Genomic DNA, 144,179 nt, shown 5'->3' on the forward strand with positions numbered 1-144,179 from the left:
CAATGCGTGACAGTTTAGTGCTATTCTGTAGTCATCTCTAAAACCCTTTTTCTTGTTTATTGAATAATTTAAAGACTTTCTCTTTTATACTATTGAATGGAAGTTGTCTCCTCCTTTCTTCTCTAGCATACAAGGTCATCGAGTAGTTTATGGAAACTGTTTTACACATTTCCAAACAGCTGTGTTTGGAAGTGGTGAAACTGAATTTCAAGTCACACGTTGTTGGAGAGCTACAGAACTTGCTGCGATGGATCACATGCGCTGCTCATGTTGATCTGGCATTGTACCATGTGCTTCTAAATAGTCACAGGATTGACTGAGCAGCAGCTATTAAATGTAACTTAATCTATTGCATCTAGTTCTTGGAAGGAGTTTTTGTGACCAGGAAAAATATATGCCTATGACTTCATAATGGCCCTAGTGTGGCAGGAGTGCAGAACCACCCAGAGAATTTCCATGTTCAGTGCAATGTGTTTTATTGAAGCTTCATACTTACATGGAAATTTTATCCAGTTATCCCTTTTTCTCTTTTCATCATCTCCTTTCATTTATGGCTAAAAAAAAAAAAAAAAAAAGTGAAGGGAGTCACTGTAAAGTTACAATTAGTTTTCAGATAGCTATTTTGTTTCCTTAACTGTGGTCACAATCAGCCCTTCTTCTCTATCAGCCTGTATTTTTTGTAGAAATTTGCCCCATTGCAAGCATGGAAAAGAGCAAAGTCAAGGTGTCAGGGTGAAAGAACCTCTTGGATGAACTGTAAGTAAAAACAACAATGCCGGGATTCTAGGGAAAACAAGCAAACTAATAAACAAATCAAGCAGAAAAAAGGGGTGGGAATTCTTCCTTCCATGCTACATAATGAATTCTGACTTCATTCCTGTTTCAATAGAACCCATTTCTCTGCATCACAGATATAGCATCACTGAAATAGCATTCTGTCACTTATTTGAATATATTTAGTAAACCATGACAGCCATTAAGTATGAACAAGAAGATAAGAACCTTATTAGAAAAATAAATTAAGGTGAAGAAAAAAAAGACTCTTTTTGAAATATTGAAATTCTCAGTGTCATATTACACCTTGCTACTTACTCTGTTTCCCAGGAGGCACATAACCTCATGTTCCCTTTCTCACAAAGAAATCAGAGATGCGACTGATATGGAAGAGGGAAGCAAAAGGACAGTTCACCATCCCCAATTAATGGTTATTGTCTTTTCTCTAGAATGTCCTTAAGAGGGCAAATATTCCACAGTGGATCTGAGACACCTGATATAAAATCACTTCACAGTTTACATCAAAAAGCTTACTTTGATAGAGGAAATACTTCTCTGCCTTCCCTCTCAATTTTAAAATTAGTGTCTTCTTCTGTACATGTTTTGCACAGATAATAACTATATGGGACAAAATGTACTAAGAATTAGGTCTCTTTTCTTATTTCTTTAATAACTCAGGAAAAATCCTTAGCATTGGGTTACTAATGTTTTTTCAGATGTTTGAAATTACATCAAGGGAAGCATTTGGACTTGCTGACATTTCTGGATTTTGTAAGGGTATCTAGGTCTTTTTTCCCCCATGTTCTCTCTGAAATAACTGGCAGTCCCATTTCATAATTCTTGACATGCAGAACAGTTTGGCAGGTTCAGAGAAAAATTAAAAATAAGTATTGATTCTGAACACATTGCCCTTAGCAACGGGAAGGAGGGAATATAGGTGTGGGTGTATTCTTGGAAATATTGGAAACCCAAATGTAAGAATATTAAATTGTTTTGCTGCATTTTATTGCACTTTAGATCATTGCAATTATATAAAACCTCAAAATACTGAATTACATACCCTCTAGGTGGGAAAGACAACTTCAAAAACAGTTTTCCATGGAGGTACTACAGATTTCTGAATTCACCTTCTTCAAAGGCTTTTCTTCTCACTACATCCAGATGTCTTTCTGTAAATGACACTGTGACGACCTAAATGTGTCAGTGCTTTAATCAGCAACTTCAGATTTTTCTTTTCTCTCTCTAAAAAAGTATTATCATGCAGTCAACACACTTTGAGGAATTACACCTAAGATGTTGTTCTAACATCTATCACAAAAATTTTCCATTCAATAACAGAAACTCCCCCTCTTTAGGTGCCAGCTGTAAGCTGAGAACATTCTAATAGCTCTCTAACACTGACAGAATCCTCCATAAAAAATTGGTTTGTGCCTGTGAGCATATATGTATGAAAAGGGAAGGATGGAAAATCTGGTTTTTATTTTCTGAAAGCAAGAAATGGCATGAGATGAATATTTGCTCAAAATTTCATGCTTTCTTCCTTAAAAACTCTTATTACAGCATGTGAATAATATGTATCTTGGCTATGATAGGGAAACTTTGTTATAATTGAGTGGTGAGGACAGCTCTACCAACAAAGTCTTAAAACTTTTGAAGAGTTTTGAAGCTGGGGAAGGAATTTTAAAAGGAAGGTTCACAAGAAGTGAGAAAAATATTTTGCTTAAATAAGTGATGTAGGAGGCTTACTAGTATTTCTGGACAAAAGAAAATCTATGGATTAGTATGGCTCAGCATGAATTAGCAGAGGCATGCAGCTATGAAAAGGAAAACATATAAACAGAACTGTATAACTAAAACATGCAAAGTAATCCCTCTCCCTGCACCTCTCTAGCAAAGCTTTCATTAGAATAATTTGTTCTGTTCTTTTTTTCCTCTCCAAAACACACTGAGGGTTGGCTGAAATGCACGTAGAAGAGAGAAGAAACAATGATTTCAACTCTGGAAACCATGATCTACGAGGAAAGAATAAGTGATTTTGATTTTTTTTTTCTTCAGGAGCAAAAGAGAAAAAAAAAGGAATATGGTGTGGAGAAGGAACGTAATAAATAAGCCATTAGCAAAGAGGAAGGGAGTAATGCTTTCCCTGTTTGTTGTAGATAAAATGGGAAATAATAACCTAAGTTGAAAAAGAAGGAGTTATATAAGATATTTAGAAAAAAACTTCTAAGAGTAAGAATAATCAGCTGCTGAGAAGCTGGGAAGTTCTTTTAAAATAGGTTTAACAAGTGTCTGTCCACATATACATATCTGATTCTACGCTAACTCAGAAATCTCTTTTACTTCCACGATTTTATGTTCACTTACAATGCACATTTTAAGTACACCAAATATAGAAACTTGCATCACATAATTGGTACTAGACCTTTTTCCTTAACCAAAACATTTTGTTATGGAATATTTCAAGTGCATCCCTCAGCCTGGGGGATGGATTCATGTTGGAGAAGTTGACGGAGAACTGTCTCCCATGGGAGGGACCCCACACGGGAGAAGATGAGGAGTTTGAGGAATCTTCCTCCTGAGGAGGAAGGAGTGGCAGAGACAATGTGAGATGAGCTGATTGCAACCCCCCATTCCCCTCTTGTTTCACTGAGAGGGAGGAGGCAGAGAAAATCAGAGTGAAGTTGAGCTAGGGAAGAAGGGAGAAGTAGTGGGGAGGTGTTTTCAAGACCTGGGTTTGTTTCTCACTATCCTACTTTGGTTTGATTGGTAATAAGTTCCGTTTATTTCTCCAAGTTAACGCTGAGATTTGCCTGTTATGGTAACAGTTGGGTGATCTCTCTGTCCTTATACTGAACCATGAACCTTTCCTTATATTTTCTCTCCCCGGTCCAGCTGAGGAGAAGAGTGCCAGAGTAGCATTGGTGGGTATCTGACATTCACAATGGGTCATCCCACTACAAAATATCTCAAAATAATAATGTTATAATTTTGAATTTTATTCAATGTATTTTATTTATCACCTAGTTATGTTTCCAATAAAATTGTTGATTTCACATAGAAATAAATTTTACTTTGATTAAAAACAAACAAACATTGGGCTGAATTTTTTTTCAAATTTTTATTTGTGCATTTATTGGAAAATTAATTATTTAGACAGATCTATTTCATAAGTAATTTTTACTCTCCACAATATCCAGGGATGATTCCTCTGCAGGTAAAATAATAGTAAAATCTGTTTCATTGCCTGTGCATCACCCTGTTTCTGATGACCAAAGGGAAGTTCTTATCAGCACAGAAACTCCAAGGAGGCAGCTTATATGTTGGGACTTCAAGCAGTGTCAGAAATATCTCTGTTCAATGGTATCTCTGTTTGGAGGGTACATGCAGAGTCTGAAGTCCACTTCCTTCCTAAGGAATTTGCTCTGTTTTAATAAGATTACTGTCTGGGGAAAGACAAGAGTTGTTATAGTTTAATGGATTTAAAATGTTGATATAGAAAATTTCATTCTGGGTTTTCAAGTGGGAAAGGAACAAAAGCATGACCCATTTGGGGTAGCTATGAATATTCTCTAAAATTTAAAATAAAAAGAAAAAAGCAATCTTTTTCTAAATCTGAAGTCAAATATGTTGTTTAGAGATAGGTGATTTAAGTGTTTCTTTCCTTGTTCTGACCTCTGCTGACTATTTACTGTCTAGACATAAACAGCACAAACAAAAATATTTACTTTGTTTCCATAGGTTTTTATTCCTAGAATTAAAAAAAAAAATAAGCAACAAACGAAACAAACAACAACCAAAAAAAATAGATTGGTGGATAAAAGAAGTGTCAAAAAGTGCTATGATGAAAATAATTTTTTTTGGTAGTGTTTCTGGATGTTGCATGATTATTATGTTACCATCTCTGACAATATTTTCCATGTTTATTTTACTCGTTAAAATATTATAGCATAATTGAAACCAGCCACACTTGAGGTCTGTAGAAATATTTTCGCTTAAGGCAGAGCTAGATTTGATGGCAGTAGAATTAAGAGAGGTATGATGGCAAGCATATTTTACAGATGTTCAAGTTTGGTTCAGGTGCTCAAGTTTCAGTTTAGATTCTGTGGCACTTTATTTTTATGGAGAGAATAAATAGCTCATTAACTTGCAGCACACAACAATTAAGCACTGGAAAGGACTCACAATTTGCCTAACTCCTTGAGTTCAGAACATCTGTTAGGGTCAGAAGCAAGCTGAGGTTTTCTTAAAACTCTTTTTTTTAAACTCTTTTTTCAGAAAGAGTATGTCAAAGATGGTGATTCAATTTCCTTTGAAAAAAACAATTATTAAAATTCCATCTACAATGAGATATATAACCACTGCCTTTTGTAAGCAGGTAGACAATCCTGATCCAATTTCTCAGACATTTTTTCATTTACTTCAGACCCACTAAACAGAGCTATTGGTAACTTCCCAAACAGCCTTGACAGCAAATTCTAGTTCAAAATAGATTCACAGAAATTCCAGCCACTAAAATTCTGTCGAGGATATTAAGCTCAGAAAATTGCAACCACAGAATTAACTGACTCACCCACTGATTTAAAGTATTAACTATGCAATTTGAATTACCTTTTCAATGGAGATTTGTATCTGGCAATATGGATGAGCATGCATAATTTGTAACATTCCCATAGAGGTGATATTGTTTCTTCCCAGGTAGCTCAAGTGGTCTGGTAGCCTGGTTAGTTACTATGTAAAAAATTTGTTTTGGGTGGTTTTGCACATGCCCCAAGAGGCATGCAGGTTATGTTGCTTTGGTGGTTACAAGTAAAATATTATGCTTTAATTTAAAAAAGGTTAAGTAACCTTACAAAAGTCACAGATCAGCTAATGCTGGCTGTACCCTGAAATTACCCTGTAGATATCTCCTAAGTATTAGAGAGTGGGATATTGTTGGATGAGAGCTAGTACAGCCTCAGGAGAGATTATGAGGGTAGACAGGAAAAGACAGTGTATAGGATTTTCTGTGTATTTACAGTAATTATCCTGCAGCCCCTTTGGGCCTCCCAAAAGATTTGTAAAGATTTGTGCCCCCCCAGGGAAGGAAAAAAAAAATATAAGTTAAGACACAATTTAGACCTAGGTTTGATACTTTGAAAATGAGTAGTGAAAAAGATACTTATAGAAGACTTAAGACAACTTGGACTTGCTAATACTGAAAAGCTTTTCCTGGATTAGGTAGTAAATGAAGAAAAGAGGTGAGGACGGGATCTAAGTACCTAAATTTTCTAGTAACACTTATGCCAAGAGAGTGCTTGGGGTTTTCATGTTAATCTGAGCCCATACTTTCCCTTGGAGGGGATGCCAGAGTAGGAACATAAGCATGAGTACTGTCAAGTAAGAATAAAGTATTAGCGGTTTAATAATCTGAAAGACAATGTAACTGTTCTACAAGTGGAGTAGCTGTGTCAAGTGTTGGTGCCAGTCACAGGGCAGAAGTAATTAGAAGGTGAGCAGGGATAACAAACTAGTTTAATACACTTGCCCTGTGTCACAGGGTGGTGTTGGAATGTACTGCCTTTTAAATGACAGCAGCGTTCTGGAGGTGTCATTAAGAAATGAAGGAATTAAGTCAGGGGTGAAATCAGAATGTAAGAACCTCTCAGAAAGGGGCCTTTATATATCAAGACTTTGCCTGAGCACAGAATTGTTGCCACAACCTCCCTGTTCCCTCATCTAGCAGCTGCCTGATACTGCTTCAGAACTCTTCAGAAATTTACTCGGTCTCATATATTTGCAATAACAAAATACAAGGGTTTTTTGGTACTTATAAACCTTAATTAAATCTGAGGCTATTGGAAAGGGGACAGATTATTTTTGAAAGTGCTTTTACATTTATTTTCTCAAAACAGTGTGTAGTATAAAATTGTTTCTGTATTATGTCTGACCACAGTCATATACAATTCAAAAGTTTCCTATTGAGGTGTGATTCCGTTCTTGACTTATTTTTACTGACCTTCTTTTATTATCAATGAAGTTAAATACAAAGTGTGAAGTATTTAATTGAATGATCATTAGGAAGAGCCTGCAAAGCCTATGGGGAAAAGAAACATCTCCAATACTCATTGATTTTAAGTAATAAATCTTAAACATACAATTCATCAATTATTGACTAGTACTAAATTAAAAATTAGTAATCTTCATAATGGTCCTATTTAATTAGCATCTAAATCATGAAAGAAAGTGTATGTTGTACTCCCTTGAGAAGGAAAAACAACAAAAATATGTTAGTGGTAAAATGTAGTATCTATTCTAGTCTGCACCTATTCTGTAGTATCTATCTATGAGAACATTCTCAGTATCATTTCAGATCAAAGTTCAGGGTTCTTACTGCTGTTTCCATATTTGTTCAGTGAATGTGTGAAGGGGTGAAGTTTGCTAGGAAAGCAAGAGGGTGGTGATACAACAAGCTATTACAAGACAAACTGAGTTACAGATTTGCATCATTAATGTTGCTGAAGTGTATGGGCTCACCTCATCTTAGTTATGAGATAATATGAAATTATCTATTCCTCAATGAAACATGTATGTCACATAAACCTAGAATAGCTTAGATTGGAAGGGACTTTAATGATGATCTTGTTCCAACCCCTCTGCCATGGGCAGGGACAATTTCCAGTAGACCAGATTGCCCAGAGCTCCATCCAACTGCTCTTGAACACTTCCATGGGTGGGGCGTCCACAGCTTCTTTGTGAAACCTGTTCCAGTGCCTCATCACCCTCACAGGGAAGAATTTCTTCCTAATATCTCCTCTAGACCTAATGTCTTTTAGTTTCTAGTTTTTATCCACTTCCCCTTGACCTATGTAAAAAGTCTTCATGCCCTTGCAAAAAGTCTCTATCTTTCTGGAATGTTCCCTCAGGCTCCTGGAAAGCCTCAATTAAGTCACCCTGAAACTTTCTTATACTTCCTTCTTTGTGTTTATGATAGTGTGACAACACATGTGTTGGAATAAGTGGAGTGGCTGTTTTGCATATCTAATAAGTGATGCATTTGTACTTGTAGCTGCACCTGTACTCTGAAGGCATCCTTACCATGAGGAATCTGCTCCAAAGACCTTCAACGTTTAATTTTGTTTCTGAGACATCATCACCCCAAAATGTTTCCATCACTTTCAAAATGAATTATGATTTGTAGCATGAATAGCAATTATAGTTTATAAATTTCTTTCTTAATAATGACTGTCAGTGGGTGAAATATCTTCAGGAAGAATGCATTTTGCTAAGTATTTTTCCTTGAACAAAACGTGTGTTCCCAAAACGTGTGGCAATCCGTATGAGGGCGCGCCATCTTGTGGTGTAATTTATACTGTCCCGAGAAACCACGGTGCCTTTGCTACAGTAAAACAAGAAATCGATGGGGAGGGACACCTGGCTCGTGTATAACTAAGGAAGTGTTTTTGAGGTTGGTAAAAATGTCCAGTAACCTCCTATTTTAAATATGTTAAGCCTAGCTCGAGAAACTTGTGGACTTATTCTGATCCCTACATGAGGTTTACTCCTCATACAGAATCACAGAATGGGTCAGGTTGGAAGGGACTACAGTGGCTCATCTGGTCTAATCCCTCTGCTTAAACAGGGTCATTCTAAAGCAAATAGCACAGGATTGTGTCCAGACAGCTCTTGAATATCTCTGGGAGGGAGATTCCAAAATGTCTCTGGAAAATCTGTTACCCTGCACACTCACCCACACAGTAAAGTTCTTCCTCACATTCAGGTGGAAAATCAGCTCTATCATGCACTTTTAAAAACAACTGTTTAATGTCTTCTGAACCTGCCTAATGAGAATAACCAAATACATCTAAAGTAACACTGAGAAATTTTCAAGGCAGGTCAGTGTGTTATTTGGCTTGCTTCGAGAGGAAATAAAACATAAGTGGGTTTGAGGCTGAACTCAATAACTCAGTAGAGATTTTAAATGCAGATTATTTAAATGGGAACTAATACAACAAGTATTTTCAGCCTTGTGAGGGAAAGTGCAAAGCCCTGCCCCAGGACAGTGACAACCCCCAGGCCCCAGTGTATGCTGAGGGATGAGCAGCTGGACAGGGGGTGCTCAGAGCAGGACCATGAGCCAGAAACGTGCCCTTGTGACAAGGACCCCTAATGCCAGGCTTGGATTAGGGCTTAATGCCCTAACAGTGTTGCCAGCAGCTTGAGGAAGGTGATTGCTCCCTTCTGCTCAGCACTGGTAGGGGCACACCTGCACCACAGTGTCCAGTCTTGGGGGATTTCATCAACTCATGTAAAAATTTGTGTGCAGTATGTAAAGATGATGGAGTCAGGCTCTTTTAAACAGTGCTCGGTGGCAAGATCGGAGGCAATGAGCACAAACCAAAACACAGCATGCTCCCTTTGAATATCAGGAAACTTTTTACTCTGAGGGGGACTGAGCACTGGCACAGGCTGCCTGCAGAGGCTGTGGAGTCCTCATTGTTGGAGATATTCAAAAGCTCTCCAAACACGGCCCTGGGCAACTGGCTGTAAGTGGCCCTTCTTGAGCAGGGGTTTGTGCAAGAGGACTTCCAGAGGCCCCTCACAACCTCAGCCAGTCTGTGACTTTGTAACTCTGTGAAATAAATGTTTAAATATTTCATTTTTGGAAGTATTAATAAATTTTTGAGAAGGTGTGATTCATTTCCAAAAGGAAAATCACTCTGTACTTCTTCGTCTGTGACTTTTGAGGATTGTTGTCCTGGGTTTTAAATTCACGAGCTTGTGTCTTATTCAGAAAAAAAAAAGTATGTTCTCAGATCTGATCATGTATAGAAAATACAGAATAAAATCCACTGTATGGATCATGTGAAATTAAATATTTTAAAAATATTTTAAAATATCTAGGTATTTCTAAAATTAATAGGTCACTATATATGCAATAGTAAAAAGAGGATATTTGATATGTTTTTCCAGATCATTGTCTTGAAAAGGCCATATAGTTTATGCCATAAATCACATATTGATCTCTTTAAGATCTGTTACTTCTTTTTCCTATGATTCTCAGGTCATATTGCCTGGCTGTTACTTTCCTTTTTAATTGCTTGTTGCACACCTGGTATGGCGCGTTTGCAGTTTTCATGCTCTGGGAACTGCGTACCTCATCATGGAAACATTTGCTACTGCAGTAGTTTCATGACATTGTTGCTTGTGAATATATCTGAACAAGGGCAGAGGTACCAGCTGTGCTTTGCTTTAGGGAAGACAAGATGGTACAGATCTGCTGGAGCAACAGCTGTCACAAATAGCAAAGATCTGAGAGTTCTGCAGGTTCTGTGAAGGCTCACTCAAGATTTCTGCTAAGGCTTCTCTGGTGCTCTTGTTTCATTTGACTGTTCCTTTGAGAAATTTCCATTCTATAAAGCTCCAAGCTACAGGCTTGCTGTACTGAATTACTTGCAACTGATAATGGAAACACTTCATTTGTGAGTATGTCAAAGTTGTTGTTTGGCGTCCCGTGGACACGATAAGCAAATTGAGAGGCATGAACTGACGTCGCCTTTTGTGGGCAGGGAGCGACAAACATCTGAGTTGTCTCCTAAAGACAGGGCTGTTACTGACTGTGCTCTTTATAAGAGCATTAACACTGCTGTAATCAGATTAGAAGAACTCAGAGTGTTCTCAAATGACTTCTTATCTGCTAACTTCAAGTTTTCTATCAAGGAGTACATAGGAGGTGCTCAGAGACCTATAAAATTTCCATGAGGCTATTTTGCAGCAAGTGAAACTCTTTGCCTTTTTGATAATAAGTTCAGCAGAACTATTTTGGAGTGGTTGTACTTATTTCAATAGGCATTTATCAAGATAACATTCCCCGAGTTTCAGAACAAGGGGTTTTTTTCAGAGCTAGAGCCCATATAACAATCAAAGGCACTCTACTCAAAGGCACTCTACTCCTTTTCTCTCTTGCTTTCACTCCTGAAATACTTAATGGTAGTGCATGGTAACTACTGCTTCAGGTTTAATCCTTTTTTCCAATGGTGTTGTCTGTTCCTCTTTTGACTTTAAATAATTTAAATTCAAAAATATAATAAAAATTACTTCACAGTCTCTGAAAAAAGATAAGTTTATTTTCTTTTTTGAACAAAATATCTACAATGACATGGGTGACACCATAAATTTCACATTTTAAAGACTTCTGACTGCAGAGAATGTCAGTTTAAGTGCAATATGATACTGTAATACAATAAAAAGGAATCTAATAAAATCCATGCACAACACATTTATAGATTTTTACAAAAAAGGAAGTACTTTGAGATGAAATTGCTGTCAGAGAGAACTCACAGGAGAATATTTTGAAAAGTCACAGACAAGTTATTAATACACTATCATATAAATTTTTATTTTTTTCTCGCTGTAGCCTTTAAAAAGCCAGGATCACTAACACACAAAATACCATATATTATGTTAAACCTTTATGTCAAAAGCTTATGGCACAATTTCTTTTTATACAGCTCACAATTCCACATTCATGGAATATCAGTAGCTACTTGAGTCCATTTCATCTGTTAATATCACTCTGATGTACATTAAAATACAAACATAAGAAATGTTTCTTGCATATTTCACAGAGATGAAAGTGAAGAAGTGCAGTAATATTCAAGAATGTAAAGAAGACAGGATGAGCCAACACTTTTTCTGGCATTAATCTACTGCTTCTAGCCATCTAACCTGCTTCCACAAGCCTTCCAAACTGATAGTACTTCAGTAATTACTGTAGATTATTGTTGCCTGAAGACACCTTTTCTGTAACCACTCCAAAACAGAACACCCATTTTATTACTAACAAGTAGGCTGGTTTGAGACTTATATTTTTCTTCTTAGTTGTTTCAAAAGGAAAAAAGCTGTGAAATCGGATATTGTACTCATCTAAATAACCACATGATTGTGCAGTAAGATGTGGATAAATTTATTTTACTACCTCACAGGGTTACTGTATGTATTACTAGCTCACTCAGCAGTTTCACATTTTAAGGCCAAATTCTATTCTGTTGGATTAGATTAATTTCTATGATAGTTCAAATGAGAGTAGAAGCTGGACGAAAAGTGTATCTTTTGCAACCAATCATGTCAGCTTAGGCTGGGAATGGTATAAATAAATTCATTTCCTTCTACTATAAAATTATTGCTGAAAATAATACTTTTTCTTTTTCTAAGGTCTTAACCTTAGACTTTTTATCTTTCCCTACTGTTAAAAAATATAAGGTTTTGTACAGTTTATTATATTCTCTTTTTATCTACATTATCAGTCTACAGTTCTGTAAGGGGTTATACACAAAGTGGAAGCAATATCTCACTCCTTAAAGTGCACATTTAATCACCTAAATATTTCTGTCTAGTGAGTAAACAGAATCATCTCTCACACATCACAAATGATTCTTTATAAAGCAGATTTTGGAATGAACAATAAGAAAAGGAATCCAAAGAAACCTAATGTATGAAAAATAATTAAATCTTAAGTAAATGCTCTATTCCTCCTGAATTGCACTAACCTGTTTAAACAATACTGCTTGCTGTCAAAAGTCCTTGAAAGTAAAATGTACTTTATTTTGGTGTTAAAATAGCTGAGTTCTAAGTACTACAATATTAATATTCCTAATTCCCTTACATCTTCACATAATTTATCAGCATTATAGAGAAAAAAACATCCCTCTAACCATGCAAGCCTATTGTGTTGATATTTGAATCTAGTTTTAAAAATAAAATGCATTTTGCTATTTGCAATTTAAGTAGGAGTTTGGCACAGTGATAGTGGAATATTTCTACTGCACCTCTAAGGGGCTTTTCTTCTCCTCTCTCAAGGTGCTGAAGTTTTTTGCCTTCTGAGGGGTGACACGGATTGGGCACATCTCTCTTTAGTGCACAATGAAAAGACAGTCATGTGAGAGGGATTCCAGGCTCTGCTTTGGGCTTTCTTACTCCCTGTGGCTCCTGTTCTGCTATGCACAGCCCAGACTTTTCATCCTGTACCTTCCTGTTTTGCTTCTCTTTCTATCAAGAAAGAGGATTGTGTGGAAGTCAATCTGCGCAGGTAGAAATCACTGTCACAAAACAACATAAACTTTGCAGCAGATGAAATAAATTGTTTCCCCCTGCAGTTACTACTTCTACCTGAGCAAATGTTCCTATGGAGACATGGCAGGTCTGGGAAAAATACTAAGGGTGCTTGACCCCTTTTTTCCCCTCATGGTAAGTGTGTCAGCTCCTCAGTAGCTCTGTTACTGGGCTATTCCTCCAGATCCTACAGTGTCTCTGTTCTCATTGTCTTACAATGTCCTTCTAGTGCCAGTATTTGATTTTCAAAGCATAGGGCTGGTCCAAAAAAAGGTGACCTGAGAAGTACAGGGTCTACTCCTATGTTGAATGATGACTTGGGACGAAGCTGCATTATCCTGTCACACAGGGATTGTGCTTATGAGAAGCTGTCTGTGGCTTGCCAAGGACTCGTTCTCAGCAGAGCCCAGGTCCAGTGATAGTTAAGTGCGGTAGCTATCACTTCTGCCTAATGAATGGGGTCTTTTTTATATGTAGGAGGAAGCCTGATAAGTACCATTTACCTCAAGCATTATCTCTGTGATGAGTGTTTTTCTGCATTTCCCATCTCTTTGATGGGAGGGCAACAAAAATGCTGCAGTCTGGTAAGTACTGCAGAGTACCTTTCAATTCTTGCATCTTAACATCATTTCCTGATGCTTCATGATACAGTTGCAAAAATGTCATCTCACAGTAATCTTAGCTGATGTTAGTAGCTGTTGATTCCAGCTTTGCAGAGGGGGCTGGCATGCCTGCTGGCAGTTTTGGACTATTCCTGTAGTAAGTGGTGAATAGCAGGCATTTGTGCCTTGAGGTTTCTTATCATCTCAGATGACATTTCTCTCTTTCTCTACCACGTGACTTTATACTAAGTAATTTAGGAATAATCTAAATGAAGCTTAAATTTAAAGTTATTATTTCTTTTGAAAAACACGTTAGTGGACTACAGAGGCTTATGTTACCTTGGTAAATGTTATGATTCCATTAAAAAAGTCTACAAAACCATCAGCTCTAGAGAGAACAGATTTTGGTTCCATTGTATTAAAATAGAATCACATGCCAAATATTATGTGCATTTGAAAACAACCCTTAAACAAAATACAGTTGATTTTGCTGATAACAGAAACATGTTAACAACCCTTTCCATAAAATATAACTAACCCTAACTTTGAGAGAGCTGAATATCAGTCATAAATTTGTGATACCCCCTCACACCTTCATAAGCGAATAAGATTTTTGGAACATGCACAGAAAGAAACCAATAAAAAAGCAGACACAGTATCAGAAAAAAAGAAAGCAAAAAGTGAATTGAAATAATTTTAGATTATTAAATAAAGCAAAATATAAAACCATAATAGTTTTAAAATAAAGGTGGAGTATATATATATATATGTAAATATGTTCTTTCTGACACAATTTAACAAAATATGAGAGCTACTATTATAGAATCTCTCTAAGTAATCCTGGGAGAAAAACAATAATAAACCAAACCAAACCTAAGGTTGCTATGTTACAAGCCCCAGAACAGAGTTACATTGCTTCTGTTACTTCATATGCACCATGCCTTTGGCAGTGCACCAGATGTTCGCCTCCAGCCCATTCTGCCTTTGTATACACATTCTGATCATCAAAGAAGCACAATTTTTAAACATGTCCAAAATAAAAATATTTTGCAATGAGAAGCAGCCTCACTGACTGGACTTAGAGTATCTAATAACTAAATGTTATATTTCCACATCATAGCACGGTTTTGTTTTGCCAATAGATTGACAAAAGTAAATATTCTTGCCTGGACACTATGCCATAAATGTGTTCTATGGTGTTACAATTCAAAGAAGCAACTAACATGGCTTATTTAAACCCAAACAGGGAAGATCTAAGAGTTTTAATAGTTGTTCTCCTATTTATTAATGTGAAATCCAGTAAAATAAAAGACCATCCAGGTCTTCCTCTTTTTTGTTTTAGAAGAGCTGTGTGTTTTTCCAAAGCTTTGAAGTGCTTCTTAACCAGTATCTAAGTCACATTAGCAAACTTCAAGGAATGAGTCAGAAAATTTGACACATTCATAAATTAAACTTCCTGGAATTATGTAATATATAGGAGATGAATGTGCATAAACATAACTGTATTCATCCTCCAAATGCTTCAGTGAAACAGTTGACTCTGCTTTCAGTTTTGGTCCAAGATCTCTTTGCATTGAATCAAAATGAAGCACGTAAAATTTTGATGTAATTTGTCTATTTCACAAGCTGTATCAGTTTTATGAATTGAGGAAAAAAAACTCCTTAAAATATAAAAAAAAGATTAAAGAATATGCTTCAATTATCAAAGAATAGGAAATTAAAAGAAAAAACATCCTTTGCAGGAATCAATACTTTAGAAATTTTAGTATATTTCTCATATGAAATGTAGACTGTTAGGCTGTATACCTTGAGCTGAGATTATTTCAACGTACACCTTCCAGGGGAACAGTAATATGAAGTACATTGAATAAATTAAATGACTTAAAACGGTTAAATATGTTCACTGTAAAACCACCAGTACTGTCCTTAAGACTACATGAAGTCCTTTAAGCTGTTTTCTCCAATCTGTAATTTGTCATTATTTTGTAAAATTAAAAGAAAACTTACAAACAAACACTAGTTTATTCTGTAATACTGTGGGATTTACCTAGAGTATTCTGGAAACATTTTTAAAATTAAAAATACACCAGAATTTAAAAAATTTAAGGACCATCAAAGAGTACTGTACAATTATACCACTATGTAACAATATGTATAAATACTTGGCAGTAAAGCTTCAGTAGAGAGTGATTTTCAATGAAAAAGTTGTTAATATTTAGTTTGACAAGGAAAGTTTGCAATAGCAGATGTATCTTCTCTGGGTTTCATTCTTCCATCCCACTGTAGCTGGTCATTGCAAGCCATGCAGGATCCTTTTTCTTCCCCTCATTGTTTTTAACTCTTCCAATCACTCGTCTGATGTGCATTTCTAACAAAAAGCCTCCTGCTGAGTGTGACAGCCAGATCTTTATGTACTGCAAGCCTCAATCTTGTTACTGGTGAATGTCCTCATGCCTGATGATTTTGTAGATTACCCAATAAAAAATGTTGAAAATCAGAAAGGCTAATGGGAAACAAGCTCTGGATATTGTGTCTATCTTCTTGGCCCGGTCAATGAACACCTTTCTCATCTCATCAGGGCTTTTTGGTACAGGTTGAACAGGATTATTTGGCCCCTTTTGTGTTATTCCGTCTTTTGCTGGCACACACGGGCCCACTCCGTATGCTGTAATGCTAAACTGACTGTCACGTGTATCATCATCCTGTTGGAAAAAAGAAGAAGAGAAGAGAGAAAAAGAGCAAGAAGTGTTTGTTTTTTTTTTTTGATTATTGTTTACAGAAATCTCACCTGCTGCTAAATACCAGTTGCACCATTACCTCATTGACTTTTTGAATCCACACCTTATCTTAACTTGTTGAAATTTCATCCAAAATATTTCAGCCAAAAATATTGCTGGATTGTTAACAAGCACAGAATTTTTCTGTTTGTTTAGATTCTGTAATCTAGTTAGAGAAATGAGAAAGCCTAGTAAACTAGTAGCAATTGGGGACACAACTTCTGATTTGGTTTAAGTTTCCCCATTGTCAAACCATGACACCCATTTACAGTAAATATGTCCAGTCTTCAGAAGGACAAATTTCACACTGCTGTTTTAGAAAACATCTATTAAGTCTGTACATTGCCTCACGACCCAGGATCCTGGCCTCTAGGGATGCTCATCATAAAATCACTAATGATATGCGCATTCATTATATTAGTGAGAATTCTGCCTATTTGGCCACTGTATATTTAATTAATCTTATCTGTATGCTTAATTTCTGCTGTTCCCTGTGAATGCATCAAATAAAAAGAATAGTAGGCAAAGTGTCTTAGTTTAAAATAAAGGAAATGAAAGCTACAGGCCAGATTTTTCTTCTGACTCATTCTTTTGTCAATTGAGGGAAAAACTTGCAAAGACATTCCGGATTAGGGAACTGTAAAAGAAGGCGATTCTTAATCACATGGCACAGAAACAGAAGATGTTTTGAAGATACACATATTTTCATAGCATACAATTAAAAAATGTATCTTGCGCCTGGAGACATCTTTTTTACTTCTCTTTACCTAGGTGTCCTCAAGTAATAAAAAAGGCACATATACAGACAAATAAATGATACATAATCTGTGAAGTCAGGGCTGGATTTGGTTCTGAAATATATTCCAGTGTACTCCTTCTTTATGTAAACTATTTAAGAATAATTATGTGATTTTGATGGCATTCACCATTTTTCAATAGTAATTTTAAATTCAGGAATCTCTATTTTTCATGTCTAATTTTAGCCTCTTTGCTTTAGGATTTTACACTTTTATGAAATATAGAAATTATTACATTAATTCTTAAATAAGTATTTTGAAAAATGGTTTTTACAACTATTATAAAAACAGTTGAGCAGCTGTCAATTTTTCTTTTGTAGGAGAATTTTTGTTTTTTTAAAGCTTTTCCTAGCTGAAATTAAAATAAATCCAAAAAATATTTACTTGCCCAAGCAAGTAAAATAATTACTATCTCAATTCAATAGTTAGAAGCATTTTTTTGTTTTTCTTTAATCTCTTACTTTATAAAAATACAATTTCTCAATGAGCACAAATTAAATCCAAAGTTGCAAATTTTTCATTTTGAAAATGTCTGACATTTTGAAAATCCGAAAAAACTTTTTAATGAAGAGTTAATTTTAAAAATTTAAAAGTTTCATGAAATAATTGCTAATTACTTTGTTTAAAAAAAACGACTTTTATTATCAATATTAATTGAATATTTTAGCTACAAAAGAATGCAGATAAATTACCACATTTGAAGTGAACTACTTGGCCATCAGCATGACCATCCAGCAGAGCTGTAGATATCAGCCTACTGAAATACTTCATATATGTAAATTGAATAAATCGTGAGAGTGATAAAGTTCACTGAAACTGTTATATCTAAAATCTATATTAGAATTTGCCTTTAAAAAATAAAAAAAAAGAAAAATTAACATGAAAGAAAAGGAGGAGGAAAAATCACTGACTGACTTTACTATGAAAATGAAAAACAGAAATACAAAATGATAGGATCATTATTTGATGACGTGATAAACCGAGATTTAATTACGGCAATAGTGTTCCTCTCCTGTCAGCTAAGAATGGAAAATAACATCTTTAATATAGTTGTATTCTATAATAGTTGTAGTCTTGTGTTGCAGTTAAGAGAAATATTAAGTTAGAAATGCATGTACTGTGAGAATTTACTATAAACTTGCTATTTAAATACCTTCATGTGTACTGCACAGGCTGAGTAAGATAATATAATGATGCTTTTGACTACCAGATTTCAGCTGTGCATGTTTTCATGGCACATATATTAAGACTTTATTGTCTTTGTTTCAGGTTTACCTGAATGGAATGATCCCCTAGAATGTTTTAGAGGCCAGGTCTCTCCTTACTTTTGTGCTTGCAGACCTCCTGTAATTCATCTGCAAGCAGTCTGGCTGGAAATGCTCTTTGTAGTTGAACTGATGTGAAGCTCCTTGTAGGAGTCCAGCATTTCTGCCCAGTGTCTGTTGGATGGTGTCTCCACAAAGACATGCAGGATGGCTGGAGCCATCCAAATCATGCCCAAGTGCTAGGGCTGGTGGATGTGCAGGAAAGGACCTTCTGGAGCATACTGAGAGCCACCAGAATTCCTTTGAGGGGCAGCAGCGTGTACATTCAGAATGGGGTTCTGCAAGTTTTTGAGCAGATCCATAATGCAGAAAGATCACTAGGTTAGCTTCAGATTCATATCGGAGGGTGCTTGTGCACAGGAGGAAAGATGCAGTTGCTGTTGTTATCAATACTAGCTTTGAGTGCCTTTTTAAAGGCATTTATGTCCGTGACACCCCTTTTCTTTTTTTGACTATTGATTGACTTGGCAAAAATCCCTCTTTTTGACTAGAAATATGTCTCAGAATGCATGTGTCTGAGTCTACAGATGTAGAAATCATCTGAAGGACAATACCCTGTATGACCCAGTTGAGAGCCTTTACAGTGAATCTTCCTGAAAAAGTCCTGCCTATTGGCTGAATGAATAGAATTATTTTTTTAAGTAATAAGGAAGCTTTTGTTTCTTTTGTGACTTTTTAGTGCATTATCACTACAGAAAGCTATATATTATAGATTTTTGATAGAACTTAAAAAACCTTATTATGAATGAACTTTGATTTGAATACATTTTCCACCAGTTCAGCTACAGAATTAACAACTTGAAAGTTGTTCTGCATGTAGTTACATTTAAATGCTTTATAATTTCTATTAAATTAATGTAATTAAGGAATGGAAAAAATTTAGATAAGTTTTATTTGGAAAGTTGGAATTCTTTGGTGGTCTGACAAAAATAATTTCGATCCATTTACTTCTGTATCAGTGTTGTTGTACAAAATACTTAGCTATAAATTAAAAGAAAACTGTGAGTCTTGTGGTCTTTTGACTGTGGTGTTTTCAGTTAGTGTGCTTAGTAATACATTTATCTTGAGAAATAACATGTATATAAGGGCTGAAAATAACTCCATAGCTGTTTGATTGGAAAGTGTCGTAACAACTCAAAAACTTAGCTTGAAGCCTTGACTTTGGTAATTTGAACACTCTCTTTTTTATTGCTCAGTTTTGAGAAGACAAGTGGTATTAAGTTGTTTTGCACTACAAACAGTGCAGAATTTTAGCCCTATGTTTTGATCCAGATTTAAACAGATCAAAATGGATTATAAAATTAACAAGACAGTACCTTTATTAACATTTCACGTCATCACATACAGGTAGCAATGAAGGTATATGAAGTTCACATGGGAAGATGTTATTGAAGACAAAAGGACAGGGCCTCTGTTAATGGTTGGATAGCACATTATGACAAATGGGACATCTTCTCAATAGTTTACCCTTAAATTTGTACTGTAGATTTGAGGCAAAGTCCCGTCTATACGTCCTGCACTTCTCAAGCCATTGCTATGCTGTAATGATTCACTGATTTCATTTCCATCAAGAACTCCCTCAAAATACTTTCATCAAAATGGATGGTTGACCAAAAAGAAAACAAAAGAAAAAAGGTGTGATTACCATTAAAGACAATCTAGTTTGCATGTCTATTTTCCTCTCTAAAGATATGGTGATCTTTAGATTTTGAAAATAGAACTAATAGACTGAATATTCCCAAAACCTAAATAAATTAACAGCTAACCTAAAATCAAATTATTATTCAGTATATGAACACAGTTAATATTTTGCCCATACAATGTAAATGCAACTAAGAAAAAACAATGATCATAGGTGTGTTTCAGTATCCCAGTATGACTTCTTTTTCTGCCTTTTTTTTCTTTTGTCTTTTAGGAAGGAAATGAATATTTAACATTCATTCTGAAGGAGTGGTAACATAATATTTCTGAATAGTTCATTTCACTGGCCAGGTTTTTTTTGTCAAAGAACTGTGTCTCATATACTAAGAGTCAGATGAAGTCTCAAACTGGGAACCAAAAGTCCCTTGTTCTCAGGATTTGTTACGCCATTTGTGTAATCATAAAGACATTATAGACTTTAAAAAAAATCTCCTATACCTACTGTGATGCTTGTTGGAAAAAAGCATTGAGTAGGTTGCACATTATGTTGCAACAACAGTTTTAATTTGTAAATGAATTTATAACATAACCCCAGACACCTCAAAATTTTTGCTAGTTCTGTGCAAACTGGGTTGGGCCTCTGAAAAGAAATTTGTCTTCAAATAATTTGGAATCACTGAATGAAGTCCATACTTACAATCATAAAAACAGTAGCCAGAGGGTGCAATGGTACCTAAGAATTGCATTTGATGATGCTGCTATTGTTGTCTGGGAAGGGAGTCCCAAATGAACCAGATGGTATGTAAAAAAGGCAGTGACTATAAGTGGAAAAAGCATAAGGAAAATGGGAAAGATAGATGAACTCTAGATGCCAAAATGTCTTATTGCAGTTCTGTACAGAACTGCAATTTTCATAATAATAGAATTTACTGCAGGGGTCTTATCCGAATTCAAGCATATGCTTCTTAAAAGAGAGATTCCAGCTCTCCTGTGTCTTCAGAAGGACATAACCCACAGTTTAAATTAATTTTAAAAATATTCCAAACTATGAAAACATGAAAATAATTTGTTTGAATGTATGTTTAGAAATAAAATTGAATGCAATGAGTCGAACAAAGCATTTGAAAAATACAGGAGAATCAGTAAGTATGACATTTAGCCAGAGAGAACCAGCTTTGTATTAGTTGGAAAGCCAATGTCCCTGCAGGGTGTTTCTCTGGAAAAAGACCCAGAAGATATAGAAGATCAAAATCATGATATGGGTCAATAACATGATGTTGTTTAAAAGGCAAATTGTAAACCAGATTGGGTAAAAAACTGTATAACTTGCTCACTTGGTCCTTTGGCTGCTTTCAACTGTTATGCAATAGGTTTCATGTTGATCATGTTGCAAACATAGTTTTGAGGAATTATATGGACTAATTAGGAGAATTTCCAGGGAAGGTGAATGAGAAAAAAACAAAACAAAACAAAATCCCCAAACCCAATGCAAACTAAAACAAAAAATTTTGTCTACTGGGAATATTTATAGAAAAGACTGAATGGAAATGTGCAAATGGTGACATGAAGGAATGAAGCAATCTGGTTTCTGTGTCTTTTCTAGACAAGCTATGACAGGCCAAAAAAACACATTAGAAAAAAAATCTTTTTAAACAATTGGAATAGATTTCAAGGGACCTTGTGGAATTTTTTTTTTGGCTAGGATGAATTAGGTATGAATGATCTTAACTTAAGTCAGCAAAATGGATCCACTTACCTCCCAAAGACATTGAAATTCAATCATAGAGCTTTTACCTTTTTTACTTGGTAAAAATATTTCTTGCAACAAGCATATCTTACTAATTACAAAGAAAATAAACTTTGGAAATTCTTCAGCTGCCCTACACATACCTGAAATGAAACATTTTTTTGCACTTTTGCAACATGTCAAATCACTAGAAGTTTTGCTGTACCCTTGTAGATAAAATGCCAGTGGCAAAAAAAATAAAATCTGTATTCAACACTTAGACATCACCTGGTAAAAAAAAACTGAGCTTAGGAAAATGTTCCAAGATGGTAAGCATACAGAATGAAAAAGTCTTATAAGTTATCCTATCTGCTTTATTTCTCTAAAAGTTTTGGACATAAATACTGAATACAATATTGTTTTTCTCTTTGCCAAGGAAGACGGAAGCCACTGAAGTTTACATGCAGCCTTTTTACATAAACTCTTTTCACCTCTTGACTTTATGGTCAAATGAACATTTCTTAATACATGGCAGTTTTCAAAGTCAATAAAATCTAATCCCTGAGAGCCAGTGGCTGTTTGACCTAGTCCAAAGGAATAACAAACATACAAAACTTTGTAAGTTTGAGCTCTAGTAACTGACTTTAAAAAAGACAAAAACCAAGTTACTTTGAGTTATGATCCTAGGGCCTGCATTTTATGTTATAAATTGTGGTGAATAAATAATAGCATTTGTGGTAAGGAAGGCAAGTTTTTAACTACAGTTTTCAATCTGTAAGACTCATGTATAATTTGTATAACAGAGGGTTTAGGATGTGATCCAAATTTCTTTTTAAGAGATAAAATCTCCATGCTGTAATGTTTCAAGTCCTATATACATGTTGTGCAAGGAAAGGTTTCATAAAACATTGAGAAAGAGAGAAACAATTAGCTGAGCTGTCTCTAGAGTTTGAGAAGCTGCATTCTCAATGGTTAACTCTGTCCAGGAGCTCTAACTCTACATGGAATTAGAATGAGTCAAAAAACATTTAGTTAAATTAATATTTTCTGAAAAATTACTATTTTCCTAAAATCATAACCTTGTACAAGAACAAAGAATATTGAAGTAAATTTAGACTGAGAAGCTTGTCTCATACATATAGGTGAAACAAGTGAAACATATAGGTACAGGGAGAAGGGAAATCCCTATACCCCCAAATATATTTAATACCCTCACCTGAAGTACATTGTGGAGAAAAACATTGAAATTAACATCTCCATCCTTCAGAATCAAAGCAAAGTACTTGATACTTTATTGTGCACTCCAAAGTCTCTAATTCTAACTCTGCAATTTTATGAGAATTTAGCAGGCAATCTACCTGAAGCTAAAGACTGTCTAGCAAAGTGTAAAATTAAAATAAGGATTTTTAAGTGTGAATTCAAGAATATTATGATCCAGAAAAACACTTAAGCCAATGTGGTTATTCAAGCACAAACCTATTTTCTTTAAAAGTCCTTTTACTCTTAGAAGTCCTTTTTATATTGTGGTTCCTCTTTCACATACCTCTAGGCTGAAATTTAATTGACTGTGATTGCTGAATGAGTGTCTTTGGTGAATTTGGAGTATTACTAAGAGGGAGCTGAAAAGAAATTTGGTTTGATTCTAAAGAAGGAAGATACTTCCTGCCCGTTCGTAATCCTGTGGTCATAATAATTGACCTGCATTTACGAGAGATATCACTGAAGTTGAAACTGGTAAATTTGCTTGAGATCCAGAAGAAACAATAATACATGGTGAGAAAGATGAATGGACTAAAAGTATAGTGACATAATATATCACTTACCACAGCTATGTGATACATAATTCACTTGTGATTTACCTACCCCCATCCAGTAATTCCTGTCTGCCCCACCCCATTCTTCCCATTCCAAACTTTAGGACAGCTTTCAGAGAGCTGCCATATTCCAAGAAAAAACACCTTGTAACAAAAGTGCTGTTTTTTCTGCTACTGTCAGCAGGAAGAAAGAAGCACATTTTTCACGGGATCAAACGCTGAACACAGGTACTTGCAGTCTGAATCATCCTCTAGTCTACAGTACATGAGTTTCTCTGCTCAGCTGAAAAAGTCTGGGACTCACCACACAGGGACAGGCAAATGTATGAAAATGTCATTTTCACCTGACTGTCTGGCCTGCCTTTTATCACTGAGTCTTACTAACAGAGACTGATTAGGTAGGCTTTACAGCAGTGCAGAATTTCTAAGCAAGAGGGAAACTTGTAACATATCTTCTCCTGCTGATGTAAGCAGTAGACTAAGCCTTCAGCAATGAAAAATGGCTGAACTGAATCATTTAGCTATGGTCAGACTTTCATCCACTAGTAATATTCTAGATAGTGACTGATAGTGACAGGCATTACATTGGTGGTGGTGGTGGGGGGGTGTGCTCATTTAATAAGTAGACTGGAAAACTACTTACACTTTGTAAAATCTGAAGAAGGAGTTACACATTGTAAGAAATGTTCCTTATTGCTTAACTACAGATTTCAGAATTCAAACTTGTAACCTCAGCTGTCTGGCTTTCCATGCTGGTAGTGAGTTATTTTACTGGTAGTCTGTTTAGCTCCAGCTCTAATATAAATATTAATAACTATTACTATAATTAAGTTTCTTACCAATAATATGAACAACTAAAACAAAATGACTGGACAGGAGAAAAAAACCCCAAACTTACCAGCATTTTAAAGTAAAATGTTTGTTCTTCTACCAATAATGTTATTTGAATTAGTACTTTGTGTATTAAAAAATATTTGCATGAAACACAGCTGTTAAGGCTTTGAATTGAGTATTAGAATGAAATGGGGAAACAACATTTGTTGAATCTCACAGTAGTAAAAACTGCCTCAAATACCAGTAACTTTCATTCACGGAGGTATAATCTAACTCTTCCAACAGAGTGAAATTCATGCTTGTGCAGATGGCTCCCACATGGCCCGTGCCTCATTTAAATCCCTCTTAATCCCTCTTCCGAGAATTCAAGTTGGATTTATGCAATTCATAGTCCTTGTAGTGACCTTCTGCCTAAAGTGAATTTTATGCTGTGCTGCCATTTTATTTCTATTGCCACTTCAAGCTGCAGTGTGTTGACCAAATTAACCCTGCATCCCGGCACAACTCAGTCAGACCCTTAAAAAGCTGAGAACACTGTTACTTTTACCTTGCTCTTCTTCCTCTTGCGTCGGAAGCGCAGGAGTTCTTTATGCTGCCTCGACACAAAGTTTACAGCTGCATACTCCAGAAGGGCAGAAAACACAAAGAGCAGACACACCGCCATCCAGATGTCAATGGCTTTGACGTATGACACCTATGAGAGGAGACAGGAGAAGCCTGAGCATGGTAAAATGTTCCACAGATGTAAAGTTTAGTACTTCATATGTCAGGAGGAAGTGCATTAATATCTCCATATCCCAGCAATACTTTTATTGAAAAAAACTTTTCATGAATGTTAGACAGTAATAAGAAAAACAATTCAATCTATAAATATAGAGTTTTTGTTTAAAAAATGTATTCTTTTACAAAATGTGTTTAAATCATTAACAGATCCTTATAGTGTATGACATCATGAATGAAATAATCCTCAAACATGTGCTCTTCCTTCATTTGTCCCACTAAGATCTGTGAATGACACTAAGGAACTGAAAAATAGCTTGTAGTGGGACCAGCTGGAATTCCTGTATTAAAATGGATGTGGCTGAAAGCTCCTGGAATAAAAATTAGGTAGAAGAAAGGAGATAGGTAAAGGAGGTAGGTCTGATGAGTTCATTCTTTGCTAATATAGGCACAGGAAATCAAATGTATAGTTTCAAATTAGTCCTGTAGTTTTGTCACAGTGAAAGTACTAAAAATCAGGTACAGGTCAGAGCTCATTGCAATTCCGTATTGTCAAGACCAGATGCAGGACATGATCCGAACCTACTCTGTCTTTGCAGAGTTACAAGAGCTTTTTTATATTAGCAAACAGCTAACTTCAGGCCTCAAAATATGAAAAAATAATCTACAGCTCTCTGTTAGCCTCTTACATTGCTGGTTTTTTGTTTTTAGAGCATTCTGTTTTATCTGTTGATGCTAACTTCAGATACATCTAGCTTCACATATTTGGGACACAAAGCATGCTCAAATCTGTTGGGGTATCTGTTTTACTTAAAAAAAAAGTTAATTTGACAAAAATATCATGTTAAAACTAATACAGAATTGAAATTTGTTTATTTTTATTGTATAAATTTTATTTCTATTAGCTGCAATGGCACATGAAGATGGTCAAGGAGTAAGCCTTAAAATGAAATTGAAAATAAATAAAGCAATTACAACTAAGAAAACAGAAATAAATAATCACAGAAATAAAATATAAGTAATTTTCATTGTGTTGAGAATAACTTTGTGTAATTGTTTGGAGCTGTTAAGGTTCACATTTTTCTACATGTTAATGTAAATGTGTTTGTAACTAGTGAGCTAATTCATAATTTAGGAAGTTTTGAGAGAATTGAGAATCTATGGTGAGAATCTATGGTAAGAATCTATGGCCTTTAGAATTTCAATCATATCTTCTAGCATGTCACCAGATACTGGGATGTGAAAAAGTACCAGCCTGTCAATTGTTAAGCAGGGTTTATATAAAACTGAGTAATGTTTTCATTACTTGTTAAGGTTTATGGAATTAACTAGATACGTGGCTGGCTGTATGGTAGAGACAGGGGAGAAATAGGATATATTTGACTGGAGAATCAAAACACCCCTACGTATTTCAAAATTATTTATCTGGTTTGGGAATGTTGGATGTTAAAATTAAAACACATAAGGTTTAATGAAAGTGTTTGCCAAATAACATTATGATTAATATAATACAAACAAAGGAAATTTAGCCTACCTTTGGAAGAGATGCTCGTGAACCTGAGCTTTGTGTTGTCATGGTCAGTACAGTAGTTATGCCTAAAGCCACTCTGGCTGGAGCTGCATCCATATTGATCCAAAATGACACCCAGGAGAGAATCACGATCAAGAGGCTGGGTATGTACATCTGGATGAGATAGTAACCCATCTGCCTCTCCAGGTGGAACCGGACTTCAATACATGTGAACTTCCCTTTTTACAACAAAGAGGAAATATTAAAGAGAAATATAATGCTTTTACAGTCAACTTCTAGTGAACACTCTTAAAGAATTTATGTTATGTCAAATATATTTGTTCACTAGAAAAAGATTTATGTTTTCAATTACCCACAGTGACTTGTAATAAAGAAAGTCCCCAATATAACAGGAGTACACATTGGAAAGAAAAGGGGCAAAATATCTGAAAAATTAAGACTTCGATAAGGTCTGAAATTCTTATTTTCTTATAAAAACCCCCATTATTCATTTTAACAATAGGAAATTTCCTCTGTAAGATCACACTTTTTTTGTGACTTATGATTTGGAAATATTTCTGTGCGCAAGGAAAATGCTTGCTTCTCCATTGTATAATATCTCTTTTATGCATGGTTCAATTTTAAACTTAATTTTATTTTTATTAAAAATTGGGAAAATATAGTGATATCAGCATGGGCATTAGGGTATCAATAGGAGGATCTGCTAAATCTCTCCCTGTGTCCCCATTCAAACGGTTTCAGCTCATAAGAGAAATTATCAAGATTCAAACACTGACTGAAGACTAGAAAGGCCAGAGATTAGGAAGCTTTAGGAAGGAGATTAAATGACCTGTTTTATCTAGGTACTAAACATTAAGCAACTTTTACTGACTTATTCAAACCAGAAAAAATAATCTATTCGTAGCTCATAAAAATTTCATAAATCCATATTTTTAGATTAGCCAGATTGTTGTGGGGTTCAGTTTTTTTTCCACCCTGCAAGCTGTAGATTATTTCACAGATCTTGATCCAGCCTCATTAGATTTTTTGATTCTGCCCAATGGCCATATCAGTCACATAAGGATGGTGCTGAAGGCAATGCTGTTACTGCAAGTGGTGTATACATAAAACAGTTTCTCACAGCAACAAATACCCATAACTCAAATTTCTTCCTTATTTTGAGTGAAAACTTTTCCTAATTCTAAATTTAATAAGGAAGGCTATATTGTTATATATTTCTTAAGTGTTATGAAGCTCTTTGGTTATGTTTTCCACACATTTTTAATAGATATTCTCCTAATCAATTTCTAGTTGCCAAAATGCCATTCTATACAAATTTTTTCCATATTAATAGAGATTTGATATTTATCAGATTAAAAAAAAATATGTCATGGATTTATAAGCTTATACTATACTAATATATTATGTTTTTTGCTGTGACAATAGTGTTAGGCATACAGAAATGAACTTCAGATAAAGTCAAACAAATATTCTTTATTCTAGGGATATTAAATGCTTTTAAACTTCATTATTTTCATAACAGTTCTTTTAACAGGACACTATTTTTTCCATGATGCCACAATTTTATTCTTCTGAGGCACTAAAAAAAGTTAGAAAGACATTAGCTATGATGTTTAATTTCAAGGTTACATTCTGTATCTCAAGAGTTTTATATCTGCAAGCTCAATTGTTAGTTCCATTCCTAATTGCCAGCATTTTCTGAATCCTATCTACACTCCCAAAATCTGTGTCCTAGATCCTGGCTCAACCATCTGCTACGACAGCTTCATGACTGATTTCTGCCCCAGTCATGGGATGAAATCCTGTCTTAAAAAAGTGAATGGGATTTTGGTGTTTAGTTGAGGAAAGGCCAAGATATTCCCCTACATTTCTCTTCCACGGTCTTCAAAAGGATACCAACGCAATCTAGCGTTTCACTCAGCAGTTCAGTATACCCCACATAACCAGAAGTTCTGCACTGACTGGCCTTTGTTGGAATCATATTCTTCAAACTGGTTCTTACCCTGAGGATTTCTTTTTTTGTGTCATTCATTCTGTTAATTCAGCAGCCTTGGACAGCAGCAGTCTCTGTCTCATACATCACAGAAAGGTGAGGAGGGACAGAAATGCATCAGCCCAATTTAGGTCTAAGCAAAGCCATTTTATTTGGCATCATATCAGTAAGAATTGTTCAGCATGCAATATTTTCTCCTTATAGGGTCCTATAATCTCCTTTCAAATCAAGCTAGGAGCACCAGACTGCATAATATATGCATATGCATATATGAAGTGTCAATAAACAATAGCTACTGTTTGTATGCTGTTTTTTTCCCATCCACAGAAATGTGGGATGAGAGATCTGAGTTTCTTTCCTGAGGACTCCATTTGATTTGAACTATTATAGACCACTCAGCACAAAAATTCTGTGGTCCTAAACAGTGAACAGCAAATAGTATAGTAGTTCTAATATGGATTATTTTCTGTGATTGCAAATTTGACAGATCCAATTGAACTTAGGAAGAAGAGAAGAATAATTGTAAGCAACATACTCCTAAGAAAAATAAAGAGATTTGTAATGAAAGAAGTGCAAATGGCATATATTGTACCACAGGGAAGGAGAGAAAAAGTGGGGTTAATGAAGAGGCCAGAACTAGAACTAAATGATGTGTCAGAGGAATTATACAAAAGCATTTTTTGCTTGGTTTAGTATTTTTGTAAATATACTGGCCAAGGAAAAAAGCCCTCAAAATCTGTAATACCAAGACCAAACAAAAAATTGAAAAAAGAAAAAAAAGAAAGTGAAATCTGTCTCAAAGTAGAAAAATACCATTGTTTAGCTCCACAACATGTGTGATCTAGAGTCCTGCCTTTGTCTTAGACCGAGAGAGTTGATGGGCTTGCCAGGCATACTTCCAATGTTTCCTAGTCAAGCCTACTGTGTTCCTCTCTTCCAGTACAGCACTGAAAAATTAATATATAGCATCTCCTCAGGAAGACTGGTGGCTACCCAGCTACCCTTCTCTGCTCCACCACCGAGTGTTGGAGAAAGGCTGCACATGGCAGTCTCAGCACTTCACTTGCAGCAGTTGCTGGTCTAAGTGTGAAAGAGTTGATGTTAGCCTTTGCCCTTCCTGACTGAAATCAGAACCACCTGCATAAACCTGGCTAATGAAGCTGAGTGAAAAAAGAAAACACTTGCACTAGCAGATGTGAGCTCCAGCCAGCAGAGGCTGTGCTGTTTTTTCCCACCTGAGGCAGCATCCAGCTGTGGGCCTCCTTTCTCTTCCTGTATTCCATTTCAAACTCAAAGCATGTTTTCTGTGGTTTGATCTATTTGACTGGATGCTTGAATGGATCAGAAGAGAGATACCCATAAACTCATCTCAGCTGGAGAGTGAGATAGACAAGCAACTAAGAGCATTGGTCTAGAAATTCATTTGCAGTACATGAAAGGTAAGATCCAGTTTATTTTGATATGCACTGTGAATGTTCCAGAGAGTGCCTAGCAGGAGAACAGGAATCCCTTCTGGTATTGTGGCTTTGCTGAGGCTGAGCAACAAATTAAAATGTGATGGTAGTTTCAGATTAAAGCTAATTATAAGTGTGCACACAATCCATAAAAGGGGTTTTTGTAAAGTAAAGGAAAGAAAAACTATGCAGGGCTTCCCAAAATAAATATTTTTTCTTTAATTGAGGTTACATTGTTTGTAAGTCTAGCCTAACCAGGGATTTAAGTGCATGAAAGGCCCCAAAAGTGCTGACTCGAAGAGCATTGCACCTAGGCATGTGAAGCACATATAGTGGAGTATATGCATGTGATGGTGCATTTTTATCTTTTACCCATATTCTTTGGTAACAACGTTAGAGCTGCTGAACTGGCAAGAATTCCATGCAATGTCCATGCTGAAAACATTAGTGTAGTGGAAAAATAAAATTGTAGTCAGTCTATATGATTTTTCTTTTCCCCAGAAAGCATAAATTGCTTTTCTTTGGAGTCAGTATCTAGATCAAACACTATTTTTGTTGTTTCTTCCATGGCCAACCCAAGAAGAGCATTTTTTTACTGCAGGTCATCTTCACACTACATAGCCTCCTCTGATTGTGGTATGTGCTGTTTAAAAAATGGGCTATGCAGGCAGCAGTATGCTTGTGTCATTAAAAGGTACTGTCAGTAGTGGGGAATGTGCAAGAAAAATCAAACATAAGTTGTAAATTCAAGCCATAAAGAGTCTTCTTTTATTGTTTCATCTGTCACAAACTGTCCCAGAGGTAAAAGTTGGTAGGAGTTAAAAGTATTTGTTTCCTTTTAGCAGCCCTTAAGGTGTCTTTGGGGAAAGATTTTCTTTCTGTACCCCTACAATGTCATAAACATGTTATGATTCCCACGAAGGCTGAGTAGCTGTTTCTGAAGCTATACAGAAAGTTTTAATAACGGAGAACTACTTCAGAATTCTGAGTCAAGGAAATAGTGTGCCTGAGAAATAATTAAGAAAGGAGTAACAATTATTAAATTACTATAAAATTAAAAATTAATAGTATAATAAAATATGAAATGAATAAGCATAAACGAATGAGAAAATAACTAAGCATGTGGAATTCAACTGTTAATCCATGCAGAAGGAAGAGTTATCTGCTGAAGATCCTTGATGCTTTACATAGTAGTAAATGGTAGTCTGACTTTGTAAGTCATTGATAATGCTAATAAATTATTTACTGTGGACTGTCTTATGGATATAGAGAGGACTGTGGCTGAAAGACTATACAGCTTAATGAAATTACATGAATCTATTTACTTAAAATAAGAAACTTATGTTTGGTGAATATAGATGTTTTAAAGCTAAGCAAAATTGAACAGAGTTAAGCAAATCGGAATAAATCTTCATTCTGCAGAATATGTGTCTTGGATCTGGGAAGAAAATTTTTCATATTCTGATTCCAACACATCTGTCAGTATGGATGTAGACTATACAATCCTGATTTTACCAGTGACTGATAGCCAACAAGCAGCCAGTCTAGCAATCAAAATATTGCCAGCTATGGAGATTTGCTAACAGAATCCTGGGGCAATTGAACTATGATGATGTTCTGTCCTGGTTCTGTTCCTTTGCAACAACACTTCATTTTTCCTCTTGAAAAAACAGCTAGAGACAAGGCTTAGCATGAAATTAGAGAAAAAACTGAGAGACAGCAGGCAAGGAGAAGGGGAGAGTAAGACTACTTCAGTGGCTAAGATATGCTCAACCTAAATGGCTAACTTAGATTTACATCTCTTAATACAATAGAGAGCTTATCCTACTTGTCTGTCTTCTGAAAAGCCATTTCTTAAGCACCTCAATTCCTCTATTCCCTATATCCTGACAGAGATCCTAAATTCAAAATGAGTTTGAAAATTGTGTTAGACAGAGGATTTCCTTCTTGGTGTTATTCTAAACCTCTACTGTGTTTAACATGTAAAAACCAGACATGTTTTTAGACATGTAAAAACCAGATTTTGTCACCTTATGTGGAAAAAATAACATATTGTAAAAGCCAGCTGACAGTCTTTTCTCTATAGAGATAAAAGTAATGATAGTTCTTTCTTCTCAAGACAAAAGTTAAAGACTCTTCCTCCAAAATGAAACAATAGGTGTATTCAAGAAATTGATTTTGTATAGATTGATGCAACATGGCTACTGTATCTCACGCCTGTGACTGCTTTCTAAAGTTTAATACCTTGGATTCACAGATTCTTGCTAAATGGTTGTCACTGCCATGCTTTGAGTATTCCTGTCTACTCTCTGTACAAGGACAAATATTTACTCAAAACAAATATCTGTTGCAGGACAAGACACACCGAGGATAGCTCATGACATATAATAGATATTGCAAATATGATCTTACTGCAGGCCATCACAGACCTTCCCTTTGCTGAATTTTTCCAGCCCTTCCTTAATACTGATTCTGGCTTTTGTCTCCTCCTGAGCTGTGTGCTAGCTAGTGGAAAGCCAGTCCTTTAAAGACCTCTGTGTTAAAGGCCCAGACAGATAAAGCTTGATCAGTATTGTCCTGAGACAAAATCATTCATCATGTAATTAATCAACACTTTTATTAAAGGCCCTGCATATACAAACTCTAATGTTTTATCTAGTACACAGGATGGAATTACCCTGGCAAAGGTCACTGCCTTTAGTGAGAGTGTGGCTATTGGCTCCAGCTGTATTCAGACAAAATGGATTGGTGAAAAAAAAGATTTGTTTGAAGTTGTCAGTGTTGAAATTCTGAGGACAATTTTATCTTCTAACTGAAAAAACCTCTTAGTTGAAAATAGACAGTCTTGGGAGAAAATAAACTGTATTGCCATAAGAGGGACCACATAGACCACCAACACTTTCCTTTTGCCTTTTGTTGAGTGTTTTCTTTTTTCTTTGCATCTGCTAAAATTAAGATTGCAATTAACATCCCTTGGCAACAGCATGTTATGTTGCCAAGACTGCAGTCAGAATAGCAGATGATTTTCATAGAGAAGATAAAGGAGAATGATATATATATATAAACTGACTTTTCCGTGAGGCAATACTGTCCCCTTTACTTTCTCTCCTGTTTGAGTCATTATCAGGATCACCACAAGAAAAGCAGTCCACTTGATTTGACCTTTTTCAGTAAAGACATTTCCTTTTTTATTCTTCCAAGAATGTGATACTTTTGTTTGAGACCAACTCTACATTACTTATTATGAAATACAGCTAAATGCTTTCTGTTCCTCTGACTTCCATTGATGAAATTTTTTAAACAAAAAATAAAATTCATAAATTATGTGTATGCAAAGCTCATTTTTTCAAAAGATTTTTACCTATAAAACTGATCGCATATAAGTAAACTTAGCTGAAATAATTTTCATACGTTTCTAAGAAGAAGTCAGGATAATAAAAAAACACTTGGTAAGTGTAGTCTCTAGAAACTTTCCAATTTGCTCTTTAATATAAATTGCAATTTGAATATATTTTGTTGATAAAAGCTGCTTATAAAAGTACTCATGTTTTCATCATCATAAAATAGATAAACCACCATATCTATCTTCATACAGCCTGAAAAGAAATTATGATTTTCCAGTGTCTAACACATAGAACTAGACAAATTTTCATTTACATGGCACTAGTCTATGTATCTAAAGCCAAGATTCACTAAATGACTCTAGAAATGTACTATCATTCAGTCTTTGTTTCAAGTCCCAGTCTGTGGATATCAGCAGTATATTGGGGGAAATCAGTACTGAGGCTGTCACCTGTCTTTGACTACATAGATTCCTGGACAGGAGGGAAGTATCTTTACATAGCTTTTTTTGGAAAAAAATACTGAGGCAGGTGGTAAACTTGACATTGGTGTAAGGCTGATAATGACTGCAGTAAAAGACAGTTGAAAATAAATATGGAAAAGAAAAACTATTTCTTTTTCATCTTGATAAATTTGCATTTGTGGTTCTCATGTCCCTCAGAAAGGAGAACCGAGCTGCATTGAGCAGGACCTTCATAGGCTGGAGAAGCCAGCAGACAAACGCACAGATGGGTGATGAGGATAGAGTAAACCCCTGCCCTGATGCAAGCTGGGGGTGGACTGGCAGCAGGTCTCCCAGGCTTGGGAGCCTGAGAGATATTAAGTTGAACAGAAGTCTCGTGATGTGAAAGACTTGTCATGTGTTGCACTGTGTTAGCTGGGGCAAAGAGGGGAGAAGTATAAACTAAAGAGACATCTAGATGTAATGTTTCCACTTCAGGACAGATGATGAATTTTTATTCAATGAATCTTTCAAGTAGAATGCTCAAATTTTGAGCAGTGCAGGGTTGACAATTGTGGCCTCTTTGCCCTTGAGAAAAATGCCTTGTTGGAGTCAGACAGTGCCATTTTGTGTGCCTAGGCATGGTCACATCCTCAGCCTGCCATAGGCTCTGTTTTACAAAGTGTTTATAATTTCTGCTTTTTCAGTGAAGGAATGAGCAGCTTCAGAGATTTCACACCCATAGACTATCTCCTGGGTAAAAAGTACAAACCTCCTTTTTGGAGAAATGCTCTAGGAAAAAAAAAACCCGAGGGAGTTAAAAAGTCATGTCTTAAAAAGCACTCCTATAGTCTCAGAAAGAGTGGTTTAGGTGTTTGTCAACACAAGCAAGGTTTTAAGTTGTTCTCAGAGTGAGATATTGAAGTTATGTCTTCTTTAATCACTGTCATCCAGCTGGCAGCAAGATGGTTGAAGGTGAGACTTAGAAGGATCACAATCTACAGGTGTTAAGCACCTTTTTTGATGATGGGGGAACAAATGGGATCATGAGAAAGAATTGTGTTTGGGATGTGCATATTAGGAAGTCAGATGGGAAGCATGGAGCTAGGGAAACATGCTGCTCATCAAGATTGCAATTATCAGAAATGGTTATACACAGAATCTATCAGATCTGGTGCTGAGTGCAGCTATGATAGCTCTGCTGTTTCCAGGACCACTACACCCATTCTTTGATGCAAAAGGCATTATTAGACCTATGCCAGTTCTGAGCAGCATCACTCCAATGTGGGTGCAAAGCATTATCCATGATGCAGGAGTAAAGCCAAGACTCATTTATGCCTGTTAGCCAATGCCATTATGTATCTATTCATGCTAATGTATATTGGGCTTTCTGCAGCTGTGTTTGAAATAACATTTAGGTGTTGCATAACAGCCCAGGGAAGAAATTAATGTCACATAGGAATGTGGCAAAGCAAGACTATCCTTGTAATGTAAATGGTTCATGTGTGATTTTTCTGGTTGTTATGATTCTACTTCACTTTCCAAATTGGTCACTATGGATATGTCTGTGGATGCAAAACATGAAAATTGTCAGAAATATTGCTGTGTCACTTCAGAACACAAGATTTGATGAACCATTTTGCTGTACTGTTGCTGAAACTGGTATGTCTCTGTATCTAGACATATATTTAGTTTATTTTTTGAACTCTGGTTACAGTGAACCATTTTCAATTGAGCATGAAACACTGATGAGACATACACTGATGAATTTCCACATACTGTCCTGAAGCTTCATGCTAATTTGCTTCACAGGGAGAATTTTGGGATTTTTTCAGTTTTAAATGATGTCTCAGAAGAGCTTTCCATTCTGTGTTGTTACTAAATTTAATTTGAAAACTCTTCTTTGGTCACTTACTGCATACCAGCTGCAGTTGCTTAGCTTTATTGTAAGAATTCATTTTATCTAATCTGTCATAGGCCAGAGAAACAGACTTCACATCATGTTTTAAAAATTGCTTTTTGTAAATTTTGGTTCTTGTGGAGTACCCTAAGGTCATATCTGCCTGCAGTATCTCATTGCAAAAGCCTTAAGAAAGCACAGTATGGGTCATGTATCCAAGTAACATAGTGAAAATAGTTGTTGTATTTTAATATAATGTTTACGGGGTTTTAGCCTACAAATGTTAATAATAATGGTTTTAACAAAGAAATGAAAGGAATTCTTATTCTCCTAGAAACCAAACTTTGCTAATCTGATTAAATTTGCTTCATACTGAAGATTTGAATAAAAAAATCATACTTTGGACAAAATACTGTTATCTCAAAGAGGAGACTCTCACAATAAATGTAGTCCTTTTTGGGTAAAACCACCTTTTCTTTCTGATTTGCCCTGACAAAGTTCTGTACCTGTAATTTTGGTGCTGTAACTGAGAGCAGGCCACTCAGCTGCTTCCTCTGGTGAGGACATACCTTTCCACCTGCTGCTCAGCATCAGCATCGTATTTTTTCCCCCTGCCCATCACAGGCAGGTCCCACAGCTGTGCAATTGCTTTATCTTTTGCTGATGTCTTTTAACATTCCCATCCTCTAACTGCATCCAGGCTTCCAAGGTTTCTGTGTTATCAAATGCCTTGATTTTTTTGTGGACAAGTTAAATGTTCAAATTACTTTCTCAGTACAGGCATGATCTTCATCTTTCCAGGCCTGTGGGTTGCACTCACATCTTAGAACATGTTTGGCCACAGAAATGCAGTTTGGCCAAAGCAATACAGAATACAACAGGCTGCTGATTGGCCACCCTGTCCTCTGGACTTATTGCAGTAAACCCCTCCTCTCCTAAATATGACAGAATTGCAGACACAAGCACACTTGTAGCTACATCTTCAGAACCATGAGGCCTCATATGCAGTTAAAAACATCTGTTGCTCCTGCTTCTCCACTCAGCTTAGGGCCACAGTGAAAAAACAGTACATATAAGTTGAACCCATATAACCTAACATAAAGTACCTAGGCATGGCATATTTTCCTACTTTTCCTTAGATAAAAATTGATACCAAGTTAAATAGGCTTGAAACAGAGGTTGTGAAGAAAAACGTAGTGCCTTCAAAATATTGAAAAAATGAAATTTTAGTCAAGATCACAAGGTTTAAACTCAGATGATTATAATGTAAGTTCTCAGACAAATGAGTAAGAGTACAACTCAGCTTTGGATGGAGAGTTTGGAAATCGCTAGAAATTCTGAGATTTGAAACCAAGTTTCCATTCAGTATGGGGTTAAGCATCATAGTAATGTCTTAATTTCTCAGAGATTTTTGATGCAGCATGTTATGCAAAAGAACTTGAGAAAAAAGAGAAGAATACTGTATACCATGATTTCTCATTAGTTAATACCATATACAGGGTATAGAATGCAATTACAGACACTCATTAAAATGGCACAAAAGCAGGAGAATCCTAAAGAGAAAGGCTAAGTTGCCTGTATATCTCAAAGGAGACTAGAAATAATGAAAATGAAACCTTCTTATTTGTCATAAGGATTATGGTAGAAAGGAAAAAAGGAATTTCTATCTTATCATTAACAAAGAAATGTCTGGGTGAAAAAATTACTCTGCTATAGGATATGTATCACAAATTTTAGAAGGTTTTCAAGGATCATCCAGATATTAGTATTTGTATAAAAAAAGTGCATATTAAGTATTTCCAATTTATTCTAGAGAACACTTCAAAATATCTCTATCAGTATCTTCCTCCTCTAAATGGAAATTGAGAGAACCTTCCTTTCTCTTAGGGCAGCACTGCAGTTGTGATAAAACTCAGTGCTGGAAAGCACTCCTCCTTAATTTTGATCATAGCAGGACATTCCTTACAGACACCACTTATTCAATTTTTCTCTCCCTGACATTTCAGCAGAATCCATATGAATCATTCTAATCTTAAATTTTAAGACATGTTTAATCATACTGGGGAGTAAAAATTAAAAGATATATGGATTAGAATGGAAGAGTTTTAGCTTGTTTTTTTTTAAGAGAATACACCAACTGTGCATTCTTAGGCTTTGCTCTTCAGGATTATTGTGCTTGTGATTGTTCAGTAATTAAAATAGTTTTTCACAATTAAAACTAAAACCATAATAACTGTATTATTTATGTTAATCCCCTCCTTTTTTCAAATAATCCCAGAGATGAGCTAAATATCTCAGTTCAACAAAGGCCTCAATTCAGTTTTATAGAATAGCTTGAGTTGATAGACCCTAAAGATCACCTAGCTCCAACTCCCCTGCCATGGGCAGGGACACCTTTCACTAGATCAGGTTGCTCAGAGCCCCATCCAACCTGGCCTTGAACACTTTCAGGGATGGGGCAGCCACAACTTCGCTGGGCACCCTGTGCCAGTGCCTCACCACCCCCATAATAAAGAATTCCTTCCTGATATCAACACCTACTCTCTTTCAGTTTGAATCCATTCACCCTTGTCCTGTCACTGCATGCTCATGAATAGTTTGTACATCTGGCCATTGCACACCAAGAATCCTTTCAGCTCATTCCCTTGCTGTATGAACTAGGGCAGGGATAACTTGGCTTGGCAGCCCTGTGTCCCTTTTTCCTGACTGAGCCAGGCTATGATTAGTGCACTGCATGTGGACCTCTGGATTTCAGTAGTTCTTCAGATCCCACATTGTAAATATGGTCACGGCACCTACTGAAAAAGTAAAGCCCCTGACTAAACAGTTTCTGAATTATTTCAACTCTGTATTTTCTTAAGGTACCTAAAATTAAAGTTTGTTCAGTCTTCAGTCTTCTTTTAGTTTGTTTGCCAGTTATTAAAGCTGCATTACCTTGCACAAAGCACCAGTATATTTTAACCCTCTTCTGAATTCTGTGAGAATATTTAAAATCTACCCCAACTGTGACATTTATTATAACAAAAAATGTTAAATATCTTTTCAGTTGTAATCACTTTATTACCTGTGTTGTAATGCTTGGTGCAGTAACATAAATCCTTTTCTTCTTTCAGCAGAAACTGTGGCAGAGTGAGACCTTCTGCTACTTGAACCGCTCCCTTTTCTTGCCACTCAAAAATGAGATCATTCATTGTGTATCCAACTAAAACAAAGAAAAAACCCAAATTAAGTCTGCTGCAAGCTTTGAAAAGCAGTAACATATCAAATTAAAATATTTTAATAAATGTTATACAAAGGAAGTAATACAGAGGGTCTGCTTGTACCTGTTGATCACAAATTTTTATCTGCCATTTTATACCACATTGAATTGGAAGAGACAAAACAGATGTCTTATGAAACTCTTTTAAATACTTATAATTATATGGTCTATTAATGGATTCAACAAAAGCATTTAAATTCGCTAAACATCCAAATAACTTTGGTGCTTGGGAACATCTTTTTCTCCTCAACCCATGAAGGATAAAATAGACACTCAGATCTCTTCCTCCTTGAGGTGAAATGTGGATTGTCAAAGTTATGCTTATGGATTTATGTCAATTTGAATGGTTAAGTGCAAATTGTTCAAAGACAACGATGAATTCAAAATTCTGCAGTAGTATTAGTTGAATTGAAAAACTGCTGTTCTCCCAAACTGGAACAAGGCATGGAAAAGCAATTGATTATAATCTCATATTAACTGACTGTGACATATAATGATATTAAGCACTCAGTTTTAATATTCAGACTCCTGCACTTATCCATGCCTCATGCATGTGTATAAGATTAGCTATAACAGCAAAAGACTAATACTAATCAAGGCCCAGACTTTGCAACAGACCAGTACTTTTTCTTTCTATTTCCCTATCTCAGATAAATGTTTGCATAGGATATCATTGGGGAAAATATTCCTATTTCTTCTGAATATGTGATCTGTTAACTTTCCCAGGCATTTAATTCTAATTTTCTTTCTAAATAAATTTTATCTGGTTATTACAACTGAAAAAAAAAAGCTTCATATTTTCATTCAAGTTTAAGCCACATATATTAGAAGGAACCAGAAGGTAAAAGGAGAATTTTTTCCTCTGATTTATATAGCTTTCAGCTTCATTGCAATATTTCCTTTATGCTTTCATCCAATACTAATAAGCTGTTGAGAACCAGAAATTATTTTAACCTTCAGTAACAAATTATTGTTTAAAGTATATTGTTCAGAACCTTCTCAGAGTAACTGTCTGGACAAAATTACTGACATTTTGAGTTTCAGCAAAAAATGAACCTTTTTACTGTGTGGGCACAAATCTTACTCGATTATATTCAATGACTTGTTACTCTTTGAATACACCTATAAATGGCATTCAGTGACCTCATCTGCTGACCTGAAAACTGAGATAATTTCATCATTTCTGATCTATGTTGAATGAAACTAGGAGCTAAGAATTAGTGTTGATAAATGAAAAAAATTATTTCAACACTTGTTCTTCCTTCTAAGTTCTTGATGTTTCTTTTGGGGAGAACCTTTATAGAGTGTATTCACAGGAACTCAGGCTGAATGTTGATTTACTTGGCACTTTTTTTGAGGCTGGATAAATATGATAAAAATGAGACCACCATATCTTTTTAAACAAGTAATTAAGATCAGACATTGCTCAAGCCACTACAAGCATATATCAATAAAATACTTGCTTTTTTTATCAATTGCATAATATTCCATAAACACAGTTAAAATTCACTATTAAATGCCATAAACTGTGAAAAATCAGAAGTATATATCTTATCAAACTTTTCATGATTTCAGACAAAAAGCAGTTGTGTGTAAAGCAGATTACCACTTGAAGCATGTAGATTATGGCCAGAAGTGATATTCCCTGAGTAAAACCCATTGAACTGGCAAGAAACAACTGCAGTGTCAAAATTTGTTTCTCTAAATCAGGTTCATTCATCTCTAATGCATGCTTTTAATTTTGATTTTCTACTCTGCCCACTAATTCTTCTATAATGCAATATAGTACAAATAATAACAGCATATTCAAAATGCTGCTGTAGTAATTAGTTTTTGTCATGTTTACATTTTAAATGCCCAAATACAGTGTTGGCATTCAAAAATGTAACTTCAGTTTTGTAACTCAAGGTCAGAGGCATAAATTAAAAGTATCTTAAAATATAGAGAACTTAATGGAGATGTGCGCTTCTGTTATACCAATTAAATTTAAAATAGTATAATGTTTCCACTAGTATGTTAAATTAAATCAGCTTGAATGAAATCAAAAGAAAATGTATTTTTTCAATTAATTTTATGAAGAGGACCTGCTACATAGTACACTGCTTAACACTCAGAATGCTCACTGTGTGCATTGTGCATAAGGGGAAAAAGACATTTTTATAGAAATCACTCCTTAAAACAACCAGTGGTTACCACAGTGTAGTATTTATACTATTAGAGTTTAGGTATGTGGTGTTATGTATGCAATGAGCCTAAAATACAGTCCCCTGGGAAGCTAATTTTGGGACCTCTGCTGATTAATTGTAATAACTGTCCCTGTCCTGTTCTAGAAATACTAAACCTGAAGTCCACCTGAGCTTTTGATTCTTGCATACTTGCTACCTGATTAACAAATGTGCATTATCTTTAAAACAATTAAAAAAAATGCCATTCAGTAACATAAATTTAACTAAAAGTCTAAATGCCTGTTGCTGATACTGGTCTGCTTTTGAAGATTAGAAATACACTGTTTGTATTTTCCAAATGGTCTATGAGATAAAAAATATGAGAAGTTGATAACCATTTCATGATTATCACTGTGCAAATGGAGCAGTAAAGTGTGTCTTGAAATATGAAGGCTTTATTCTGAATGGATGCGTGGCTACCTGTAGGAACTTGTAGGAACTGCACTGAAATATGTAGCAGTCATAAAGAGCAAGAGATTTCTCTTTAGGGCCTATAAGGGATTAACTGCAACCCAGCATGATATTTAGCCTCTCATTAAACCAGAATCTTTTTTTTTTGACTATGAGGTTGTATTGGTGACTTCTATGAATTGCTACCAGATATTTTTATTACCAGTGGCTGGGAAGTACAGTGTTACATAGGGAATTCTGAGTGGATAAATTTTATTGTTGAGAAAAGGACAGTCAGTCACTAGCCTAGGTAGGATATGAGGGTGCAGCTCACTAGTGCAAAAAGTGAAATTGTTATTCTACATGAAGTGCTGAAAACAATGGAGGCTATAATCTAGCATGGTCTTCAGGACCAGCCCAACCTAAACTAAATCAAGTGGACTAATAAAGGTTTCTGTCACTGAAACACAGTGCACTAGGGTTTGGGTTTGCAGGGCATGAAAGTATGAAGACTGGGAAGGGAAGAAAAGTTGTTAAATTGTGTTTTAAAGGACAAACACCAGCTTTTGTGGCTGAAGAGGAGAGCAGTTAGCAATGTATTTCATTTTGTCTGGCTACTGTGCAGTACTCACTCTTACTTGATTCTATAAAGGCATTACTAATTATACAAAATCTAAATGGTATCCTCATGGAACTACAAAGAAAGGATAGAAAAAATAACCTTGTTATGTTTGAACAGCAGTGCTCAGGAGTTATAGGGCTGGTTAGGTTACATTAATACTCTATTAACCCAAAGTCTGAGGTCTTGCACATTTAAAATGCAAAAGCAGGCAGTAAATTGTTGGTAATTATTTGAAAAAGACATCATCCCAGGAGGAGAACGCTTCCAGGGGGAGTATTTCTCAGGAAAACTCAAGAACTGTATGAATGCCTGGCACTGTAGCCTTTGTGCACAGTTCTCTTAAAGAGACAAGTAATTTTCAGGAGCCTGAAGTCATTCCAGGTAATTAGCTAATGAAGCATATAATAGCAGACTAAGAGCTCTGCCTCAGAAGAATATGACAAACTAGGGAACATTTATAATTTACTAGAAGGGAAGAAGGCCTGAAACAATTGGGAAACTTGGATTTGGTCTGCAGAAATATTATTTTAGAAAATTATGTTTTCTGAAACCGAGCTGGTGATAAGTGTGACAAAATGCAAGTAAAATTCTGTCACACTAACAAAGGGAGAAGGTGGAAGAGACAGGGTATTGATGAAAATTAGTTCTCAGGACTTGTGTCTGGAACAGTTGTTGAAAGATTTTGAATAACTGGACATCAAATAAAATTGAATTTAAGTGGTATTTTATTTAGTTGATGTAATCTATGAAAAAACTGGCAGATGGTTGACAAGACAGACATAGTAACTTTGGGCTTTAGACAGCACAGAAAATTGTTTAGCTAGAGTGAAAATTTTCAGCATTTTCAATTACAGGTTCCAGAAAAATTTCAGGAAAAAATGATGTGATCCTACTGAAATATTTCTAAGTATCAAGGGCAACTACAGTGTCTTGAAAGAAAACCCAAAATTTCTCTTGGTCTGACTCATCTTTCCCAGAAAAAATTATCTTTTCAGAAACAGTGTTGACAAGTTGTTTTCAACACTTGTATGAGATTCCTGAAAGAAAGAATTAGACTATCTTTGTATTTTTTTGCACTACCATTAATAACAAATATCAACTTTTCACTCATTCAGTTTTGAAAGTATAGGAATAAGGCCTGCCTTAAATACATAGAGTCCCATTTAACCCACATCAGTCCACATTACTCTATAGAATTTATTGGAACCAAGATGTTTATATCAGTTGCATGCTAAAAGTAGGAAGATTTTATTTTAGCTAATTCAGTATCAGTGGTAGGCATTAAAAACCCATTATCTCATAGACAAAAGAGTGAACAACCAACAAGTTTGTTTTGAAGAATTGTTGAAGTGTTAAATTGTTAAATCTCTTCTCCTGCTTCCAAGGACTCCAAGGACTACACCATTACAGAAACATGTTATTCAAGGCAAGCAGCTCCCCTGTACCTTTAGAGACTCTTCACCTTTGAACTGTCATTGTCATGGCAATTCCAACATAATTCCTTTATCATATCTGCTGACACAGTTTTATTTGCTTTGTCTATCCTGCTTTAGCACACCTTTCCAAGCCATGAGCTAACTTCTGATCCACCTGAATATTAATATATCCGGTAAATTTTTCTACTCATTCTTTTTCATTACAGGAAGGCTGTGCTTCCCTTGTGTCATTTTAAAATACCTACAGGTGTATTAAAACCCAGCTCTTTTCCTCATGTTCAATAAACAGACACATGTTCAGCATGTGAAAGAACTGAGCGGAGTATCTGGCTTTTTTGCAAAAGAGATTAGTTCAACTACATTTTTTTTTTAAATCCCAGTGATTTATCTAAATTCCATTCTCATTTCTTTAATTTTTAGTAAGGTACAGGTCCAAACCCATCAGTTCTTTAGGTCTCCAATTGAAGCAAGAACTACAGTCATGTTGACTAGGGTTATTCACTACTCTTCTGTTGGGCATCCCGTCAATTTGCCTCCAGGACAGGCTGCCTGCACATTACTGCTCTTAAGAGCATGACAGACATTTGAATTGTGTCCTAAATTCCCAGCAACATAGCAGGGGGAAGATATGACAGAGCTAGGGATTCTGCCTTTGGCTTGAGGTTAGAACAAATTCTTCTACATTATGCACTAAATATATTAGCTTCAGAAATGAGCTGTGATTCATTTCAAGGCTAAATTTTTGTTGGAGCTCCAAGAAGGCAGGATTTTATTCAATGTACTTCTGAGCTGCTTTGAAAAGTGTCTGCCCCTTGCACTGCCCTCAAAGTCATTCTGAAGGAATCTCTCCCTGGGGAGTTATAGGGTTATTCTTCTTAGCCTGAATTTTGGAAAAAAAATAACATTTCAGCTCAGCACTCTAGCACATCTCTCAAACCTACTATTCTTGCTGAAGCCTATAGGTGTTCAGCTATCACTTTTATTCTAGTTTCTGTATGTCAGCAGCAGTTGTGCAGTTCCTACTGCCCTTTTATCCTGCATTGGTCAGGAGCTGACGACTACAAGTATGCTGATCTTTGTAGCTGTGTGTCATGTCTCTCTTCAGATAGACACAATAGTTTGAGTCCCCCATCTGCAGAATAAAAACCATAGCCTCAGCAGCTGATAATTTTTGTGCTGCTGGAATGGAAAGGAGAGAAGCAGTATGATTCTACACCTTCTGGCACAGACCAGAAGTTGGCCTAGTGTGTCCATAATTTCTGTCGTTCAGGTATAGACCTGAGAATTCCCTGGCACATGAGAAATATGCTCCAGTTATTTTATCTTTCCTATGTTGTCTTTGTGCTGTTGTAGGAAAAGGAAAAATGTACACACTGCACTTTTCTGTAATGCATTAATTTATACTGCTGCAGCCTGCATACCCATCTTTCCACTTGTACAATCTCCAAATTAGAGACTGGGGGGTAAGAAATTGTGCAAATAATCATGTAGTACAGAGGGAATTTTCTTTAACAATCCAGAAGACAGGAGCATGATTGCATAGAAAGACTAAAAAGCCTCCATAAATCAGAAGGGGGAAAAAAAGGGCCACTGTTTAATTTAAAAATAAACATCAAATTAAAATTATGAGGTAAGAAAGTGTTTTATACCTTACCTATGCTGCTTTTCATAGTATTTTTTCTTTGTAACTTAGTCTTTTCAACATTCTTTGAAAATTCAGGGATATTAAATGTCACATAAAGTTGTAATTGTAATTTATGAGTAAAGGAATGCTGTGAGGTAAAAGAGAGACTTTAAAAAGAAAGACAACAAGCTCTAGCATATGAAAGAAAAACATTTCTTTGTGGAGAGACAGGCCACAGAAATAAGTACATATCTGGTTGACATTTCTTTGTATCTTATTCAAGCAGAATAAAACTAAAATTATCCCACATGCCTATAGGCTGCCCTGGTGTAAGGCATAGAATTGTAGAAGGGATTATTTCATATGTGCATTTTCATTTGTTCCCTTTTTAAGATAAAAAAGCAGCTCTTCTAGCTGCTGAGAAATCATTCGGTAAAATAAATCCTTTAAAAAGAGAAGACATTTCTACTGAAATATTTTTCAGACACTTCATGATCTAATGAAGTACTTTTACCAGGGGCAAATCCAGCTGCTCAGACTGACCTTGGAGAAAACGTTACATGAGCCAGATAAAAATAAAGATATCATTTGGGAATAAAAGCTATACAGGATTTTTTCTCTCAGACTTTTCTATGATGGAGAAACAGTATCAATACTGAAGGAAAGTATCTAGTACTAAAAGAAATTACTACTTAAAGGAGAAACAAAACCCATAATCTGTCTGTTATAATTGTCAGTCTTTGCAACCCAGTGGTAACCTGAGTAAAAAAAGATGAGTGATTGATTCCAATTTTCTTAGTGACACATTCTGAAGCAAGTCTTGCAAGATCAGACACAGTTTACAGAAACTGTGAGACAAATGGGCCTTGTAAATTCATAACGTACAATATCCTACACAACTTGGAAAAAACAGCAGTGATCACCACTTCAAAAAGAAACATCTGGAAGCACAGCTACTGCTGCTTTGCTCCTGCAAACACTTTGGTTTCTTATAACATAGCCTGGTGGTCAGATCATTCACTCAGGACATGAGAGGACTGTGTTTTCTGTTTTGAACCCAAATGTCTTCCACTTCCCCAGACAAGGCATTAACCACTAGGGTTACTGCTTTGATCCCCCTGTTTACATTGTCTCACTGTGCACAAAAAAATGCAAGGCAGACAGCCAGAGCAGAGTATGACACTGTGGCCTAGAAATTAGAGATGCTTGGATGGAATCAGGCTCTCAGGGTTATGTCACTTCTTACCTCGGGAGATTTGATGTGAAGCCTGGGAAAATGCCAAATGCACCATCCTCCTTTTTTCTTCTATAATTTTAAATAGAACTAGATGTCTTTTCTTAGCCAGAGAGTCTGGAATTTGAGTGTTTCTGCTCATCCTTTCCTAAGTTTTGGAAATTGATCAGAGTTCACTCTCATAGAAACTACTTTTTTTTTTTTTTTTTTTTTTTAACCTGGTTACTCTTCTTCCTGGAATGTAGATATTTTTTGTAACACTTCTAAGTTGTTTATTTCCTTTCCTGTCCTTCCTGTACTGAGAAACTGGCTATGGGCAGGTGAATTCCTGCTCTCAAAGGTCTAGGATCTTGGAACTTAGGTCACTGTACATAATTGTTTTGAATCTGTCCCAAAATAATCTCAGGGAACTGCAGCCTTGGTCTTGTAAACCTAACTGGTTATTCTCAGACTGGTTATTATCAGACATGTAAGCATATCCAGAGCTCCCACACGCTGCAAAATTTTCTGCCTCAGGCCATCATTTTTTCCCATAGTCTGTTTTTTGATGTCTGAAGTTACAGGTAAAATAGAATTAGACAAGGCAATATGGGAAAAGCTTTATTACTTGCAACTTCCTTATGAAATCAAATTTGATCTTGCTTTGTGAATAAAGAATTTGAAGCACTCATCTGTATTTTCTTCAGCTCTTCTTTTGTGAGAACCTCTCTTTACCATATGAATATGCAGCTGGGAATTTACTCCCACTGAACTCAATGATTAAAAACAAGACTTCAGTGAAAAATGTTCTGCTGGAAAATACAGTAGAACATCCACAGCGCCACTCAACTAACAAATGCTGGTTCCCTGTGGTGTAGTTTGTGGGAACTGTGGGCTCCTGCAAGGTTTCTCTAAAGCAAACCAGATGCCTGCTTGTTCAAGAATGCTCAGTTGTTGTGTGACCTGTCCTCACAATAGCTGAGAGGAAAAATGCAGCTGAGTTTATGAAGCTGTTAAAGCAAAAGCTTCAAAACTTTTCAAAGCATTTTTAATGATACATTTTTCTTGCTCAAACACTATGATACTTCCTCTTTGAAGCATAATCGTATTTAGTGAGTATACCTGCCATCTGCATGTACTCTGATGCAACTGCCTTTTGTTAACCTTTTGTTTAGTCACATTAATTATACAGGTTATCAGTAGGATTGTCTGCTCAGGTTGGCTCTGGAGTTTTGCTCAAATCCTGGATATATAATATTGTCCTAAATTCCTTGACATTTGCAGCAAATAATTATCTCTCCATTTTAGTCAAGAAAATTTCTGCTGTCAGATTCAGCTGTTGCCCTCATATTGAAAGGCTGCTTCATAATGTTACCATCTGTCCATTGTAGTAAACGATAGACCTGGCTTTTGTACTCACCCTGCAATAGTCTATAAATAGCACACCATACAACAAACAGTTCTGACATACTGACTGATAATTACCTCCCCTTTCCCTAGGTGCTGCTTTATTCCAGTAAAAGAAAAAAACTTCAAAAAATGTTAATAAAATTATGTTTGTTGTGTTTCTGATCTATGATATATGTAAAATAATCCACTATGTTCATTCTATAAGCATAATTCTTTTATTTTTGAAATATTTTACTTATTTGCCCTAAAACTGTAAATCTAGATATTTTAGATGAATACTTCTAAATTTTTCTTACTCCTGTCATTTATTTTCACTAAGTTCAGATTGCTGGAAGCTTTTAAAGAATGCTTTACTTTATTTTGTTTTTGTTCTTTGCATCATTAGGAGGGTTTTTCTGCTACAGCTCTTTTTCAAAGTCTTCTCAATTTAAGGGAAACAGCAATTCCCAAATACTTCATATCACAAGAAAAATCAGAATATAATGCATCAGACAGAATAGTTGATTTCTCCTTTTGTGAGTGCATTTGTGCCTTGAAATGGCATAGCTGCTTTACACTTTTCATCCTCTTTTAAGTAACAAGATATCAAGGTAGACAATAAGTAAAATATATGTTAGAATATAATAATTTAATTTCACATAAAGCCCCATCCATCACTTCTTTAAGTTATTCTTATGTTTCCTTTATGCTCTCCTTATTATTTACCTCCTGCATGTGTGAACACAGAAAGACTTATGGTGAAACCCTATGTGCAGAAATTTTTGCACAAACTGTCACTGAGTTTAATGGTAACTTCAGATTTACACAAAACTCTCTATTTTTAGTTCAAATAGGTATGATAGAACCTCTTCCTCAAAGTCATGTGTACTTCACATATTCTATTGATAAAATAGAAGATTCATTTTGAAAATTTGTTCTTGTACCACTACAAGGGGTTTTCCTACCTCCTGTATAGCTGTTGTAATCTCTGCAAAAGTATGTATAGGATAATACATTACGCAAACTTACAGCTTTCCAGCTGCATTATACATGTTTGCACATCCATTGGAAAATTTTTGAGATCCATCGGACAGGAAAGTATTAAAGTCAATCTGAAAGGACACAAAAAAACCATTAAAAATATACCCCCCAAAAAAGCCATAGAACTGTGTGGGAAGAGTGCACGAATACAACGGAAGAAATTAGAAATAGAATACATGTTTCAGTACAAAGCTCTCAAAAAAGGTCTCTATTAGCTGAATCCATCTAACTCAGCCTAGTATGACAGCATGGAAAATAAATTTACAGACTTCCAAAAAACTAAATTTTTCAGTAGGGTTGCCTAACTTAATGAGAAGTCTAAAGGAATGCAGCAGCAGTTTGCCTTTTTGTGCTACAGCAGAATTATTGCACAGTTCCAGTATTTCAAACCCTTGGCATAAAACTTACCCAAATTTGCAAGAATTTCATAACATATGCCAGCAGTCATGGTGGAAAAGTAGTTTTATGTGTTGCTGTCCTAAAATAAAGTGCTTAAAATGTCAACACAAAGGCTTAAAGAAATATTTGATGATATTGATGGTAAACAAAAATATGGCTGCAATTTTGAACTGTAGCTGTGCATCAGTGTTAGTCCTAATAGTTCCTGTGAAATTCTTTGCAAATTATAGGCAAAGAGGTATTTTTAAATTTTAGGTTAAAAATTTGTTTTATTATTTATTATAATAATTTATAAATTTTTTACAATAATTTATCTTTCGAGTAAAAGTTCTCTGAGGAATCAGAAAGAAGAATTTATAAGAGATAAAGGCACAAATTTTCCCTCCCTGGCTATGCCTATGTATCCATTGATGTTTTTGGCACTGGGGCTAAAGGGAAGGGGGCAGTAGCTGGCAAGTATGGCTGTATATTTCTTTTACCTAATTTTTTGTTGGTGACCAAACCTTCTTGATTCATTGTTGCTATAATTTCTGTTTAGCCAAGCAGTGATTGAGCTGCATGGGGAGAGTCTGAAGAGGGAAGTCAGACCCATCCCCTATTCCCATGCTGTTAAAAATAGTTCCAAAGGCAAATTCTGGCTAGTAGGTAACACAGCAAGTCATTTCAGAGGCACCTGGACTTTAATTTGTGCTTCACTAAATATTTTAGCATTTTATATTAAGTATTCATTGAGCTGGGAACTGTTACCTTCCATTATTTTTTTGTCTGTATTGTCCCAATGCAATTAGAGATGAGGAGAAATTAGGGAATGAAAGAAAGAAGCAAATTTAGAAACTTCTTTTTTTTTCCCCTTTTAATATCAGCACAATAGAGATTAGCATAGCTCCCCTTATCAGAAGCTTAACTCACTCAAATGCACATAACTAAACTAGATGCCAAGGATATGATTTTAAATGTTTTAGAAACTGTTATAGGTCTTAATTAAATCAAGGCAACATGAAATTTCTGGCTTCATAAGAAACAGAGGAACTATCTGGTGTCTGCTTTCAGCACAGTTGATGTTTTTCTTTATAATTTAATATGATATTATTCCCACATTCCCAAAAATGGTTTTCCACCCCATTTCTTGTGGCCATGAACTTGCTCTGAATTGTATTGAAGTTGCAATCCAAACTTGTTTCAGCTGAGTGGCGGGGTTTATACTGTGTGCTGTGTGTATTTGGAAAGAACAGGGCAAGATAGGGAGTTATTTGGTTAGAGTGGAACAACAGCCAGTGCCTCTTGGGGTGACTCAGACAGTCTGCAGATAATTGATTTAGATCTATTTCTGCTTGAATCCAGTGAAGGAATCCTTTCAATCTACTTTGAATCTGTTTCTAGTGACAGTATACATGTTGTGATACTGAGGATTGATTATGTTCCCAGAATGGCAGACCAACCTGTTGGGTATGAAATCCTCATAAGAATTTTAACCCAACCTTTTCTCCTTGTGTAAGCTTTGAGAAGTGCTGCCTAATGGCACTGGAAGGAGGGAAGGAGGAAGGAGATCCTTGCCATTGACACAATTCATGCAATTCATAAAGTTTTCTTTTTCTCCAGAATACAAAGTGTTTACAGATTCCTGATGTCTCTTCAAAAAGTCTAATTACACATTAATTCAGTGTCATAAAAGCATGCAAAGCAAAACACTGAGTGAACAATAGTATATTTATTTTGAAAAGAGTAACATTTTGCACAAGTGAGTCACTGCTTCAATACCAAATCTAGTGGGGCATTAGCATACTTACATCTAATGTGTTTCTCATTAGATTGGGATTTTGATGACAACGGTAAAATGCCTACTGATGTCTGTATTAAAATGAAAGTGGAGGGAATAGAAGTGGGATAATTAGATTTTGTCAATACTTATGATTAGTGCTTTCAGCTTCTTAAAACCTTTTCAAAAAATTACTTTCCAGCTTTCTCTCCGTCTTCAGAGATGAGTAAATGACTGTTCTTTAAATGTCATACTTCCTCAAACAGGCCATGTATTTCACGTTGAAGGGCAAATACAATATCCAGAAGGGGGGGAAAGAAGTAAAATTGGATTGTCATTGGAGGCCACAGACTGTGAAACTCATACATAGGCCAACTCAGATTATAATACTACAGGATTGTTTGTTCTGTGCAGTGTCCTAGTTCCTCTAGGCTCAGTACCTGTACTTTAAATTGGGAAAGAAATTTTTCTTGTTACTTTTGCTATGTGCATGAGTGATAATTTTCTATTTTAATATAAACAGTGAATGCTGACAAAATTCTGCATTAAAAACTCACTAATAATAGTTCTGCATGACTAGCAACTGAATATATGTTTTAGAAAATCCTAATTATACTTTTGAGCTTCTATCTGAAAAAAAACCCATTAAATTGGAGACTCACCTGATGGAATAAAGTACATTTCCATTCTTGAAAATCCGCAACAACTTATTATCTGTTGTAACTTCATGAAAGTTGGCACCTTTTTCATTAGCAAAGAACAAATCAGGTTTCCAAATGGAATCCAGCATGGATGGATCTAAATCTAAAGAGTCATCTGGATATTCACTGTATGCGAGGCGTGGATCATTCCAATTCTGACGGAGAAAGATGTTCACTCGGTAATCCTGAAAAAAGAGAAATCAACCAAAGCCTTAACAAGCACAGGGATTTAGCTTTTATTTCATTTCTTAGCCATGTAATCCCCTGTCCATCTGTGGATGACAAAAGAATTACTTAGCTGAATGCCAGAATGATACCTATTTATGTTAGTGGGGACACAATGGATAAGAATAAAGATGCATTTCAGGGCAATCGAAAAAAATCCTAAGATAAGGAAATCCAACCTCCATGTACAGTTCATATAATTCCATATAACTCTACCTTATCTATCTACCTACTCTATCACAAATTTGTCTTGAATTTGAAATAAGAAGCATAAAAAGAGTTTTATGGTGTTACCTTTTTCTGCTCAAAACCTGGCAGGAGTATTCACAATTCCCTCTCTCTCTCTGTCAGTGAGAATCTGTCCCCCTGTAAAGGAAGTTAAACTATTTTTTTTTTTCCTCTCTCTCTAATCCTTGTTTTAGACCCATCACATAGGCTTTCTGTGCCTCAGTTCCCTATGGAACATTGTGTGAGCAGTAGCTTGCCAGCTCACACAACAGTCTGAGGAGGGCACATGTTCCTCCTCTCTTCAAATAGAGTAGAGACCTTATAAATCTTTATAATAAATTAGATTAGCTACTGGTGTAGTCACCTGAATTTCTTCAGAAAGTCCTGTCTTAATCAAGAGGACTTCTATAGAAAAGATGAGTGAGTGCTTCAAACTTCTGGAAGTCATTTTGCGCACACATTCTGTCAGAAATATATTTATGGCTCCACTTTCTTACAACTTTACCACTCTGAAAATACTTGGTTTTAAATAAAGGTGAATAAGATCTTCTCATTACATTTCATTTAGAACTGAGACTGAACATAAGGGCATAGGAAGTATACTTTTATTCGTTATAATAAGATTTTCCTCATTATTTGAACTGCATTAATGAAAAAGATCAAAATAAAATAGAGAAAAAGATAGGTTAGCTGCAGGGAGAAAATGGCAACTGGATGTCAGCCCTTACATGACAATTCTAAATATAACAGAAGTAAAAATAAATCACTCTTTTATGGTTAAAAAAGATGATAAAAATTAATTTTAACAAGAAAGCTTTTTTAGACAGAATGGGAAATAAAGTGTACAGGGTTGAGGAATAAAATTTAGCCAAAAACTATGGATACTAGTTTTTATAGGTTAGACTAACTAGTTAAAACCCCATTGGTGTAGAAATTGTTGGTTAAAAATGCAGCATTTTATTGATATTTCTCTTAGGAAACTTGGACCATGCAGCCATGTAGTGGGAAGAATCATGCCAACAGACATAATAAAGGACAACAGGAACCTCAATATGCAACATTTATTCATGAGAAACTGTTTTTCATATTTTCAGCATCCTGCTGTTCTGGTCAATTTAATTACTCAGCTTGACTGAGTAAGTAAGGGTAGCCAAATATGCTAAAACCATGCTTACCAAGTATTGCCAATACTTGCCAATATTTGCAAATCATATAGAGAAAGCCCCAGTAAAGAATTTTATGTTAACATAACTTTAACAATTTTTAGCACAAAGAAGGTAAGTAGAAAACTACACCTGAAAAATGAAATTATTTCAGATTACTCTTTCCAGCAGAGGAAAAAGGCTCTCTGACAAAATGGAAGCATGCAACATTAAATGCATTGGAATTGTTAATCAACTGCTGTATTTAAAGAAATAAACTGTTAATTAATTTGTTAAAAACACACACACAAACACACCCCAACCCCTTTCAGGAAAGGACTGAAAGACATTTTCATCATGGGTAGGGACAGCCTCAAAAGTCATAAAAAGTTCTAATGAGAACCTGTTGGTATTTTTTATAATTAGTACCATGATGTGGTAAAACCAGAGCCAGGGATTTGTACTTTACAGATGTACAGATGTATTTTCTGTGTGTTTCTAAAGTAAGACAAAATTCTTAGAGAAGCTTGTGCCTCAGTGCTCACAGAACTATATTTTTGGTGTCTTCTAACAAGAGGGAATAAAACCCCCTGAAATATCCTTATTTCTTTGCATGACATCCCAAATATCATGTAGTAACAGAGTCCATTCCAGATTGCTGTATAAAATCCAAAGGACAGGAGGAAGAAGGATGTGGGAGCAATGAGGGCTCCACTGCCTTTCCCAGCACTTTCCAATCCTTGCACTGAAGGAAACAGCTCTAAACCTGGGGCACTGGGGTGGGAATGCTGCAGCTCTCAGGACTTTGTATTTCTGCCCAACCCAAGCTTTATATTTTAAATTATATAACGTGAGGCATGTCAATTACTTTACTTTTCTTAGCAGAATATCAAGACTTTATGGACAGGATCATTTTTAGAGTAAAGGTCTTCTCACTGACAGAACATGTGAAAAAGGCATAGCATGAAGGCCAAATGAAAAAGGAAAATGGAGAATGACAAATGATGTAATCCTTTCAAAATTATGTCAAGTTATTCTGTATGTCAGTATGAGTAAAGTTTATTGGTTTAAATTGTTTCCAGCTTTTAAGATGAAAAAAGTCCTGGTTAAACTTCTCACTGAAGCAATTGGAGATATTTTTCATTGTTATCTCCCTTGAAAACACTGCCATTGGCACTCATGTTTCAATTAAAAAACATATCCTAATCTATCAAAGGAAAGAGGCTGCTATTTGACTGCTATTTTATGAAGGACAAGTATTCATCATCTCAGTTGATAATTACACATTATGAGCACAAGGCCTAACTACTTTAAACAAGTAGGGTTGTTTGATGCAGCCACGGACACCAGAATCAAACTGCCTGAATTGATTTGTTATCCTACAAGAGGCTCAGTGTTCTCATGTGGTATTTGCCTGACTCCTAATTCAAATAACTGTGACAGAACAGTCCCTTGAGGGGAGGGAGAAATCATTATTTCAGTTGTGGTGACTTCCACAGCCTCATCTGTAACCTCAAGGCTGCCATTGTCTGAACAGCTGCTGTACCCTGGTTCTACAGAACGAGAGTGAGATGTGGGTCTGCACTTGTTTCACCATGCTTCAAAACCTTAGCACAACGTGAACCTTCTTAGAGGGTCAGCATACTGTTCACCTGCTTCATAAGGCTCAATAAAATAAAAACTGGAGATCAGGTAATTGCTCTTTGCTGTCCATGCCAAGGCTCAGGCCACTATGGACCTTGGTATTAACATTTTGATTAGTAATTTCCAGCACACAGTAAAATCTGAAACACTTACAGGATATTTTGATTTCTACCATTATACTTGTACAGATAGAGCTGTATCACCACAACATACAGACTGTAGCTGTTTTGAGATTTTTCCACAAATCTTCAAGGTACTAATTTCTTAATTCTCACTATTTCTTTAAAGCATTTTTCATATGCACTTCATGTGAAATCCTTCCAGATCTGAGAGATTCCAAAATATGCCCCTCATTTGAACATTGAATATCACCCGTTCTCATAAGTTTTGTATGCTGTTATTTGAACCAAGTCCTCAGAATTTCATGCATAAATTACAGAACTCTCTCTGTTGCTATTCCAAATATAGTAATTTTGCCTAATATATACTGCTAAGTGAAATCTAGACTTGTCTTTTGTATGATGTAATCAAAGGATTCTTCTTTCACTTGTTATAACTCACTGTAAAATTTTAATATGAGAAAGTTCTTACAGATTTTTGGAAGAACACTGTTAAGAGTAAACATAAGACACTATAACAAATATTGTTCTTGTAGAAAATTTTTTCTTCGTGAGTTAACTATGACACTTGTAATGAAAGCTCATTTTCACTGCTGTAGAAGAAAACATTGATAATTTTAATTTTTACTTCTGAGATTTTCCAAAATAACTGTCTTAGTGTCTGAAAAACATGCAATTTGACATGCTTTTTATTGCTGCCTTGATTGGTATAATTAGACAGGATGGCCTTATTTGTGGTAATAACATCTTTCCATTTTAAATTTATTCACTGTTTTTAAGTACTGTGGCTGCATATTAGGTAATCAATTACTTTGTCCAAATAGATGGAATTTTCTTGTTTTCCTTTACATAGCTGAAAATTTCAGACTGGACCAAACGTTTTTCAGCTAACAATTTCAATATGCCATTGACAAAACATTTCTAGTACAGAAACTCAAATATTTTAAATTGAAGTTAACCACTCAAATTGTCATCATTTTCCATGCAGGTTACCAATGCCATTGCCAAATCAAAGTAGGAGAAGAACTGTGAAATTCACACTCACGTTTGAGAAATGTAAATATAGTTTTTGTATTCTGAAGGATTGCCTTGTATTTCCTCATGCCTAATTGTTCGAGTTCCATCATTACTGGGATTACTTATGGTGCAGCCTTATCTGTTCAAAAGGATATGTAAAAGAAAGTGCAGGGAAGGTTGATACAGGACTGGACAGGGTAGTCAGTTCTGTGAGAGTAGACATGAAAAGTTGGCTTTCTTTAAACTGATAATGCAAAGGACTTGTGTTATGACTTTATTTATTACTTGGTTGCTTTCTGTTACTATATCAAAGGAGAGGGAGAAAACATTTTAAATCTAAAGACAAGAATATCCTTCCTTAACTTTCAATAAATTTAGACTGAACCAAAGTGGTTCATCTATTTTCTTATGCTAACAAACACTGGTAATATTTTCATTGATCTTATTTATTATAGTAAATAAGGGGATTATTTATTTTTATTACATCTTTGCACTATTACTGGAGTACTATTTAAAGTTCCCAGCATAAGAAGGGAACTGCTTGAGCAAGTCCAGAGGAGAGCCACAAAGTTGGTAAGAGGACAGGAAAACCTCTGCTACAAAGACATGGTAAGAAAGTTGGAGCTGTTCAGCCTGCAGAACAACACTGGAACAGGGAGGTTCTGGATGCTGCAATCCTGGCAACAATCAAGGGCAGGCTGGAAAAGGCTTTCAGCAGCCTGGTCTAGTGGGGGGGTGTCCCTTCCCATGGTCTTTAAGGTCCATTCCAATCCCTTAACATTCTATGATGCCAGGGCTGAACTGCAGTAAGGATAGTGCATATATCTAAGCTGTTTGGCATTTCAATTAATGAGTGAAAACCAATTGCAACAATCTTCAAGCTCCACCATTAACTGTAACTCATTAATCTGTCAAAGATTTACCACAGCAGCTAAAGAGAAATTAAATGTGATTTAAATCAATTGCTTAGCACGTAGCTTTAATTGACACATTAAATCTGTGTCCGAGTACCAATATTTGACTCTTGCCAAACATCCCTGAGAACATGCTTTTCTGTACTGAAGAGCTGTAGGACATTCATTACAAGAAGCAATGCAGATACACTGTTAATTATGATGAAGTGTTTGTCTATAGCAAAGAGAATTTTTCTTGGTGATCTGCTGGATGCATCCATAGGTGGGATCTCTCTTTCCAAAACTGATTTTGGCAGTGGGTAAAACTAAGGATGTCCTTCTTGTTCAGATTCTGGAATTAAAGAACCCATAGAGAGGCTGAGAGCAACTGCAGTACTGTACAACTTCTTTAGTACAAAGTAACTGATTTTCTAGAACCACATGACTCCTCCCTCGGACAGCAATGTCTTCATGGATGTGCCTTAGGAAAATTACTTCTTCTTGCAATTTTTGTTTCTAATCTTCCTGTGATTCTTCTGTATAAGGAAGAAGATTCAGTTCCACATGCAAACAGATGGAAAATTTTCCTGTCTGGTCCTGCCTGAAGTTAGTTGGCTAAACACACTGTGGGTGATTAGGATGTCTAGATTTCAGCCCTTGAAGGCTGAGGATGAGCAATAAGGTCTGCTCTGTTCCAGGAAAAAGCTCTAATCCTACTCTATATTGCAAATTGTGGGCGCTCCTGCTCCCTCCATTAAGTAGGATGGCTCAGATGGATGGGAGGTTTAGGTGACAACTAACTTGCCTCTGATCTCAGGAAGATTTAAAAATTATTTGAGCTATTCAGAAAAGACTGTTGATGGACTTAAATGAACAGCTCCTCTGAGCAGTAGATTTTAAGGTGTGTATTAATGTCTTTAATATTTCTAGGGTTTTGGGTTCTTTTTGGTAAATTAATTTTTGGGGTTTTAGTTTGGTTTTGTTTGTTTCTTATACATTTAAGAGCTAGTAGACATCCTAATGGGTGTCCTGTGAATGGTTTGGTTAAAACCTTATTTCAATTTTACCTAATTCCTTTCAGAGTTTGACTCCAATAACTATTAATCAACATTCATATTGAAGTCAATAGAACTAGAAGTCACTTGGCAAAGAGCTGGCTAAAACTAGTACTTCAACATTGCTACCTGCAATATCAGACCTCTCAGACTTCCTTATAAACTTAAAATTTAGAGTTCAGCAAATACACTTACACACAACTTCTGCACCTAGTGCTCTCCTTAGGTGTGCCACCTGCTTTCATACTGTTGGATTCTGAAGTGATATGGCTTCTGTTAGCATTCTGGCTGGCACAGATGAACACTCTTTTCTTTATTTTCTTCTGGGGTAAGTTATACCTCATTTGCCACCACTACAAATGTGGAGGATGAGAACCTACTGCAACTACTACAGTTCTGTCTTTGCCTTAGATAAAGTATTGGGTCATTTACAGGATGCTTGTTAGCCCAGAGCTATCAGACTTTATCATTCAATCCACAGCTAAACAAAGAATACAGTCAGTAGTTTCTGAGAGAGCTCCTTGATTTTTGCCTTACTTACTCCCTTGTCTTTTTCACAAGACATTCAAAAATCAGTTGAATTCAACAGTGTGCTACAATATCTACTCACTTTCCATACCTTTTAAGGATAAAACATTGCAAATGGATGAGTTTGGTTTATTTTAGCATTGAATTACTTTGTTGAGTTTATTATCAGTAGCAATACTGGATTTCAGTTTCTATGCTCACATATAATCGTCAGAAGTCAAAGGTAGTTAATATCTAGGATGTTTATTCTTAAAAAGATTAATTATAGTACTGACATATTGTATAATAATGTTTGTCATAGCTCCTACTGCATGTTCTAGAATATTTATTAATTAAAGATTCAATATACTACTCCCATATTTAATGGAAGCTGTGTGTTCCCAAGTCCTAATGCATTACACTAAAATCACATTTCGAAACTTGTTCAGTGTAATTGCTTTTTTAAGCTTTAGCTCAGGGGCTTTTAAAATGTTTGCACTTTCAAGCAGTAGGATAAGTGATTAGATGATAAAGGACATGACAATTACATGAACAAACAACGTACACTAAGCCTCTGTCTTCATTTGGTCCTTGCCATGTTCTCAGTTGAAAAAAGATTCTGTTTTTTTTCTGCAAGCAAATGATGTGTCCCTGAAGAAGTTTTTGCTCTACAGCAGAAAGTATTTGCTAAGTTAAAAATAATTTTTTTCTATGATTTTTCATTTATTCAAATGAATTTTTGGTGCTATATATTCCGTTTTGTTATTAATGAATTTTATGTTAGCCTTTTGAATATGACTGGTTTAAATGAGTGACCGAATGGGCTAATTTTATAATTCTTTACTGAAAACATGCATTTGAAATCACCCTCTGTTTCATCTCCTCAGAGAAATATAACCAAATTAGATCAAATATAATTTTGGGAATTCCATTTTAAATTTCTCTGATGCCTTCCTTGTGTTGGTAGACAAATATGACATTGCCTAGAATAGGGTAAATAAGGTAAAATAAAAGGTAAAGCTAAACTAGGTCAAGCCCAGAAGCAGGGCCTGCTAACTCCTGTAGTCTAAACACCTGCTCAAGTGGGCTATGAGAAGGAATATATTTCTAACTTAAACAAACTTGATCAGATATGAGTTGACCTTAAATTCGTTGATATGCATGAAATGCACCAAGAGGTCTGGCAACACATAAAATTTTATGTGTATTTGTACTGTACCAGTACCGAGGAGAAAGGGAACAATTTATTTGTCTACCCAAAGACATCATCTGGTGGCGTTTGAAAAGCCTTAAGATGTTTTGCCTTTTGGCTGCTGGTTAAAAAAGATGCATGTATTTTGCAATCCTGTGATATGTCTACCTTCCCAGATAACTCAGGGGTTCTTAGGGATTATTAAGGCCACACTAAATACACTTGGGCAACTAAATAAAACTTCAACAGACAAAAGCTTCATTCACTATCGATTTACTAACCTGTTCCTTTCATGAAGAAATTAACTTTGTGAATGAGTACATGTGGGTCTAGATGAGTAGAAAGGGAGAAAGAAGAAATATACATTTTATGGCCTTCCACTAGGTCCATGATGAGCTTCTACCAAGGGGTAGAAGTAAAGGTAACTTATTGAAAAGTGAATCCTTATTTTAAAAGATCTCAGAGACTGTAATTTGTAATACCACAGTGATACCAGAACAGTAGTCACAGGTAAAAATCTAAAATATTTTCCCTACATTTTGCTAAGCTGGGAAATTAATTAACCAGTGTAAAATATCAATATATGCAATGAAAACTCTCATTATATTTGTATTTAGTATATATTTTATATGCATATATGATATACATTAACATGCAAATTATGTATTTAATAAAGTCATTTTTCTGAAACTGTAGAGCAGCCACATTCACAAAAAAAAAGGAAAAATATATTGCAAACAAGGGACCTAATAATGGTTGACTAGAAACATCAAATTTTCAGTATTCTATCCCTTCAATCCTACCAGAAGTTAAGTAGCTAAACCCTCACTCAATTTAAATCTTCTAAAAGAAGATAGAGGAACTAAAAAGAAGATTGTGAGAGATCTGGCATATTGTAGCTTACAGTCTTTGTAGATGGAAATCAGACCAGAAATCTTCTTTAACTAATCCTGTTATGCCAATAAATTAGCTTGCATATGTTCCTATACATTTACGTTTTGAAATCCATTAACTGAAAAAGAAACTTAGTGACTGAAAGATCAAGCACTGTAAAGACTGGTTATTTTTTAAAGCAAGGAAATAAATTCAGATTCTCCAAGAGTGCTTTCGAAGATTATTGTTTTATCATCAAAAAGAGGTAAACAAGAAATAATGAATACCTACTTTTTTCAGTTATGTGTGTTCAATATGTTTATCATTCACCTTCAATATCTTAATTGTTGTAATAAAGTTTTAGGTTAGTATTTATTCACACTGCCTCGGTTTCCAATGAGAAATGCCTTGAGGAGGTGTCTGCCTGTTTCTTTTTTTTTATGGGAAAGAATGATATAGGACTAAATTAGCTCCTAGGCAAAATTAAATTTTAGGCCTAGAGGCTTGCAAGTTGGGATCTTTCTGAACTCTGGAGAAGTCTGCAGCTTGTTTGAGCTGAGGTAAAGTTAATTTACTTCACAGTGGCTGTTACCGCACTATGTTTTGATATGTGCTGAGCACAAGGTTGATAATATAGAGGTCTTCTGTTATTGCTGAGAAATGCTTTAACAGAGCCAAAGCTTTTTTTTTTGTTGTTGTTTTTTTTTTTGTTTTGTTTTTGTTTTGTTTTGTTTTGTTTTGTTTTGTTTTGTTTTTCCAACTGCTGTGCTGGTGAAGAGACTGGGAATGCGTGGGAAATAGGGAAGAGACAGAGCTGGCATGGCTAACACCCACTGACCAAGGCACTATACCCAACAGGACCATATGGCATTGTGCTCAGTATATATCAGGGGTGAGAAATGGGTAGAGGGGCAAGAAGGAGGAGGGGCATATTTGGAGTGATTGTGTTTGTCTTGCCAAGTAACTGTTATGTGTGATGGAGCCCTGCTTTCCTGGGAATGGCTGAACACCTGCTTGCCCATGGGAAGCAGTAAATTCATTCCTTGTTTTGCTTTGCTTGTGCGTGCAGCTTTTGCTTTCCCTATTAAACTCTATCTCAGCCCATGATTCCTCTGACTTTTACCCTCGCAATTAATTCTCTCCCTGATCCCACTGGTGGAGGAATAAGAGAGAGGCTGTGTGGTTCTTGTTTGCTGGCTGGGGTTAAATCATGACAAGGGATTTTTGTTGGCTTTGCAGTGCTTTTCAGCCCTGGAAGAAATTGTTGAGAATTTCAAAGCCTCAGCAAGCTGGAGCATTAGAGGCATAGGAGCAGAGAAGCCTGTGAGTTGGGATTACCTGCAATTTGGAGAGAGGGAGGAAAGAGTCCATCTGTAGATCTCTGTCTAGAGACACCTGTCTGATGAATCTAAACAGCAGAGTAGCACTTCCTGGGTAAGATGGTTAACTAGATAAAGGGTCAAATTGGAGTGATTAGGAGTGAGAGAAGACAGAACCCAATTTCTGTGCTGAAGGAGGTGGCTGCTGCTGCTGAGACCCACATAGTATGTCTGAGATTCTGAAGTCATAAGGGTTACTTTGTGCAAAAAGAAATCAAACTACTTGAGAGATTATGAGATTTTTTTTAATTTTTAGATTGGTATTAGGCTCTAAAAGGATTTGGAGGGGGGAGGAAGAGGTCTAACACTACTGATGTAATGCAGTAATGACATAGGGAGTGCCATGTCAGTAGACAATGCATATCATACCAACCTTGCTGTGATCATATTGACTTTTAAAGAAAATTAAAGTCTGATTCACAGATTCATAATACTTCTTGTTCTGCTAGCTTTTAACAGCCATAATTGATAGCATGCTGTGTATTGTCTATGGAAAAAAAAGATTCTGGTATGTAAATACAGATTCTTACAAGCACTTTTGATGAATTGTATAATTTTACTGTTTAATTTTAAAGTATTATAAAATGGTTTCAACTTTCTTTTTAAATATATGGTTTACAATACATCTTTGCAGTATTGGTATGATGCATAGGAGTCTGAGCATACAGATCTTTTATGTTGAGTGATTACTTTGGCTGCTGTAATTAAAAAATCACACCCAGCATACGCACACCCAGAGTGCAGGAAGTACCAAGTGTTCAGAATAGAATAAAAACATGGTGGGAGAATGGAGTTTTTAACTGATGCTAAAATGATGCTTTGAAATTTATTCAAATCAAGAATTTCAAGGTCATGTAGAATGCTAGTACTGAGAACTTTTTCAGGGCATATTTATTAGACTCAAGAACAGAATTAGGAACAAAGGTGACAATCTGAAAATCCTTTATTTTCTTAATTCAGGTTCATTCAACAATTATTCTAAAGTCCACTGCAGCTCTTGTTACTATAAGCAGAGCTAGTAAATTTCAAGTTCATGCAAAACTGAGGGAGACAGGCTACAGTCATACAGTGATGGATGGGGATTTATGGACTTAACTCCTATTAGCATTAATGGGAGTTAAGGATAAAATCCACATATATCATGATAAGTTTAATTTCCATTGCTTAAATACATATAATGAAGCAGTTACACTAAAGATATTTTTAAAACTATCACTTTTGACCTATTCCTTTGATTTAACTATTTTTAATAATGTTTTTACACTGATATCTGTGTTCTGATTTTAGAAATCATCACGAATGTTGCATTATCATAAGCCCAAGGGAGTTAATCTTTCACGATTATAAAAAAATAAGAAACTTCATTAAGAGCATACCTCATATGATGTGAACAGAGCTATGTAGTGATGCCACAATCTTATTTTCACAGATACTAAGATTTCCTACAATAGTGACTGAGTGGAACTCAGCTTGCAAATTAGATATTTTCACATCTTTTTCTGGATAATGCTGCAATTGCTATATCAGGATGTAGATTTTTAGGAACAGCCTATCTGATTACTGCCTTCAAACAGATTGAAAACTAATATAATAATGTGAAAGACTAATATAATAATGTGGAAGTAAGTAAGAAGATACTGGGAGGGAAGGGAGTAATGCCACATGATTTCATAGTGCAGTGCTGTACAAGTAATGGTTTTCCCTTTAAGTGAAAAAGAGCAGTCTGAGGAAGAGGAATCAGTGCAAACAAACATAGATAAAGGGAAATAAGAGGTGTGAACTGTTTCCCAGCTTTGCTAGAAGATTAAATCACTTTAGGTAAAAAAGGATATAAAAATTAACTAAAGGCTGTCTCCCTTGGAATGAGAAGATAACGATTCTGGAAGAACCTTTGATAAGTTTGTAAAGAAACCATTTTGGTTTTAGGAAGCATTAGAACAGGTGATCAGTAGTATTTAAAGCAGCACTGTATGCAGTAGCAAGGGCTTGAGCTGATGATGTAGGAAGTCACTTCAGGTCTTCTGTAGTTAATGATTGCAGTAAGTGCTATGGGGAAGTGGAAAGCTTTGTGCCTATAAACTGAGCTGTTCAGCTTTCTCTATTATACAGTGTTTTGCAAATTCTTTAAGAATGCTTATTAAAATGCACCAGAAAGAAGGATACATTTGTATGTCTGGATGAGCTGATTATAACACCTGTGCTGGTAAATATTTACCTATTTTAGATAAACCAGAACAATTGCTTCTAGCTTAGAGTAGTAAGTCAACTGTAGGTCTGGATTCAGTTTTTTCTTCAAATGAGGTAAAAAATATTTGGTTTCCATTAATGTAAACAAGAATTAAAAAACATGTGATCCAATGCACAAGGAGCAAGGCTACTACTGCTACCATTTCCCTTGATCTAGGAAACAATCTCTGACTAATGGGTTTTGTTTTCAGAACTTGCTTATACCTGAAGTTGGTATAGATAATTGTATACCTGATTTGACATTTCTTCCAGGACCAGGAAGTCGAAGCACGAGATACTGTATGCATTTGCTAGTAGTCTAGAGAGATTTTCTGGATATATCAGCAAATCAGATTCTTGACTCTCATGTTTCTATGCACAGCTTCAAATGGAACTCATTCTTAACCAGCATCTCTGAAAACAAGTCCTCAACACCTGTTAGTGATGTGCAATACAGCACATCACCCTTGATCCACTGTTGCAATGCAATGCCATGTCACACCTTGCAACTTGGTGAGACATTTGGAACATGGCTCTGATACCTTTGCCTCATATTTTCTTGTCCCTCTTCACTTTGTTATGCTGTTGTAAAGCCAGCCAGTGTTTTACATGATATCTTCCACCACAATTTCTAGGTAATTCAAAAATTCCCATCTAAAAAGTTATCCTAAACTAAAAGTTCCAGAGCAGAATTGTACATAAAAATGCTTTCAATTTCTGCTTGGAAAATCAATGGGTATAGGAATTATTTTTTAAATTTGAAAAAAAAAATATGCCATTTGCTAATTTGTATCTTGCATAAAACACTGATGTGTTTTTCCAAGCAAACTTTGGCTGCATCCTATAGAGTTTCCTTATAATATGGAATAGATGCTGTATCTCAGAAGGGTGATATGAACTCTCTGCTTAGAATGCAGGTTCAGCAACAGTTTTGCCTGGATTACTCTGGACATGTAACAAACTAGACAGCTGTAGACCCACTAGAATTTGTAAAATCTCTGTCTACTTGTGACTCTGTAACCCAGGATCATGGTGGCAATGGCCAGTGTATGATAAAACTAAAGGATGTTATATAATCTGATGCCCAAACTTGCACAAGAACAATCCATTTTTCTGTGCCATGATAGAAGGGAGTTGATTGTTAAACAGGGACCTCTTTTTTTTTTTTAAATTCTGAAACTGTAAAGTGGCCATTATTGAGAGGCCTTGCTTTCACTCATCTGAGATACAAAGCATAGGTGTTTCTTCCTCACACTTCAGTATTAACACATTGCTATATATACTGGACAGACTTTTCAGTGTGTTTCAGTAAAGAAAGGCATCTATTTCTTTGTATTTGAGATATCAGCCTAAATGATTCATTTGAGGAAAAATGCTTGATGAAGCTCTTTATCATTGAGGTTTTTAAGGTGTACAAGAGAACATTTCCAAGCAATCTACTGAAAGACAACCTAGAATAGGTATGATAGAACCAAATCAGGAATGCTTATTGAAGAAAGATGAAGCTAAAGAAATTAAAGACCTGTGAGTCATTAAAGGACAGTAATTATGTTGGCTTAAAAATGTGTTGGTGTGGTTTAAAAGCATATTTTATTTGCAAATGCAAGATGATTTCATTAGTGGGGGGAGTACAGAAAGATCTATCTTTCTATCTATTTAACATTTATCAACGTTAAATTCTTTTCAGACTGAATCAAAAAATACCCCTGAGCAAAAACATGGTAAGGACAAATAAGAAACATGACTTTCAATTGTTAATTGAGATTAATTAAGAGTGTTAGACTATAATTAAATTAATTAATTCAGCGTTAATTGTCTGCACTGTTGTTATTTGCCATCACATCTCTCTGTGAGCCTCCCCTTCAATGCATTTTGAGCACATGCATTATGCTAAGCGTATTAACACACCCTGAGTCAAAATTGCTGTAAATCTGAATTAAGGTCAGTTTTGTACCTGACCTTTAAAACTCAGAAAACCTTGAGCAAGTTTATCAGTCACATTTCCTAGAATAAAAACAGATATTTTGGTACGGCCTACTACTTACCCAATAGACTAATTGTTTTGTGTATTCAGTATTCTGACTCTGAACATTTGCAGCTGAAAATGTTGGCACTGATATTATTTTGACCTTGTGTGACTGAATAATCTCTCCTCTTATTTTTGGGTAATTACCAACAATATACATGCCACTGCTCTTAATGATCACAAAATCTTTTAGCTTTAGGAGATACAGTGTGAAAGCAAGCTGAGTGCAGCTTGAGCTACAAAAATTCTCTAAGGAATTTTTCAGGGTATTGTGATAAGAGCTGAAATTTAAGTTCCACTGCATCAGTAAAAAAAGTATTTGCTTTCCTGTAGGATATAGTTCCTATACCACCAATATACATTTAATTTATGTGATCAAGCAATCCAACAAATTTGTCAGATTTTTAATGTTATATCTGCTTCAGTGTTACTATTTATCTCAAATTAAAAACTTTACATGTTAATTTGTATTAAATATGTTATGTTAATTTCATTATAATGAAATAGTAATTTTATTCTGGGCTTTTGCAATTTTTTAATATTTTATTCTTCCAGATTTCTAATTTCTTATGTGTAAAAGCCCAGAATAACAGCAAAATGTAAAATATGAAACACTGGTCCTAGGTTTTCCTTTATATGTGTGAAGGAATAAGAGTTTTTCTTGTCTAGAGGATGAGTGTGAAATTCTTACTTTGTGCATATCATGCACAGATCTAGTGCTACCATTCAGCTTGATGATACAGGAAAACTGGTGAGGCTAGAACCTAAGTGGTGCCAGTGCTAAAATTTTGTTTAAGGGCACTTTCAATTATGTAGTTTACTTTTTTGCCTGCCTCCTCAGAGCATACATGACATAAATTAAAGTGCTTATATGATCACTTAAAATCACCTAGGTCCAACTCAGCTTCCTAGAAAGAGGTGGCATTCTTTTCCCGGCTGTGAACCCTCTGATTTGTACTTTGAGAAAAAGAAATGGAATATTAAATAACTAGAACCCATGGAGGGAAGGAAGGAAGGAAGGAAGGAAGGAAGGAAGGAAGGAAGGAAGGAAGGAAGGAAGGAAGGAAGGAAAAGAAAGGAGAACCAGTTTACAGAGTTGACAATCTGTAAGCCAAATGATGGTACTTTTTTGGTTTGTCTGCCTCTCCTGAGCTGTTGGAGCAGGTGTAGGTGAGTTAAAGAGACTGTGCTTGCCCGAGAGCCGCACACTGCCTTTCCCATTGCCCACTGCCACACTCCTCGCCGTTACTGAGAGCTATTCGGCCCAGCAGTGCGAAATTGGCACCGGGCTGCTTTGCAGGCGACGTGGGCTTTTTTAACCCCTTGCTTCTCTGCCTGTTTCCTCTGTTATGCACAGCCGAGGCAGCAGAGGGAGCTCAAAGATTTTGGACATCAGCAAGAGACCCTGGGAGGCCTGGACAGAGAAGGACACTTCCAGGGGCAATTGCAGCGACAGCGAAGGACAGGGCTGGACGTGTTTGGACTCCTTTAAAGCTGGTATACAGATTTATGTACCCCATTATCAGCTGGTAGTTTTAAATACAAGGTGTCAGTGGCCAGTTTTTATTTTGCACCTGTTGCTTACTTAACCAGTTCTGTTTACAGTTTGGAAAAAGAGGTATTTATCAAGAATTTAAAGTCTTTTTGAGTCTAAGAATTTGTTCTAATGAGTTAAGACACAGGTACCTGAATTTTAAAGGATACAATACATTCTGTTGATAAAATAGTGAAAATTGAAGACATACTGAACTGCAGTGAATTAACTATAGTTAAAATTTCAGTTTGTGAAATGCAAGATTGTTTTCATTGTCATTTAAAGGTAGAAAGATTTTAATGTTTTTCAGAAGCTCACCATCAGTATTAGGGAGAAGAAAAGCTAATAAACCACACAATTGAAAGTCCTATCTAGACAAAAGCATTTGATCTGCAAGGAAATGTTTGAGTCTCTGAGAGGTCATTAGCTGCTGACAATAAGTAGAAGTCTGTTTTGAGCTATGTCAGTGAATACATTTTCAGCAGAACACAAGCATCATGAAGGTCAAGGTTGTACTTAAATGTCCAGTTTCTGAATGCATGAAAATCAGAGAATGAAAAAACTTGTGGTTCTGACCAGGCTTGTTATTTTCTGTAACATATTACATTACCTGTAACTGTTTGTTACAGACCAGGTTATTGTCTACCTTGACTGTTTCAATTTGCTTTGGAGGTAACACAGAGCAGAATGTAGGTTGATTATAAATTAGAAATTTTGTACTAACTTTACTAAGTTGCACTGAAAGGAAATGTTTAAAATTCTCTGGTTTTGGAGAGAAAATTCAATTGAGATGTGAACCTGGTCATCTTCTTCCCAAACTCAGGACAATTTTTGTGTGTTAACAACTCCAGCTTTGTATATATACTTTATATAGCAATTGAGTGGCTAGGTCTTTGAACTTTACTGACCTTGTGGTCTGTCTCCTCTTTTGGACCAGATCCACTTGTCCAGACATTAGGAAGTAGCTGTGGAACGCTATTCTAATCATGTGGGTACTGCTTAATCCTCTGATTGAACCTGAATAAATCTCTCTAGATGCCCTGTCAATCTGTTTGGGATTTGCAATCTGGAAAGGCCCCCAGATACAAATTAAAGTAATTTTCTATCTGAAAACAAAATCATCTACCTCTCTCAATAACATCTACTACTGCATTCCAAGGTAGGTAAAGAACAAGCAGTTGTTAATACCACTTGAAGATAGGGGGTATAAATATTTGACCATATGAATTTTTCTTTTTGTTTTCCTGACTACAGGCCCTTGGTTCTTGGTTACACTAGGGTTTTTTGGTAGGTTTTTGTTTGTTTGGGTTGGATTTCTTTTTTTTTTTCTTTTCTTGCTATAACAATTCAGTTCTGTCATTCCAAATACATATCCTGACTCCTGAAATTGTTGGGATTTCAGAGTATTTTATATATTTGGATCTTACAAACTTCCACAGTTGTTCTGTCATCTCTCTGTATTTTAACCCGCTCTGCCCCAAAATTACTATGTAACTGTTTTCAAAGAGGTGTTTTTAACTTTCTTCAAACAAATGTGAAATGCTTGGGGAGAGAAGGAATGCCAATATCTCCCCACAGTGAATTTTAGTGATTATATACTCCAAGTTACTAGCATATGTCTCACCTTTTAGTGTGATTATCCTGAGGGTTCTTATCAATTCACAGTTCAATATCTAGTTTTGCTACCTTTACACGCTGACCTCTTCTCCTCATTTTGTTAAAATCTCATCTTTTTGTACTCTATAATCTTTCTTTAGTAGACAAATTTTAAGTGTATGTACAAAAGTATGCAACCATCTTCTTTTTATTCCAAATTTTATATACCAGTTCAAAGTTTTAGTAATTTCTATTATTTCACTGCAATACCCCTATGGAAGAAGGATTTTAAAAATAAAGTATTAATCTCAGTATACACTGTACATGCTGAAATTAAAAAAAATATTATTAATAAAGTTGCTTAATGAATTAGCCCTTTTTGAGGTTAGGAAGGTGGAACATTATTGAAATTAATATATATCTAATAATTATTTCATTGAAACTGTCCAATAAAACTTAGGTTGAAATAATTAAAAAAAAGCCTTCTAGCCTTGGCTTTACTTTGACTTGTGTGTGGTGGTATAATGATTAAATTTTTGTTAGGAAAAAAAAATCAATTGCCAAATTAGGAATTCTCACTTTCCATTCTCAGAAGTGGATTTCCTTCTTCACTGAGTTCCAGCTGAAGAGAAGCCCTAGCTAGCTGTAGAGCTCATGGAACATATTTCACTTGAACTTCAAACATTGACTTAGTTAAAATATCTTACCATGGTTGTTTCTGCAATGGATCCAAAGCTGTTTATAAATATGTTGCATGTGACATTAACTGGAGGACCTGCAAAAGAGAAAAAAAAACCCCACCAGTCCCTGTTCCAGAATTATTGCTTATTGATTGATTGTTCAATATAAACCATTGTAAACAATATTTACTGACTTTGGAAGAGACAATGCTACATTCATAACTAATTTAAAACACATTAAATTGAATGTTTTCTTATAATTTTCTTTTGATTTTTGTCACAGGTACACTACCTATCTGACCACATTTAGCAATTTAAAAAAAACCTACAGAAACAAAGTTCAGTATAAACCTGCACACATGCTTCTATACAAAAAATGAAAAAAAACCCAACATCCCATTTGAAATATATAGTAAAAATATTTTATGTGTATTTCAGTGAGAATGCATGTCACTTCTCACAACAATTAGAGGGGAAAGTGACTTTCTTCACTCAAGGCAGCTTCTACCTTCAATGTTATCTGTCATCACTGGGAAAATAAATGCATTATTGCTGCTCTTATCTCTACTGCTTACAGGAAAGTCATTTAGATTCTATTCCCATTTCTCTTAAATTCACAAAATGTTTGAGTCCATTTATAACTGAATTCTTTGTTACCATGGGCCCTCAGTCAACTGTTGTTTTGTCTTATCTTGCATTTTGAAGAATCAATAGTGGCAGAGCAGTCATTATGATAACTGAACAAGGAATTGCCTCTTCATGGAAAAGGGTTTAAATTATTTTCCAGAAGTCACTTTAAAAATGTCATTGTGGAAAAGCATACTAATTTTTCCATTATTCCTTATCAATTTCAGTCTGTGTCCAAACCAAGCAAGGTTTTTCCATCTCCAGTTGTTTTTTTTTTTTGTTACCTTCCTACAATTCAGTATTCTTATATCAATAAACCACTTCAGCATTGCAGAACCTGGATTCTTTTTGTAGTTGTAAGCAGTCTAACAATGAGAGATCTGTATCTGGAATATGAAGACTGGTCTTATAAACCTTTATGTAATATCTCTTTTTTAGTATCACTGAAGAAAAAAATTCCTCTGCCACTACTGGTGGATTACTACTAGCAAAATCTAACATGACCAATAAATTTCACATTAAATACTTGAAGAATCAGAATGTCCATTAAAAATTCTCCCAATAGGAGAGAACTTGGAATATCCAGCTTTCTTTTCTGAGAGCAGAAATTGTTTTGAAGTCCTGTACAACAATTCTAACAAAACACTTAGACACATACTTGAGTCTTTGCAATACACAAGACTACACCTATGGAGCAGAGTTCTCAGGTAAGGAGGTAGCACTTGCAGTCACTTTGATACACAGTTAATGATTTAGAGTTGTGGAGCATATCCAGTACTTCTGAGAATTCAGTAAAAGCTTTACATGCTCAACTCCTGAAAAGGATCAACGGGAAAAGGAAAAGTAAGGACTATGAATGAAGGCAGTCACTAAAAACTGTCAGGGAAAAAATTGTATTTCTTGCCCATATTAGTAATTTGTTTGCAAGGTAGGTTTCATTCAAACACTTCCATGTTGTAGTACCTGCCATCCTTTCAAATTTGATGTGATGCTATCTTGTTTAAAATAGCACTATACTTTAAAATATGTTTGCTTTATCAACATCGTTGCTTTTATTAAGAATAAGCTCTAAATCACTACAGTGCTGATGCCTACTTTCAAATTACAATAAAACAGTTACTAGCTAGTTAAAAGGGACACAAAAGTAGAAGCTAAAAGTAGCCTCCAAATGCTTTAGAGCTAACTCAAAGACACTGTGCTGAGAGTAAAAATGAACTTCCCAGAATATGGTCACAAAGAATCACGAATGAGAAGCTGTAAAAGCTGGAAGTCATGTTCCAACACAGGAATTCAGGCAAGTTGAACATAGATTAAAGAGAGGCAGAAAAGAAATAGAGCTAAAACTCACTAGAGACAGAAAAGCTAACAATGATCGCTATCTACAAGGCATTAAAAATAGAATCCTGCCAAGATCTGAAAGCTGAAAGAAAATGATTAAGGTATAAAAGTGTCCACGGAAGTGAAGAAGGTCAGAGCAGAAAAGCCAAATGAAGTCTTTGTAGCAGCATTTGTCTCCAATTTATAATTTTGCTGGCTGTCTCAAACACTAGAGCCATTCTGCTGGAATTTTGTATGAAGACTGTAGAAGACATTTCAGACCAAGTGAACAGGAACAAACTGACCAGCTGAGGTGATATAAATCCAGACATTATAAAAATCTTTGCAGAATTGTGGAAATACAATTCACTGTGAGTCAGCTGTCACCTGTGTCAATTTTGTAATCAGTGGAAATGCCTACCTTGTTCTGCAAGTATAACTTGAACCAAAAAAAAAAAAAACCCCGAGATTTCAGGTGTGATGGTGGGGGACGTGAACATGAACTTTATTCTTGTAAATCTTACCTCTCTACCAGCCAAACTGGTAGAAATAATGAGAAGTTTTATAAATAAGAGATACAGATTAATATTATATATAAATACATTACATGAATTAATATATATATATATATATATTTGGGAGAAAGATGTCAAAAAGGATCAAAAATTCTATGAAAAGCTGCCACACAAAACCAGCTTAAGTAGAAAACACTGGAAAAGGTATACAGTGGGCAGTAATTGCAAATACACAACTTTGTGAAGATCAAAAGGAGGTAATACTTCTCTATGTCTTAGTATGTCACATGGCAATAAAATCAGTAAATTAATCAGCAAATTTAAAGCAAACAAAAAAATTCTTTTTAATATTCCAAAAAACAAAGGTTTTATTGCCAGAAAATAAGGAAAAGGCCAAAAATAGAAATAGTTTCCAGAAGGGATCAGGAGAGCATATGTAACTAAATTAAAATTGTTTTTAATTAGGTCCTGGTTTTCAAAGCTTCTAAACTAATGATTGCTGAAAAATTCTTGCCACTATCAGGGCAAGTAATATTTTGCATTTTCCTACATAAATGCCCAAATTTTTACTTTAATATTTAAATTTTTTACATCTAGATTACATAATTGTGCTCAAATTTAAAAGGCAATGAAGTATTTTCCATACTTGCAGGAATGGATATCATCTGCACTGGGACACTGAGTAAGAGAAGCACTTTACTATAGGTTTAATGTAACATTTAAAAAAAAAGAATTGCAACTGGAACAAAGCTTTTACAATGATTCTCAATTTTCTGGTGTATTCCACAGCTGAATAAACACCATGTCTTCTCTATTATATTTTTTGAACAAGAACTCATATGCAATATTCCATATCCAAAAGCAGACCACGAAGACAAAATATATAATTTTGTCTCCTTGACCAAGATTAATTATGAATAAAATCGGTAATTAAAAATCTTGTCTGCATAGGAATTTTACTGGAACAAAAAATGATTTAAAATTAATGTCTGAGTTATCTTTTTAGTACTTACCCTCTTTCTTTTAAGCTGTCACCAATTTAAAACCTTTAAAAAGGCGTTAAGCCCCAGCACTTGTTGCAGGAGTAATAAAACTAACCAAAAAGTGGGAAAGTCACTTAAGGAGATACTTATTCTTAGTGGTAGGTCTGAATCATTCTGAGCAGATCTGTTAAAACTGCATAGCTGTCCAGAAGATTTAGAATGTGTGCTTTTTGAAAAGGAACAACGTCAAATTAGGTTTTGTCTCTTTAAGTCTCAATAGTTACAAAACAAAGCTCTAAATCCTTTGAATTATACTTTCAAGAAGTACTGCATCTAATTTCATAATCTCTAAACCATCTGCCTATTCTTCCCTGTTGCCCCGTCAGAAGATTGTGATTGGATGCCATCCATGACAAACTATAAAATTCAATCCCCAAATCATATAGAGATGTGTTTAAAATTCCAGTGCACGTTTATAATTTCCTGAGAAATATCAGCACCACTAACTTAAAAAAGAGCAAAGCATTTCCAGCTGCAGTAAATCCTGGGTAACAAGTTTACATATACACAAGCAACTGTTTATGGTTTGCTGATGAGGAAGTAATCTGACAAATCTCTTACATGGTCCTTATGAATCAGATTGAGCAAATTCTGGTAAAACCAGCACATGTCAGTGGCTTTAGAGTCAAAACCACTTAAGTTTCTGGAACTTGGAGATGTCAAAAAATTATAACATTTCTTGCTGAATAAAAATTAAGATGGAAAGGCAGTGACAGATGACTTAGAGGAGAAAGCACTGCTTGAAGCTTGAAGGAAAATTTTTGTAGTAAACATGGAGTAAAGCCTTATATGGGGCTTATGTGAAATGCTAGAGCTAAGAGAATCTCTTGAACTCAAGAAGATAGGTATAGAACAAAGCAACTAAGGCAAAGTAAGAATAATATAATTTTTAATCACAATAGGTTTGTTCTTTCAAAACTTTATTTATATTCTGGATAATTTAAAGACTGATACCTTGTTTAAAAAATCAGTAATATAGTTAAATATGGTTCCACTACAAGACTGGATCTCCTTTTTTTCAGAAAGAAGACTAGTCAAATTTACCCAGACTTCCCAGACTAGAATGGATGGCCTTTGTATGTATGATACTTTCCACATTCATATAAAAATATAGTTTGTGTAATCCTTCATTAAATACTCTAATGTGCCTGAGTCTAGATAATATGCTAAGACCCTCAGGAGAGTGCAGTCATTCCATTTGCAAACTGTTTCAGCCTTTGAAACTGCTTTGTTTCAATTGAATCTCCTTTGTGATAAACGCATAAAAGGAACATGCCAAGACAAAATTCCATGTATTGAGAACTTAAAATTTCAGTGGGGAACTGGGAACAGGGAAAAGAACAAGAGGAAAGATGGTCCTTTTGGCATTTCAAGGCACAAATGGTGCCCAAGAAAGAGGAATATAATTTTGTGGTAGAATTGGTAACTAAGATAAGCTGTCTTGAGTTTGATGGTCAATGTCATTAACACACTCTTGAGAATCAGACAGATATGAAGATTTGGCCAATCTTTCATAGATCTTGCTTTCTGTAGTATTTCATGCTATGGCAATCCAAGCTGGGAATCTGAATCCATCAGTAAGCATTTCAGGAAATGCAAGAAACTAACAAATCATATCAGATAACTCAAATCTAAGGATAAGGTATATTTACTGAAGGCCTGCAATTGGGCAGATGTGAAAGTGGCAGGTGTAGAGCGTATTGCTACTGAAATGAACTGCCACACATATAAAAGAAATGCAAAAGAAGGCACTTTTTTTTTTTTTGAGTGAAAGGACCTCCTAGTTTTCATATTTGTTTAAGAAATTGCATTTTTGTGTGCAGTAATACTGACATACTGAAAACCTGAAAGTTTAGTTGTGAAATTACCTTTAAAATTTGGTCTGATCCTCGCATCATAGCCTGACATCCTCCCCATTAGCTTATCCAGGAAATCAGATGGCGACATTGGCATGCTACGAGATCTTGCGCTGTCTGTTTCCTTTGTGGCTACCAAGCTAGCAGCAAGGAAAAACAAACAAACAAACAAACAAACAAAAATTTGTTAGAAGTTTTGTTAGCAAAACTTTGATTTTATTTAGTCAATCATAGTTCATTTTTGTAGGAATGGGAAAACAGGAAAGCCAAGACAGTCTTTCAAGCTAGATAATACTTCAAAAACAGTAGTAAGAAAGTAAAGAAAGTAAACCAGTAAGTTCTTTCTATATCTGTCATTTCATACATGCATTTTATTCTGCTATGCTGCACAGTTATAGGTTACTTCTTCCTCAGAACTTCTGAAGATTAATAACATTTTCAGTAAGCAATAATCAATATCATTATCACAGAGTTAAATAATGTCATCTGCATATGTGGAATGTCCTATTGTAGAGTTTATTCTGAGACTGATCTATTTTAACTGTGTGTGCTGTGAGAGAAGCCTGGATCAGAAGAAAAAAGAAGTACTGAGGAATTTATTAAAATAGTACTACTATCACCAATTTTTGTTTTATGTTGATAGGTAACTGTAATAAAACAGATCAGTCTCTTGGCAGGTGGTATTTAACATTGTCTTCGAGTGGGTAAAAAAAAAACCAACAACCAAAAAACCCACCAAACAAACAAACAAACAAACAAACCAACCAAAAATAAACCAAACCAAAAACAAAACCCAAAAAAACAAAGCAAAACCCTAACAACTTACTGAAGAAACTGTTTTAGGGCAAACTTTTCTTCTCAGGGCCACATGTCAAATGTCATCTCCTATAGCTCCCTCTTCATATGCATGCACAACTCCCACTGACATTCTAAAGTGTGTTCTGCACATGTTAAGAGAGCGCTGTGATCAGCCATGGGACCCAAAGGAAAGATTTTTGTTTTGTGGAACAACTCTTGAGTGCTGTCCAACACACTGGAAAAATAACAGTCAGAAAATACATAAATTTTGAGTTATACTGTGGTACACGGTGCAATTGAAACTATTTGTGGCTTTTGGAGTCTCAAAAAAGATCAAGAGCTTTGCATGTTTGTGCTGAATTCAAGTCAAAAATCCATTACAGAAGGACTTAAACCTCTTTTACTTACCCAATTCATTGTCTCCATATCAAGTCACTCTTTTAGAACCACATAAATATGTTTTTGTTTAGATGTAAACACAGGGAATAATGTAAAGACTTTAGGAATTTTTGACTCATAAAAAAACCATGCTAAATTTTGCTTCTAAACAATGGATGGAATATCAAAATGGAAAAATTTCATACAAGTATGTGTGCATGCATAGGCCATGTGGAGCACAGACTGAGAATGTAATTTCTGTCTTTCCAAGACTCTTTTACCCAGGATGATAAAAGTTACAGTTTTATAGAAACTTCCATTTAGAAGGTCTGCTAAAATTTTTGTCTTCAAGTTTGAAATTTGGATTTATTATCTTAAATAAAAAAAGATTTCATATTAGTCCTTGAGAGTTACAAATTTGGGCACGTATAGAATATGAACACAGAAACCTCTAGAATGCTATTGTTTGCTCATATTTTAATTAAAAATGGAAATTAGATCTTTTAGTTGTAATATTAAAGCAGAAGGTTTAAATTTTATCCTTGAGTTAATTGCTTAGCAAGTGTTTATTCTATTCTATATGTAAGTTGATTAGTATATTCTTAAATTGTTCATAAATTGTTAAACTGTTGGATATTTCTAAATGGTTATCAATATTTTGGTATCTCTTTCAGTAAGAAATGTTTCTTTACTCTCTTTCAATAGCTTAGTTTTTTATTTCTTCCCATAGCTGCAGAATGTATTTCCATTTCTGAGAAAGTAAGTATTCAACATATTCTTTTTGTAGTTCAGTTTGAAATTATCCTATTGCCACAATAGGATAATTTCATTATCAATAATTCTGAACGGATCTTATTCCTCACATTATTACAACTTGTAGTGATTTCTGTTTCTGTAAGACATCACTAATACAGCAAATAGGATACAAGAGTCAGATTACCTTTGTTGGGTACTATCTACTTGGAAGGCAGGAGAAGCGAGTTACTGCGTGTACACACTTAGTATATACACTTAAACACTTAGATTTCTTTCTAGTAGTCTTCTGTAAGGAATTTATATTTCTATTCCTTAGGTATATGAAATTTCTATACTATGAGATATGCAATCCTATATTTTTTTTCTTAATATATATAAATTATCCAGAACTCAAATATAGAAAGGCCCATTGTTTGCTTGAATATCATTTGCTGGAAAGGAAGAACTTGTTTCTTTGCTCTTTTTTTACTTCAATGGAATTTTTGTAAATCTTTCTTTGTTGTACTTGTAGCTCTTGCTTTGCCATGGAATAAAGTAATTTGAAATTAGGGTAACTAATGCTAACTGGGAAAAATAGAAATTGCTCTGACTATGGATTTTCTCAAAGTGACATTTACCTTTTTGTATGATGGAATCATTAGTATTTGCTTTCATTAGTAAGCTTTAAGTCTCAGAGCATCTTGAATAATTCAATGCCTGCTTATGAAAAGAATACACTCAGCATAATTAATACCTTTTATATAAAGAAGCTTTATCTCAAAAGTAATTTGTAATTTGTAGCTAAATATTTCTTCAAGGAATATTTTTCCTTTTACTAAGCTTGGGGTGCAATGAGAAAAAGCTGTTTGAGTTCTGCAGAATTCTGCCCTTTTGATTTAACTTTTATTGAAAATATGTATTTCAAGAATACTGTTCGACAAATAAAACTTTCATCAGTCAAAGCTGGCATGTGGAATAATCGTCTAGTTAAAAAGGAGCTAGACTTGATAATGTGGTAAAAGCAAGTAAAGCACTGCATTTTAGGAAGGGATTTTCTGTGTCCAGATTAATATAAAAATATACTCTGCATGGTAAGGGCTCTTCAGTTTTATTGCACAGTGCCTCTGAAAGCTAGGCCTCTGGCTAAGGGGTTAGAGGAGGGTATACTCCTTTCATGAACCAAGAATTGAGCTCCTTTTAGTGTTAATAATGCACATAACTTTGTCCTCGATACACAACTATTGCATAAGTCCAGGAATGGCTTTGCGTGCCTCCAGAGAGAATTCATTCTGACCTGTCACAGTACTTTAAAGAATTTGTACATGCATTTTCTAACAGAAAGAATTATAGGAATTTAATATCAGCAAGATTTTTAATATCAGCAAGGTATAATGGACTTGTGTTTAACATAAAGTCATAATGTGACTTTAAATTACTGAAAAAGAAAGCTGTACACTTTTTTGGAGGTAGAAGCTTCCCATTGCTGAAGTCTTTTATTGGAGAGAGATTATAACCTGACAGTCTTCTGGTCTGTTCATATTTTATGAGGAAAAGTTCCCAACAAGAATGCTCTCCCTGGGAGTGATTCTGAGCTGTTCCTGTGAGCTATTTGCAAATATTACTATCAGTTATAAGGATTTATGCTATTTTCTAATTTCAGACTTAGAACAGTACTTGACTTCAATTTCCTGGATGTCTCCTGAAAATCTTTAAATTGTAAATTAAGCCTTCAAAAACAATTGAAAAGAAATTTGATAGCTGAAGTTGTGGAAAAGAATCAAGAAAAAAATTGAAAATGTCAAAAGATATATTAAAAAATTATTTCTGACCAGACAAATTCAAACCGTTAAAATTTAGAGTTTTTGTTTCAAATAAGCTGTCACACAACACCAGACAAGATCAGAAAATGAGAATCACAAGGACTATAATTACTCCTGTCTCTGGTCTATTCTGTCCATTAACCTTTTTTTTTCTGAAAATCTGAGAACATATGAGCTTTACATCAGTGCCTTGAAGCCTGTCAAGTTGGAATTTCAATCACGGACATAGAAAACTCTCCTAAATCACAGGTGCTTTACCTACAAAGAGTCATATTTAAATCAGAAACTGTTAGGTCAAGCTGAAGATATTTCAAGTGGGATATAAATGTTAGAGAGAAGAAGCAGCCTGACACAGACTAGATGCAGCTTCTCTAGATCAGCTACTACATCCTAAATTTGAGAAAGCAAGCTACTTTTAAGAATGGTGTTCAGCAATCCCATCTACAATCTGGAAAGAAAATGCAAAGCAATTGATGGTTTGAAACTAAGAAATGCAAAAAGAATTGACAGAGACATAAATTCTGATGATGTGAAGAAAACAACCTCTTTCCTGAAGTCAGCCCATTTAAGTAGGAGAGTTTAAAACAATTAGAGCGAGGATATTAAGAGGTGTATGAACTGTGAACATGAGAAAGCAGTGAAGAAGGATTCAGAATTCCTGAAACAACTCAGCACCGTTGTGGTGAAGTTCTCACTGTGCTGCTGTGTTATCCAGTGGTGTGGAAAGATTGGAAGAGTGAGTAGAAGCATGAAGGTCACTTATTATTTTATATGATATTAATGAGACCAGTTCTGGGATGTTGCATCAAATTCCACGTCCGAGTTTTAAAAGGACATTAAAGCATTTGGAAAGGTACTGAACAAAGCCACTAAACTATGACCTGAGAGTTAGGGAAATTTGCTTCAAGTAAGAGACTTTAGAAGCTTAATCTTCTTAGTTTATCAAAAAAGAAGAGTGAAAAAAAAATAGCTTGATTGAAGTGTATAAATATCTCAAGAGAGCAGAAAATGCTGGACATTTATCTAAAGAATAAAAGCAGAAGAAAAACCAATGAGATTTGGACAAATTCAAATGGGAATTTGGACACACAATTTAATAACAGAAGATCAGATTGTACCAACTAAGACAATACAGCTTTCTGGATGAAACAATTTAATAAAATATGAGGTATTGTTCTTCATCTATGGCTAGCTTGGTGAAAAGGAATGATATATAGAAAAGCAAGCTAAATTCAAATTAAACATTGCAAATCTCATGCAGAAATCTTCAGACAGTCAAAAGGCACTTGATTGATTTGATTGAAGGAAGGGAAGCAATGGGCATAGTTCCAAGTGTGAAATGATGTCTTCTCAGGGTCCTTCTACACAGGGGTTGGGTCGCAGGCTTGCAGTTGCTGTAATGAGGTTTGAAAGTTATAGCTGTAATGTTGGCTCATCTTGCTCAATTCCTTTCACAGTTGGGTATTTGACTTACTAAGCAGTTGTATGAGCATCAGCTCCTTGCACAGTAGGAACTTGAGCTCTGGAATGGAAAGTGCACTTGAGCTGCCCAGAAACAAGAAGCAGTTTAAAGAATCAGAGGTTGACCACAAACAGGAAAAAGAGAGGCAACTATTCTGTCTATGACATGCACCTGCAAGGAATAAAGAATTGTAAGCTAAATGATAACGTTATCATGAAAGTGAATGGATGTGAAGTTGCCAGGAATAAATTTAGATCAAAATTAAACGACTTTCAATCACTGAAACACTTTAGTTATGGAATAGTATAACACTTTGAGCAGAGATAGATAGCCCTGTGTGTTTCAAGATGGAACTAGGCCTTAGGAGAGTGTGACATGTATGACTGTGATTGCAGGTGATGGGATTCAGCTATTTTTTAATCCTCTCCTGAGAATATGTTTACATTATTATTGATTCTTTCATGTTTTTAAAATATTTGCTGCTACAGAAGTCTGAAATAAGTATAGTTAACACAGCTATACAGCCAGAGCACCAAAATCTACAGAATTTAAATGGGAGGTCTCATGTATCAGCTGGCAATTTAGGTACCAAGATAAAGCACGGGTCATGAATAAGATAAAGCATGGGTCATGAATCTGTTCTCCTGAAATGTCTATTTAAAGTAGGAATGTTTGTGAGAGAACATCTTTCTCTTCTCTTCCTCCAAAAGAAAACTATTGTAAAAAACTCTTCAAAGGGCATGTACAATTACCACAAATGTTTCCTTCTCTAAAACATTTAAGGCTGAAAAAAATCAGATAATCAGATTGCTTTCCCATGTCTTTTTTTTTTTTTTCCTGAAGAACTACTGTGTTCTACCTTTAAGTTGTGTCTATCTATCCTAACCTTCTGCACATTTTTAGGAAAGCACAAACAAGGGAAAGAAACTTTACATATGAAAGTGTTTTATACAATCTTTATTTCAAAAGGCTTATTTTCAAATGTAATTTCAGGCCTACTACCTTTGAGACTTATCACTCTTGTACTGCAGAAAGTGCTGTTTTTTACTGATTTCCCTCATTTAAACATTCATCTTCAAGGTAGGATATTAAAAATTGTTTTCAGTGTGTGGTTTCAGCCTTATAAATACATATATTTGTTTGAAAATATTGAAGAAAAATGGTGAGTACTATCAGCATTTCTATAAAAAAGATTGTGTCGCTCCAGAGGGGCTTAATAAGAACAGTATAGACAAAAGGGAAGGAAGAAATTACATCTTTCACCATTTGCTGGGTCTTCTCATTTTGCTGCTGCAACAGGGAGGTGACAGGCAGAGAAAGAATATGGCGTGCTGTAATTATACCTTCCTGGAAACTTCCTAGAGAGATGTTTCCAAGTCCAGTTTAGGACAATCTGCTAATTTTTCCAAATTGGTCTGAGTAGTCTCCAGAGTCTCACAGACTTACTTTTGAACTCAATTGATACAAATTATCTTTGAATTATATGGTAAGTTCATTTTCTCCCTTCCATAGGTAAACTACTGATGCATTTTTTCTTGAAAAAATGTTTTCTCACATTAACACTGAGTTACTGTCACATTTGTCCTGGGGATTCATTTCATCTGATCAAAAATTACTAATTTTGTCTTGAACACAATCCATTTTAGTCATTCAGAGAGGCTGAAGTTTTGCATTTCATTTTACAATGCATACTACAGTGCCACTACATGCATTGTGATGGTCCAGTAGGTCTTTCATTTCATTATTTAACTTATTCTCTCAGACAGCAAGTGTGGCCAAACCCCTGGAGCAACTGGATGTTGTGTTTGTGGTCCTTTCTCTTGATGTTTGAATGTTTTAATGCACTTCATATGAAAATACTTCCCAGAGAAGTTCAAAGAAATTAATTACATCCTTAGAAGGAAAGCAAAAACTGCAGCCAATATGCATTTAATTGCATCTCACATACATTGCTACACAATAGCATTTCAGTAAATTATTTGAGCGGTACTTACTCACTGATTCACCAGCAATGGTTAGGAGAATTAACCTCATGACTAGTGTCCTTGATTCTATAGCTGTAAGCAATGGTGATAGAATTCATCAGCTTTTAAAACAAAAAATATTCAGTGTAACCATGTAATTTAAGAGGTTTGCTAGGAAGGAAATGATCCTCTAACTGGAGGTGTTGGATCATCTGATGGTGTCTTGCTTTTTGAAAACTTTAGCAGTAAGTTTTTGTGCTATGAAGAAAGCATTCAAAGCCTCTTCTGAATGATACAGAACTTCATCAAATACATTTGGTAGAATTAATGGGGAAAGCAAGCTTTTAATTTGGTGAGGTCAGAAGCATTTTTGTAATGGTACAAAAATACGGCTTTTTTTGTAATGGTAATGTCTCTAACTATCTGATCTACTAATTAAGTAGGTGAAGGACTAACAAGATCAGAGTTTATAGTAAGCATAATTTGCACACATTAGTCAAGAGGTGCATAAACCTGAACAAAAATACCTTTTTGAGAGTAGAATGTTCCAGCATGTGATATCTTAAAATAAAATAAAAAAATATAACAGGAATGATTACTGAAGGCCTCAAGCTGATCCAAATTAGTGTTTTCCTTGTTTTTACAAAAATAAACCCTGCTCTTTTAGAAAGACAAAAACTTCTTTCAATTTTACACCAAAAAATGTAATCCATTAATGTAAAGCATAAACAATACTAATTTTTTTTATTTTTTGGGATAAGGCTAAGGTTTTTCCAAATTTTTTCATCATTTATCATTGAAATGCATTTGTTCAGTTAAGTGGCATGACACAGATATTCTTTTGAGGTGTAATGTGTTTAAACTGACTGAGGTAGATGTGTCAGGAGAGAAGTACAAGTCTCGGTGGTTTACTGCAATAAAGAATTTTAAATTTGGAAACCTTAAAGATTAGCAAATATTGTGGAGGGAGTTCAGAAGACAGGATAAAAATTTTTTAAGCAATTATTTTTTAAATTTCAATAAAATTTAAACCCAACCTCTTTACTGAAAATTGAAATGCTTCATAGAAAATAAAAGACAAACAGACTTTTCTGATTGGAGGCCATTCATCAGCAATATTTATTTATGAAAATCCAGGGCCATTCTGGAAAGCCAGGAGCTATGTCAGGGGGTCACAGCTGCATGGACCCAGTACTGAAAGTGACATACTAAATAATCTGTCACTGCTGCTCCATTCTACCTCACACAGAGATACTTTCTTCTGAGAAACAAAACAATACAAAATTCATCTCCTTTTCTGAATTATCCTTGGAAGACAAGCTCTTTACATTATCTGTATTGTGAACTCAGGGAAACTGAACTCTTAGTTTAGATGCCTGAATTAGACAATGTTACCATCTACCATTCAAGGAGATAATTTTCTTCCAACTCTTTTGTATTCCATTATGAAAATAACTCTATTTGAATAATGATTTATTGGTGAATAAATTAATTTAATTCTGGGGGACAAAAAAAAAGTTTCCTATGGTGAAAGAATAGTGGAAGAGGGTGGCATATAATAAAGCCAACGATAGTAAATGACAGAGAAAGAATTAAATTTGCAATGTGTTAACAAAGACTGAGATTGCAAGTGCATTTCATTGTACTTCTGCTAAAACTGACAATAATGTGTTTCTTGCTAATTAAAGATGCAATCTCTTTTACTTGTTGTAGGTCATAAAATTGACAGTTCCTTGTGCAAAGAAAATGCAGATTTTCATATCCTGCAATGTTTTAGATAATGATAATTTTATCAGAACAAACACAGAATTCTTAACTCATGTTTGCCAGTGTCATATCAACTAAGAGGAGCAGAAACATTGTATCATCAAGACTTTAAAAGGTATTTTCTAAGAAAAACCCTCAATAAAATTTGAAATATTTTGTGTAAAATTTAGAATTTCTACTGATTTTTCCCAGCTGTGGAGATAAGTAGAGTTGCATCACGACACATTTTCAGTAACAATACCTACGTGCAACCAAAAAACCCTTTCTATTTTAAGTTTACTAAATATTTATTATTTATTATTTTAGTGGCTATAAATGAAAGCTACATTAAATATATAGGGGATTGCATTTCAATGCAACTATTAGAAAAGTATTTTTCTTTTAGATTTGAGATTTTTTTCTGTTTCATCTACAGAATTAACATTAAATTTTAGTGCTCCTGTAGCTTAGGCAATAGTCACATGCATTTTTTCATGTTCCTGATACCTTTAAGGTGCCATATTTTTTTTGCATTTATTAATACAGTTGAGAATTCTTCCAGTTCTATAATCTTCCTCTAGTCATGTTTGTCATGGAAGTAAAATAGCTTCTTAAAGTGAACACATGATTAACACATGTTAACATAAAGTACATAAATGATGGGCTACAGTTTCAAAAAACTTTAGATTGATATGGAATGTTTCAGCTCATCTTAACAGAGAGAAAAGAAAGAGAATAATGTGATTTAAAATCTTCTGAATAAGTTGCTCTGTCATGATCATCATTCTAGTATATTATAGTCTAGATAATGTCAGATTTACATAATTTTTTTTGTTTGTGACTTATTTCATATATATAAGCACAATGCTTTACACTTTCCTTAGGGAAAAAAATCTCAGGGTAAAAGAAGAAAACTAATTTATCAGCATTATTCATAATCCTATGGGCAAGGCTTTCTATCTTCATTAAAATATGAATTAAACAAACTACAGGTTGTCTCTGTAATTTTGCCTTGTTGTATAAGACAAGTTTATTGTTGTCAGTTTCAGCAATGCAACATATGAATTAATATATTTTATAAATTAGGATTCTGTTCTGAATATTTTTTCATTGTTTTCTCAGAAGAACCTACTTACTATTCTTTTAGCCTGTTGTATAGACTATTTTTATAAATGATCTACACTCAGGTCTTAGTTTCTTGCCATTTTTTAATTTATTCAGCTTACTTTTGGGGGAGGAAAAAGCTAACTCAAAGAGGAGCAGAGAATATTTCAAATATTCAAATTCTGACAAATCTCTCACTCTTCCGAGGACCTAATGAATGGGTTTAGGTTTTGACAACTTTATTTGTTGATTAAAAATTCTTCAAATTCGATTAACTTTGTTTTGTTTTGGTTTGGGGTTTTTTGATCGATTGTACTTAGCTAAAAGGAATGGAATATTTTTAAAAATATTACAGAATCTGTAAACCACTTATTTCTAGAAGTCTGAACTTGCATTATCATCTCACTATAAAGAGTAATTTGTGTATTCACTAAATAATGCAGAAAACTTATAGGCATAATGGATAGATTGCAAAATGACCAAGTAAAATAATTTCTTGAATATTCTGTTATTACATCAGATATTCTTCTATAAAAGCTGTCGGAGTTGAATAATTACATTTATTGTCATGATTAATGCATGATTCCCCTAACCAAGTGACCTTGCACAGGACCTGACTGGTGTCTTTCACCACCATAATGGATGGTAATGCAGCTGCTGACAGTGAGGCAACACAAGGCTGAAAGGCAAATTAATGCAAGTGAGACTTTTGACTGTAAACTGCTGTTTCTCAAGGCAATTCTTCCTAGATCTAGGAAGAACCTGTGAATTCTGCAAACAAAATTCTACAAAGTATAGCTGCTTTGTTGATTCTGTATTTAGAATACATTTCAAAATGTCCTTTAAATTGTAGAGATGCTTATCACTGAGTTTCTTAGTTCTAATGGATTTTTTTACTATTATGGGAGTGCCCCATCAGCTTTGCATTTATTAGGTTGCTGTACTCTTAACAGTATAACCAGAACAGTGTTCACTAAAGTGTACATCTGCAGAAGAGACATCTTTCTTGTAATCATAATTAATGGCCAATTAGAATGTCATACGTATTCTGATCCTTTTTTATATTTTGTTTTAAAAATTGACTTTTATGGGTAGTAAACCCTAAACAAAACTGAAAATGGGTTCTTTGCTGTTCTTCTTCTTAATTTTTAGTATGCATCAAAATTTTCTCAGAAAATCTTACATTAGAATAAAACAATTGAGGTTTATCAAAACTAGATAAAAAAATTGATTTTGAATTAAAACTCCAGATTTGTAAAGACTGAACCACAATTCAATGACACAATATTCTGTTTGCCTTAGGGAAGCTCTGGTTATATCAGTCCTGTATCTTGAGTGAACATGTGAGATGGCTGTTTAGAAGATTTGACTTTTTCTCTAAAATAAGTTTGATAAAAGTTCTGTTAGAGAAGAGCTCAATATAGCCTGAAAAGTCACTATATAAAGTATTTTTTTCCCAAAATACTTCTCATGAAATTGTTTATTCTGACTAGTCAGCTAATTATAGTGTAGATCTGTGTTCTTACTAATAATTTAGAGTTTTCAAATGAGACAAAATATTTCTAGTTGAAAAAATACTGTTTTCATGAAATGGAGTTTTAAGGAAACATATATGTTTCAATGTAGCTTTATGAAATGTTGACAGCCTTGGGTGGACTATTGTTCAGTGTCCTTTCTATTTTGTCAGTAACAATCAGTTTTCCAATGTCAATGGAAACTGAAGTTGGAGTATCAGGTTCTAATTTTCAAAGACTCTGAACATCTTCCTCAAAGAATGAGGAGATTTTTTCTTGCTTTCTGCAACTTAAACTTATTTTAATGCATTAAAAAGTGAGAAAATATTTTCAGAGCTTTGGAATTTTTTGTGAGACAGGAATGGTGATGTTTAACCAACCGTGCTAATTTACATGAGATATGTGGATTAAGTAACTTTTTCCTTTCTATTAATTCTATCCAGGATCAACACTGTAATAAATCAGTATAAGACTTTCTTTAACAAGAACAGAGTTGAGCTTCAGGGTGATGATGAGAGTGACAGAATTCATGCCACATAATGACAGAACCCAGTATTCCTAATGCATGCACTGAAGCATATTCCTTACGGAATAAGTCAGAGAAAATAATGTGAAGGTTAAAAAAAAAGTGCTGCTAGCCTTTCGTACTTCCTCCAAAATTATCCTGGTCCACTACACTCATTCTCTTTCACACACAGAAAGTGGCGTTTAAACTTCCCCTCAGATACATATTTAGTCTTTGCTTTTCTAGTCTTTATTATGGCAGCACTTAAATTATCATCCCAGTATTAGGAACTTTGTGTAAAAACTTCCAAATAAGCTGAGGGAAAGAAGGGTCATGACCTGAGCTGATCCTGCACTGCCCTCACAAATCCTTCACCAGATGAGCAAGGGGTCCACACACAGCACCCTCTCCCCTTCCCTGGATCATCATGAAAGCATTGAGGACACTGCCTCCTTCCCAAACAGTGTTAAAGGCTTTATTATGTGCAAGATCCATTTTCTCCCGAAGGAGTCATCCCTGTTGAAAAGGAGGAAAAAGAGCATTCTGTTAACCATTATTTAGGGAATCTGAACGAGTGCCTTTGTGCTCACATTTTGATCACAGATGAAAATTTGAGCACTTTTGGATCCAAAGATATGTGTAGAGAAACAACAGAAAGAGGTAAAGAGAGAGGGATATTCTGAGAGCTCATTTGCAGAGTGTTAGAATTTGGGTTTAAGTTTTGAAGAGAAAAGGTAAAATTTTAACACATGTATGGAGAAACTTCCAAATAGCATTTTTGATTCCAGTTCCCCGCTATATTGTACTTTTTGTAATCACATATTACTGTCTCAAGTGGGGACATTTCATATTCATTTTGTGTGGTAAAAACTTGCAATACTACGTTCGAAATATTTGACTATCAATTTTAGTGTGCAAGAACTGAGGGAAATGACAAAATATTTTATTCTACTTTAAGTCTTGCAAATTAAGAGTTTAAGCAAACTCTGATAAATCTCTTCTTAAAAAAAAATAAAAAAGGAAAGAAAAGAAACAATCCACAAAGAATTCTTCTAGCGGAATAAAGCACTGTGGAATAAATCCACTATGGATTTAAAAAAAAAGTCTTTTGGGGGATGTATAGCAGATATGATGCTGAAATCTGGCCACTTTGAATTTAGTTCTAATACTGCTGAGTCAGAGGTAATGGATCTGACTCAACAGCATCAGAGAAAACATCCCACAGATGCACATCCCTTCCCAAAAGTTCTATGTATGTGCTTAGGCACAGAATGGACATTTACCCTCAAACACAGGAGTTAGGCACAACTTCGCTGTGTGAAGTCAGCGCTTTAGTCATGATTGATTTCAAGGTATTTATTCTATTTTTGCCAGCAATTTACCACTTTGTGACATTTATTTTATCTAGTAGGGCATTCTTAGTCAGCATATATATTACTCACAAACCTGCAAGTTCACTTGGTCCCTGAAGATGTCTTAACCTACCTAGCCCAGAAGATGAACTCTCCTGTGCATTACTGAATCCCATAAAGGACAGTGCAGTTTTGAACCCTTCATGAAACTACAAGACTTAGCAGGACAAAAACTCAAGATCCTTTTAGAAATTGAATCCCACTCTATGCCAGAACATTATAAACCAACTTTTCACAAAATAGTCTCTAAGCTCAGTCCTGAAATAGTCCCTAAATGCAGTCTCCCACTAAGATGTAACATCATAACAGTTTCAAAGAGAAACAAAGGAAAAGAAAAGAAACCTATGAGAACCATGCTGGTATAATTGTATTAGCAAGGTATTTCTGCTGAGTGGTTACTTGAGAAATTAAAATTAATTAAAGTTAAGTGTTGGTAAAAATCATACAAAATTGTTAACAGCCAATTTTGTAGAAAATCATCTGTAAAATTGCACGTTCTGGTACTTGTGGATCTTCAGAGATACTAGGATTACATTAGGTTCACATTTTACCTTTCAAAATTCAGAAAGGGAGAAGGTATTTGGAATGTTTTTTATAAGGAACTCGAACTCTAGACATAGTGGAGTCTTAATGTAAACTGTACATAGTATATGAAGCCTTGAGCAATGCTGTGATGGGCAGCACAAGCTAATACCTTTTTTAGATTAAACGTGTTTATATATCTATCTTATATCAAAGAGAGAATGCAAAAAAGAGAAAAAATATTAAGACAGTAGGTGATGTAGTTATAACTACAGCTTGAATTTTATTAGAAGAAAAGAATAATTTTGTTTTTTTAAATTTTATAGCTGTTTTGATTTTGCTTATGATGCTTTTCCTAAATTAGTTTTAACTGTAAGAATCCCATGCAGGTGAATAGCAATTAACTCAGCCTAAGGAACTGTTTGAGAAAATTTAGTACTCCTGTGTTCTACTCTATTGTTTCACCAGAAGAGCCTCAGGATAACCTGCTGCCTTGCTTTTTCCTCTAACCATTGATTTGTATTAGTCAGTAGCCCCACTACTTGTGCAGCTCCACTATTTCAATGCCCCATCAGTGACCATGATCATGTCAGACCAGAGCATTCTTGAAATTTTCTACCTTTTCTGTGGTCTTGAAAACTGTGAAAACTGCATTTTGCTAATATTTTTTGTCACCAGAAAGAAACTTCGGTAATAATGATATTGAAGAGGACTGATCTTCCTTAGGGAAGTTCCTACCTAGAAATAGCCTTGACTCTCCCAGCTGTCCCCACTCATTTTGTACATCAGAGGTAAGCTCAGAGAAGTAACAGGGTGGTCTTTGATGTGAAAAAATTGCATAAAAATTTGGAGTGTGGAGTCACTGTCCCTACAGATGTTTAATGAAAGACTGGATGTGGAACTTAATGCCATGGTCTAGTTGATATGGGGATGTTCATTCAAAGGACATGATGATCTTAGAGGTCTTTTCCAACTGAATTTTGTGATTCTGTGATTCTGTTCATTATGTGAAAAGTCCAATTAAGTGTAGATTGGGTGTTGTTACCCTGTTTGCTATAATGGGTTGTCAATAATATGTTGAAACAATTCATTAGATATCTGACTGGAAATGTAATAATGAAATGCATTCTTTTATATAAATATATACCATCTATGTTTTTTTTCATTCTTTTTTTTTATTGTCACTTCTTACACTTCCATTGCCATACCATCTAAAGGCAGAAAGGACAGCCAGAAAGGATAATATTGTCTCAAAAGCCATAAAAAATAACAGATTATGCTAGGAAAAAAGTACAGTCTTTAAGATTCTCACCCTTTTTTCTTGAATTTACAGTGCAAACAATTCTGCTTTCTGATGCTCTTCTCGTTCTTCTGTTTTGGTCCTGCATCCTTGTTAAACATAGTTTTTTACGGTTCATTTTCCTGCTCTCTGAGATGTTCCCTTTTTGCTGGTAGTTGATATCCTCAAAAAGGTGCCTTTTACGTGACCTATTCGTGATGCCTATTTATCAGTGAAAGTGATATCTTCTATTTCCTATCTTCTTTCACTGATTCTTTCACTAAACATCATGAACTTTAGTAGGAAAAGCAGTAAAGAGAACAAGAAGCAACACCAGAGAAAAGAGCTCTTCATCATGCATTACTTGAGAAAAGCTGATTTGCAGGAATAATTCCCTATAGGTATTATTACATAATACTCAGTAAGGTCATTGAAGCCTGTATTTTGAATCTGTTAAAATAAGAAGCTCTAATCTTGTAAAAACTTTTATTTTCTCTGATTGTCATGATTTCTAGGATGCCTGGACAAAAATAATATTATAGAGGAGTTACTACATTTATCATCATACAGAAGCACAGCACTTATCTCACAATATTACTTGTTGTTGTTACCATCAGTTGTTGTTACCATCAGTTGGCTAGAAATGAATTATAAGAAGTTGAAAAGTAAGAAAATGTCACTAGCACTGTAAGAATTGAAAGATTCATGGTTTTAATTGAAATTTCTGTGTGATTTAATTTTCTTAAAGATTATAGTACTGTAAACACAAAAATATATACATAATATATAAATATATAATCCTTTCCTGAAATTATAAAGATGATAATCTCTTAGAAAAATCACCACATTTTTATAGATATAAAGAATGGATAGCTAAAGCACTAATCAAATTTTTACTCATGAAAAGTAAAAATTGCACCTATTTGGTACAAAAGGATTTTTGTGTCTTCAGTGGTATAGTTGAAATACAAGAGAAATCGGTAGAGCTGAAATACAAGAGCATTTGAATTACATATTCAAATAAGGGGTCACAAAACCCCTTTTTGTCACTTTTGTCTGAGTTTAGGAAAATGCAATGCTTCCCTAATGGTACTGATGTTCTCCTCCTAAACTTTTGGAAGGATCTTTCATTACAGGAATTTGACTGGGCTCAGTGTGAGCTCTGGTAACTCAGCTTTGAAACAGAGATGTTTGTTTTGTAGAACCCTCAGCAGGGGTTCACCTCTCTTCTCTGAGGACTTGTGTTTGTTTTTCCTTTTTTTTTTTCACCCTCAGAAGTGCTGGGGAGATTCTCATGGTCTCTGCACGAGCTAGTATGCAAGCATGCTTTCACCCAGTCTTGTACCTTCATCATTTCCATCGTGAGCCCGACCTGCTGACCTGACCCTTTGGCTTTGACCTTGGGCATACCTCTTCATTACCACCTTTGCCCATCAATTTGAACTTTCGAACTGTTCTCCTGCTCAAGTGCTGTGGGACTGCAAACTTATATGGCAGAATCCTGTTCTTTCCTGTGTTGCTGTAAGTCTGAGCTCCCAGCTCGCCTACCCTTCCTTTGCTACTCCCTGAGATGTGCTAAGTGCTTTTCATGGGACCTGGAGTCTGTCACCTGATTTATTCCACAGAAACTAACTTTCATATTAAGTCTGGGCTGCCAAGAGAAGGCATTGTGCCTCAGTGATGTCATCTTGCTTTAGTAGGTTTTCTTTTACAAACTTTTATTCGCATCTTGATTTGGACACTTTTATTTCTTGAGTAGCATTGTAGGTCTAATTATTAACATATTAATAAGCTACTGAAGCTTCATTAGAGTACCTGAAAATCTTTATTTTCAAAGATATTTGTGATGCTATGTCAGAATTAATAGTTTTTAGCTGCTGTATTTTTTTCTCTTTCATTATTTGAAGGAACTAATACTGGCCTAAAGGATAATGACTTCTGCCTCTTATAGCTATTCACCTGAAATCAATTTGCAATGAAATGCAGGAACAATTTCAAAATCAGTTAACCTTAAACTCAGATATGCCCCAAAGTTAGGTTGCATGGAGGTTTTCCCCACAAAAATCTGGTTTTTAAGAGCAATTATCTGTGTCTGTGATACTGTTTTCTTTAATGTAAGTTCAATGGAGTAGTGAAAAGAACCAGGAAAGAGGCAAGAGTCGAATTATAGCATGATTCTTAGTCTATGCTAATATAGATAAATAAAGAAATACCACATAGGAAGAATCTATTTTGCATTTCCCCAGTGCAATCTACCTTTTCATCCTGTTCTTTCCTCATACACAGGTCTACATATAAAATAGATACATTACATCCTCCAAGGAAAAAGCAAATACCTTCAAGTCCCCGACAGCGTAGCTCTAACAGATCAGTGCTAGTGTCTGTGAAAGTTCCTGAGCTGTTATGAAACTGTTTTTGACTCACAAATCTGATCTTTGCATTTACTCTATAAATATGATCTTATTTCATCATGACCTTTTGGAATTCAGGCAAATCCAGAGGATTTCTCATTAACACTATTACTTTATTGAAAACTCAGGAGAATACTCAGTCTTAGACATTATTATAACTTCAAACTATATCTCAGGATTTTTTTATTTCTTTGGTAGTAAATTACAGTTATTTTAAGGCTACATTACATTATTTTTCCTAGATTTTGCCTCTTTTTTGCACCTGAACCCTCTTAGTATCACACTCAGACTCAGACTGGCAGTAATATTAATAAGTAATAGGTTTTTTCTATTTTGGGTCTGATAATAAATTTTGTCTCTATCCTCAAATATATTGCATAAACCAAAGTGTTATGTGCTTTAACCATTGTTTTTCAGGTTTAAAATCTATTAATACATTATCAATATATGTGTTAATCTATGACATAACAGTACAAACATGCACAATATTGAAAGACAATAGTGAAAGACTATAGATAATCATGAAATCATTAAGGTTGGAAAAGACCTCAAGATCACGAAGTAGAACCTTTGACTGAGCACCACCTTCTCAACTTAACCCCAGCCCTAAGTGCCACGTCCAGTCATTTCCTGAACATTCCAGGGATGGTGACTCCACCACCCCTCTGGGCAGCCCATTCCAATCCTTGACCACCCTTTCTATGAACAAATTATTCCTGATATCCAATGTGAATCTTCCCTGGCACATCTTGAGGCCATTTTCCCTCGTCCTGTCACTTGTTGCCTGGGAGAACAGGCTGATCCCCACCTGGCTACACCCTCCTTTATGGGAGTTGTGGAGAGCAATAAAGTCTTCCCTAGCCTCCTTTTCTCCAGATTAAACAACCCCACTCTCTCAGCCACTCCTCACAAGACTTGCTCTCTAGACCCTTTCCCAGCTTCATTGCTCTTCTAATTTTTTTTTCCTACATCTTTCAGAAACCAAATAATTAGACCCTATAATGACCAATATACATCTTGTTTCAGTCATTGCAATTTGAAGGATCTTTTGATGTGGAATGAAGAATGAGTTATTTAAAAAAAAAGTAAATCAGGTGAAGTTTCTTCTTGTTAAGCATGCATTTCGAGATTTTGCTCATTAAAATAGCCAGTCCAAATTTACACTGAAAACCATCTTTTTTTCCTATCTTCACAGGCATGTAATTTAAACATTAATTTTAAATAGCCTCGGGGCTGTTGGACAAGTAATGAAGGCTTTTCTTGTTAGTTTCATTCAATTTTCTCACACAGCCTTTAGTTTCTTAATGAAGAGCAGAAAAATTTCAAAGTTTCACAATGTAAAAGAAGATAATATAATTTCTTCCAAAGTGTGTGAGTAAATAAACCACTTTGACTGTTCCTAGAAATCCATAGCACACCCACCTTCCTATCAAGTGTTATACAGGTTCTGAGGCTGGAGTCTGTGTCTAACAGAGAGTAGGAGCAGCATTCTCCTACTAATGCTATTCCCTGCTCCCTTTGCTCCAATGGGAATCATTTCACAAGCCTTAAGTTGGAAAAGAAATAGGATTAATGGCTCTAGAAAAGTTGAGAATTTTACAGATTTTCATATTTTACATTTTTTTTCACTTTTTTCCATTTTCAAAGTGTGGAGAAGACTCCTATGTATTTTGAACTGGCTCAGGTTTCGCATGTATTATTTCTAGACCTAAAGTCATCAGCAGTCTCTATCTTGAGATTGATATGGAAGATAAACATGGACTTTGAGCAGCTTTCTGAACTCTTTCTCCAACTATATAGTCCTTGTGCACAGTAACCATGTTAATTATCATAAAATGACTATTTATAAGCAGAATGTTATTACAATACCACAGTTATCTGGATGTTGAAGAGAATAGTTTGAATTTATGCTACATAAGATATCTGCATATGTTTGGAAACAATTCAGTATTGGTACAGATTTATGTGATAAAAAATACCTCTATGACTTTCATAACTGACTTTACAGCTTTTTTCTCCTTTGGAATAAACGTTTTTACATCATTAAAATAAAGGATGAACAATTCAACAGTAGGATGGCATTTGCATGGAATAATATGCAGAGGAGAAATAAGTTCCATAAGTACATTGAAATAGAATAAAAATAGCATAGTACTGCTTTTATTGCTTACACTACACAAGTGTTTGGTCACCTACACTGAACATTAAATACTCACTGCAAAATTTAAAGTGTAATATACATGCATTGACTCTTTCCTGACAGTGTCAATCTCATACCATGTGACCAAGTTTCTTAAAATCTCTTTCTTTTGGCACAATTACAATAAAATTGCATTATAAAATATTTATGTTACATATGTTGACATCATTAAATTAACTTTAAATGGAAAGGTTTGCTATAAAACTGTGAGCACTTCTGAAGTGTGCCATCATTGTGGGGAATACATGCTGCTGGCTTAACTTCATGGCTATAAATCCCTTACATGTATAATCCCCAAACTCTCTTTTCAAATTTAAGTTTCACTTTTTGTCTGTTAAATAACAATGTGATTCTTAAAATAGTCTGGCACTGTCATGTTATATGCCATAGTTTGTTTATTGTGATACAGGGCTAGAATGTTTGTTGATAACAAGCATGGCTAACTGCATCAGCAGAGAATATAAGACATTGAAATCTCTTTCTCTGGAAGTGTGGTGATACCGGTTCTAAAATGGACTTTCTAAGTTAATTTTAGCCTGGTATCACCACACTTCCAGAACTATGTGTTAAAAGAATGCTTACATTGATATAGTAACATCACTTTACCTAAAAAGAGTGTGCTGGGCTGAGAAAGTCGTACAAACCTCAGTCTTCTACTCAGGTCATAATTTATGGATATGTTGCCATCTTTCATAATACAAATCGTAGACTGTCAGTAGCACAGCAAATGCTTTCCCTCTTAAGGGAACTTCTTTAGACCATATCCTCTCAGAAACACTCAGCTCGTGTTTCTCTGTTTCTGCACAAGTCTTCTGACCTAAGGCAATCTGTGATTTTCATTTTGCTGAAAAGAACTGATAGTAATAAAGAAGTCTTTATATTCCCAACTCAGATCATCTTTCGTAACTTTTACATATAGACACTTTGCACCTTAAGAATTTTCAATATCGTTGATGTTATAATTCCTGCTAAAAGCAATGATAAAATTCACAGATCTTACAAGGAAACTATCTGCGAGCAAGTGCAGGAAGTACACAACCTCCTGCTTGTAAAATTCAAAATGGGATTCGGGACAGTGCAATGTTATGAAGCCGTTCAGGAAGCGTGGAGCTCACGCATTTAGTTTCTGTGCCCACAGCCTGGCTGCCGAAGGTAGCCGGGCGTTCGTGGTGAGGAAAGGCGGTGACCGCGGCGGCTCTCCGCACCCGTCCCAGGCACTTCAGCTGCCCGACACCCGGCAAGGGGGACACCTCTAGTTCCCAAAAGAAAGCAACTCACCTGAGCAGGACCGCGGCTTCCCACAGATAAAACCCCGAGACAGCGGCGCGGAGGTACCTAATCCGGGCCATGCTGCTCGGAGAGGCGGCGGAGCCCGGGAGCGGCGGTGTCGGAGGCATCGGAGGGGCTCCGCGGGCGGGCAGCAGCCCAGCACCCTGGAGAGCTCCGGCGGCTCCTCGCCCGCCGGCCGCCTCAGCGCCTGGGCGCCCTCCCGCTGGGCCCCGCCGCGCCCGCCCCGCCGCTCCGCATCGCAGCCCAGCGGGAGCTAATCCCAGCCGCGGCGGCGGCGCCGAGCCGCGGCGGCGGCGGGAGCCCCCCTGCCCGCCCGGCTGCCCCCGGCTCCTGGCAGCAGCCGGCTCTCGGCCGCCGGACGCATCCCGGGCACGGGGCGCGGCGCGGCCGGCGGCGGGGCGGGCGGGAGGCCGGGCCGGGGCCGGCTGAGGCCGCCCCCCGAGAGCGCGGCCGGCGCGGGGGCGCGGGGCGGGACCGGGCGCGGGGGACGCTCTGCTGGGGCTGGCGGGGCTCAGCACCGCTCCGGCCCGAGCGCCGTCCCTGGCGCGGGAACAGCGGCCACCGAGCCGATGCCTACACGGGTCAGAGAGACCGGGTGAACTCACTGAACCTCGGGTCTCGGAAAAGACTGGGCAAAGAGGGGCTCTTCTGCTTTGCCTGTAGGTCTGGGGGTAGGATTTTTCTTAGGAAATGGGTGAGGGGGTGTGAGAAACCCATCTCTTTATTTCACTCTCTTTGAAAATACGGTTCTGATTAACACAGAAAAAGCATTATATTCTGTTCTATTTGACTTTTTCAGTAAAGAAAGATGATCTAGAGCCATAGGGTGGGCTAATAGGGAAACCCAAATAGTCTGAAAGTTTGACTGGGAAGGAGAGCGGAAGGGATTATGAGAAGGAACATCTTAAGAGGGAAATCAGAAAGTTATTAATGAGAACACGGGGGACAGAGAACAATGTTACAAGTACAGGTGGCAGTAGGAAAGTGACATGATTACATTTATTGTCAAAGAAACCAAACATGTCAGGCAAAGCAGGTGCTGCTTTCCTTAGCAAGGGTAAGGCTTTATGAGTTGATCTCGAGAAATATTGTTTGAGAAATTCTTGTGGGAATCTGTATGGTTTGTGCACCAAGTAAAATGAAGGATTTGTCAGGAAGGGCTACACCTGGAGAAGGGCAGAAGGGGAAAATATCTATGGGATTGTAGAGTAGGGCTGCTCTGTGAACCTAAAAGACAATGGCCTTTGAACTGCCATATCATGCCAGGGAGAGCCAGTGGAAAGAGAAATCTGGGAGAACCATTCAGGACACAGCTCTGCATTTGTGAACAGCATCTGACTGGGCCTATCTCCCTCTCCTTGACTGCCTCCTCAGTATGATCTGCCTGCTATTTTTCCCTGTAGCCACTAAACAGGAAACACTAACAGTCAGATGGCAGCCCCAACACTTGGGCAGCTCCAATAACTGCAAAGCCCACAGGATTATCTCATGCCAGACTCTTATTAAAAAAAAAAACATAGAAAACTTGAATGCCAAAGACAGAAGCAGATGTGGAAAAAGGCAAAGGTTCAGCAAGATAAGGCACATGAAGCAAACAAAAAGAAACTGAAATTTGAGGGAAGTATAATCATTCATTACAGAAAAAGGAAGATTGAAAGAGAGAGAGTGAAATATAGAAAACCTTTTAACACAGAAAAAAACCCAATTATAAGGTAATCAAGTAGAGGAGATGCAGGAAAGAAATAAGAAACAAGGATTTTATGCATTCCTTATATCCAAAGATAGGTGTGAGTTAGAAAGAAGGCATTTCATTAGAAACCTTGAAAGTAATCACCTGTTCCACCTGCAGGTATATTGTCTTTTCTTTTTTTTTTTTAATTTCAAAAAATACCCCACATGTGACTTTCACCACAGTTCTTAATTTACATTGTCCATTTTTACAATATTGCTATTCTTTTTTTTAGCTCTTCTTCAAAGTTGTTCCAAGCAGGCATCACTAAATATTAATGCCTACCACACATTTTAGAGCCAGTTGGGATTTCTTTGTTGATACCTATCAAGATTATGGCAAAGAATGGAGCAGAACATCACTAACAAATTTTCCTCCATTCCCTGAACTTTTTTAATTAGTAGGGGTTACATAAACGAAGGGATACTGTAGGTTTCTAGGTCCACTTTGCAAAAAGTTGATCCTTTTGGTTTTTTTTCTCTCTGTAGCCCTAAATGTCAACAATGATAACGAAAGAAACTTGTTTACACCTTCAACTGAAAACACAATAGCAAACAAACTAACAAATCCCTCTATTTACTCAGGGACAGTCTGTCAATGCAGGTGCTCTGCAGAATCAGTGAATTGCTTTCTTTCTGTATTTAGAAGAGTTGATTCCTCTCTTTTCTCTTAAAATGAGTATGCAGTGAGGCTGCTTCTCCAGGAGCTATTTATCTTTGTGCATTATGTACTTCAACAGTGAATTGTTCTAATTTAATTTATTTGCATTGAGGCATATGCATTTTTTTTAAGGTGCTACTAGTTGAAACTGCCATCACGAACTCTCCATGTCTCCAATAGGAACAGTTCTATTAATTATAAATGCAGGCTATACTTTAGATATGCAGAGTTCAAGCTTCTCAAAATCCTTGTGGGAAATATATATGCTTGCTTGTGCTTTAGGTAGCCAGCTTACCGTTGCAATATTTTATTCTGCTAAATGAGACTATTTTCAAACTTTTCTGCTGGAAGTGTTGAATATTAAAATATTTTCTTCTGAGTGAATTAAAACAATTCACCTTGGTATATAAAAGGTTCCAATTCAACAAAACACTACTGTAGACTTCAAACTTTGATAAAATATTTCCTATTGTTTTAATTTTACTATATTGTTTTAATTACCATCTTTTTAGTCATTCCATATCATTACTGGTAAGATGTCCCATCTTTAGAAGATCTTTATGGTATCTTTTGATACTTCAGGCAGTTACAGTAGATTGAAAAATTAGATTTGTTTGAACATCTATTTTAAAATCAGAATCCAGAAATTAGAGCTTCTGTCTCAAGTATTAATGTTGGTTATTTATATTTTAAAAATCAAGTAATATTTCTCATAATTCAAAACACGGTAGCTGGTGTGTGTCACATGCATACAAAACTCAGCATATTTACTGAAAATAAATGCGCTGCTTCATTTATTTTCAGTAGTACTAGAAGTGAATTGAAGTACATTCTTTACTCATGGAAAACATCAGTATGTTGAAAAAAAGGTTTCACCAAAATATTCTAAAGTCAATCTCTAATTCTCCTTATAACCAGCAGGCTGGATAGCTACTATATCCCTGGTTCAACCATGTTTTAGTTGGTTTAGGTATATATGAAAGTAAATCACTTGTGTTTATAAGCTTGAGAAGTGTTCACCAGGAGTGAACTTCAAGTGTTCACAGTAGCCTGTGAGGCAAAAGTGGTTTAAGGTTACTGGAAGAAGATGCTCCTAATGAGAATCATAACAATATTTTTTGTTGTTGTTGTTCCAAAAATGGGGAACTTTTGAAAAACTTGAAAAATTTTGTGTATTAGGACAACAAGAAATAGGATGGGTCAATATTATAGTCTACCTCAGTTTATTAACGCACAATTTATACAACTGAATGCAAGATAATGTAGCTACTTCAAGTTATTCACACAGAGAAACTGAAGTGCATATATGGGTAGAAGGATTAATTAATGTGCTTTTTGGTGTCATAGCATTATTCTGGAATATTAAGACAAACTAATTATAGTTGCAGTCATGAGAAGTTATTATTATCATTTAAGTATGCCCAATCATAAACGCATTGTGGTTCAGTATGTTTAATCATCCTGTAAAAAGGCTGCCAACAAATTTCAAAGGTTTATGGAAAGAACTACAAGAATGTTACAGCTTGGAATAGTTTTTTAAATATAAGATTAAACTTCACCTTGTAAAAAACTGAAAGGTCTTTAGACACCTGCATGAAGCAAAAGAAATTGTGAAGTCAAGGTAAAAATTTTAAAATCTGAAATAATTAGAGGTAGTAAATTGGCAAGACTGGAACCTGATAAAAGATGAGTACAGAATAGAAGAATAATAACCTTCTTTGAAGCAATTAAATTATTGAAATACCTAAAAAGGGAGCAAAACTGATCACCTTTCTTTAATGGTGATGAAGTCTTTAGAACTTGGTCAGTTGTATATTCTGGATTTGGTCCAGAAGCCACTGGGTAAAGTCTGATGACCCTTGAGATTCAGTTCAAGTCAGCCATGGCTCCAATACTAAAACATGTGAACCTATAAACCCCAAATGCTTTATAATGATATATTCAGCTACAGAGTTAGAGTTAATTACTTTCTTATAAGATTGGCTTCCAAACTGACAGCTGAAAACCCCACATATCATAATGGTAAGGAGTAAAGACCTCAAGTATGCATTCCTTACCTCACTTGCATTGCCAGTTTGTACATTCTAGCATTTAAAGAGGGTGTTGTGATGGGATATGACATCACTGTAGTTTTAGATACTGGTTTTACTGAGACATGTTTTATTATGTTAATTAGTCTGGCTTTCTCAGTACACAGGATTCCCCAGGATGTAATCCATTCAAGTGTGAAACCCCAGAGGCTTTGACCTATTACTAAACACAAAACTACAAATAGAATATATATGTTTTTCAATGAACGCAGTCCTAAAATAGAAGGGCCATTTTTAAAATATGAGAGTAACTTCACTAAAAAGAAAAATGTAGTTGTTCAATGTAGCTCAACAAGCAAGAAAAGGCTTAGAAATGTATTTCAGTCTCTAAAAACAAAGTGGAGTCTGTATGAAATAATTTACCAGACAGTTTTCTCTAAAAAATTCAATGTGTGCGTGTTCACCACAAGGCTGAAACATAGCATTCTGAAAATGTATTGCCTCAAAAGCAAGAACTTGGGATAACTAAAATAAATAGGCTTTTTTGCCATTGCATTTAATTTTAGGGTGCCTACAAATAAATTGTTTCTAATTCATGGTTGAATAAACTTTCAGGCTTTTATCAAACTGTGAAACACCAGATTGCACGTATTTTTCTTTAGATATTTTTTCTTCTCAAACACATTCGACCTTTAACCTTAATTCTCATACATCAGATGGATTTTCTGACTTCCAGTGGCAGCAGTTTTATCCATCATGATCTTTAGATCTGTGCTAATCTATATGAGACACCGGTATCTGGAGAGGTGTGTTATGGTAGTAACAGAAATTAAAATGCAGATAAATGGTCTATATTTTACTCTTAGTGTAAGATCCCAATCAATGTTAAGAGTTATTTCAGAGTAATAATATGTCACATGAAAACACTCCCCAACCTGTAAATAACAGGTATAAACATAAAAATACCACCAAGTTGTCTGATATCAAAATATAAAATTATTGTCAAATATTAGTAATTTACAAAAAGTTACAAAAAGTGTCTGTATGTATTCACTTTATAGGAAGACAACTAAGAAAGGATATAAATGCAGTATAAGTTTGTACTCCAAAAGTAGTCATCACTGAAAAGAAGCTCTGAGGTGTAGCTGATCTGTTGTCTGTGGTGTCTTGACTGCCTTGGAGCAAGATCTAATCTTCTCTTTATGTGCTCATAATTTCTCTTAGAAAATAAGAATCAATGGGAACTTAGTATTTTCTCTCAGACATCAGAACAATCTATAAAGAGGGTAGAGATGCCTATAAACAATTGTGTTAACAGTTCAATCAAAAATAGAAAGATTTCCAAGTTAATTTCATACTTTGTATAAAATGCTCCATTAATTAATCGAGGGTTCAATCCATTTAACTCTGCTTAGCTCAAAGCAAGTGAGCTGTTCTGCTGGAGTCAGCTGCCCTGTGAGTGTTTTGCTGGCTCAAGCCCCAAGGGAGACCATTCCTGCTAGTAAGTGAGTGCTTCTTTTTTTTTAAATTTAATTACTCCATGTAATCGCATTAGAACAATTCTTAAATATCCAGAGCCTGCCATTTTCCCAGTGTGAAACTTTCAGTTTCTTCTTTTTGTTTGAGTGGGGTTTTTTTTTAATTCACCCATGGGATAATTTTGCATGCAAAAAAATAACAGAGAAGCATATTGTACCTGTGCAAATTAACTCCCATGGATTTTGAGGCTAGAAATATGATTGCTTGCATGTGTAAAACATAGTAGGGGTTGAGACTATTTTTTAATATAGTTGAAAATCTGTGGGTCTTGTGGTGAGTAGACTTATAATAAGGATGTCTCAATGCTTTATATTTTAGGTTGTGTTGATTTTTGTGCTTAAAGAAGGGGCTTAGATATTTTTGAAATCAGGTTGGGCTGGACTACCTTTTTTTTCTATTGAAGTATTATAAATTAAAATGTTAAAAAAACCCCACCAAAACCCCAAACCAAACTACTTTCTAAAAGCACTTCTCAGTGGCCATGGAGAGATGCAGCAAAGCCATAGTGACAGCAGGTGTATGTAAAAAGAGAGGAATGAAAGCTTAATACTCAGATTTTCTTATCCTGCCCTACTTTACAGCATTTTCCTTGTTCATCTTGAGAGTACACAGATTTTTCAGTATGTCCTGGGAGTAAGAAACACAAATATGAACTTAGGGAGAGAGTAAATACTAAAGACATAAAACAGTGGAAAATCTCCTAGTGATTGTTGTCTTCCTCTTGCTGTGGTTTGTGCTCAGCTCCTTTCTACTGACTGTACAAAATACATGCATCATAAGGTTAAAGAAAGGACACAAATCTAGTAAGGATATTATGAGCTGTGTAAACATTCAATAACCTTTGGATTCCTGTATGACATAAATAGGTTGCAGAAGATCCTTTTTTCTAGGAGATCTGGAAAGTGATTCCAAAATGTAAGACCTAGGCAAGTTTAGTTTGGTAGCTGGCTGTTTTTTTATAAACATTGTTACTCGAAACTGATTCTCAGAGTTGTGAATGAAAACCAAACTATTTTTTCCCACTTTTTCCTCAGTAGCTTTTCTTAAACAATTTTTTACATCTATTGACTATTATTCTAGCTAATTAATTTACTGTAAAATGTATTATTTTTGTGATAATCAATTACATTACATTGGTTTTACATTCATTACTTTTTATATGGAATGAGTGCTTGATAACATATTTTGACTTGTTTTTAAGGGCTTGGATCACTGGGTCTTTTGGATTGAGGTGTAATAATGCCTACTATTAGGGAAAAGACAGATGTTTATTGGACTTCTCATGTTGCTATTATTTTGATGTTTGTTTCATTTGCATTCTATTAATTCTCAAATCAATCTACCTCCTAACATACTGTCTTGTTCCTTATTTCATGTTTGCAGTATCTGCCATGCCTTTGAAAAGGGTCATGTTTAATAATTTGAATTTTTTTCCCTGAAACAAACTGATAGTGTTTGGTTTTGCTCTTATCTAATGCTTCCTACTTATACATCACTAGCTAGTGCTGTTCATCACTGAAACATAGACGTGAGAGGAAGCCCATATGAGAAGGGCTTGTAACATGAGTATCAGTTGATGTTAGTATAGTATTTCCTAAGTCGGTATTGAATTTGTGCCTATATTTTGGAATTATTTCTAGGAGCTGTTTGGCATTTTCTTTCTTTCTGATTTTTGCTCTAGATGAAAACTATTTTGATAACTCTAGTTCTAAGCCAAGTGCAAAAACTTTTCCATGAGCACTCATAATGTCCTTTAAAATTTGACTGTACAACTAAAGCTGTGGACTGTGTAGAGATGTGCTCTAATTTTTTGCCTAACAGTACCTTGACAGTGGGAGAAGATGGTTTCAATAATTGACTACTGTTTTTTTTTTTTGAAGGTGTGCTACTCTCTACTCACTGTCCAGCTTTTATTTGTATGTGGCAAATTGCTTTACATGGGGAGGGCTCTAGAAAAGCTTTGAGAGACGTAATTCTAAACAGTTACTCCTGTTTTGTTGATTCACTTAATGCAACTATTTGGCCATCCTTTTAATGAGGTTTTTTTCTTAGCCTCATTCTTCTGGAAAGGAGGAAGGGGTGAGTTGCTCAGATATTCATAACTCAAAGGGATGTAGTTTGAAAATATGTAAGTCTTGAAAGCATAAACTTTCAGTAATGATAAAGCTCTGCCAGGCACTTTGCACCCAGAGAGTTCTTCAACATTAGAAAATGGGAATGAATGAAAGTAATTTAATTTTCAAGGTCCCCTGTTTAACTTACATTTTAGGACAAGTCTGTCTGCCTTTTGAGGCTCTCTTCTGTAGAAATGGCATGTGCAGCTTGCAGGGGTGTTCTTCAGCATGTGTGCTTTAAAGAGAAATGCATATAGGACATAGTTTTGAGAATTTTATACATTAGATTGCGCTAGATAGTGTGGCCAGCAGGACCAGGCAGTGATTGTCCCCCTGTACATGGCACTGGTGAGGCCACAGCTCTAATCCTGTGTTCAGTTCTGGGCCACTCACTACTAGAAAGACTTGGAGGTACTGTCCACAAAAGGGCAGCAAAGCTGGTGAAGGTTGAGAGTACAGGTCTGATGAGGACTGGCTGAAAGAGATGGGGGTATTTAGCCTGGGAAAAGGAGATCCAGGGGGACCTTCTCTCTCTAACTATCCCACTAGTGGCAAGGTGGAGGTCAGTCTCTTCACCCAAGTAACAATTGATAGGAAAAGAGGAAATGGCTTCAAGTTGTGTCAGGGGAGTTTCAGCTTAGATATTGGGAAAAAATTAATGTCCCGAAGGGTTGTCAAGCATTGGAACAGGATGCTCAGGGAAGTGGTGGAGACACCATCCCTTCAGGTATTTAAAAGTTGTGTAGATGTGAAGTTGTTCACTTGGGGATGTGGTTCACTGGTGTCAGTACTGGCTTGTGGTCAGATTCTTAAGGATGATGGTGCTATTGCTCTAAATGAGGCTATGAAATACTTCGAGTTTCAACTTGGTTGAGCATGTATTTTATAATAACTTACAGAAAATGTGGAGTTTAATTTAAATTTGCTGTCCAAGTGATCATATACATGTACTTATTGAATTAAAAATCCTCTTATCTACTGACAAAAACTATATAGCTGGAGATGATTCAAAGTCAACAGCTGTCTTTGTAGAGCTATGAAGATGATTGTCCTGACCTGATCTGTGACTCCAATATTGGTGCCAATGTGTCTTCAAGTATCCATATCCCATAACTCATCTTTGGTTTCATCAGATTTACTGTTCATTGTAATCCTTTAAGAGGAAGGTCAGAGGAAAGCTATTGTACTAGTGCATTTAGCACATTACTGTTGAGTCTTGCAGAGAACAGCTTGTGTGTTTCTGAATGTGGATTTTTTTAAAGACAGAACATGTTAGTGTCATAGGGAAGAAGTTATTTCAGTAATAGCTCTCTATCAGATATTGACTGCAAAGTAGCACTTATTAAACACATGTTGTTCCATCCCTTAAGATGTGGCTTCCTACATATTCTTTCTGATAGGTGTTCTAGCTGTTATAGGTTAGGCTGTTAACAAAAAACACTATTAAAGATACTTTTTTGCTTTTTATTTGTCTCAAAAGATCTCAGACTTAAATGTTAACTGCTGCTTCTGTAACTTGTATGTGCCAGAATATAAAGTGTTACAGAAACTTTTTCCTCTCCAAATGTGCTGTAATCAAAGAGTTTTGCCTCAAAGCTACTCATCGAGTTTCCAGTCTATTCTACATTTTTATGAAATAAATCTTAATCTATATCTAGTAAATTTTGTTTTGAAATCTCTGTTCAATGATCAGTATTTTCTAAATGTATGTGCTGATCATTCACATGATGCATCTCACCTTTAAATTATCTATAACAAACTGAATCTCATTGAACTGACTTGTAACATTTTTAAAATGAATAATAAAAGTCTGAAACAGCAAGCTTGTTCTTATTTCAGCTTATTTTTGCCAGCTTTCTGGCAATGGCAATTATTTTGTACATGGATGATCCAGTTACAGAAATTCCTAACTCTACACTCCTAGATGCTTCAACAGTGGGAGGTTAGAGTGATGGCCAGACACTTAAAGGAGGCTGGAGTGACTATCCTGCTCTGGTTATTGTCGAGTTGTAGGTAGGGGACAGATGTGACAGACAGCTTTTACTACTTAGCTGTAGATAGTGTTTTGTTTCTTTTCTGTCTGATTAACTATTACATGGCCTGAATCAGATGTGTATTTGTGACTTGTGTGCACATGCATAAATACAGTACAGCATATGCTTAAATATGACACAGCACTAAGTTTTGTCTTAAATATGGCTCAAAAGAAATATTGAAGCCTTATCTTGAATTAATGATTAGCAATGTTTATACCTTAATTTCAAATATTTATTTTTTATTATCTCTGTTATGTTATCATTGAGTGGAGAAAATGTTAAAATTTTTAAGTGGCTTCTTTGACATAACTACAACATAACTAAAACTAATATAACCAAAAACTGAAAGACTCTTCAGAAGTATAAAGTGATAATGAATCATAAAACCAGTCTGTTTTAGTCATATATATGTTTCACATATTAAATGCAACATCCTTGGCTGCATTTTTGGTTCAATATAAGATGAATTTTATTTCAGGTGTAGCTATAAAGTTGATATGGAACTTATGGCTTTATTTTATTTATTAATAAAGAAAACATATGAACTAAGATAAAGAACTTCAGAAAAGAGCAGGCTCTGCATACAAAATTTCCAGAAGTGCATTTCTTTCCTCACTTGTAGTAAAGTCATTAAGCAATATAAAATTGCAGAAGAATTGAGATTTTTATTTCAAGGCTTTACTTAAACAAATGTTTTCTTAATGTGAAGAAAGACACTGTCCTCATACAGGTTTTCCATTAGTAGATGCAGAAAACTATTTTGGGGACTTAATGTAAGCACTTGAAGAGGATAGCTGTTGGGAAATAGAAGAGGTACTCTACTCAGAGAGTCCCACTCACTTAGATCACGCATGTGTTGTGCACTCAGAAATTATCTGCTTTGCCCTTAAGTGGGTGCTTGCAAAGCACAGGCACATGAGGGACCCTGTAGTCCTGCCCCATGGAGAAAGAAAATGTGTCCTGCTCTGTAAGCAAACAGGTGTTTGTTATTTCTGAGTCATATTTCAGAGGATGATTTTACAAAGCACAGTGGGATTCCATAGGCTACGTTTCACTGTAGCTCTAATGATTTAGCTAATGGATTGAAAGCTAGCAGTTTCTAAACATTTCTAATTTTGGTAAATTTCTGAATGACAATATCCTTGAGGATGCTTTGAGACACGAAGATAAGGGGATCAAAGGAAGTGGAAATCTGTAGATTTCCATGCTTACGTTGCAGTATTTGTAGTGTCAAAAAGCCTAGTTTCTTCAGAGGAAAAACCTTTCTCCATCTGCAAAACAGTACCAGTGAAGGGGAGTTCTGTGTTTGTTGGCAGGATGGCAAGTTCCCATGCATTTCACAGCTTTGGCCTTATTGAAGCCTGGCAATCACAGAGTTGTAGAATATTCTGTGTTGGAAGGGACCCATCAGGATCATCGACTCCAACTCCTTGTCCTGCACAGGACAACTCAAGACTCACACCCTCCTAGCTACCAGGGCACTGCTGACTCATGTTCGACTTTCTGCCAACCCAGACTCCCATGTCCCTTTCCATGGCACTGCTTTCCAGCCTCTCATTCTCTGGTCTGTCTGTATATCCAGGGCTGCCCCAACCCAAGTGCACTTTCCCTTGTTAAACATATGATCGGTGATTGCTCAGCCCTCTAATTTGTTGAGGTCCACCTGCAGGGCCTTTCTGCCTTCAAGGGAGTTGACAACTCCTCCCAGTATAGTATCATCAGCAAACTTGCTTAGTGTTCCTTTGAATCATTAATGAAAGAAAGTTTTTGCTGGATTAAGAAGATTCTTTCATTGAAAAATATCTTGGTTCTGCTTATGTTATCTTGCAATCAAACTTGGAGTATCAATTTTCTTCATTCTAAATGATGTTTCTTGTATATTTTTACAGTTTAGATTTTTCTTGAGGAGAGGCAGAACTTGAAGCAAGTCTATTTCAGTCACAGATGTAGACAAGAAAATTCAGATTCAACTAAAATCTTAAAATTGTGGTGAATGTGCCATGTACTCTTAGTATGTATTTAATACTAAAGTTTCAGTTTGAACCCTGAACAACTCCAGAAATACTGGAAGAATAAACAAGGCAAATTTATCATCGCCGTTTCAATTGTATATAAATTATGTTTTTCATTTTTAATTCTCAGTAAGGGTGCTTCTTGCTGGAATTGTTATCAAACTGTGTTTTGGATTTTTTTAAAAGAAATGGTCCTGTATGTCAGCTAAGGAGATGAGACACAGAAGAAAAATATGCCAGATATATTGAGTGTGAAATTTTTGAACAGATGAGGCCCTGGTGGATCAAATTTAAATTCATTCATATTTCCTGATAGAGAGCTGTGGTCTATATGCAGAAATGATGTAGAACAGTGATTCATACTTTCAATCTGGAGACATAAATGTGCAAAACTCAAATAGTCTCTGCTGATGAGTAATCCTATAGTGGATTTTTGTGACATCTTCCTTGGAAGAAAGGAAGTTGGATGAAAAACTGTAATGCAAATGTAAATAGCCTTGCATTACAAATGCAGTGTGTCAGTTCAGCAATTAGGGTATCTAACAATATTACCTATTACCAAGGGAAGGCCTATTACCAAGGGAAGAGGACTGCAGTAATGGAAAAAACAAATTAACCGGTTGTGCATTTTCTGGGCCTCAGTAGGGTTAGGATGCAGTCTTCAGGGGTACAGAGAGAAACTGATGCTGTCAACAGTTCTGTTTTTGTTTCTGTGGCACTGCCTCATACCAGTTTTAAGACTACAGAACTGTGTTTTTAACTCTCTGACAAACTGAAGTGTCTCCAAATGCTTTGGAGATTGTAATGTTGTCTGACCTTGAAAATGTGCATAGTTATTATCAAAATCTGATCCATAGTATTCCTATTTTTCCAAATAGTTTGCTTTCCAAACTCTAAAATGGGAGTAAAAATTCTTTCTTATCTGCTTCTTGGCATAGCTGAATGTAGATGTGAGATCCATCCAGCTCATTGAGTACCACCCTGATGATGGAGGCAAAGAAGAAATCCAATGTCTGAGGCGTTACTAATATACAGCATTTTCAAGCTGTATTTCAAGCAGACTTGATCTGCTGGAAATATTATTAATTTTGTCATCAGTATCAAGATACTTCTGCCAGAGGAAAGTTCAAAATATTTTTGCTATATAAAAAAGTCTTCACAAAAATATCTCATTCATCAAAAGTTTTTAATAGAGGTGGAAGGGTTGAAGCTTTTATGACATCCTTGTCAGCAGATAAGGCAACAAATCAAAACACATTGAGGAAAAAGATGACTGCTACCTCCGCTTAGTTTGAATGGGATTCAGCAGCTATAGTAACAGACAAAATTTTGACATAGTTCAGCTCTGTTTGCACTAAAAAACCCAAGCTAGGTCCCACATTAATGAAAAAGTGGCAATACAAAATCTGTATGAAGAAAATCTAAGCAAATTCATAATGATTCTTGAAAGAATCTCAATTCTTTATTTGCTCAGGCAATAGTAATTGTTTACTTGTTTCACATTCTGTTTCAGTATTTCACAAAGATTAGCAGTAAATGGACTGAACCCTGATGTCAGTGAAAAATAAGGTAGAACATTGCGTTTCAAATATCTGAGCAGCGTTTATCAAGAGTGCAGAATTCAACTATGGTGTTTATTTTTCTTTCAATATTAAAATAAGACAGACTATTTTTATTATAATGAGGTAGCCAATGCAGCATGAGGTGGAAGGGTTTAGAAAAGTATGTAGACTTATCTTGGCAGTTATGTTTTATAGTTATGCTTCATTTAAATGGTTGTATTTAAAACTGAGATTAAGGAGTATGCTTTGAAAAAAAAACTTCAGTATAACCAGCATGACCCTTCTTTCACAGTGTTTTTTCTTAAAGGTAGTATATTATGGACTATTACCTCAGAAAAATGTTTTTTTCATTATTATGAATGCCTGGATACCAGTGGGAACCACTCTGAATAAGTGACAGCCATTAGGTGAAACAAATGTAAAATGGAAAAACTGTTGAGTTGCCAGAGCTAATAACAAAGCTATTTCATGCATATTGGCAGTAGTGAGACATAATTTCCTTTATCATAGGTTGCACATATAAATGAATTTCTGAAGTTAAATACAGTACAGGCATCTTGCAAAGCCAGTGGGCAGGAAACACCTGGGCAGCCATGAGACATTTGGAGCCTGGCATTACAGTGAACAAGAATTTCTTTCCAGCTACAAGAAAGGCAAAATTCAGTTCTTTAAAACATTTTCTCCAAAAACAAGATGTGTGCAAGGAGTTTATCTCAATAGACATTAGAATGCAGTAAGGAAGATGGCTTAGTGTACCCCACTTTTCCCCTTTCAGCATAGCATTTAGAAGTTTTAAGGCACAACTATTGTGTGTAAATATGTTACAAAATGTGAATCTATTTTTAAATCTATTTTTTATTGAATGAAGGCAAATGGTAGGAGTTTCAGAATGCTACAAATGTCTCATAAAATGCTAGGGTACTGGGGGCAGCCTTATCAGGGATGTGATCATCATCTGTCCTCATAACTGAAGATTTTCAGGATGTAATTGGACATGACTAAATAATCTCATCTAGGCTTCCTTTCCCATGGCAGTTTGGACCAGATGATCTATCAAGGTCCCTTCCAACCTGGGCTGTTTTTATTCCTATGGAATAGATATCTTTTACAAGATTTGTGTGGGACTGGGTCTCATCCTGACCATTTTCAGGTGCAGATGCTTGTCTGAGGCTTCTGAAGGGTTTGTATTTACTGCTAGGGGGAAGGAATTTTTCTTTGTCTTAAGATAATAATTTTGAAATATGACTTTTTCTTTTTTCACTGACAGCTTGTCAAAGTCAACAGTAATTTATGACCAGTAGTGATTGATATGCCTCATCTGAGATAATTTGCTTTCCAGATAATGAAACAAACAACAAACTACCCATTGTGAGTTGGATCTATTTGTTTATGGGAAAGCTTGTACTATTACCCTTAACTGATTATCTCCAAGACAGGGCTATTCTGCCAAGACAATGTTGTCTACACCTTTCCAGGTCATCAAAATAACTAAGATTTTAACAAACCTTTTGTGATTTGAAGTGCCTACGGATAAAGCCTGAAAGTGGCATACAAAATCAGCCTGTGAAATTAAGAAAACACTTAAGCATGGACTCAGTTTAGCCCTCAGTACCAGATTTTTTTTCCAGATATTTTTCCAGATATCTTTCACCAAACTCTGAAGGACACTAAATAGACACATAACAATTGCCACTGCATTTGCCAAGGTGAACTGACCAGGAAAATATCTGGCTTTTTCTGTAGTTTTTCCTTATCTAAGATGATTTTCTCCAGTAAAAACCAGAAGTTGAATATGTAATGACTTTTTTTCACCTTCCTATTTTAAGGGGTGGGTATATATATATATTTCTGTTAAACATGAAGATAGTACCACCTAGTCTGTTGAAGAAACATAACTATTTGTAAATATTTCTAATTAAATGTTCTGAAAGAAGAGATATGTCTGGGCTTTACATAAATGTAGGCTAGGTCCCTTCTTAGCTCTACCTAGCATCCAGTTAAACAATAGAAAAAAGTCTAAGCTGAAAGAAAAGCTGAACAGCAACTGAAAGCTGATGAATGGTTGTTATTTAATCTGGGAAAACTGCTTTTTAATGGACTAAGTTCTTTTCTTTGTTGATACCCTCTCACTACTGGAATTTGTCAAAGTAATAAAAAATCTACCAGATTCACACAATGGTCTTACCTGAAGAGGAAACAATGCTGCAATTTTTCATGACTTATAAGATCTTATGAAGACAGTTCCCAGTTACATTACGTTTTAGTGTAGGAATTGAGGGATGGAAATGCAAGCAACACTGAATGCCCTCACTTTTTTTTTTTTCATGGATACTATAATTGAATTTTAATGCATTATTTCACCAAGGCCTTGCAGAGTCTTCTTCACAGCCTGTAAAAATTCATGTGTACTCACTACTTGTGTGCTCAGGAGAATGTACATGTTGGAGATTGTGTTTATCTGCTGTTATTGTTAATTCTAATAGATCTGACATATGGTGTTGCACTTGAGATTACTGACACTGTGTTGCCTAACTGCCAATTTCCAAGTAGTATGTAACAGGGAAAGCTGTTAATGTGCTGTGAATTTGTAAAATCCTTTTAAGAAGATAGGGTGTTAAGTGACTTCTCCGGTGTGTTTAACAGGATGCCTGGTCAAGGGTGTTAGTTGAGCAGCATCTAAGCTGTCTGAATAAAAACAGAAGCTTGGTAGCATTAATGTCTGGATGAAATCATAGCTTATGGATGAAATCATAGCTTATCACTGACAGACAAATGGTGTCAGACTTAAAAAATCACCAAGAGTGGCAGGTCTTCACCTGCTGCAGGTGGTTCTGCAGTTCCCAGTCCTGAGACTGTAATGATCACAAAGCAAAATCTCATCTGGGTGGCTAAAATCTCTGCCTTCCTGCTTCCAGAATTGGAGCACTGCTCTGCAGCCTTAGCAAAACACAGCTAATTCCCTGGGCTGTGAAGCATATTGAAAATAAGTTAGTGGGATCCAGCATTATTTGATTTAATTGTAACAATAAACTGTACAGTAAAATATTGGTCTGATCTGTAGCAGTGTCCTTTGGTTTCCTGTGTTTATGCTTCCCATAAGAAGAAATTTCTTTTCACTTTTTTAATATAATACACAAAAGTAGGTTTCAATTTGGCTGGACAGGCCAGATAGAAACTGGCTGACCACTACTTCAAGAATGAATACCATCATGTTTGTGACACAGTTCAGAGAGTCACAGAACGGTTTGGGTTGAAAAAGACCCTAAAGGTCATCTAGGTCCAGCTGACTTGCCCCTAGGCAGGAGCACTGCTACATGAGTAGAAACAAATGCCTTTAGGTACTCCTGGGCAGAACAGGTGCTGAAAGGCCACACAGCTCCACATAGAGATGACTTCTGTGAGTTGCATAGAAAACCATTTTATTGAAGATTCTACTTGCCCAGTAACAACTTTGATTAGAACTGAGAGAAGTCAGGAGCTTTTGTTTCTCCAATGCTCTTTCCTTAACATGGGTCTACTTTACAGTGTATTTTAGAAGAATTGCCTTTATAGCACATCTGAGCAATGAAACAAAAGAGGGAAAGCTGTGTCTCCAAAATGCAAACTGCCACAATTTACATTTCAATTAAAAAAAAGGAGTTTGATGTACAATATACTATTTTAAAATTTGAAAAAAATTATTATCTGGTGTTTTCATGTACTGAATCTTAATGTAATCCATTTATACATGATGAGATGACTGCTGAAAATATCAGACTGCTTTTAAGCCCTATTTCTGCCCCCTCCTAAAGCAAATAAAAATATATGGTGAAAACAGATATATCAAAAAATAATTAAAAAATTAATATCAAACAATACTAAAGACTGAAATGTTTACTCAGAAGACTGTCCAAAGAGGAGAACTGTATCCAAGAGATAATTCAAATGTATTCTTTTTCCTGAAATTACCAAGAGAATGTTTTTTTTTTAAATTCATGAATTTTTCTGTTGTAATGAGAGCAGATTTCCAAACAGGCGTATTTAGCAAAAAGTTGCTTTATAACCTTTAAACTCTATTCTATCCCCTCAAACTTTTTTTTTAATTTATTTTTTCTCTTAAATAATCCTTCTGGAAAACTGGGTTTATATATAGAATAACTAAGATATATATGCTGATATTTTCTTTGTATTTACAATTTTTTTATATGCACTGCATATTCCATTATATTCATATTTTAAACTGTCTTGCACATTCAGTAAAGTGACATGAATCTTAAACATGTGATACTAAGATATTCTGTAATAATAACCTCTAATGTTGCTCTCTAAGCAACATTCTCTGCCTTCTTGCGTTACCTTGTGTTTTAATAGAGTGAACAATACATGGTTTTTCCAGGTGTCATTCCAATGCCAATATAGTTTCCCCAATGCTTGACCAGATCTTGCAGATTTAAGCACAGTAACTTTAATTTCAGAGCAAAAGTATTGAGTTGATGACCATACCTATGCGTTAGAAAAGTGTGTGACTCTGGGGTATAAAAACCTCAGCTGTGAATGCTTGACATCCTGTGGAAGTGGACAGACGACTACTATGATTGTGCCTGATGACCTTAGAGATCTTTTCTAATCAAAAAATGCTAAGATTCTATATAGTGAGGTTTTTGGGGCAGATACATTTGTAGAATTTTCTTCTGACTCCCCATTCTGGTTGAAGTTAATTTGAGGTACAAATGTTGACATTTGTAACTTCATGGCTAGGAGAATGCTGTTGGAGGCAAAGTTTAAACAAAAAATGAGGGATATATAGTGATTGCTTTCAGACACAGGAGGTCTGAAATACAGCCACAACCATTTTTGAGTTTACTCTGTAAGCGTTATTATGTATCTCAACAGCATTGCACTTTATACTGATCTGGGAACAATTCAGTTAGGAAAAGTGAATGCAAATTTTCTGTCTTAAAATGATTGCTTATATTCTATTAATAGTTTATTAATACCTAAATAGCACCAAATGTGAGGAGGAGGAGAGAGTTGATTGATGATGTTCATGGGTCCCTCCCAACTCAAGATATTCTATAAATTTATGAAGAGAAGATGTAACGTCTGATCAGGCAATGAGAAGTCTCAAATTTGGAGATTTATAATTCTAGTCTTGTATGAAAAGCAAGAGAAAAATGAAGGTCTGTATTCCCAAATTTAGCAGAGTTCTGAGAGAAAGTCCCTCTGATGCAATAGATGTTTGGTTTTTAAATTTTATTTTTATTTATGCATAAATGGGATAGCTCCTTTAGTGTTTGTAATATCTTAAGAAAATATTAAATACTTAAATATTTCTATACTGCTTTGTTTTGTGCTTTGTTCTTGCCTATTTTTCTTTAGTCTCTTTAGTGTGCTGGCATTTTCCTTACAACCTTCTGTCTACCCTACAGCACTTCTAGCAGCAGATCTGTTTTCATAAATCACTTTGAGAGAAGCCAACACTCATAAAGAAAATATATGTTGATTTTTTCACAGTCCTGACATCTAACGGAAAGTTAAAATAAAGGCCACAATAAAATTCCACTGCAATTCATACCCTGCTTGGTTTGTGTTCCGTGGATATGCAGTTTTTCCTTTAAATTAGAATATCATTCTGATCTTAATGGGGTCTTTGTTTGTGAAATAAGATGGTAATGAAATGAAACACAACTAGGTTCCAGTTCTGAAATCCGTTCTTGCTTTTTCATAAAGGCAAAGCTTTCAGTGATGTCAATGACAGTTTTGCCTGAATCAGAATTGCAGGATTGGACTGATAATGTCTGACTTAATGAATTTCAAAGAGGAAATTTCATTCCATGACCAGACAGATCATTTTGGAGTGTCTTTCACAGCCAGTAAAAATGCATCTTGTGACTATGTTTTTGTTTTCCCTTTGTTTTCATGCTTTAAGATTTTTTTTTTTCCCTGAGAGATGCTAGTCTAACAAGTAAACAGTGTGTTTTACTTACAAGGATAGTAATGAAATTAATGGAAGAGCATTTTAGAATTTTACTAGAGGAAGATGCATGGAATTTTTTTTATTATTTTGATCTTTTTGGAAGTAGACTGAAAAAGGTTTTGCTGCAACATTATTTTCTTTTTCTGTAGAAGTTTTCTTTGCTGCTTGGCAACTGCAAGGCTTATTTAATTAAAAAAGACAAACTCCCACATACATTTGAGTCATCTTAAGGTTGGTTAGCAATCACAGATATTTAACAAGGAGTAGGCTCAGAAGAAAGTAGTCCATAGTAAACAAGGGAAGAAGTGTGTATGGAAGAGGCGGTTGGTATTGAGATTTTTCTTTCCCATTTGCTTTGGTAACAGAACCTGCTACCTGTTCTGCCTAATATGCACTACCTTGCAACTGATGGCATTTTTGGAGTAATAAATGCAACCCAAAACAAGTTCTAACCCAAAACAAGGGCTGTGGGGATTGATAATGGTAAATCACTTATTTTTAGTACATCTGCTTTGTAGAACTTATGATACTATGTGTGGTTTAGGGATTTGTTTGTTTGGGATTTTTAAGCCACAGACAGTCTTTGTGTACAAAGCTCTCTACCAAGATTTGCAAGTGACCTTAAACAGAGGTTGGCTATTACTGAAAAGAGGTAACTCAGCCACAGGCAGGTTCATAGATGATCCTGCCTACTGCTATGCAATTTATTGCTGATTTTAGACTTGAACTGTAATGACCAGAACTCCCTCTTGGCCACACACAAATTATGTGAACAGCACAATATAAAACAGATTTTTAGTCTTTATTTGAACAGATGTAAATACTAATTTTTTTTTCTCCCTCTCACATACTTGCTTAACATGTGAATATTTTAAATGGTACTGGATCAGAACTATGGTGTCTTGCCTTTGTAAATATTTATGAGAAAACATGCATTAATAGTTATTTCTCAAAAGGATGTTGTGAGATGTTTAAGTTGCTCTGTTTAACAAACCACATAAAGGGACAGGTTTATAACAGCAAACCTACTGAACTGAATTCTGTCTTGTGTCAGACTTCTTTTCTCACTTTTTCCTTCCTATTTTCCTTTCCTTTCCTTCCTAGCTTATGACAAAAAGGCAGGGCACTAAGGAGCTGCAACTACATTTTCAAAAAGGTTGAGAAATAGGTGGTATAGGAGAAGTGGATCAGGATTGAGGAAAATATACCTCAGGATGGTCTGGTCTGTATTAAGGAAAATAGCCTAAATATATGCAAGTTTTAACTATAGCATGGATCTTTTTTCCCCTGTGGGAGTCAGTGCAGTAGTGTTGCTTCCTGTGCCTCTTTGATATCTTTGATATGCTGTCATAATTTTAGCAATGCTTTTCTATGTTGTAGCTGCAGTATAGGAAGAGGAACATGAGATGTCCTTCTCCTCAGCTAGAACTACTCTATGGCTAGGTGGTGGTGATATGTCCCTTTGGTCTGGAAAGGGGAGCAGGGACACAATAGCACCTACACTACCTGCATTAGATCAAACTTTGGGAAGACTTGCTCTTCTTTATGAAGACACCTTTGTCTTTTAAAAACAAAAATATTTAAAAACAAAAGTATTTAAAAACAAAAATAAAAATTAAAAAAATCCCAAAACCAAGGGGACGACAATTCTCAGGAAAAAAGAATATCAGCAACCCATAGAGCTAGATGAGCTGTCTCACCTCATGGCCTCCTTTTATCTCATTTGATATTGTATCAAGGAGGTGATATCTAAAATATTTAGTCTGCTAAAATGCAGCAGACTGGAGCAATGGTAACACACTTTTCCTGCAGCAAGATAAGGGATGTAATCTGAATGCTAATATTGAGGATTATCTGTAGTCAGGGACCATGGGCTTCAGATAAGAGTAATCAAGTAGTAGGGCATACAATTGAAACCAATTAATTTCATGTTTTAGATGGCAGAACCAACAAGAGATGCCCAGAGCTTGTTGAGGTTGCACAGGTCATTAGGACCACACCAAGGAATTCTGGTCACTTCAGTCAGAAAACCAGCTTCACTGGTGTCCAGACTTAAATGCCTCTGTGCTATCACATGCAGCATGGGGAATAAAGAGGAGAAATGAGATGTAGCCTGCAGGGCTAAAACCTTACTGGCATCATTGAAACACTGTGGAATGGCTCCTATGACTGGAGTGCTGAAATGAAAGGATGCAGGATCTTTAGGAAGGACAGGCAAAGGCATGCCCAAGGGATCTGCATGATACTCCAGGATTGTATCCTCCAGGCTCAATAAAAATGCAATCCCTACAAAGGGTAAATCAGTGAAGAACACCAGGATGCCTGCATGGATGAACAAGGAGATCCTGCACAAATTTTAACACAAACAGTTTAGAGTGTGGAATCAGTGGAAGGTAGCCTGGGAGGAATACAGAGAAATTGTCCAAACAGCCAGGGATCTTGTTAGCAAAGTAAAGGGCTGACAGAACTAAATCTGGCCAAGGACATCCAAAGTACAAAAAAAGAGCTTCTTTAGGTACATCAGCAATAAGAGAAATACTAGGGAAAATAAAAATTCTCTCAGAAAGAACACAGAAGTCTTGGTCACCAGGACATGGAGGAGGCCCAGGAGGTGAATTAGCTTTTTGCCTTGGTCTCCACCAGCAAGTGTTCATGCCAAGCACCCAAGCTGCAGAAGGTGAAAGCAGGGATTGGGAGAATGAAGCACTGCTCACTGAGACCATCTAAGGAACTTGAAGGTGCATGTGTCCATGGGACCAGATGGAATACATAAGATCCAGGAAAATACAGGTCTCACCTCAGTGTTTGGCAAGAGCATGAGGTGGATCCTCCTGGAAAGTATGCTAGGGCATGGTCAGAAATAAGAAGGTGATTGGTGAGAGCCAACATGGCTCCTCTAAGGGCAAATCACTCCTGACAAATTTGGTGGCCTTCTATAATGGAATTATAGCAGTGGTGGATAAGGAAAGGGCAACAGATGTCATCTATCTGAACTTGTGCAAAGCATTTGACACTGTCCCATATGCCATCCTTGTCTCTAGACTGAGGAGACATGGATTTGATGGACAGACCGCTCAGTGGATAAGGAATTGGCTGGAGGGTTGTACTCAGACTTGTGGTCAACAGCTCAATGTCCAAGTGAAAAGCAGTGACAAGTGGCATTCCTCAGAGAGATGTGTGAGTCGACACAGGCAGGCAGCCAGAACAACCCCTAAGCCACAGCCTAATTGCTGAGAGCAAATTTATTTCATTACCTCACTACCCAGAGGATCCCAGAGCAACACCCAGGCAGAGGCACACAAGCAGGAACAGAGACCCTGTCAGGCTCAGTTCACCCCAGAACACGGTGGGGCTGCTGTCTGCACCCATTTATCAAGGGTCCACACACACCTGGTTTATCACCATGCCGTGATCTCCCTGTGATTTTTATGAGCTCTGAGCTTTGGTCTCTCTCCCAAGACAGGGAGCTCAAGCACATCTGTGAGAGTGCCTCCAGGTCTCTGCAAGCACCTGTGTTATCTTTAGACAGAGATTCCACTCCTCAAAACACAGAGGATAAACAACAGTAGGCATAACATATGGTTTATACATGAGGTTTCCCACACTCATTCTCCAGGCCTCAACATTCCCAGCTTCGAAGTCATTTGGGTGAATCTATCATCCTCCTCTCCACTCTTCCAGTTTTAACCCTTTCCTCACAGCAGATGGGTGCTGTTTAACATGGTGACAAGGACAGTGGGACTGAGTGCACCCTCAGCACATTTGCTGATGACACACAGCTCTGTGGTGCCATCAGCATGTTGGAAGAAAGGGATGGCACCCAGAGGGACCTACACAGGCTTGGGAGGTAAGTCTGTGTGGACCTCTTGAAGTTCAACAAGACCAAGTGCAAGATCCTGCATCTGGGTCAGGGCAATCCCAAGCATAAATGCAGGCTGGGCAGAGAATGGATCAAGACTAGCCCTGGGAAGAAAGACTTGGAGTGGGTGGTTTCTTTTTTTAAATGAAAAATTCAATATTACTAGGCAATGTGCACTCACAGCCTAGAAGGCCAACCACATCCTGGATGTCACAACAAAGTGTCATGTTCAGGGAAGGTGATTATCCCCCTCTGTTCTTTTGGGCATCTGAATTTACTCATTTGTCATAAAATACTGTTGTTGTGACTATGGTTATCTGTGCACACAAAGAGAAATATGCAAAACCCACTTTTTTCTTGTAGGCACATTAAACATACGAGGCTGATATTAAGTGAACTAACATTCCAGGCTTCCAATGTCAGTGGAATTTATGTTGGCTTAGCTGGAGGAAATAGTCCAATAAACTCACTTTGTCAGGGACTATTAATATTTTCCTGGTTTAATTCAGGCACAAAGCTCTGACGTAGTATATTTGTACCAGCTACAAGATTATGGCTCAAGTCCCCTTTGTAAAAGGAATGACTGGGGAGGAGGGGAGACAAGAGAGCTGGGAATGCACTTTAAGAAAAATTCAGAGTGATGGAAAATATAGCTATAAAATGAATGTGAATCCAGAACACCCAGAGTTTTCAGAAATCCATGAGTTCAATACAGTCTGTGTTCAGTCTGGTGTAGCTTAAATATAATTCATGCTCTGCTCCTTGTTTGAAAACTGAACCTCTTCTGTGGTGGCAGCAGTGAAATATCTCATGTCATTAGTGGTTTTGCTTTGCAACACTTATTTCTAGGTAGCTGAAATAGTTTGTATTTCTACTGTTAAACTTTTGCAAGCTCTTGAGAATTGTTAAGTGCACAGTGACAAATAACTTACCAACTCATGTATGTTAAGAACTTACTGAGTTGTTTTTATGCAGCTGTTTGTTTGAATTATGTTTTTATTTCTCTGTAAGTAGTCTCTGGGAAATCCTTTTATATTGAATTTGAGAAACATTAACATTTGGTTAATGTTTCTCAGCGAATATTCACCTTATTCTGAGTGTTTTGTATTGGAACAATTTTTCATTTGCATGTCAATTTGCACACACATAAAAGGTCTTTGATAGCTTTATTTGTCAATGTTTCTGGGCATTTTTATTGCTGGTAGGTATGAACATTTGGTTTTGGTAAGAAAGTTTACTAAATCCACAATTGGATAATGAAAAAATATACCAACTCAGGATTTTAATACCTAACTTTGCTACACAAAAATGTAGGTAGTGTTAATTTTTGAATCAAAACATAGTTTATATACTTTGGTAACAAGTCTAGACAGAGATAAGATTTAGATGATCCTACAAGCCTATTACTGTTTTCAGATATTTATATGTTATTTTGGTATCCAACAGAGTTACAACAGCAAGTGGACGTACAAGGGACATGACATGGAACGTTCTTGGACTTTATTTGAAACACTGATTTTTAGAATCTTCCAAACTTGTTTGATGTTTCTACAAATAAACGTCCAGGCTGTTATAGATGATACAAGTGTCTTTGGATTTATGAAGAGCTAAGTGGTTGTGTCATAGTGAATATGCTTCTACAGTTTGTTCCTATATTGATGACAATTCTTGCCTCGAACAGAAGTGCTAGAAATAATTTGGAGGAGTACAGTAACAAGGGTAAAATCTTTCATTTCTTCTCCCTCTTTTGTGTTGCTAGAGGAAAGTCAACTTCATTTTCACTATCTTTTTACGGCCTTGAGTTGTCTTGCTAAAATATAAAAAATTTCTTTAGAGGAAGCTTTGAAATAGGAGACAGCTGCATGTACTGATTTCCTTAAACTGCTCCTCGTGGCAGCCTTCCACATAGATTCTATTCTATTTTATGTTTTTGTATAAATGTGAAGTTAGTATACTGAGTACTTCTCTGTTATCTTCTTTTCCCAAGATATTCCTAGTTAAATGTAGTTCTGCCAGAGAATGACTTGCCAAGACAAATTTCCAAGAGTGAATCCAGACATTACGAAATAAATGTATCAGTATTGCTGAATGAAATATTTCCACTTTCAGAGTAACTGAAAACACGCTTTGGGAAACAGTGAATTTTTTGTCAATCAAAGGAGGGTGGGTAATTGTAACCAAGTAATTTGGATGCTGGTGGGATTGGTACTTATGCACAAGGGATCATGCATGGGTATTTGCAAACATACACTTTTTTTTTAGACAAAAATCCTCCACAACAACTGAATAGATGAGATCAATATCTTAGTGGAAATAAGGTGTTTGTTTATACCACTAACTTGATAGAGAATTCTGTCAGCTGTACAATTAAATGCTTGTTGCCAAGACACCAGTGATCAACTTCCACTTAGAATAAAATGCCTCTAATAAAAAAAAAAAAACAGATCATTTAAACACTTCTTGCTTTTTTGAATCATGTGAAATTTAAATAAAGATCTTACTTGTGACTTCATGGGTTTGTGAGGTGATAATGTGTGCTGTCCCCATGGGCTCAAGATCTAGACAAGGCTGGCATCACAGCTGAATCTATGAGATATCTCAAAGAGAGCCAAAGCATAAGAAATTGTGGATGTAGCCAAGAAGTGAATCATAAAATGAGCCTGCAGATAGAAAAGTTCATAAAACATTTAAACTTTCAGGGTGCTTTAACATTATGAATGGAACTAAGAAGAGCTGAAAAGAGAATAATATCTATTTTGTAACCTGGATATAAGATGCATTACTTTAAATAAAACAGAATATATTTCCAAACAAATTAATAAGGAAGTTAAGGGATATTTATTCCTGAAACCAAAGTTTACTCTGCCAGTGGACATGGACAGGCAACTTTATTCATGCTGAAAATCTTCAGGCTGCCATTGCCTGCAGCAGTGATCATGCAAGACTAACTCTTGTGGCTACCATATTCAATGTTAGTAAGGTTGAGAGAACTTCATCTTGCCAACTGCAATCTGACCTTTTGATGAGCACTTTTTAGTTTTGTTTGTTTGTCCTGGGTGTTTTGTTTGGGTTTCTTCTTCCAAGTAAATAGTATTTATTGCAATGCAATGTTTGGTCTTGAACTGTGTCAAGAAAGTAAAATACAAAAATACAATTAATCACATATTTTCTCCTATCAAATGTTAATAGAGTATTCAAAGTACTTATTATTAATTATTAATCTCAACAAAACCTTTAGGTGTACTATTTAAGAACTCTATAAAAACAGTTGGAAGATTTTTTTCCTCATTGTTACATGGTTTCAGGGTAACAGTTAACTCCTTGTGGGAACAAATATCTGCCTAGAAACCTCATCATGCATTGCCAATTGCTGACCCTGAAACTATTCATAAAATAAGAAAGATATGCCTTACAGTAAAGGGGAGAACTATGACTTTATTTGTATTTAATTTTATCCATATTTGTCAAAATGGCCTAAAGTGGGTAACAGCAGCCCAATGAACTTCTGTAGTATGGATTATTAAGAGTGATATGCGCGCCAGTCTGACATTGTCATGTTCTGAGTTGTCTGTGACTTGATCTTTTACAAGGCTATTACAAATCTCTTGCTAAGAGATAAACTTCTACTAAATAATTTGTGTTTTCTACAAAAAAGAAGATTCATTTTTTTCCCTACTCTGTTATACTTCAGGAAACTACATGTGGCCTCTAAACTACACTTCCTGAAAAGGAATTCTCGAGCTTGATCTTGCTCCTGACAAAGTTTTAGTATGATTACATTTTAAGACAGATACATTGCACCAAGGTATTTCTGGGTTCAAGGCCTGAATATTAACATTATGTAGGCAGTTTGACAGCATTGTAAGACTCTGTGCTGAGCAGCAGTGTCCTGCAAATAATTAGGATTTTAAACTTCTGTTTCCAAAAGGCATTTTTGTGCAGAATTTTTAAAGTGTTTTGTATTCAAGGAAGAATTAAACATTCTGGCCAAATATTTGGCTTATATTTCCTTTTATTGAATTCCATGTATCATCTAATACTTTTTGGAATAAATGCTGGATTAAGTGAATTTTTACTTAGCCAGTTTTGGTCCTGTGTCCTGAATGTTGCAGTGCAGAAATATACTAGACGCTGAAAACAATTGATTGGTTTTCAGTTTTCTGCTTTCAGTAGAGTCCACTAGTCTAAAAGCTAGACTCAATAATAAATATATGCATGGATCAGACAAATTTATTGTTATAAGCAGTCATGGTTTACCCACATCTCAATGGCTGATGTTAAATTTGTTGGCACTTAGTGCTCTCAAATTTCAAAACTTTATTATGAAAAATAATAAAAATTCTACAGTAAAATGAGATTTTAATGCACTTTTATGCTTGCACCATCAATCCTTGCTCAGTCTTCTCAATGTTCAGTGACTGGTGAAGCATTTGAGAAGCTATCAGTTGGAAGTGCGAGCCTATTAAAGCAGATGATTCATGAGTGGCTTAATAAGAGACAGGACAAAAAATTTCTGTGTATAGACTTTATCAACAGGGAGAAAATAGTCTCCAGGCTAATACTTCTACCAATGTTATTATCTAGGAATTATGGCTCATTAAAAATGGCTCAAATTAAGCCTTGAAACAAGGAAAACCTCCTTTTCCCCAAGTAGTCAAATAAAAACTACCTACATTGTAACTTAATGCTGGGTATAATAGTAAGAATTTATGATAACATGGATAAATGAATATTTGGCTTTCTTTGGTGTTGAAGACTGGAATGTATCTGAGAGCAATCAATCACATATTTTGACTTACATACCTGGTACAGAGATGTTCTCTCTCCCCTTCCTTAAGTGAGACTTCTTTCTTCCCACTGTAAGATTCTGACCCTAGATTTTAAGGAATTGATAAGAAAGGGAGAACACAGCATTTCTGGAAATGTTTTTCCAGATTCTTTTCAGTATCCAGGTAACCTTTTATAAAAATTCATAGGTTCAGATGTATAGAGTTTCATAAATTTATTATACTCTGCCCTTTTTCTTAGTGCTAATAAAATCTTTCACTGTTTTCCAGTTAATTTCACCTAGCATTGTAAACACTGGTAAATCATTAGCCACTCTTTTTTGTTTACTAGAATTTAAAAACTGAAATTTACATTTGCAGATATATGCAAACTCTGTATATTTTCTACTGAGATATAAAAATCTTGAATTTATCTGTGCTTGAAAGATTTTAATGCAATCACTTCAGAGCTTTGACTTGCAGTGTTACATAAAATATAACAGCCTTTTACAATGCAGTTGCAGTATCTGTCATATTTTATTGCTACTTGTGCTACAATAATTCAGAATGATTTAGGTTTATTCACTGTTCTCCTGAGTGATATTAGATGCAATTGAAATTAATATGATACTCTGTATTGTTTGTGAATCCATCACTGTGTTTTTAAATGACAATGTTGAAACTCTTTATAAGCCTTTTGCTGTTTTTCACCAAACACAATAATCTTAATTAGAGAGTTTAATAGTAAACACCAATACTCTCTTGGGGTTGTGGGAGGATGTCTACTTTCAGTTGGTTGGGAGTACAAGAGATGAGATCCAGAAATGTTTTAGGGTCTGAAGTTCCTATTCAGGTCAAGTTTTGACTTGAAAAATTCCCCTGATGATGTTGGCATCTATCAATAAAACTATCCCATGATTTTCTAAAAATACCCAGAAATACTTCATTTCTGCTGAGATAAGCAGCATTCTGTGGGCTTTTTGGAATTTTTGTTTGTTATTTGAGGTTTCTTTGGTTTTTAGTGATAGGAGTTTCCTCCACCTAAGTCTTTGTCCAGTGATTACAAACAACAGGGGATATAGGGAATTTGCTTTAATCCTGCCTTATTCTATTTATTGTGTCAACATTTATTTGATATCAGTCAGTTAATTTAGAATGAGACAAGTGGAAGCAAGTATGACAGCAGTAAAGGAAACATTAGGTTTTCAGGTGCACATGAGGGAGCCGGGATTTCTAAATCATTTCTGCCTGTTGACATTCTGGTTGCAGACACAGGTGACAGCTGGAAACTGGAATATTACTACTGTGGGATGTGGAGGAATCTTCTGACACTTCTCTCCATCCCAACCTCCTGACTTACTACTTATTGCATGAAATAAAGTTACTCTGAAAATTATAGATGTTTTGGATGTTGGGTGATGAAAAAAGAATAAAAAGGAAATTTTGGATGAAATTGCATTGGCAAAAGAAAACAAAAAACAACAGAACACAAGAATTTGTGTATGACATATATGGACGTGTTTCTAGGTCTTTTTAAAAAAATCTGTGTTACCTCTCAGGACGGAAAAATATTTTAGAATACAAAGCTACCAACACAGTCTTCTAAAAGTATATTTTTCAAAAGTAAGGATATAAATAATAAGTGAACTTCATATTTCTAGCATCAGTTTACCTAAAGCATTTGCATCTGGTAGAGATTTGTATTAAGAGTGATTGTGTTAGTTGTAAGAGTCTTTCAAGGCAAAACTGAAATTTAACAATGTAATGTGCTATTTTTTATGGAATAATGAAGAAGTCTGACGTTGTGTGTCAAGAAAAGAATTCAAAACTGGTGTGTTTTCTGTTAAGTTTTTTAACTAACTAGGTATGTATTGAGTATTAGTGTTGAAATAGTGAAACCAGAAAGAAATATAAAGCTTACATACTGTCTGAGTTATATTCTGTTATTTTAGTAGTTAATAAGGGGAAAGAGAAGCAGATAAAAATTTGATTGAGTTTATGCTAGTTTTTTATGCTGAAAATGTAGTTATTTGGAAAATGTGTAGTCTAATATAGTAACTGAAGGGCTTAAAATTTGTGTGAAGAATTAATACATCTTTTTTGTGCTACAAAGTCTGCTCTGATTTTTACATTCCTTTTTTTTCAAGGCAGATACAAATAGAAAACTCAATGGAATTTGGTTCTTAGTTAATGAAAACTACACTGCAATAAAAACAAAATGTATTGTTTGTTTTGGCTTGTGAAGTTGTTTTCAGCATGAACACTTTGAGATTTCAAAATAACTTCCTTTTAATCTTGTTCTTGGGAGTGGTGTTAGAAAGAAATTGGGCCTAATTTCTTAGCATAAAATTAATAAACAAGATGTCTTCAAGAAAAATCTTACAGTGCAGAACAAATGTGTATTTAATATCTGATGAAAAGTATGCATGTGTGTATCTTATCTAAAAATCAATATATATGAGAAATGAGAGGGAAAGGAATCTACATGGGTAAAGAGGAGGCGTATTTTTGGTCTTGCCAATCCTGTTACCTGGCAAGAATTCCTTGTAAACTTTTCTGAAATTTCTTCTCACTGACAGTTTGGAACTTGCACTGCAGATGATTTGCATTGTCTCAGGTATAGGTTTATGGTGTTTCTTTTTGCCATGTCTTTTCTCAACCCACCTTTTCTGCTATGGAGTGTACCCTTTTGTGCTTATACACTGTGAGAGGGATTATTTTGGGATGAAATGACTACATGTGACAGCAATATGAGGAACCTGAAATAACACTTATGAGAGGTTCTGCATCCTGGCAGCTTGTGAAGGAAGATGCAATATTAATGGCTGGGTGCTCCAATGCCTGCAGACAGTGCTACAGAGTTAGAGCTTTGTACATTTGCTCACAGGTAATACTAAATCCCAAAATTTGACTCTAGTTTAACTGAATTCCCTGGATTTTTGTTGTTGCTGTTTTTATTTTCAAATATATGTGCACTTGGAAACTTGATCTGATTTCCAGTTACTTGAGCTCCAAATCTTTTGAACTGAGGGTGAGATCACAAGGTTAGTGTCAGTGTGCACTAGCTAAGATTCTTCTAGAAGGCTTTGAAAGATCTGACATCTTAAGATTAATGTTTCCACTCTCCTATTTCTGTGAAGATTTTTTTTTCTCCAGACCTTCTTGGATAATGATCTTCAGGTGTATACGTTTGTAAATGGAAGAATGTCTTAAATATTTTTTTTTACCCTCCATCTTTTACGTTACATGCCTGTGCTGAATGTGATAGCAGAACTGAAGAAATAAATGCATAGACCTCAGAAAGACATTATGAACTTTGCAACTATACATATGGTTTGACTGTTCAAGAAGAGAAAAGTTTGCTTCCTTCCCCATCTTGGGCTTTTATCTTGCTCACTCTGGGCCTTCAGTTGTCTCACTTCAGGTATGATATTCTCTGGATGATCACACTTGTCCTTTGTTTTTCCTTCCCACTGGTTTGAAGCTTCAGTTGGCATAGTCTCTCTCAGTAAAACATGAGACAAAATAGTCTGAAGTATAAGTAAAAGCAAAGTAAAAGTTTAAAGACTTCAGTTATACATGTGATACAATAAAATCCATGGTCTGTATTAAAAATATATATGATCAGTATTCTTTGTCTTTTGGATGTTTTACTTCTAAACACTTTACTTCTTTTGTTTCATAAATCCTGTCTAAACAAATCCTAAATGAAAATTAAAGAATCATTTAAAGGTAAATTATGCTCCCTTCCTAGTCTAATTTATTTTTGCACTTTTGAAGGCAAAGGAGCTGTAGATTTTGTGCAAGCAACACTGCCTTGCCCTATCTGGAACATGCCTGGAGCAAAGATGGCCCAGCATTCCTTGCCTTAGCTAACTTGCTGTTAGCTAGTCTGGCTGTGAGTACATCTGTGTCTGGGTCCCACAGTGCAAAGCTAAAAGCAAAGTCCTTTTTTCCTTGTCTCTCTGAAATATTTGAGAACATAAATTCTCATGAATTTTGTTGACGCAGATATTATTGACAGATACTATTATACTACATTGTTTTTGTAACAGGTCCTTAAATCCTATAATGCACTTGTAAATAGGTTTTCTTTAATATACTTTCAGAATTTTTGAACATAAAATATATATTCTAGAAAATAGACAAGCATTTTATCACATTATATTCTAACAAGAAAAAAACCCTATGCAGGTATGACTGTTTACAAAGATGTGAAATTAACGAATGGCTTTTTGTTTTCTGCAACACCTTGATAATAAGGCACTGATGTACCAACATAGATGTAAAGTGTGATCAAAATTATTGAGTATATAAGGGAGTATACCCCATTAGACATCCATCTATCTCATAAAGCCAAACTGCTGGCTGTTGTACTCTTAAAGACGAGTTTCAATCCAAGCTCACTCAAATGTGCAGATTTGTCAAGGCAAATGCTGTCTTTGTTTAGTTGCAACATCAGACAGATGCAGACAGATCTCTTCCTCTTTGTCTCCTAAATCATTTTGGTTTTTCTTATTTCATAACTTTTTTTTTCAGTGTCCGTGTTTTAGTTAAAAAAATTCTGGAAGAGAATGTTTGAATATAAAAATTTCTAATGATACCACACTTCCATAAAATGAGAGTTTGCCTAAGGTGTCTCTCTTTCATTGTCAGTAACAGGATAAATACTTCAAAAACTTTAATGCCTAGTGTAATCTTATGTTCTACAAAGTAAATGTGCAATTATTCTTAATTCCTGGGGTATTCAGACCTGAATTTTCATGCCACCAAATTGGAGACAAATATTGTTATAGTGCAAGTATTGTGATAGTGAAATATGAGACTGGTTTTGTCCTCTTTTTGCACATTACTTTAGTAGAAGTGCCACACTTCATTTTGCTAGTTCACATTTCTGCCTTAGCCATTAGAGTTGAAAAATTATATTCTCAGGGGAAAGAGAACTAATTTACATCCCAGGTTGTTTAGGTACAGTCATCTACATCTGAAAATGCAAACCTGAATAGCCGTGACTTGATTTTTTAATTTTTAAATATTTTTTAAACAAAAAAATCAAGGAGTGATGTACATATTTCAGAAACCAAAATATTGTCTTGATTTAGTGGAAATAAATTTTCTCTAATTCTGGAACACTTCCTAGTGGAAAAAAACTGTGACTTTTTTGGTAGTATTTCTACTTTTTAAAATAAATTAGTGTTCAAGGTGGAACAGCTGCTTCGATGCACTTCAAATGATTTTAGTTGTTTTTTGTAAGTACTTTAAAAGTGAATTATATTGCTGGCTAAATTTAAGTATTTTATTATGGCCTTTGATAACCTATTTATATATACCTCAGAATTCCTATGGGTTTCAACTGACCTGCATTCAAATACAGTCTTAAATTTGTTCCATGGTATATGCAAATAAAGATGACTTGAGCAGGATGATAGCTGTTACCTTAGCCTCCATGTCCAATATCTTAATATTTTTGTCCACAAAATAATTGCCTTCCAACATTGGTGGGGGTGACTATTTTACCTATGATAAATTAGCATATTTGAATTTTAAGTGTAAGCAGTGTAATGTGTTTAATGAATTTTTTGGGTCTGCTTTGGGTAATTGAAGGTCTCTGCAAGTAATAGCATATATTCTATGTGGAAGTCCTATGCTTGCATATCCTCATCCCTATTACTTCCTTATTTTAAGATTAAGTACTTGAGCTGGAAGAGATACCTGCTTTCCACCAGTGGGCAGTGGTGAACGTTTGTTGCTTTGATTTTCTGGTGCTTTCTAGGGTTCTTGGACAGGAAACCATTGGGCTGCTTATAATGGAAACCTGTCTAATCAAAAGTTTGTAAAAATCAAATTTTCTTGTTTCAGAAAGCTAATATTTTAGAGAATTCTTGGGCAAGAACTTTCCAATTAACTTCTACTCTGATATTTAAATTAATGGACATTGCCAAAACAAAATTTCAGCTTATATAAATAACAAGATGAAATGCTACAAGACACAACATAAGTTTTATTTCTTTTATTAAAGAAACAGTCACAAATTAAGAGACTGCACTGAAATACACACAACTGAAATTGGTTCTCCTGAAGAACAGGAGTTTTAGACATTGATCTGATCCGTAAACCAAATTAAAAGTAGACAAATTTATGGAAAATCTTAAAAAAAAGAAATTCTCTATATCCATCAATGATTTGGTTGTATTACTAGCATTGTTGGCTTGGAGTGAAAATTGCTGATATTTCTATTGGGAATGATATAATTCCATATTTCGTGAGGAATTTTAATTTATTTAATGTATGTTGAAAGTCTTATTTCAGAGCTGTACATGGATTAAAAAGTCTGGAATGGAGGATCTCTTACAGCAGTACAAAATTACTCAAGTACATGTTAGAGTCAAGATGACTACTTGCATTATTTTCACTGATAATATATTTCTTAGGGGCTGGAGGGTAAGTGAGGCATTGATACAAATATTCTGTTTTCTATGTCTTGACTTTTTTTTTAAGGTAATTGCTTGTGTTTTAGCATCTTTCACTGAATGTTTTAAGTTTTGGAAAGCAGTAAGAGTTCAAGATTGGATAGTCCTCTTCCATGACATATCTCCTTTAACTAAAATCACAGTCAGGAAACTTAGTAAGATAAAAAGACTGTGCCCCATCTCTGGAACTGTTTAAGGCCAGTTTGGATAAGACTTCAAGCCTGGATGATGTCTCTGTCCCTGGCAGGAGTGTTGGAACTAGATGATCTTTAAGGTCCTTCCCAAGAAAAATCATTCTATGAATCTATAATTAGATGTTGAATCTAAACCAAATAAAAAACTCTAGCCCTGTACCAGAATTTTTAAGGAATTCTTTCTTTCCCCCAGAACTGTATCATATGAAGATCAAAATGATGACCAGGTTTTTTTGTTAAACTCAGTTGCAGCTATTATGTTTTCAGGATGCCTTCAAACACTTGACTCTTGGGTGTAAGTTTCAATGGCCTACAATTTTAAATCTTTGTATTGAATAAATCAACTTTGTCCAGTTTTATAAGGAATTGTCATAATTATCATGCTGTCAGGCCTTCCAGGTTTTGTTTATTTGTTTGTTTGTTTTGTCTGGGATTCTGCTCTACCTTTCAGTACACCATAGCCTTCCAGTAAATTCTTTAAAATTGGAAACCTGTGAAGAGAGAATGAAGTTCTAGGCTGTGACATTTTGAGCCACTTGTGGGAAAGAGTACCCCTAGGCTCTGGACCTTTTCAGTTTTGAATTGTGACCTCTACCCCTTGTTCAGTAGCTCACAAGACAGTCTTCCCCTCTTATATTTGTTCAAGAAAGGAAAAATAAATTTATAATTGTGTTCTCTTTCAAGAAAACTAAAGAACATTTAAAAAATATTTTTCCAGCTGTATTGAAAGTGTAGAGAAGAGTTCTTTCATCTATGATCCAAATGGGGTTTTCACTATCAAGGATGAGACAAATTGATATTTTATCCCTTAACATCACAGAAAGCTCTGAGAAAGAAATTAGTTGCTTTCATACAGGACAAAAAGAAGGCAAATGTTGCTGGTGTGAATGCTATGGGGAGTTTCAGAATCTGAAGGTAGCTCCAGAAGGACATTTGTGAGAGAATTATTTAGGTCTGCATCTTGTCAGAACTGGAGCAAATGCAGAGCAGTGTGATCCTGAAAAGTTGGTGGGGTAACATCACCTGGCAAAAAAGACAAAGACCTCTAGGATTTGCATGAGCACTCAGAGCCTCAGTGGGACAGTGAAAGGACTCCTGTTCTGCTGACCAGGAAAGTCATGAACATTGCAAAGGTTTGAGAGAGGAGCTTGGGCTCTCTGTTGTTTCAGAACTCAAGTAATTCACTATCCATGGTATTGTGCTGCACACACAGGCCATGTTTTCATTCCTCCTGTGTTTATTGCATTCAGGGCTGATTACAAAATGTTACCTTTGTTTTTCCAATACAAGTAGCTATGTCTTCCTAAAGTCAACACACCTGTGAGAAATGGAGAGGATCCTCTATATTTTGGCACCTGAGAAAAATATTCTCTGCTTATGCTCTTCCATTTGGTAGCAGTCTTACACAACAGATTTTCTATGAAGTTTTAATTCAGGACGACTTTCGTTTTTACTCAGGATTTACTGAGCTTTACCATCTCTAAAGAACTTACTATTTGTACACCTTTCTTCCCTCTGCCTTCCTGTCTCCTTCCACCTCAAACCCAATATTTTTAGCCCTTTACTTGGATTTTCCACACACTATTTCTCCTAGACTGCAGCAGCTCCTGGGCTTTTGAAAGAAATTAGCTCACAGCTCTTGTTCATATGATCTCTTTGCAAAGATGTATTGCTCTGAACTGTCATACATTTATCTTCCTATTACTGGGAGATAATACATTTGTATCACCTTAGGCTAGTATAGTCTTTCTCAACAGCATTTCAAGTGGAAATAATGCCTTAAAATATGTGGACGGGATAAAAAGAGCATTTTCTATCATATGACAGCAGCTATTAAAAGAACATGCTGTTACCTAACACATATGCCACTGAATCTTTTGATGAAATAGACCAGCCAAGCACCAACAAGATACTGCTCTGACAATCCCACTAAGACTTTGGTGAAGGTGGCATGAGCGTGACATTAATAGTCCTAATTTGATGTCTGATAATGAGATCTCTCGCTTGTGTTCAGAAGAGGTCAGATTAAAAGCTCTGTCTCATCTAGGTTTCCCTTTACAAAGTAAGAACTGCTAATTTTTACTGCCCATTACAATGAAAAGTTTAAGATTTTAAGTGTTAGCAAAGGGAGCTCTATTACAGTATCAGTTAGAAGGAATTCAATTTGGTTTCTGGTTTAATACTCTGGAAGTGAAATTCAAAAGAAGAGGTTTTTTTGTGCCGTGGCTAGGACCACTGGCAAGGGGTTAAATGAAAAGGCTAATAATGGAATGTAGATACAAACAGAGCAATCACAGTCTAACAATTAGTCAAGGCAAGCTCTGGTGTGTTTTGAACAATGTGCTTGTAATTCCCAGTGTAGGGATGAATGATACCTTACAGGGACGAGAGTCCAATATATATTGCAGTGTTTGAAGGAGAGAATCCCTTTTTATTCCCTGCTATTCCTGGTGCATAGGGCCCCATTCCCAGATAGGTATGTGACTTGGGTGGGAATGGGGTTATGCAGTGGGTTTTTGTATGGTGCAAAATTGGTAAGGCTGCAGTTTACAAAGAAACTGAGACTTTTATCTGGTAAGGTTGGTGCCTTGCTTGTCAGTTTTCAGATAGTTGCCACCTCCTGTCCGGGTAGATTAGATTTTGATTTTTTTTTTTTTCTAATCAGGTACAAAAACATTCTCTATATTTGGGCAAAGATTAAAATCATAGCTTTAGTCATACTGATGTCTAAAGTTGAAGAGGTTTGTGGTAAAATGTTAAAATGTTTGTAATTTGTCACTAGGGGAGGAGAATAGCTTTGACAGATAAGAGCTGTGGCATCCAATTTGGTGGGAAGGAAGTTGTGTTTTGTTTTATTTTTTTAATTAAAATTTACCATCTGTAAACATGCTTACTATCATACTAAAAAGATTGATCCCCTAATCAAAATAGGTGTGTAGTGCACCACACAATACTAATCAGATTACCCTTTCTTAAAAACCTGCAAAAGAATGCTGTTAATGATTGGTGTTTTCACTGTTGTATCTCTCCTTTATGTAGCCCATAAATCCACAGTATTTATTTTTAAAGGGTTATTAGCAGAAGAGCTGGTATCATTAGAACGACTTTTTTTACCAAAAAAAAAAAGTGCTCAGCAATTCTGCAGAATCCAATTGCTGCTAGATTAAATGAAATCTAACATCATTTATTTTCCTTGGTAAGCATTGCTTTTCAATGTTTTCACAGGAACTTTGGTTTCCTTTCACATTTAGCTACTTTGTATTGTCCTACTGATAAAGCTTTATAAAAAATTCTTGAAACTAAGAAGAAAAAAAGTCCAATTTATTGCTTCAATTGTTAATTTCACAGTTCAGTGATTATTCCAAAACATACACTGGTTGACTGAGCTACAGCTGTGGCCAAATATTGATTTTTTGGGGGAGGTTTTATTGGGTTTTTTCATGAAAAATTACTTCACCAAATTCTCTATGATTTTTTCCTTTATAATTAATAAAGCAGTAAAATTTTCTCTGTCAGAAAGATAACATGAAACTTTGAGTTAAAGTATTTTTAATGTTACTAAGGAGACAGTGGAAGCAATTTTCCTTTTATAAAATATCTACATTTAGTCCCTGATTGAAATAACTCCTTCCTGGAGCTAGGATATCAAAAATTCTTTCCATATTTCCATTTAACTAAATGGAGATATTCAGTTTAAAGATATTGTTGTTGTTTTCAGATACAACAGGTTGTTGCTGCTCTCTTGAGCCTCCATTTACTGCCTTGATTTAACAAAGCCTGTTGGCAGCTTCCTGTCCTTCAAATACAACACAGAATATTTCTGGCCTCGGCAGGAGTTATGTACAATGTGGACATTGTGCCTAATGTGTAGTGCTAGCATTCCAGCAGGTCAAGGGAGGTGATCCTGCCCTCCTCTCAGCTCTGATGAGGACATATCTGTAGTGCTGTGTCCTGTTCTGGACTGCTCAGTACAGGAGAGACAAGGAGAACCTGGAGAGGGTCCAGTGGAGGGCAACAAAGATGATGAAGGAACAGAAGCATCTCTCTTACAAGGAAAGGCAGAGGGAGCTGGGCCTGTTCAGCCTTGAGAAGAAACTGAAGGGGACCTCATCAGTGTCCGTCCATATCTGAAGGGAGGGTGTCAGAGGATGGAGCCAGGCTCTGCTCAGTGGTGCTGGGCAATAGGACAAGAGGCAATGGGCAGAAAATGATACACAGGAAGTTCCATCTGAACCCACGGAAGAAGTATTTTACTGAAGATGATCGAGTGCATATGAAAAAATTGTCCAGAGAGATGGTGGAGTCTCCCCTAGTGGAGATATTCTAGAACATCTGGATACAATCCTGTGCCATGTGCTCTAGAATGACCCGGCTTTTGAGCAGGGAAGTAGGATCAGATGACCCACTGTGGTCCCTTCCAACCTTATCCATTCTGTGATTTGGACCAAATTCTGTCAGAAGATAGGATAATATTTTGTTTTAACAGTTTATAAAATATAGCAATGCCATTTAGAATCTATTTTCATAAACATCAATGCTATTTTAAAAAGAAAAAATGAACCCCTCTCTGATGTCCAATCTCTGATCTTGCTTTTGGCAAAGTCAGGTTACTTCACCAAATAAGCCTCCCTCTATCTGACAAGTCAAGTCAACAATGACAACTGGACCTATTTGGTTAAATACCCTATAGTTCAGTTTTAGACAAAATGACTTGGGGGACTTTCCAGAATTTGACTTTGCCCCTCTGGTATCACAGAAGAGCACCAATTGAGGAACTGCAAATGTTGTGTGTACAAAAGTACATCCTGGAAAGAAGTTGGCTCTTCACTGCATTTGCCACACATTATGTGTAGGCTGTCTCTTAAGGAAAATTATTTTTACAGATCCAGGTTCAAAATAAATCATCTGTATTTCTTCATCTTGCTTGGAAAATGAAAGTTAATTTGTGCCATCTGCTCTATATATTATTTCATTAAGATGACAAAACATTTTGAATTGTGTTTTAAGTAGTTCTTTGAACTCATAAAAAAATGAAATCTTCAAAATAAATTATCAGATTTTAAGGAAAACAAGTACTTGTTTTCTATTACTTAAAAATATTTGTTATAAAAATTGGAAGATAAATTTTATTTTAAAAAGTAAAACTGATGTATAAAATTCTTATTATTTTTGTGAAGTCCAGTTTGGGGAGATATACAAATATTTATTCTCACTGCGTTTATACAATTTGAATTTTCCACTAGATCAGGAAGATATTTGTTAGAGGAATAAAATTTTTCAGGTAAATTGTGTTGCTTTTGTTCTGTAACTGAGATGTCAAAACCTTCTAAAGAAATATGTTAATAGAATTTTAAGAGTATTGTTGTAAAAATCCAACTCCTCTTGAGAGTTGGAAAACAACATTTCAAATTCTCAAATGAAAAGAATATATTAATTAGATGAGAGTTGATAAATTTTTAAAATTATATAAAATATCAAATGTAAGTTACTAACACTCTCTATCATTCTAGGTTAGCTGCATCCTATAAACTTTTACAAAAACATATTCTGTTGATTTTAGGCTGTCTTATGTAAAGACAGAACTCCTGTTTTTACTAATACCAATGGTAAGAAATGGAAGATATTTTAAAACAATCTTAAGAAGGGTCAAGGTCCTCCTGAAAGGAGGTTGTAGTCAGGTGGGGGTCAGTCTCTTCTCCCAGGCAACCAGCGACAGGAAAGAGGACAGATTCTTAAGCTGAGCTAGGGGAACTTCAGGCTGGACATTAAAAAAGAATTCTTCACAGAAAGAGTGATTGAACATTGGACTGGGCTGCCCAGGGAGGAGGTGGATTCAGAGACCCTGGAGGTACTTAAAAAAGATTGGATGTGGCACTCAGTGCCATGCTTTAGTTGATAAGGGGGTGTTAGGTCATAGTTTGGACTTGATGATCTCAGAGATCTTTTCCAAGATCTAGTTTCCAAGATCTAGATTTTCTAGTTAATTCAGTGATCCTCTGTTTCTATGATATTCTTTGCAAAAATTTACTGCATTAATAAGCTGTCTTCATCCTTGTTCATTCTTAGGTATGATCAAAAAAATAATTGAGTATTAGGCCAGCTAAAAGACCATGAGAATCATAAGAAAGGCCAAAGGAAAAAAATCCCAACCCCCAATGTTGTCTAAATTAACACAAAACCAGTATCCAGAATATAAATGGTGCAATGAAGAACAGACTATATGAAATATTATAAGAATAATTTCTTGTGGTATCAGAGAGACTGCTCTTCTTGGTTTGGATTTTTCCTTCATTGTCTGAGATAACACAATTCTGTATTCAGAATAACTTTTTATAGGATAAAATAATTTCCTTTCCACTAACTCAATTTCCCTATGAGTTCTCAAGGCTTAAAAAAATTCTATTGTTTACTTGGCAGTTTTTATCTTTTCCAATTTATTTTTTTACATGCAAGAGGTTGAGATGATACAGAGGGGTTGATGAGCCTTCCTTTCTTAGGGAAGAAGATATTTATAGGAGAGATTTGTAATTAACTGATAGTAAATAAGGAACTGAACCTGGGCTGATCTTAACTACTGCTTTCTCTGAAGTTAACAAGTGAACATAACGTTCATTATTATTTCTGAGGACTTCAGTTCATTTCAGGTGATTTCAGTGGATATCAGGAAATGTATAAAGTAAAATTAATGCTGCTGGATTGTTTTTTGACATGAAGAAATTGATCTTCAGGAACAAAAAGTACTGAAGGTCACAAGTGGATTCAAGGTAGCAATATAAATAAAAATCTGTTAGCATTTATTTTCATTTCTTACCCCTTGGGAGAAAAAGCCTTCTGAGTGTAAAGATGCTGCTTTTTTTAAAAATGTATTAAAAAATTAGATGCTATATGTGCAGGGTCAGTCTGTGGCAGTGGAACAGCTCCTTTGCCTTTGCCAGCCAGCACCAGCACAGCAATGACAACTCGTGTTTTAAAGGTTAGAGTTTCATAGAAATTCAGGTAGCAGATAAAACATTCAGGTTTTCTTTCCACAGATATTTTTCTCAAATGAGCTAATTCAGTAAAATAAATATTCCATTTCAAAAATGGAATTATTTAAGTAGCTAAAAGGGAACACTTATTTTGCTATTTAGAATTTTGCAACTGGGACTTGAATAGGGAATCTTCAGTCAAGTAGAAATGCTTTAGGCAAGTATGAAATTTCTATGATGTTATATATAAACTGTAAAATTTCTGTATCCCTCATGTCCAGATATATGGACTATAACTTTGGAGAAGCACAAATCTTGTACTAATGTTACTGACCAATGTGAGTAATTTGGTCCAGATTGAGTTGAGTAGGCTGTATAAATCCTAAAAGAGTACCTTTGCAATTACTGCAGCTAGTAATTATGTGAATATCACTGAATATGTTTATCAAATATGCTCAATGCCAAAACCACAGCAGCTGCCAAACTCTAAAAGGGACTTTGTTGATGTGTAAAAATAAAAAGTCGTAAGTTGACTCTACACAGAAATTTCCTAAGTTTGAAAGTGTGTCAATATGTTGAAAATTAACAGTAGGATCTAAACCATTTTACTCTTCAAATTAACACTTTATTAAGTAATGAGGAGCCAAAATAGGGTCAAAAAACCATGCTGTAATGCTAATTTGCTATTTTCTTTCGTATTTATACTAATGTTCTATTTAGGGGAGAAAAACCAAAGAGGAGTGCTGTGTATGTAAGTGGTAAGATTTAAATTTCCTTTTACTCTAAAGAGAGAAGAAAAAATAATTAGGGAGTGGAAACTTAAAGTATCTTAAGACAACTAGATGCCTTTTGAAAATCTGTGTTTCTTTCAGAAACACAGATCTCTGAATCAAGGGAACAAATTTATTTTTTGCCTGTAACCTCACATTTCCTCATTGTGGGTGTAGGTGATCCTTCTGTCTTTCAAGGTAACATGATTTGATTGTGCTTTTTCTCCTCACTTTCTGGCCTATAAACAGGTCACTTGATTAGGCACTCATTTGGTGTGCCTTGGGTAGTTTTTGATCAAATTTTCTTATAGGGAGGAAAAAAATAATAATGGTGCAATGCGTGTGAAGAGAAAAGTGAGAATGACCAAAGGAAAAAATAGCACTTTTGCTCCCTTGAGACTAAAAGGAGCTACATCTGGAGAAAAATACAAGAGAGGTTAAACACTGCTGAGATAAGAGCTTAGTTCACGAATTTTGAAGCTTGGCAGTTGTCATTGGGCAATGCCAATACCAAGTAATTGCTTGCAATGTTACGGATCTGAAAGGGACCACAATTAGAATATGACTTAATTTTCATAAAGTTAGGACAATAATTTATTTTATAGTTTAAACCTTAGACCTTTTTTTTTTTTTCTAGAAAGGTTTTTTTAATACTCTAGAAATTATTTTCATCTGGCAAAGAATGTAAATGTGAATATCCCTGATCAAGGTATGCCTGAAGCCATTTCCTAAAAACCAGGTGAGAAGTTGATTTATAAAAATGGACTAGATAACCATAGCAGGAGGAGACAGTAGCCTGAAAACCAGAGCACTTTTGAGAGATGTAACAGTGCTCATAGAAGTTCCACGCTCCTTATGCCAAGCCAGAATCCTAAAACCAGTCTCCTTGTGCCAGGCTAGCACTGTAGCCACCAGTCCTGTGGCATTTTCGATGTAAGAATCATATAGAGTTGTTAAAAAAAAAAAAAAAAAAGATGCCTAGTTGACTTTTTTTTCCTCTTTTTCTGGGGGAGTGGGTCTTGAAAAAGACCCTTTTTACCAAAGGCTCTGAAAAAATCTCTTGAAAATGCTTAGATTTGATTTAAGAGCAATCATTTCAATATGTTTTAAGAAAATGTGCTATTTGAATTAATTTTATTTGAGAAAAAGAAGTGAGCCAAATATTAACAGCAGCAGGTGTTAACCCATGTTAAGATCTGATAAGTGAGAGATGTTTCCACCTGAATTAAAGTGCAAACGAGACTGCATGCCAAATTCAATAATGAGGATTTTATTAAACAATTAATTTGAAGTAGAGAGAGAGAAAGAAATAGAAAGGAGAGAGAAATCAAGTGCAAGATAGTTAACATCCATGGATCCTGTAGCATCCCTTTTGGTCCTTATTTACCTATGGCTTCTCAGTACTGGAGAAGTTGTTCAAAAATTTTCACTATTTATACATTTCAGCAAACATAGGAATTAATGTTCATTGGCTGCACAGTTGTCTAATACTAATTAGTCTGCATGCTCAGTATTTTTGAGTCAGTGGATTTATTGAGTTGGTGGGCTGTGAATTGGTGCCAGCGATCTCACCCTGCTGGAGTTATCTTTACTGTATATTTCTTTTGGGTTCCAGACACATAGGACAAATGTTTTTCTCTTAATCTGCTATGGGAATCACTTGTTTGTCATCCATCTGTAATATGCTTTGGCAGTTAAAATGATTTGCTATTTATAAATACTAAATTGAAAGCAAACAAATTTATCTCACTCTTGCTTACGACTAATTTTTCACAATTAGTTATTGTGTTTCTTTACCATGCACACAAATGCTATTGTTTCAAAAACTCTGTTGGAAAATGTAATTATCATCTTGGGTAAAGAAAAATGTTTACCCATTAATCTTGTTGCATTAGAATAAGTAAAGACTTATGTCTTTACTTGTTTTTTATATTTTTTATTTCTGTCTTTGCTGTTGGTTTTTCTGAATAGGTTTGTTAGAATAGCCTTCCTCCCCTCCTCAAAAAACAGAGTTTAACCTATCCTGAATCTTCAGCTTTCCTCTTGGGCTCAAAATTGAGAAATATATAATTCATCATGCTAAATGTCCTTTCTGGTCTGGTATGAGTCATGAGGAATTCAACAGTTGGTCTTTGCCGTGTTAGGGCACATGAGTAATCTGGCCAGGAATAGCACAGGACTGTGGACACAAAGACTGGATTGCTTCAGAGGCATGTGGGACTACATTTGGCAGGTGAAATAGGGGGAGCATCCTATGGGGAGCTGTGGATGGTTCATGATATAAAAAAGACTATTTTTACACATTCTGTGAGATAATTTCGGCCAGTTCAAGTTTTTCCTCTCAGTGGTTGATTTGGCCTTTTCCCTGTCATGTCATGAAAAATGCACCAACTTGCGAGCAGTACAGAATAGCCAGCAATTTTGCCTTTGAGGATAGGTATAATTGTGCACTTCAAGTAGGACCTAAAAACATCTAATGACCTGAGATAATGACAACTCTTAACAAAAATAAAAATTACTCACCGTATTCATTTTTTAAAAATCTAATTTATTTATGGTAGCTCCTCATACAGTGAGAACTGATTAATCTTATTGAAATGTTTTACATTAAAAGGAAAATAAAGAAAAGTGTGTGGGTCTGCATAGCAAATCAGTTGCTCCAATTACTTGGAAAACATGTTGTGATATTTGAAACAAGCCACAGGTAGTGGAGCTTCTGAGCTGTAAACCTTGTGAAGTGGGAGTTAATTGCAGGGTTTGGTCACGTGGGCACATCCTGCTGTTGCTAGGTTATTGCAGCATGAGAATGGATGCTGTGTCTGCTGATTGCACCAGGGAACAAAATGTTTTCATGTCACATCAGATATGCTGAGACCATGACCTCATCCAACAGAGTCTTATTAGCAGTGATGAGCATGATTTAGGTCTGTTCACCCAACAACTCCTCTGAAATATTCTGTCGCTGCTTAGCATTGAAATGATGAGGCCAGTATTAGTGACAAAGCCTTATATATATCCTGTACAAAGGCGGGCTACATCTTTAAAAGGAAACAGAACACTAAGACGAGCTGCACTGTAAACTTTAAATATTTTGCTAGGATTGTTTCCACTTTTCCAACAATTTTTTATGTGCCATGAGAGAAATTTACAATTTCCAGTCACAATGGCCATTACTTATTTCAAAATGTCTCTTCAGTTTTGGTCTAAGAAACAGGTGTAAGTGGAAAGGACAAATCAGTGTTAGAAGAGAAATAGAGAGGTATCTCTGAAACGAGTAAGTGTTGTCACCTGAACTGTAGTCACCACTGCAGTTCTACAGTTTTATGCTGTTAGTTGTGTGGTGACACGTTGGTAATTCATCTCAAAACTATAGGGAAATATATTGCTCCGAGGCAGTGAGTTCAGTGGGACCTTGACAAGGAGCATAGACTGTCCATCAGTGCCTGTCTCAGGGCCAGTTTCCTATAACCACCTTTTAAAAAAGTACTGTAATTATTTGTGTCCTGTATTTCCCACCAGAACTAAGTTCAGCAAGAAAGGAAAGTTCTTAATAAGCCATCATGTTCTAGTGACAAACACCAAGCCTAAAGAGGTAAATTTGTTTATTTATTTATTTATTTATTTATTACTTACTTAGCAGATTTATTTCTGCCAAACAAAAATCCTTATTTTGGGGGATTGGCTAGGAAAATTGAATTGCTATACTTAATTACACTTGTTTTCTTAGAATTCCTTCCACATATCTGTTATTGCTCCAAATGTCTATGTGATCTTGAAAATTTCCCTTCTTCACCCTGAAAAAAATATAGATGTGAAGAATTTCTGTAAGTAGTAGGCACAAGAATTAATTTTCATTAACATTAACCATCAAAAAACTTTAAACATTTTATCAAAGCTTGTGTTTTAGCCAGTAATTGTGGAAAGGACAAGCACCTTCATAAGGCAAAATTCCCATAAGGAGCATTAGGCTGTGAAAAATTGAACTGAGGAATTTCAGTATTTTTCCACTATTTGCCTAACTTACACTAGGCGGTCCATTTATAAATAATTAAATTTGGATGAGATGGAGGCAGCGCAAAAAGTTCAGTTACAGCAGACACTTAACGGGATTTTCTGCTCAGTTAAGGGGATTCAAATGAACTAGGTGTCCTCCAGCACAGAAAATCATAGTTGAAAGCAGTTCATGAGTAGAGAAAGACTTACAGAGGTTCCTGGTCACAATATAAAAACTTTGTTATACAATTATTTTACCATAAGATTGGAAGGCTGATGCTGAGTTTAGGACATAGAAAGCAGGTTGGGGTGACAAGCTAGTTGTGTGTGCCTCGCAAAGCATGTATTGACCAAGTTTCCATACACAACTACTTGAAAATCTTCTGAAATGTCCCCTATGAAGTACAATCAGACACAGGACCTTGCACTGGAGACACATTGTGACTTGATATGATTTGACATTTTCTGAGTCTGGGCTATGATTTTGACACTATGACACAAATGTGTTTTTATTCAGTATGACCTTTCATGTTAGTTTTTTTTCTTTTTGGGCACCAACCTGGTTTTGGCTGCAAATATGTCCAAAGGGACCATATGGCCTCTGTACCATTCACTGTAATAAAAACTATGGCTATTCAGTTCAGGAGGTACCACCTGAAACATAACTAACATGAACTTTCTAAATTAGGAGACACAACAGGACATCTAAGTTCCAGGCCTACACATGTGAGGATAGGACCTACCTTGAGTCTTTTTTGGGGTATAACCCAGACCAGTACCAGCCAGCTTAAGTCTCACTCCAACATCATTGCTGCTGTCTTCTTTTCCACACTTTGATTAATGCTTTCTGCTTCCAAAATTTATTGTAGATGG

The 144,179-nt window shown here is 35.6% G+C and overlaps 1 protein-coding gene across 2 annotated transcripts; it reads right to left on the bottom strand.

The window, feature by feature from the left end:
* Positions 1-10,857: 10,857 nt before the first annotated feature.
* GLRA3 (glycine receptor alpha 3) lies at positions 10,858-96,781 on the bottom strand. Of its 2 annotated transcripts, XM_066548295.1 has the most exons (10): positions 96,637-96,781; positions 75,521-75,648; positions 70,178-70,245; positions 51,776-51,999; positions 48,947-49,029; positions 38,824-38,961; positions 26,632-26,846; positions 24,925-25,071; positions 19,830-19,949; positions 10,858-16,165 (listed from the first exon to the last, which is right to left on the bottom strand). In XM_066548295.1, the coding sequence occupies exons 1-10, from the start codon at positions 96,753-96,755 to the stop codon at positions 15,896-15,898; spliced, it is 1,512 nt and encodes a 503-aa protein (XP_066404392.1). In that variant the 5' UTR covers positions 96,756-96,781; the 3' UTR covers positions 10,858-15,895. The 2 variants fall into 2 exon arrangements, with proteins under 2 accessions (XP_066404392.1, XP_066404393.1); XM_066548296.1 differs by lacking the exon at positions 19,830-19,949.
* Between the last annotated feature and the right edge of the window lie 47,398 nt (positions 96,782-144,179).

The sequence above is a fragment of the Molothrus aeneus genome, chromosome 4 (genome assembly GCF_037042795.1).
Source record: "Molothrus aeneus isolate 106 chromosome 4, BPBGC_Maene_1.0, whole genome shotgun sequence".
NCBI lineage: Eukaryota > Metazoa > Chordata > Aves > Passeriformes > Icteridae > Molothrus > Molothrus aeneus.

Bases quoted from the DNA above. Each gene is read 5' to 3' on its own strand.
- GLRA3 (XM_066548295.1), bottom strand. From the start codon at position 96,755: ATGCCTCCGACACCGCCGCTCCCGGGCTCCGCCGCCTCTCCGAGCAGC. The intron at 52,000-70,177 runs GTAAGATATTTT...CTCTTTTTTCAG, and splicing joins CCATTGCAGAAACAACCATG to GATTACCGAGTGAACATCTT. The intron at 16,166-19,829 runs GTAAACTATTGA...TTTTTCCAACAG, and splicing joins TCTACAGTACAAATTTAAGG to GATGATGATACACGTGACAG.